A 139,271-nucleotide genomic window follows, 5' to 3' on the forward strand; every position below is an offset into this window, starting at 1 on the left:
GAAAAGTGGTTTGGTTGTGGTTCTGGTGCAAGGATTTAAAGGAATAGAAACTTCCCAGCCAAGCTGGTTAAATCTAGTTATTCCAGGTTTTTTATAACTTATGAGGCCTTGGTTAGAGGGTGCAAAAAAGTCACTAAAAGAGGAGAGACACAACTGGGAAAGGAGAAACTTCCAATGTTGGGCAAGATTCAAAGAAAAGTGAAAACTCCCAGAAAAAAAGGACCGGGAGCAGCCTCTGTGCCAAAGGTGCTCTGCCCAGCAGCACCACCCCAGTCATGGAATCATGGAATGGTTTGGTTGGAAGGGACTGGAGGCCCATGTTCCAATGCCAGCCTGTGACAGCTCCAAAATGAGTAAAAATGGTTTTTCCACCCAATATGTAAGCGGGGAATCAGTGCCACAGGACCCTGCAGGTGCTGGCAGCTGACAGAAATCACAGATTGATCCACTGACATCTATTCAATTCAAACTCTATTTCTCCCGGGAAGGTTCTGGTGCTCCAAAAGAAGCAGAACCTCAGTGGGCGAGGGGCGTGCAGGGATGGAGGGAGGCTCCATTCTGCCACCAGGACTTGAAAGTCATCATTGCTGAGGGCTCCAGGCTGGGGTCAGAGTGAGGCAAAGCAGCTGCCAGGCTGGGCACATCCCTGGGAAGGGAGAACATCCCTGGGAAGGGAAGGCTGCACATCCCTGGGAAGGGAAGGGAAGGGAAGGGAAGGGAAGGGAAGGGAAGGGAAGGGAAGGGAAGGGAAGGGAAGGGAAGGGAAGGGAAGGGAAGGGAAGGGAAGGGAAGGGAAGGGAAGGGAAGGGAAGGGAAGGGAAGGGAGCACATTCCTGTGAAGGGAAGGCTGCACATCCCTGGGAAGGGAAGGGAAGGGAGCACATCCCTGGGAAGGGAAGGGAGCACATCCCTGGGAAGGGAGCACATCCCTGGGAAGGGAAGGGAAGGGAGCACATCCCTGGGAAGGGAAGGCTGCACATCCCTGGGAAGGGAAGGCTGCACATCCCTATATGGGCTCTGTGAGCCAATGTCTGAATCTGGGGGCCAAAGGGGAAATTCCCAAATCCTCGGGCCAGGACATCTCCCTGGCCACCTTGGGTGCCACCTCCTTTGTCCCACAGCTGAGTGCTGGGATAAGAAGGTTGTCCAAGGAGCATTTGGACAATGCTCTCAGGCACTGTGTGAGATTCTTGGAGCTGGGCTTGATCATCTTTGTGGGTGCCTTCCAACTCAGGACATTCCATGATTCTGTGGAAGTGCTTGGCTCAGTGAATGAGAAACAATGGGTGCTTAGGAGCTCCAGGAAGCTTCAGAAGCTTCTTCTGCTGCCACCAGATCTCCTGCAGCACACGGTGGCTCCTCACTGCACCAGAGCCTGGCCTGGTTCACGCAGCCCAAGGCCACACAGAATATTGCAGAGCACTTTATTTTTGCTATTTTGTGTCACTACAGCAGCCCTGTCACACGGGACCTCTGAGGGACACTGCTGGTGCAACTGCAGCACTAAAAGCACCGACTGCAGCACTTTTAGTCAAGGCACCAAAGCCACTTTTGACACCAGCCTGGCACTGGAGCCCCATCCCTGCAGGTATCCCCAGTGCAAGCTGTCACTGGGCAGCCTGCCCTCAGCACGAAGCCAGCAGCTCTACCTGCTTCCCAGGCAATGGAAAACAAGGGAATTAAAGGAAGGAAGTGCTGCTGCTGTGCCCATCCTGCAGCAGAGCCAGCTCTGTCACATTGCTGCTGCTGCCTGCTCACAGCCCTTCACCCAGGGGTGCCAGGGAGAACACCCTGCTCCTGGCCTGCCTTTTGGCAGGGGACATGCCACGTGTATCCAGCCTCTAGCTGGGCACCACAGTGTGAGAAACAGCATCCAAAGAGGGACACGAGGTGGTGAAGGGCCCCCAGGAGCAGCTGAGGGCACTTGGCCTGCCCAGCTGGAGCACAGGACACTGAGGTCAGACCTCCCCAGGGGCTGCAGCTCTCATCTCTGCTCCCTGGGACCAGGGACAGGACCCAAAGGAATGGCTGGAGCTGTGTTAGGGGGATTTAGTGTGGATATCAGGAAAAGGGTGGTGGGACACTGCCCAGGCTCCCCAGGGAATGGTCCCCACCCCAAAGCTGCCAGAGTTGCAGGAGTGTTTGGACAACGCTCTCAGGGATGGGATGGGATTGTTGGGGTGTCTGTGCAGGGCCAGGAGTTGGACTGGATGATCATTGTGGGTCCCTTCCAGCCCAGGATATTCCAGGACTCCTTGGTTCTCCTGATCTCAGCAAGGCCTGCAGTGTGTGTGGGTTGCTGTGGACAGAGTTGATTTCTGTGCCCCACTCAGTCTCACACAGGTGTCAGCAGCAGCCTGGTTGGAGGTGCCATGGTGCTGCTCCACAGAGGTACCTTGTGGGGTTTTTATGCATCTAAAATCTTCCAGCATCATGTGTGACTTCTTGTTCCCTCTGCTTGAGAGAATAACAGCAAACAGGGACAGAGAGAATGTCAATCCAGACACGATGTGGAAAAGCAAATTGTTGGCAGAGGAAGGCCAGGCAGGACAATGGGGGCAGTTTCAATCCTGCCACTTCTTGTTGGCTGTGCAGAGGCACTGGGTGGCACTGGGCAGCTCTGGGCTCTCTGTTCCCAGGCAAGCTCAGATGTTCCTGGTGTCCACAGGAGGCCACTGAGATGTTTTGAGGGCTGGGGCCCCTCTGCTCTGGAGCCAGGCTGGGAGAGCTGGGAGTGCTCAGCCTGGAAAAGAGAAGGCTCAGGGGAGACCTCAGAGCCCCTGCTTGGTGCAGGAGGAGACTTTGGACAAGGGCCTGGAATGACAGGACAAGGGGAAATGACTTCCTACTGCCAGAGATCACTCTTGGATGGGATATTGGGAAGAGATTCTTCCCTGTGAGGGTGGGGAGGCCCTGGGACAGGGTGCCCAGAGAAGCTGTGCCTGCCCCATCCCTGGAAATGCTCAAGGCCAGGTTGGATGGGGCATGGAGCAACCTGGTCTATGGAAAATTGTCCCTGCCCACAGCATGTGTTGGGAATGAGATGAACTTTAAGGTCCATTTCCACCCCAACCATTGCATGGTTCCAAAATTCTCTGAAAGCTCATTCCTGGAGTTTAGACTCACTTCTTGGACCGGTATCACAGCTCTGCTCTGAACAGAAGTGAGACAGAAATACTGCAGGTGTTGGTGTGCTGTTGAAGTGAGGGGGAGAACGACCATCCTATAATGCATCGAACTCCAACTTTATTGATCAATCCGTCACCTTAAATAATAGTGTTAACGAACTTCATGCATATTCCAAAATACAGCTTTATGATAGGCTAACAGAGAAAACTCTAACCACTCCTTTTGTTTTACAATACCGTTGATTGTTTACATCAAACAAAATCAGTGTTCTCACTGTGATACGAACGGTTCCCAAAACTTCCATAACTGTTCCCAGGGTGCCATCTTTTCCCAGAGAGGATGTTACCTTTGTTATGGGAAGACTGCCTGAGAACCTTATTGTTTATACAAGGATGCCTGAGAGAGACTAATTGTTTATAGAAGTCAGGCTGGAAGCTGCTTTGAAACTGCTTCACAGCTACCTGTTACTTTTCTCTCAGCTGCATGGCTTCGTGGCCTTTTTCCTCAAGCCATGCCTGAACTAAACTCCCGACAGTGTGCTAAGGGTAGAACTGAAAGCCAGGCCAGGCTTTGAGGGCAGGAGAGCCACCAGCTGCTGGGGGACCTGCAGGAAGATGTCTGGGGAGCCAGGCAGCCCCTCCACCACACTGAAGAGCCAAGGTCAGTGAAGCCTGGCTGGAAAGGGACAAGCTCTATCCCAGCACTGGAGAAGGAAGAGATTCACTTGATGTTTTAGCCAGCTTTTGTGTTGATGGAGCAAACACCATGTTGGCTGTACCCACAGGCCCTCCCAGGGCTGGGACTCTGGCCAAATGGTTTGCTGGGGTTTCTAAGGCACCACCCAAACAAGCAGCTCCCTGCCAGCCCTTCCTCCCCTATCTGGGTTTGAGGATGCTGGGGCTGTGTCCCCAGAAGGGCAGCAGAGCACAGGTCTGAGGAGGAGCAGCTCAGGGAGCTTGGGGGCCTCAGCCTGGAGGAAAGGGGACTCGGGGGGACCTTCTCTCTGCACAGCTCCCTGACAGGTGGGCTCTGCTCCCAGGGAACAGAGGACAGGACCAAGAGAAATGGCCTCAAGCCAGCACTACTAGAGGAATTTATGCTGGATATTAGGGAAAATTTCTTCACCCAAAAGGGCTGTCAAGTACTGGCCCCAGGCTGTCCAGGGCAGTGGTGGAGTCTCCATCCTTGGAGGGATTTAAAAGACTTGGGGACATGGGTTAGTGGTGGACTTGGCAGTTCTGGGGAAAAAGTTGGACTTGGTGGTCTCAAGGGTCTCTTCCAACCAAAATAATTATTTAATTCTATGATTTTAATTGAATGTGAACCATGGGCATGTCTGAATCAAGGTCCTTGTGCTGTAAGCCTGTGACAGGCTCCAGAGACCCTGGCAATGTGGGTCTGTGGGAACTGTCAGGGTCTCCTGGAACCCAGGGGCATTCCTGGCCAGAAAGCAATGGGACCCTGAGTGTGTTCTGGACACTCACTCGCTTTCCCAGCTGTATCCACCTAGTTTGGCTCCACAGAGGCCATGGGTGACCATGTTGAGGCCTTGGCTGAAGTGGAGGTTCTCCTCTCATCCCTACAGACAGTTTTCTTGCCATTCCAGGTAGTTGGGTCCATCAGATGTGGTGTGAAATCCCTGATGGCTGTTCCTGTCCCATCCTTCAGGCATTTGTTAGAGATTGCTGGGAAGATTTGTTCCATCGCTTTCCCAGGGTCAGAGGTGACATTGAGCAGGCTGTAGTTCACCTCCTCAAAGCTGGGTGTGAGATTTCCTTGTCCCACTCTCCAGGAACCTCCTGATTGCTACAACATTCCAAAGACACCAGAGAGGAACCTTGCCAGGGCATCATCCATCTCCCTCAGCATCCTTGAGTGCATCCCACCTGCTCCTATGGGCTTGTGTATGTGTCCCCTAATCCATGTTCTTCCAGGATGGAAACACCTCTCCACTGCTTGGAACAAGGAACCAGGAGTCTTGAGGGCCTCCCTGGCCACCAAGGAAGCCCCTGCTGTGTTGCCAGCACTCCTGGGCACTGCTTCCCAGCCTGGCATCTCCTGGAAATGTGTGGGGTGGAGCATCCAGGGCACTGTGAGTCACCTTCTGCTAGACAGAACTTGAGTCTGTTTTGCCTCTGGCAATCTGCTGAGCTGAATCAATGCAATCTTTGAAATCTGCCCTTGAAGAGGAGATCTCAATAAATTCTGGTTTCCTTCCTCATTCCAGTTCCTCTCAGACCATGTCCTGGCAGCCTTGGGGCTTTCCAGGATGTGCAAGCTCATGGATATCGAAACCCGGTACCGCCACCATTGCCTGGATTTCCTGTGGGCTGGGAGATCTCATGGATGCCCTGCGTGGGAGAGCTCTGGCACTCTGCAGGCTGCCCGCTGCTGCCAGAGCTCCTTTCATTTTCACTTTTCTGCGCGCTTTTGTGGGCAGCTCCACCCGCGCTCCAGAAGCCCGTCCGTGGCAGAGATTCCGGCTGTGTGTCCGCAGCAGCCTCTGGAGGAGCCCCCGGCGGGAGCGCAGAGCCCGGGAGCCGCAGCGCAGGAATCCCGGGGCTGGCGGCTGGAAACTGCTCCGGTGAGTGCGGCCAGAGAGTGGCTGCGGAGCAGGGCGGGCTGGCACCGTCCGGGAGCGGGGTGACAGCCAGGCTGTGTCCTGCCGAGCCCCTGTGGGCACAGGGGACAGCCCGAAGGCGGGAAGCGCAGGGGAGCCTCCCCGAAGAGTTGTGGCTTTGGGATGTTCAGTGAGCGCCGGGCGCACGCATCCCTGATGTGCTCTTATCCGCTCCCACAGTGCTGCCGCGGGCGCTGAGGACGAGCTGCAGCTCTGGGCACCGGGGACAGGCCGCTGCTGACCCCGCTGACCCCCGCAGATGTCCCGGGAGCCGCGGCGGCCGCGCTGTGCCCCGCTGATCCCGCGGGCCCGGGCCGGGCGGGCGCAGCGCGCCGTGCTCGTGCTGCTGGCGCTCTGTGCCGGGGCTCTGCTCCTGGCCGGGCAGCCCCTCGTGCCCACCGCCCGCAGCCTCGCCCTCCACTTCGCCACCCTGCAGGCCGGCGAGCTGCTCAAGGGCGCCTGCTACCTGGCCGAGGAGATCTTCCACCTGGACTCCAGGTGAGGCAGCGGGGCTGGCTGCCCGCCTGCGGCGCTCCTGGGACCGCCCTGGACAAGGGCATTGCACCCTGGGGATGTGCTGGGGTTTGCTCCTGTCTCTGTGCCCACACGTGCCCTCTGCGGCAATGATGTGCTGTGCCCGGCAGCACATGCTGCCCTCTGTCACCCTCCTGTCCCTCTCATCTCCTGCTCCCTGTCCCACCTGCCCAGTTCTCCCAGTTGTCCATGGATGTCTCCTCTCCTTGTGCCCTTTCCCTGTGGAACAGATCTTGTCCTCCAGCCTTTCCCCACCACCCAGTGCTGGAGGGCAGGGGCTCTTGTCTCCCTTTGCTGCCCAGGGTGACATTCCATCCATCTGCTCCCTCTGAGTCCCACGGGTGCTCCAGGACACCCAAGCTCTCTCCTGCCTGGGGGCACTGGGGTGTGCTGAGCAGGGTCCCACACAGCTCTGTAGTGCTCTGGAAGGTTGGTGGCCCCCAGGAGATGGGAACAGCCCCAGCCACGGCTGCTGAGGGTGGGTAGGTGGCCACAGCCTGACTTCTGTCTCCCTGTCCTCCCCAGGCACCACGGCAGCTTCTGGAGGGCCCTGAGCTCCTGCTTCCCCCCACACTGGCATGGGCCCATGCTGCTCGTCTGTGGCTCAGCCTACGTGGCACTCTTTGGTGATGGGCAGCAACTTGGCCTCCACCTCATCCTGGCCAGTCTGTGCCAGCTCCTCATCCTCGCCCTGGGGATCCGGGTAAGGCTCCCACACCCTCAGCCTGCCCTGGGAACCCTTCCCCAGCCTGCCCTGGGAACCATTCCCCTGGCTGCCTGGGGAACCCTTCAGCCCTGAGCAGCCATGGGGGCACACAGCCAGCTCTATATGGCCTCTGCATGTCCAGCCTCTCAGCCCAGCCCTGCAGAGCTGATCTCCCTGGCCCTGTGCTGCCAGGAGTGTTGGCATTAGGAGGGCAAGGCTGTCTCCTAATGAGCACAACCATTCCAGGGAATGGCATGGCCCCCCTGACACAAAAAAAATGGGATATTTTAAATCTCCCAGTCAAACTGGTGCTTGAGGGAAAAGCAGAGCCTGTGTGTTCTCAGTTCTCAGTGTGGTGTGGGAGCAGAGCCAAGCCCCAGGTGCCTCTGCAGCAGTGGGAGGGCTCTGCTGTGCCCCAGCGGTGCTGAAAGGGTCACACAGGGTGCAGAGGGTGCTTCTGTCAGGCGCCTGTGGGACAGGACACCCATCTCCACCCAAATGCACAGACAGAGCTGGCAGAGGCCATTGGGAACCCCACCACCAGGCCCTGGGGTGTCTCCTCTCCCATGCTGGAAGCACAGGGCTGTCACAGTGGTCACAGGGGTTTTCAGGGTGAAGAGAGAGGTGATAATGTTGACCTCATGTTCAGAAGGCTTGATTTATTATTTTATGATATATATTACATTACAACTATACTAAAAGAAATAAAAGGAAAAGTTCTCAGAAGGCTAGCTAAGCTAAGAATAGAAAAGGAGTGAATAACAAAGGTCTGTGTCTCAGCAGAAAGCGAGACCAGCTCTGCCGTGAGTGGTCAGTAAATCCAAACATCCACACAACCAATCACAGATGCACCTGTTGCATTCCACAGCAGCAGATAACCATTGTTTATATTTTGGTCCTGAGGCCACAGCTTCTCAGTAAGGGGAAAAATCCTAAAGAAAGGATTTTTAAGAAAAGATGTCTGTGACACAAGGCAGATGCACAAGTTGCACTGGGACACAGGATCCCAGGGGAAGGTGCAACCAGGGAAATGCCTGGCTCACTCCAGCCCCACTTCCCTCCTCTGTGGGGGCTGTGTGGGGGCTCTGCCCTGCACGGTGGGGGAAAGGGCTGGTGGGGCTGTTCACTCTCCAGATCTCTTTGGAGTTCTCCAATCCTGTGGAGAACTGACTGTGGCAGAAGGGCCCAGGTGGCAGCTGTCATCCCTGGTCTGTCTGTCCTTCCCTCCACAGAAGCCCTCAGCAGTGGAGATGTCTGAGATGTCCGAGAGGTCCAAGCAGAACGTTGCTCATGGGCTTGCCTGGTCCTTTTATGTTGGGTACCTAAAAATAGTCCTGCCACGTACGTAGCTGTTTCCCTGCATTCCCATGCCTACAGATAGAAATAGCTGCTAATAACAATCCTCCCACTTTTACAGTGTTAGCAGGGAATGGGGAGCAAGGCAGAATGCAGCTGTACTCACACCAGGCACCTCTGCCTGATGCTCTCTTCCACCAGGGGTGAAAAAGTCCATGGAGGAATTCAGCAGAGCCAATCCCAACCTGCCAGCATGCAAGAAGACCTGGAAGCTCCACATCTTGATCCCTCTGAGCTGTGATATCTATGATGACCTGGAGAAAGCTGACAGCAATATCCAGTATGTGACAGAGCTCACTGAAACCACCCTGGCCCGGGCTGGCATCAAAAAGAGGGTCTACAAACACAGCCTCTATGCAATCACAGATGAAGAAAACCAGGTATGCTGAGAGCAGCATTGGGAGCATCATCCCAAAAGCTTTGCTGGCCCCAGAAGTGGCCCTAAGGACAGGAGTGTGACCGTGTTCACAGGGGTTTTTGGATGAGGCAAGAGACAAGAATGTTGACTCCATATTCAGAAGGCTTGATTTATTATTTTATGATATATATATTACATTATAACTACACTAAAAAGAAATAGAAGGAAAAGATTTCTTCAGAAGGCTAGCTAAGCCAAAAATAGAATAGAAAAGAATAAATAACAAAGGCAGCTCTCTCGGTCTCTGTCTGAGATAGCTCTTTATTGGCCATTAATTATAAACACCCAAGAGAGGCCAATCACAGGTGGACCTGTTGCATTCCACAGCAGCAGATAATCATTGTTTACATTTGTTGCTGAAACTTCTCAGCTTCAGCAGGAAAATCCTAAATCTTTCACAAAAAGATGTCTGCAACCCAGGAGACTGTCACCTCTCCTGTTAGAAACTCTCAGCTTTCACCAGGCTTCCATGAGATGGAGAGATCCCATTCCTGTAGCCCTTCCTGCTGGCTGCCTCCCCCAGGCTCAGCTGCAGGGATGGTGAGCAGGCTTAGCCCCTCCTGGAGCTGAGTGAAGCCCAGAAAACAGCAGAAAACTGAGCAGGGAAAAGCAGATGTGGGCTACAGAGCATCACTTCCCATAGGATGGATATTTCCTTGTGTTGTGAAGGGGTGCTCCAAGATATCTGTGTGTGTGATTATTTGACTCCCTCCTTTCCCCAGTCACCCTTTTCTAGGCTGGTGAGCCCTAAATCTCTCCAGCTCACAGTGCATTCATCTCCTCCCACACCTCTGGGCAGACTGGCCCCTGTCCCTTCCCCCAGGAGGAGGGAACACCCTGGTGCTGTGCACGGAGACATTGGCAGAGCTCTGCTCCTCACCTGGGTGCCCTGCTTTGCCCTTTGGCAGTGGCTGAGCTCTGAGCTGCAGTTTTTAAAGCCCAGCCTGCAGGGACCCTGAGCTTCTGTGCCCTGCTCTGGGGGAAGCACAGTCAGCCAGGGTTTTTCCTGCTGTGCTGCACACACTGATGCTGTGTTCCTTCTGCCAGGCTGCTGCTGAGTCACTCTGCTCCCCGGGAGCTCCAGCAGCTCTGAGCCTGCACCTGGCCTTCCAGTAATATTTGCCCCTCAGCTTCCTGCCCAGTCCCTCACAGTGAGCAGGGCCCATGGAAGGCACCTGCCCCAGGGCAGGAACTGCCTGCCAAGGCTGGGAACTTCCTGCTCCTCTGCATTCACCTGGGATCACATCCCTCTTCCTTCTAATTCACTCCATTCAACTTTCCAGTTTACCCAGTGTAAGACTCACTGGTAACACCACTCCTCCTTGGCATGTTTATGGCTTTATCAGATTTCTCTGGGTTTCTTTGCTCAGCCTCCTTCCAGCTGTGCCTGCACCTTTCCAATGTTTGTGCTGTGCCCTCCATCTCTCTGTTAGGATGCTCAGACTTAGAATAATGGAATCACAAAATATGCTGGGTTGGAAGGGACCCACAAAGATTATCAAGTCCAATGCCTGGGCCTGCACAGACACCCCAACAATCCCCCCCCGTGCCTGGGAGCATTGTCCAAGAGCTCCTGGAGCTCTGGCAGCCTGGGGGCTGTGACCATTCCCTGTTCAGTGCCCCCAGCACCCTCTGGGGGAAGAACCTTGTCCTGAAATCCAACCTAACCCTGCCCTGACACAGCTCCAGCCCTTCCCTGGGTCCTGTCACTGGTCACAGAGAGCAAAGATTGGTCACTGGTCACACAGAGCAAAGATTGCTGTCCCTCCACTTTCCTGTGTATAGCAGAAAGCCACAAGAAGGTGTGATCACAGGGAAGGGATGTCTCCCTAGGGACCAAATTCCATGGGGAAGATCACCCTCCAGGCTGCTCTTGGGAGCACTGTGGCTGCCCCCCATGGGCAAAGGCAGCTCCCTGAGCCCACCTGGCAGAGGGGACACCTGGACCTGTCAGGCCAGCTACTCTTTTTCTGCTCTGCATGAGGCAGAACACTGTCCCAGTGTTCCCAGTGCAGGGCAGGCCAAGGAGCTGAGAGGTCCTGAGTGCTGTGCCCAGTGCCAGGGTCTCCCAGCAGTCCTTTGCCAGTCCTCCTGTCCCCATATCTTGTCCTCCCACCCCTGCAGCTCTGGCACTGTGCTGTGGAATATGCCACCCCCCTGCAGACCCTGTACGCCATGTCCCAGGATGAGTGTGCTGCCTTCAGCCGGGAGGAGCGCCTGGAGCAGGCCAAGCTGTTCTACAGGACCCTGGAGGAGATCCTGAGAGGCTCCAAGGAGTGTGCAGACACATACAGGCTCATTGCCTACGAGGGTGAGTGAGGGCAAAGGGGCTGGGGTGCCCAGGACAGTGGCTGTGCTCTTGCAGCCCTGAGCGGAGGGATCAGTGTCTGAGCAGGGCTCAGCTGATGTCCCCAGCCAGGGGCCATGGTGGCCTCTGCTGCCATGGGAGGAAGGGAGGGGCTGCATTCCCCCATGAAATAGGAATGTCACTGAGCCTGGCATCCCTGGCTGGGTGAGGGAGGGCATTGTCACACTCTGTTCTGGGCTGGGGCAGCCTCACCTGGAGCCCTGGGGCAGGTCTGGGCACCACAATATGAGAAAGATCTAAAGCTGTTAGGGAGTGTCCAAAAGATGGACACGGGGATGATGAAGGGCCCAGAGGAGCTGCCGAGGAACTGCTGAGCTGCTCTGACACTGAGGTCAGACCTCACTGGAGGCTGCAGCTCCTGCTGAGGGACAGCTCCAATCTCTTCTCCCTGGGACCAGGGACAGGACCCGAGGGAACAAGTGGAGCTGTAACAGGGGATTTAGTGTGGGTATCAGGAATAGGTTCTAGCCCCAGCAGGTGGTCAGGCACTGCCCAGGCTCCCCAGGGAATGGGCCCAGCCCCAGGGCTGCCAGAGCTCCAGGGGGCTTTGGACAAAGCTCTGGGACACGGTGTCTGTGCAGGGCCAGGAGCTGGACTGGATGATCCTTGTGGATCTCTTCCAGCTCAGGGTATTCCATGATTCCATAATTCTAAGGACTTCTTGCTGTGGGTCTGAGGAGCAGGGGAGGTGGTGGCAGCACTGGTTGTCCCAGCTGAAGCCCCCAAGGGGACCTGGGACAAGCTGTGTGCCGCCAGCATTGAGTGTAACAGAGGATCCCGGATATAACAGTGTAACAGAGGCTCCAGGGCAGCCGCTCCCTCACTGTTGATGTTCCTGGAAGTTGCTGGGGCTGTCACGCCCTCCCCAGCAGAGGGATGAGTGTGTGCTGGCTCTGTGCCATTCCTGCTGACAGGGGATGGGAGGGAGTGAGGCTCTCTCTCATTCCCATCATCTTTTCATCTCCCATCTCCTCACCTCCAGCAGATGAAATCAGCATCTTGCTTTAATGAATGTCGTTTTTTTCAGAGGAAACTCTCCCTGATGGGGAGAAGCATTTCCATGCAGCGATGCAGTTCCCATCACAAGCACTACCGGGAATGCAGCACATAGTGCCTGTAATTTTACACTCCTCCCCTCACTTTGTGTTTGAACTTTTCCCCTCTGCCAGGCAGAAAGTGGGAAGTAAAAGCTGTATTTTGATTGTGCAGGAAATAGTGCACATTTGGGGCATCTCACAGAGACTTTGCTCCCTGCCCAGAGCTCTGCCTGAGGACAAGCAGTGAAGGAAGGTTTGTCTTTCTTCTGTTCCAGAGCCAGAAGAAGCAGAGTCCCACTTTTTGTCCAGAGAGATCGTGTGGCACCTGCGGCAGGAGCACCACGAGGAGATCTCCGTGCAGGAGCAGAGCCACCCACCCAGCCCATCCACGGCCCTGGACTCGGCAGAGCTCAACCTGCAGATCAGTGTGTCAGACCTGCCCCAGCCCCTGCGCACTGATGGCTTCTGACACAGCCCCTCAGTGCCCCTGGGGCCTGGCTCAGCCTTCCCCAGCCCCCTTCCTCCTGGAGCTACCCATGGCTGCAAGCCCCAGCTCCCATTCCAACCTCCTGTGCACCACGGTTACTGGAGCAGCTGACTCAGCCCACAGCCCTGTGACATGCTTCCCATTTTCTTTGTTATGTACAGCTCTGATGTTCTTCTGTGGGTGTATTGTTTTTTTATCTGTTTTAATTTGTGCCATATAAAGCACTTTTCTCTCTGGGACAAGTTGCAGTATCTTAAATTTTGGACACAATGTGCAGCCCCATGTGGGATGGGAAAAGGTTTTTCCTTCAGAGGGTGGTTGGGCACTGAACAGGGAATGGTCATGGCCCTAAGGCTGCCAGAGCAGAGCTCCAGGAGCACTTGGGTGATGCTATCAGGGACAGGGTGGGATTGTGGGGTGTCTGCAGGGCCAGGACATGGCCTGGATGATGTAGGTCCCTTCCAGCCCAGGATATTCCATGATTCTGTGATATGTTGTGGTGTTGGATGGGGCTTTGGAAATGCCAGCCACAAGTGTGCCTGTGTGTGCTGGCACAAACACACCCAGCCCCAGTGGCCAGAGTGATGGGGCAGTTCTGCAGGCACAGGGAGCCTGGGCAGGACTTGCAGGGGAGCTCCAGCCTGACCAGAAGTGTTGGTGGCAGAGCAGGCTCACCCAGGATGGGGAGATGCTGGGCAGGCACAGGCTGGAGCTGACACAACAGCCTTGCTCCTGCCCTGGGCTGCCCAGCTCCTTTCAGAATCACAGAACCCTGGATTCACTAAGGCTGGCAAGGCCCTCTAAGGTCATCAAATCCAGCCATTAACCCAGCACTGCCAAGGCCACCACTAACCTGTGTCCCCAGGTGCCACATCCATGTGGTTTTTAGTATTTCCAGGGGACAGTGACTGTCCTGCACAGCCCATTCCAACACCTGATCACGTTTTCAGTGAATAAATTCTTCCTGATGTGCAAACTGAACCTCCCCTGGGGCAGTTTGAGGCCTTTTCCTCTGGTGCTGTGCCTTGTTCTCTGGGAGCAGAGCCCCACCTGGCTGTTAAGGAGTTGTAGAGAGGGAGATGGTGCTGCCGGATTCTCCTTTTCTCCAGGCTGAGTCCCCTCTCAGCTGCTCCTCATCTTGTGCCCCAGATCTTTCCCCAGCTCAATTTTCTGGACATGCTGCAGCCCCTCAATGTCATTCTTGTCAAGAGGGACCAGAACTGGACACAGAATTCCAGGTGCCTCCCCTGGGCTGTATATATAGGACTCCACCTTTCATGCACATGGGAGAACATGGTGGGAGATCTCTCAGTGAGCTTTCAGGAGAGATTTGGCTGCATGTTGGTCCTGCTGGGACTGGGAATTGGAACCCATTTCAGGATGCAGTAAAACCTTAATCTGCAGCCTAATCTCTGGGTACTGCATCTGTGCAAAAATGGCAAAAATGACAGATGAAAGGGCTGTGAAGGGAGGGTTGGGACAGCAAAGGCCACTGCACAGAGGCAGCTGGTTTGCAGAGGAATGAGAAATCATTGCTGAGCCCTCCAGGATGTGCCAAGTTCTGGTGCTGGACTGACTGGAGAGGAAGACAGCAGGTGAGGGACCTGGTAGAGAGCAGGGAGCTGAGTGGGGGTCTGGCCCTGGGGTGTGGGCAGGATGTGGGTCCTGGTCACCTGAGCAGCGTTCCCAAGGGCACAGAGCAAATGCTGTGGGCACCTGCTGAGATGCAAAGGAAACGTGTCAGGGTCGAGCTCAGCAATACAGGAACAGCCAGGAGCAGCTGTGTGAGCAGCAAAGCCACTGCAGCCCCCCAGGGCTCACACCTTCAAACCCTTCCCTGTGGGGCACAGCTCTGTGCCCTCCTTGATGCCCTGCTCCCTCCTCACGTGGAAACTTCTTATCTCGTCCATCACTGCAGCCAGGCTGGGCTGGAGATGCTGATAAGCTCAGGCCATACTAGAAGGGGACAGGTTGAAAGGCAGGCACAAGCCCAGAGGAAATCTGCCAGCACAACCTCGTTAAGCAGCAGCCGTGCTGCCAGCCAAAGGCTCAGCTCAAGGGCACAGCCAGGGCCAAGGTGAAAGCCTTTGCTGGCAGCAGGAACTGGAGGCAGGGCTGGATCACAGGCAGGAAAATCAAACCTCAGAAGTGGCAGCTTGCTGCTAAGCTGGCCAACACAGGCTAACCAGCTTCCCCTTGAGCTCTCCAACAGCACCAATAGCTCAGTTTTAGTGCTAATCACAGCATCCCACAGCAGGTCTGACTCTGACTCAGGGCTCTCAGGTTGGAGGCAGACCCATCCTGGTCCATGGGGAGCAGCAATGCCTCAGCAAGGGGTTCTGAGCAGGTCCAGGGCCCACCACAACCCAGCAGGTCCCAGGTGCAGCAGGGAGGGAGGTTCACAGCCAGGATCCTGCTGAGCAAGGCACGGAATGGCTGCATCCTCCCTCCAGCCAGGGCTGGGGCCTGGCTCAGCTTAGACACAGCAAGGACAGAGCTTCTCCCAGCCCTCCCTCACATCCTAGCTGTTTCCCACCAGAAATCCCAGGAACCAGCAGCAGTGACCCATCCATGCTGCCCCACACAGCACTGAGCCTTGGTGTGTGACCTGAGGGCTGAGCTCCCTCACTGACCCTCCGAGGGCAGGGGCTCAGTCCCCACCCTGACCTAGAAAAACTCATCTTCAAGGGATCCCAGAATGGGTTGGGGTGGAAGGGACCTTAAAGCTCATTTCATTCCACCCCTGCCGTGGCTGGGACACCTTCCACCATCCCAGGCTGCTCCAAGCCCTGTCCAGCCTGGCCTTGGGCACTGCCAGGGATGGGGCAGCCACAGCTGCTCTGGGCACCCTGTGCCAGGGCCTGCCCACCCTCACAGGGAGCAATTCCTTCTCAGCAGCCAATATAAACCTCCTCTCTGCCATGTTGTATTACAGCTGGTGAGGCTGGCCATGGTATGACCTCTCTGGAGGTGACAGCAGTGACTGATCACAGGGCTCTGCTGCCCTCACATGTTTTTTACCAACACCCACATTTTCCAAGTCAGCCTTGCACTAAGTGGCACTTTTCAAGTGCTGTGATTGTGTTGCAAGAAAGGCCCTTGCCCTCACTCACACCACTTTATTTTTATTTTATTTTATTTTATGATTTCATTTAATTTCATCCTTTCATGAAGTAAAAACCCTGCTTGAAAAGCAGCTGGTTTGAGGTGGCTGAGGAAAATGTCACTAAATGCACACCTGCCTCTGGGTAAAGTTTGGAATCCTGCAAAGCAAGGAAACAGCAGCTCAGCCTTCAGCAATGGTTGGATTTAAACTGGCTATTAATATTAATAACAATATTAATGCTGCTTCTTTGGGCTGCACCTGGCATTGCCTCCGAGTCCCTTTTTTTCCTTTTCCCAGTGCTCAGGGGGAGCAGTGTAACATACACTGGGAATGTATCGAAATTAACTTGGAGAGCAGCAGCCCCACAGCCCAGAAGGCTTCACGGAGCTGCCTCGAGAGTATCACACACATAACCCCCAGCACCACAGGCTTTAATCAAACTGTGCCAAGCCTCTGAAACCAACATTCCCCACAGTTGCTCAGCTGTGCCTGCAGTTCTGCAGGGCCTGTTTTCCAAGCTGGAAGTGCTGCAGTCAGGGTTTCACTGGAACCTTCAGCAGCTGTGTCAGCTGGAGCGTGGCCCCAGCACAGCTCCAAGGGGCTCTGGGCTCTCACCAGAGGTGCAACAGCCCCAGGTTGTGCCAGGGACTGGGTATTGAGGAGAAGTTCTTCACTGAAAGGGTCGAGTGTCACCCTGATTTTTTAAGATTTTCTAAGCTTTCTGATGTTTACATTCTTGTAACGAACTTTCTCACACACTTTCTGTAAATAACTTATTGTATTGCATTCTTTTATGGAGGAGGAGAAATTTGATGGACTGTTGGTTTGTCCAGTGTCATTGAAGAGGTGGCACTTTCACCCTCCAATCCATTGTCACTTTTGGAAAACTATAAATGTTAGAGTCACAAAATAAACTTCCCTTTTCTTCAACTTGAGAGCAGCAGTGTGTGCTCTCGTGCTGTTTCATGTCCTATAGTGACAGTCGAGTACTGTGCCAGTGACTGGATATTGAGAAGTTCTTCACTGAGAGGGTGGGCAAACACTGTGCCAGGGTGCCAGGGACTGGATACTGAGGAGTTCTTCACTGAAAGGGTCGAGCACTGTGCCAGGGTGCCCAGGCCATGCTGGAGTCACCATCCCTGAAATGTTCCAAACACATCTGGGTGTGGCTTGTGGGAGCTGCCAGCTTTTTAATACTTTTTTGGATTGGCAGGGCTATGTTGTTGGGTGGATTGGATGATCACAGAATCATCTGCGTTGGAAAAGAACTCTGAAGTAATTCTTGTTCTTTCCTTATTCTTTTATTTCTAGGAGGGTATGTGAAAATTCTGCCCAGGAGCTGAGGAGTGCCCATCAGAGGGACTCCCACAGGCACTGAGATTGGTGAAAAGCATCAATGTCTGTTCAGTAATCACTTTACTACTTTTAATACCCTTTACTATTAGTATTGCTTCAGATGTATTGCACTGCTCTAGTAGCTAGAGCTACCTACACTGTGTGGTAAAGAATCCAGAATAAGATCTTTTAGCATAATCCTTTCAAACATTATTTTATTTATAGAAATATTTTTGAGTTGCCATTCTTAATCCTGAAGGACAAAGCCATATAAAGGCTCAGTTGCACAGCTTCAGACATAAACCACTGGCCAAGCGCGGGACTGGACCAGACTCCTCACGGAGGAACAGCCCAGGGAAACTGCAGAACTTGGGACCTCCATCCATGCTGCCCCCAGGGGCGACACGGTGGCTGGGTCCTGGAAGCCCTGACGGAGTTAGGGGCGGCCATGAGCTCTGTCAGCCTGGCCCGGAGGTGCGGGTGCCCGGCGGGGCCGGTACCGAGCTGAACCCAGGCAGCGCCTCAAGACCCACCACCGCCCCCCCAAGATGGCGCCGGCCGAGCGGTGTGAGGGAGCGGGGGGCGTCACGTGACTCCGCTCCAGCCAATCAGCGCCGGGTTCCGCCTCCGTGGCGGGAAGGGACGCGCGGGAGGAGTCACTGCCCCCATGACAACCAATCAGCGGCGGAGGTGTCACGTGCCTCCCCGCCAGCCAATCAGCGGCGGGCGGCGGCGGCGCCAAGATGGCGGACGATAAGGTGAGCGGGCCGGGCCGGGCCGGGCCGGGGCTGAGGGGCCGCCGGGGCTGCGGGGAGGCCGCGCCGGTTCCTCCCGCGGGACGGGGGGCGGGAATCACCTCCGTGTCTCCCGCAGGACTCGCTGCCTAAGCTGAAGGACCTCGCCTTCCTGAAGGGGCAGCTGGAGAGCCTGCAGCGCAGGGTGGAGGACGAGGTGCAGGCCGGCGTGGGGCAGGTAACGTGCGGGGTGAGGGCGGGCGCGCCGCGCCCTCTGAGAGGGACTGGTGGGGGGAAAAACAAATCCCAGGGTAAAAACTCATCCCTGGGGTATGTCCTGTCTCGCCCCTTCCCCGGTGCCTCACTGCGCTCTCCCTTCAGGACGGATCGCTGCTGGCGTCGCCCTTGCTCAAAGGTTTCCTGGCGGGATACCTGGTGGCCAAGCTCCGCTTCTCCGCCGTCCTGGGCTTCGTGGCCGGCACCTGCACCGGGATTTACGCCGCCCAGAACTATGCCGTGCCCAACGTTGAGAAGACGATTCGGGACTATGTGAATTCACTGAAAAAAGGTCGGGACTAGCGAGGAGGAGCCCGGAGGCAGCAGGGACTGCAGGAACCGTGCTCCTTAGGTAGCAGGCACAGAGCACCCCTAGGGCTCTGGGAGGCACAGAACCTGTACCCTTCTTTTCCCTGGAAAAGCGTTTTGCACCACACCACTGCCACACATCAGGGGGCTGGTGATGGGTGTTTGTTGGGCACCATGGCAGCAGTGATCACTGCACTAACCCACAGCAGCTTGAGAGCACTGAGGGGCTGCCAGCTGCCTTTTCCCCTTACCTTTCCCTGTGGACTGAGGGGCTGCTGTGCCTGGTCACCCGTGTGCCCTGTGCTTTGTGTGGCTTCTCAGGAAGGCCTGTAGTTTTCCTCCTAACCAGAGACAGCACCCTGCTCACCTGCTGCATCACCAGTGTTGCAGGGAACATCCTGCTTGAATCAGGCTCATTAAATTCTCGGTATTTGATCTGTTCCATGTTGCAGGGTGAGAGTCTGTGTGGCCTCTCTGCTGGCAGCAGCTCACTCCCTGCTTCCCACCCGACATGGGGGTGTTTGGGAACGCTGCTGGCTCTGCCGACGGGCTGCTCCACAGGGGGCTGTGGGCTCTGCTGCTGCTACTCTCTGTGGCCATCTACGGCTCCCACGCCCCCCTGCTGACCCTGTGCAAGGTGGATGGGGCCATCCCCTTCAGCTCCACGTCCGTGGTGGTGCTGGTGGAGCTGACCAAGCTGTTGCTGTCGGTGCTGTCGCTGCTGCCGGGGGCGCGGGAGCCTCTGCCGGCGGCGCTGTCCTGGCGCCACGCTGCGCCCTTCGCCCTCTCCGCCCTGCTCTACGCCGCCAACAACAACCTGGTGGTGCACATGCAGCTCTTCATGGACCCCAGCACCTTCCAGGTGCTCAGTAACCTGAAGATCGTCAGCACGGCGCTGCTCTACAGCCTCCTCTTGCGGCGGCGCCTGGGCCCGCGCCGCTGGCTGGCCCTGCTGCTGCTGCTGGCCGCCGGTGTCACCTACAGCTGCGGGGGGCTGCGGGGACACGGGGACACCGCAGGGACGCGCCTGCACGTCACCCCCGTGGGGCTGCTGCTGCTCTCCGTGTACTGCCTCATCTCGGGCCTCTCTGCTGTCTACACTGAAGCCATCCTGAAGAGCCAGGCGCTGCCCCTCGGCCTGCAGAACATCTTCCTGTACTTCTTTGGGGTGCTGCTCAACCTGATGGGATCCCTGTGGACTGGCATGGAGGGTGGGTTCCTGGAGGGCTTCTCCCCGTGGGTGCTGCTGGTTGTGTTCAGCCAGGCTCTGAATGGCCTCATCATGTCCGTGGTGATGAAGCACAGCAGCAACATCACCAGGCTCTTCATCATCTCCTGCTCCATCCTGGTCAATGCTCTCCTCTCTGTTGCCCTCCTCAACCTGCAGCTCACCCTCCTCTTCTTCGTGGCTGTGGCGTGCATTGGCCTGGCTGTGCACCTGTACTATGGAGTCACATAGTCACTGCCTCCTCCCCCGTGTCTGGGCAGCCCCAGACCTTCCTCAGGGCTGGAATCATTCCTGGTGCACAGCTCCAAGGATCCCCCAAGGAGTGCTGAGGGGGAGAGCACCCTGCTCCTGTTTCCACAGGGAAACTGCCCTGCTCCAATCCAGCCAGGCTCTGTGCCATGGGGCTCCCATGGCATCAGGCATGCCCAGCTTTAGGGGGGTCCTGAACCCCTTGTGCCAGGGGAGGTTCAGGTTGGACCTTAGGAATGATTTCTTCACAGAAGGAGTGATTAAATACTGGCAGGGGCTGCCCAGTGAGGTGGTGCAGTCACCACCACTGGAGGTGTTTAGGGACAGGACATGGCACTCAATGCCATGGTCCAGGTGACAGGGTGATGTTGGGTTACAGGTTTGACTCCATGATCCCAGAGGTCTTTTCCCACATAAATGATTCTGGGACTCTGTGTCCCTTGTCCTCAAGCTGCTTCCCCACACCACAGTGGCCTGGGAATGCCCTGGCAGTGCCTCCTGCCAGCCCAGCTTGGCACTGGTGCTGTTTCAGCTCCCATGGATGCTGCTCGATCCCTGCCATTCCTGGTGCTGCTTCCCTGGGTCTCTCCCACCTCCACGGTTTTCCAGGCTGGCCCTGCCTGGAGCCCTGCTGTTCTCGGGCCCCATTTCCCCTTCCTGGCACAGTGTCTGCACAACAGCCAGGGACTGTGGGAACCTTCACTTGCTCCCCAAAAGGGGGACACCCCCCCCAAATTTGTACCAAGTTCCTGGCAGGCAGAGGCCACCCAGGGTATTAAAGCTGCGGTTCAACAGTGTCCGTGTGTCTGTCCTGTGTCTGCCCGCCCTGAGGGATGGTGGCTGTGCCCCTGGGACAGGTTTGGGGACCAGGGTGTGTCTGAGCCTGACAACACTCACAGCTGAGGAGCACCCACTTTATTCAGTGTGGAGAATAAAGCCTGCCTCCCAGCAGGCTGAGCTGTGCTCCCACAGGCGGGTTCCCAGCACAGAGCAGGCTTTCCTTCGGGAGCACAGCCAGAGGTCTGGGATAACTCCTGTGCCTGGGGCTGCCCGGTATCCTGGCATGGCTGCTGGCTCGCTGCAGGGACCCAGTCGTGCCAGGCCAGCTGTCCCCACGCCCGGCCGTGCCTCAGGGTCTCTGTGAGGTGCCATGGGGTGGGATGTCCCGTGGGGTGTCCCTCAGTCGCTGCTTGTGCTCGGCGAGTTCCCGCAGCGCCTCCTGCAGCCGCTCCCGGTACCGGCGCTCCAGGCCCGCCCGCTGCTCCTCCGCCAGGCGCTGCTGGTCCCGGAGCACCTGGGGGTGCCCGGGGCGGTCTGGCACAGCCCTGCACAGCCGGGAGAGGTGTCCCCAGCCCGGCCTGCCCACCTGCAGCAGGTGCTGTCTGCAGCCCTGCATCTCCCGGTGGTGGTTGAGCAGCAGAGCCTCCAGCTCCCCCTCGGCCGCCTCCCGCTCCCGCAGCGCTGCCTCCAGGCTCAGGCCCAGCGCGGTCACCTCCCGCTGCCAGCGCTCTGTGTCCCGCTGCGGGGACAGGGACACGGTCAGGGCAGCTCCGGGGTGTCCCTGCTCCCTTGGGCTGCACTAGGAGCTCGCAGCGCTGGGCTCTGCCTGTGCTCACCTCCCCGCTGTGCTCCCGGGCTGGCACAGAGCTGTCCCCGAGCTCCCGCTGGCGCTGCCGGCAGTGCTGAGCCCGCAGCCGCTGCCGCCGTGCCCTGGCCAGGGCCCGCTGCACCTCCGGGGGTGGGCACGGCTGGCACCGCCTCCCTACCTGCAGGAGAGCAGAGGGGCTCGGTGGCACCAGTGCTGGCAGCAGAGCTAGCCCTGTGCAGGGACCCTGCGGGCTCCCACTCACGCTGTCACACCCGGGGTGTGGCTGTGACACTTTGCTCTGGGATGGCTCCTCCAGCAGCCCTGTGCTGGCCAGAGCTCGGCTGTCCCCTCCCTGGCTTCTGCTGTCAGCCCATCCTGCAGTGTGGGGACAGGGGAGGAGGATGAGTGTGACACGGGAAGCTGATGAAGGACGTTCAGATGGACAGTGAGGCCTTTCCCACCGTGTCCAGCCATGCTCTGTGCCCACATGTCCTCCACCCATCTGCGGGATGCGTGCCTGGCCCCACACTCCGGCTCTGCTGGCTCCAGGGGTGTCTGGCTCCCAGGCTGCTGGCCTGGAGCTGCATTACCTGCAGAGACCTGCTCCTGGCAGAGAAGGAGATGTTCCAGGGACACAGTTGGGATTCAGAGCTTTCCCTGAATCAGGGCTTTCCCAGACTGCCCCTGGCTGAGGGGGCCTGGCCTGACCCCTGCCCACCTCTGCGCTGGGCTGGTGCATCTCACTTGTCCCAAGCACCTTGGCCATCTTTTTCTCCCACCTCTGACTCTTCAGCACCTGGAAAAGGGGAACTCATTGTGATGTGTCAGAGCTCCAGGCCTGGTGTGGCTCCAGGGATGCATCTCACCCTCAGCCCTGCCCTCAGTGCTGGACAAGGGCCTTGACCCCAGGATGGGTCAGGAGCCTGCACCTTACCCAGCCCAGGGAACGAGTGCCATGCCAGTCCTGTGGATCCAGGGGCATTCCCCACCTGCAGCTCCCTCAGGGCTCTCCTCAGCTGTGCCACAGCTGCTCTGTGCTCGGGGTGGCCAGGCCCAGCCAGCAGCTCCACGCGCAGCGCTCTGATCTCCCTCCGGCGTGCCGCAATCTCCTCCTCAGGGGCCCAGAGCGTGGCAGAGATGGTCTTGGCCAGCCCCTTCACCCTCTGAGCCAGTCCCAGAGCTCCCAGGATCTCCTCTCTGGAGGTGTCTGGGAGAACAGCGAGCCCTGGGCAGGGGCCATGGGGACCCCCAGCACAGGGGGTGCCATGGAGAGGAGTGGAGCTGTGTCAGCTTCCAGTGACTGCAGGTGTCCCAGGCAGCAGGGACTGAGTGCCAGTGTGGGGCAGGATGGGGGAATCCTCAGGGAGGGGGCACCCAGAGAGTGTCCCAATCCCAGGGGTACCTGGCAGCGACACACACAGCAGCAGGAAGGTCAGGCTGTTCCCCTCCAGCAGCCGCTCCACGATCCAGGGCAGGCAGACAGCTCCAGGTTCCCTGCACGTGGGGAGACACCCCAGGAGAGGGCTGCTCTTACCAGGCCAGACAGGGACCCAGGGATGGGTTGGCCCCACATATCCCAAGGAGCAGTGACACCCCCTTGGCAGCCCCAGCCATGGCTCCCACTGGGGTGTCCCCCTGCTTCACCTGCAGGGATGGAATTCCCTGGCCCTCAGCAGGCACAGGGAGTGCTGGAGGGGGAGCAGAGCTCAGCCCTGTACGTACGGCCTGGGGCAGGGCCCGCTGGCCCCTGGGGACAGCAGGATCCTGAGGGCCGAGCGCTGGCGCCTGCCACCCCCCAGCTCCCGCTCCACGGTGAGAGTGAAGAGGCTGCCAGCCCTGGGGAGAGAGGCTGTGTGAGGGGTGGGACTGGGGCTGTGTGAGGGGTGGGACTGGGGCTGTGTGAGGGGTGGGACTGGGGCTGTGTGAGGGGTGGGACTGGGGCTGTGTGAGGGGTGGGACTGGGGCTGCAGCAGAGCCAGCCCAGCACCCCATGGCCCAGCCCTTCCCAGCCTGTGGGATCTGCCCCAAATCCTCACCCCTGCACAGCTGAGGGCCCATCTGTGGGGGAATGCTGAGCACACCCCTGGAACAGAGCTGGCAGGGCACCCAGCCCCCTGGCATAGGCACTGATGGCAGCCTGGGCATCGGGCACAACCACTTCTGTCACCTCCTCCACCATCCTGGAAGCAGAGGGAGACAGGACCAAGCAGGGAGGGTCACACCCACACCCTGCACTCTCTGAGGAACACCCCTGCCATGCTGAGGCTGGCACCATGCTCCCTGCCCAGCCCCCAAGAGTCATGCCCAGCCCTGGTACCTACAGGCCCAGGGGTGCCACATCCAGCACCTGCAGGGCTCGGCCGTCAGGATGGAGCAGGTCCCAGGCTTTGTCCTGGCTGCTGACCTGGAATGAGGGAGCTGCATCAGGCAGGGGCAGGAAAAGGGACTGCTGGCACCCCACACTCACCAGGGGCCCGGAGTGCTTGTGGCCATGCCCAGGTGAGGGTTGAGAAAGCTCATTTTGGGGTAACTCCCAGCTTCCCCTGGCACCAGGGAAGGGCAGAGCCCTGGGAACGCCCGAGCCCTCTGTGGAGCTTATCAGGCCCTGGCAGCATCCCAGAGCCAAAGGGCAGGAGCCAGCCCAGGGCCAGGAGCTGGCATCACTGCTGTGCCACTCAAGGCCACATTGGAGCAGTGACTGGCCCAGAGAGCCCAGCTGTGGGGGGAGCAGGAAGGGGTTAGAGGGTGATCCTGGTCCCACCATGCTGCTGGAGCCCAGGAGCTGCTTTGTGGGAAGTCCTGGAAAGAGGTGAGAACACCTGGGAGGCAAAGGTCCCCAGTCCTTGGTCCGGATGAGGGCACTGCATGCCAGCACAGGGCAAGATGTGCTCATGGCACAGCAGGGGCTGGGCAGTGGCACAGAGGGAATGGGACCCTCCTGCCAGGCCATCCTGCCCTGCTCCTGCCCTACCTGCACCAGGCTGACCATCTGCAGGCTCTGAGTGTCGTCCCCCAAGGCCTCCAGCTCCTGGAAGACGGTGTCAATCACCTGTGGACAAGCTGGGAGCTGCTGTTCCCAGACCCATGGCTGGATCCCAGCCCTGCCCCGGTGGGACTGGGCTCTGCTGGGTGACCCAGGAGCCCAGCACTGCACAGTCGTGCTGTCCCCTGTCCCTGCCAGCTGTCCCTGTGCCCTCACCTGCCAGATGACACTCTGGAAGGGCAGCTGTGTCCCAGGGCCACGGGGGTCCCACAGCAGCAGGGACACGCTGTAGCCAAGGGGAACCAGGGCCAGCTGGGGCCTGGCCAGCTCCAGGACCTTCTCCTGTAGGAGAGGCACATCCAGCATGGCACAGCATGGCACAGACTGGCACACCATGGCACAGCCACAGCACAGCATGGTACAGCCATGGCACAGCATGGCACAGACTGGCACAGCATAGCACAGCCAGCATGGCACACCCATGGCACAGCATGGCACAGCCATGGCACAGCCAGTGTGGCACAGCCATGGCACAGACTGGCACAGACTGGCACAGCCAGCATGGCGCAGATGTCCCTGGCCCATGTGGCTGGGGTTGGGGCACAGGGAAGGACTTGGGGCTCAGGTACCTGTCCTGCATCCATGTGGAACACCCCATCAACAGTCAGGGAGCTCTGCTGGTGCAGGGAGAGGGATGATGTTCAGCTTTCCCCCATCCCAGCACGACAGGGCAGGGCAGAGGGGGGACTGGGCATGCTGGGATGGAGATGGCAGGGGTGGCACAGAGGGCCTGGCATGGACAGGGCTGAGGAGAGACCCCCTTTCCCTGGGAGGGGCCCATAGGGGGGTAGGGCAGGGTCAGCCCAGGGCCCCTGCTCCCATCAGGGGTGTCCCAGGGGTGTCACAGAGCCCTGCTCCCTCCTGGTGCCCCAGGGACCCTCAGACCCCGGCTGTCCCTGCCTGCAGCTCTCACCTGGGGCTCCTTCCCAGCCAGCAGCAGCTGTAGGGGGTCCTTGCTGCCATGCAGGCAGCCTTCTGCTGGCCCTGCAAACGCCGAGTGTGGGGTGGTGTGGGGGTCACACCCCTGTCCCAGCCCTGTCCTGCCTCCCCTGCACCTGGAGCCACATCCCAGAGCTTCCCCTGCCACATCCCAGAGCTTCACCTCAAATATCCAAGGGCTTCCTTCACCTCCCATATCCCAGGGCTTCAGCTCCCACATCCCAGAGCTTCACCTGCCACATCCCAGAGCTTCCTTCACCTCCCACATCCCAGGGCTTCACCTCATTCCTGAGCCCTTCTGGTATGGCTCAGAGCCACCAGGATGGGGATGACACCCTGTCCTGTCAGCACTGCCCACACCAATGGTGCCAGTGCCACCACAGCCATGATGCCACCGCAACCTGTCAATTGCTCCCTGGTGTCCCAGTGCCACCACAGCCATGGTGCCAGCCTGTCCCCTGTTCCCTGGTGTCCAGGTGAGGGCTCTGGGGTGCCCTGAGCTCTACCTGCTGCCTGCTGCAGTCCCAGGGCTGCTCTCACGCTGACATCCTGCTCAGCCTGCAGGCACAGACGGGAAGGAGCCACACACTGAGCAGCAGCAGGAGCTGGAGGAGACCCCTGGCAGGTCCCTGCAAGCCAAGCTGGGCTGTCCCCCAGCACAGCACTCACCTGCTCCATGGGCAGAGTAGCAGCAGAGCCCCTGAGCTGCAGTCTGGCCAGGGCAGGGATGGGGTTACCTGGGGATCTGGTTCTCCTGCATTATTGATGGATGTGGGCAGAGCCAGAGCAGCCTGGAGGCACCCTGCTGCAGGGCTGAGCCTGATGGGCAAGGATCAGTGGGGCCACAGAGAGCAGGGGGTGCCTGGGGCCATCACACCCCTGGGGTGCTCCCAGCTCCAAGATGTCACAGACATCTTTTATGAAAAATCCTTTCCTTAGGATTTTTCCTCCTGAGAAGCTGTGAGGCCTCAGGAACAAAATGTAAACAATGGTTATCTGCTGCTGTGGAATGCAACAGGTGCATCTGTGATTGGTCTCATGTGGTTGCTTCTAATTAATGGCCAATCACAGTCAGCTGGCTGTGCTGAGCCACAAGCTTTTCTTATTCTATTCTCAGCTAGCCTTCTGATTAAATCCTTTCTTCTATTCTTTTAGTATAGTTTTAATATCTATTCTCAGCTAGCCTTCTGATTAAATCCTTTCTTCTATTCTTTTAGTATAGTTTTAATATAATATATATCATAAAATAACAAATCAAGCCTTCTGAAACATGGAGTCAGGTCCTCATCTCTTCCCCTCATCCTCAGACTCCTGTGACCACAGCCACAGGTGGGCACCAGGAGAGAGGGCCCAGGGCAGCCCCTGCCCTGCTGTGGGCAGGCCCAGGAGGAGCAGATGCACACGAGTCCCTCTACCCACAAGACCAATGTCCCTGTCCCCCAAAATCCCTCAGGTGTGCCCAGGTGTGAGCCTGATGCCAGTTGGGCACAGGTGGAGCAGCACTGGGGACTCCATCAGCAGCAGGCAGCTCACATGGCAGGGACACCAGGGACATGACAGGGACACCAGGGACATGGCAGGGACACCAGGGACGTGCTGGGCCCTGGGGAATTGCAGGAGGCCAGAAGGAAAGCCCTTGGTAGGGTGGAGCCTTGGGACAGAGCAGGGCACAGGGTTGTGAGGGGCTCCCCCGCCCTTGGCTGGGCACAGCCACAGTGGGATGATGCTGGGGGAGAGCCCTGCTCCAGAGGGGAGCCCAGGCTGGGGACTCCAAGAGCCCTTGGGGGTCCTGTGAGTGTCCCCAGCACTGGTGGGAAGGGTCTCACACCCCCTCCTGCTCTGGGGCAGGGCCTGGCCCCGTGTGGGTGCTCCCAAGGCACAGCAAAGCCACAGGAAAGGGATTGATTTCTCTTTCCTCATCCATCATCAACAGCTGCTGCTCCCTGCTCCGTGTCCAGCCAGCCCAACATTCCCCAGGTGCAGCAACACCCTGTTGTGCACCCTGGTTAACACCAGCAGAGCCTTCCCCAGCTCCCTGAGCCCTCCTCCCACAGCCCAGGGCACTGCCACAGCCCAGGGCACTGCCCAGCCTCCCACAGCCCAGGGCACTGCCACAGCCCAGGGCACTGCCCAGCCTCCCCGGGGCTGCCCAGGGCTGCTGGCACAGCCCCACAGCCCCTCCACCCGGGCAGGGCACACCCTGAGTCCCTCCCGACCCACTCCTGGACCCCCTGCCCTGTTCAGCAGCTCCCCAGCTCCAGCCTTGGTGCTTCCCCCAGCCCCAGGCTGTGTTTGCCCTCAGGTCAGGTGTGCCCGTGCCCAAACAGAGACAGGGAGGGACACAGGGAACACCCAGGCACAGAGTTTAATGTGGGGGACAGGACAGGCCCTGGGGAGAGGAGCAGGGCTGGCCAGGTGAGCAGTGCCTGCCACCAGCCCCAGGACACAGAGTGACAGGACAGGGGGATGGCTTCACACTGCCAGAGGCAGGGCTGGATGGGATACTGGGGAGGAATTCCTCCCTGGGAGGGTGGGCAGGGTGCCCAGAGCAGCTGTGGCTGCCCCTGGATCCTGACAGTGCCCAAGGCCAGGCTGGACAGGGCTGGGAGCACCCTGGGATGGTGGGAGGTGTCCCTGCCATGGCAGGGGTGAAATGAGATGAGCTTTAGGTACCTTTCAGCTGAGACTGCCCTGTGACTCTGTGATTCTCCCCCAGCCCCATTTTCCCAAGCCTGTCCCTTCCCCACCCACCCCTTCCCTTTGAACATTCCCCAGTCCTGCATCCCAATAATCCATTTCCTCCTTACAGTGAGAGATTCTCTGAATAACCCAGAACAAATTAGTTTTCTTTTTAATCACTTAAAAAGTTTGTGGTTGCGCCTCCTCAAGGTCCCACTTGGACCCATCATCCTCCAGAGCCTCAGGCTGAGGTGTAAGGAGCTGCTCCAGCCCATCAGCATTTGTGTGCAGGGTGTTTAATTTAGTAATTTTCCTGTTTTTCATGGGTTTTTGGTTTTTCTCTCAAGCAGCATCCTGCCCAACCTGACATCCAGGGTGAGGAGAGGGAGGATCAGCACAGGAGGCTCCAAGGATGCCTGGACTGAAGGGGCTGAAAGGAGTGGGGGGCTCTGGGGGGGCACCAGCAGAGCCCAGCAAGGCTGGGGACACCTGAGTGCTGCCAGTGGGACCTGATGGAGCTGAGCTTGTCCAGGACAGGGACAGCAGGGCTTGGGGAGCTGCACCTGGCCACAGGGACATCCCCAGTGGGAGATGGCACAGGGCTGGCGGGAGGAGTGCCCCAGGACCTGGGCACAGGCATGTGCTGATCACACATCCTCTGAACAGAGACACACACAGCTCTCAGGATGTTCCTGGGGAGCTTTGAGAAAGCTCAGAGAAAAGAATGAGAAACAATCCTTGTCTCCACTTGCTGCACCTGTTGTTGTGCACATGTGGAATGTGTTACAGAGATTGTTTACCAATCCTTAATAGTTTGGTAAACAAACAAACTGGTAAACAACAAATTGTTTACCAACCCTTAATTGACCACTGATGGTGTTTGGATTAATTAACCAAAGCTGTATCAGACTATCTGCAAGGGCAATGGGGTTTTTCTTATTAGTATAGTTTAATAAAGTAGAATAAAGTGATTGATCAGCCTTCTGCAATCATGGAGTCAATGCTCATTATTCCCCATTATTCAGGGGCTCTCTGCTATGACAGAGTCACAGCAGGAAAACCCTGTGGACAGCTCTGCTCCACCAGGAGCCCCTGTGGGCACAGCAAGGACAGAACAGGAGCTGTGGGGTGCCCAGGAGCCCCTGTGGGGGCAGCAAGGACAGAACAGGAGCTGTGGGGTGCCCAGGAGCCCCTGTGGGCACAGTAAGGGCAGAACAGGAGCTGTGGGGTGCCCAGGAGCCCCTGTGGGCACAGCACTGCTGGGCAGGGTCCCGGTGCCCCTCAGGCTCTGCGGCAGGGCCTTGTCCTGGCCACGTACATGGCCCCAGCCCCGGCCATCAGGGCCAGGGCCACGCAGAGCGGGGCCACCACCGCAGCAGGGTCACAGTGCATCACGGACACGGGCACCTGTGCCACCTGCCAGCCCTGGTACTGCTCTGGGGAGTGGCACCTGTAGTCCCCAGGCCAGCCCAGCCCCAGGTGCCCCATGGCCGCCAAGGCCTGCAGGCCCCCGGCCCCGGAGCAGGAGCAGCTGAAGGGGTTCCCAGCCACAGCCACGTCCTGCAGGCGCCCCAGGAGCTTCACCTCAGCCCTGGGCAGCTCTGAAATGGAGTTGTTGTCCAGGTGGAGGGTATCCAGCACGGGGCAATTCCTGATGGAGGGCACGGCCTGCAGCAGGTTTTGGTTCAGGAAGAGTTTCCTCATGGAGCTGAGGGAGATGTCGACAGCGTGGAGGTGGTTGTGGCTCATGTCCAGCACCTGGAGGTGGGGAGGCAGCGGGGCTGGCACTTCAGCCAAGCCAGTGTAGGACAAGTTGAAGTGCTGGAGGGATGGTGGCCACTGGCAGGAGGAGGATGGCTCTGCCCTGAGCTCGTTGTGGCTGAGATCCAGGTGCTGGAGCTGTGGCAGCAGCCCCACGCCCTCACACACACCACGGTAGGAGCTCAGGTTGTTGTGCTGCAGGCTCAGCTGCTGGAGCTGAGGGAAAGCTCCCTGGCAGAAGGCAGGGGCCAGGCTGCCATCCCCGAGGCTGTTGTGTGCCAGGCTCAGGGAGTGCAGGGCTCTGAGCAGCCTCCCGATGGCACAGGGCAGGCTGGTGACACGGGAGCCGGTGACAGCCAGCTCCTGCAGCGTCCCCAGCCACGTGCCCAGGCTGGAGAAGGCCGGCTCGTGGCCCGTCAGAGGGGCACAGCTCACGTTGTGGAAGCTCAGGGACAGGATGGGCAAGCTCTGCCCGTCCATGTCACTCCAGTCCCCCGTGCCCTGGAAAATGCAGCTGTCAAAGGCCAGCTCCTGCACGTGGGTGTAGGAGAAGAACCTCAGCACACGGGCCAGGAGCACCTCAGGCACCAGCACATTTCCAATGATGACTTTCTGGACGATAAGGGAGCCCAGAGTGTCAATGGTGGAGTCGTCCAGGTCCCTGATGGGGAAGTCTGTGTATTTCTCCAGATCTCCACCCCAAAACTCCACCACAGTAGCTGCCAGGCACTGGATGATGCTCCCAGCCGTCTCCTCAGACAGGTTGTAGCACATACAGAACTCCTGGGTGCGGTTGAAGAAACATCTGTTCCTGTTCCTCCTGCGCTCTGCAGCCTCCTGCAGCCCCAGAACCAGCAGCAGGAGCAGCAGCACAGCCACACTCATGGAGAGCAACCTGAAAACTGGAGGAGAAACAGGGAATGGCAGCTGAGGGGAGCACTGTGACCCATGCTGGGAAGGATGGAAGTTTGGCAAGAAAGTCTCACAGATGTGTGCTTAGCAAAAAGATTTTTAAATGTAGAGTCTGATGAACAAATAGAGATAGAAGCAAGTTTTGATATAAAAGAAAAGAATTGCTGAGCCAGTCTTACTGGACAACCAAGGAGGCAAAGGGTGTGTTAGTTAGAAGGGGTTTTTATGGCTTAGAGTGAAGGATAAACCCACCTCAGACAGGAAGATGTTTTTACCAAGCAGGAAGACAGCACAGGCAAACAAGGCAGCAAAGCTGCAAGTAGGAAAAAGGTCTCAGAATTTTCCACTGCAAGAAAACTGAAAAACAGCTTCTAGCTTAAACTGTAATGTACTGACTTTTAGTGATTGGTGAACAGTAACATGAATATGGTAATTGGAGTAGTTATGATAGGCTATAGATAATAGTTAAGGTATAGATTGGTTCTGCTGTATTGAGATGCTCAGCAAACAAAAGTCTATAATGCATTGTAACAAAAAGAGAAGTCTATAATGCATTGTAACCAAAACCAAAGGGTCTCCAGGCCTGCCTGCAGCTGGAGCTGACAGCTGTGGGCACAGCTCTGTCACCCACCACCCTGGGCTGCTGTGACCTCTTGAATAAACTGCATTTTGGAGAGCCCCTCATCCCTCGTTTCAGCTCTTACAGACCCAGACTGGAGGGGTGGCTGGGGCAGGCTGAGCCCCGCAGAGCCATCCCTTGGGGACAGGGCACTGCCTTTGTCCCTCCTGCACCTGCCTGGCTGCTGAGCCACGGCTGGGACAGCGCTCGGGCCAGCAGCCAAACACCAGGAATGCACCTGTGCCACCCATGCCACCCTGTGCCCCCTGTACCACCCGTGCCACAGCTCCTGACCGAGCAGGAAATGCCTGCAGGAACTAGAAACGCGGAGTTGCAGACAGTGAAGCCAGATGTATCAGTGTGACCGGGAGAGCCCCAACTCTGTTTGTTCCTCTCTAATCTGGGGCAGGAAATTGCAACAGGCGGCTTCGTGTTTTCTCCTTCCTCACCCAGCGATTTGATTCATCCCTAGCCCCCAGAGGGGCGCTAGAAAATGAGCCCTGAAGGTGTGAACACATCCCTGCCAGCACCAGACGCTGGTCAGCCGACACAGTCTGATCGCCAGATTTGCAAAAGAAGCAGCAAGCACAGATTAAAGACTCCTGACCATGTGCTGACTCAGCTCAGAGGGGGTTTTGGGAGTCCCCAGCGCAGCCTCCTGCCCCGAGCAGTTCTGTGGCTGGCACCACCAGCCCTGAGCAGGCACAGCTTTCCTCGGCCACATCCCAGAGCCCCCCAGGCCGGAGCTGTCCTTACCTGTCCGTGCCATCCCGGGCCGCACCGCCCTGCCCCGCACCTGCAGCAGCGCCCCTCGGGCTGCGTTTGTGTGTCCGTGTGTCCGTGTGTCTGTGTGTCCGTGTGTCTGTGCGGTGACTCACGGCCGGCTCACACCCCAACGCCTCCTTCCTCCGCTCCTTCCTCCAGCCGCTGCCAAACCCCGCGGGAGCTGCCAAAGGCTCCGAGCGCTCGGCTCGGCTCAGCTCAGCTCAGCACAGCTCGGCTCGGCTTAGCACAGCTCGGCTCAGCGCAGCTCGGCTCGGCTCGGCTCGGCTCGGCTCGGCTCGGCTCAGCACAGCACAGCTCGGCTCGGCTCGGCTCAGCACAGCACAGCACAGCTCGGCTCAGCGCAGCTCGGCTCGGCTCGGCTCGGCTCAGCACAGCTCGGCTCGGCTCAGCACAGCACAGCTCGGCTCGGCTCGGCTCAGCACAGCACAGCTCGGCTCGGCTCAGCACAGCTCGGCTCGGCTCAGCACAGCTCGGCTCGGCTCGGCTCAGCGCAGCTCGGCTCAGCACAGCTCGGCTCAGCGCAGCTCGGCTCGGCTCGGCTCGGCTCAGCACAGCTCGGCTCGGCTCGGCTCAGCCCCGTCCGGCACCGCTGCTGCTGCCCGGGCCCGCCGGGGGAGCCCTCGCTGCTCCAGATGCGCTCCAGCTGTGCCCAGGTGTGCTCAGCTGTGTTCAGGTTGTTCGGCTGTGCTCCAGCTGTGCTCCAGCTATGTCCAGCTGTGCTCCAGCTGTGTGGGCTAGCAGACCCCTCGGGCACCGCCCTCGCTCCCGCAGTGGCTTCCTGAGAGGACGGAGCCACCCCGGCCGCTTCTGCTTGGCTTCCCTGCGGCCGGAGCGCCAGCGCAGCTGCCTTTCCTAGGAAGGGGGAAGGAACAGAGCCTGGCCAAGGTTCCCCAAATGCATCTTCGGGACCCGCCCTTCCAGAGGCTCTGGTGTTGCCGTGCCTCAGCGTGGTGGTGGTCGCAGGGGTCTCAGGATGAGGGAAGAGATGAGAATCTTGACTCCGTGTTTCAGAAGGTTGATTTATTATTTTATGATAGGCATTATATTAGAAGGAAATTATATATTAAAACTACGCTAAAGAATAGAAGAAAGGATTTAATCAGAAGGCTTGAAAGGAAAGAAGTGGAATGGAATGATAACAAAATCTTGTGACTGACCCGAGAGTCCAAGACAGCTGGACTGTGATTGGCCATTAATTAGAAACAACCACATGAGACCAATCACAGATCCACCTGTTGCATTCCACAGCAGCAGATAATTATTGTTTACATTTCGTTTCTGAGGCATCTCAGCTTCTCAGGAGAAAAGATCCTAGCAAAAGGATTTTTCATAAAAGATGTCTGCGACACCTCAGGGCTCCCGCGGTGCTGGGCACCCTGCAGGCAATGCAGAAGGGGACAGGACTGTCACACCTGGTACCCAGAACTGGATGAGCTTTAAGGTCTCTTCTATCCAAAAGGGTCTGGAATTCCCTGAAACTGCTGCTGAGTGACGATGGCAGCCCCAGCCGCCCTCTGAGCTTTCCTCCCGGCCCCTTCTGACGAGCCCCCAGCTCTGCCCGGGCTGGCACCTCAATTTCTGCCCTCAGCCGCAAATTCCCCAAACACTCGCTGGGGACCTGCTCTGCCCTCGGTCCCTGGGCAGGGACCCGCCTTGTTCTGCATTTCTGGCGAACCTTTGGGAGCTTTTCTTGCCCTCAGCACAACCAGCGCCCATCCCACCGCATCCCATCCCTGCGGGGCACAGCCGCCCAAACTCGGAGCGGGCTGGACGCTCCGGATACGAAAAGGGGCCGGGATCCTGTTTTCCCCGCCCCGGGACCGCCCAGGACGGCCTTTTCCTCGGCCTTTTCCTCCTCCTCCTCCTTTTTCTCCTCCCCCGGCTCCGCCATGTGGGCCCGGCGGCGGGCCCGGCGCGGCGGGCGCAGCGCGGAGGAGCTGCGGGTGCGGCGGCGGGAGCGAGAGGCAGGTCCGGCCGGGCACTGCGAGCACAGCCGGGGGTGTGCGGGGTCCCCATGGGTGGGAGGGACCCCCCAGATCAGCCCTTGCCATCCCCATCCCCGTCCTGCCCCGCGGGATGCGCGGGGTGAGCGGCGCCGCTGCCCGCCTGGGGAAGCGTTTGACAGCTTCGGGCTTTAACCCTTGGGGTTCCTGCCGTGAATCCCCCGTTCGTGCCGTGAATCCCCCGTTCGTGCCGTGAATCCCCCGTTCCTGCCGTGAATTCCCCGTTCCTGCCGTGAATTCCCCGTTCCTGCCGTGAATCCCCCGTTCGTGCCGTGAATCCCCCGTTCCTGCCGTGAATTCCTCGTTCCTGCCATGAATCCCCCGTTTCTGCCATGATTTTTTCCACATCCCCCCACTGTTTGGGTTTTCCAAGGTCTTAGCCTGGAGCAGAGGAGGCTCAGGGGGGACCTTGTGGCTCTGCACAGCTCCTGACAGATGGGGACAGCCGGGGGGGTCGGTCCTGCTCCCAGGGAATAGGGACAGGAGGAGAGGAACGACCTCAGGGGAGGTTTAGGTTGGATATTAAGGAAAATTTCTTCATCAGAAGGTGGTCAGGCATTGGAACAGGTGGAGTCACCTTTTCTGGAGGTGTTTTCCAAAGAAGTAGATGGGGCACTTGGGGCATGGCTTAGTGGCCGTGGTGGTGTTCAGTTGAAGGCTGGAGTTGATGATCCTGTACGTATTTTCCATCTTTAATGATTTTCTGATCCTGTGTGAAATCCAGCCTCATGTCCCTCCACCTGTCCCCTTATCCCAGCAGTGGTTTCACACTTTGTGTGCCCAACCCTCAGCCCTACTCCACGCACAGCCCTGCCCGTGCATCCCTTCCAGGCTTGCACAGGGAGTTCCTCCCTGGAATAAGGGAGGGGTGATGCCCTAGGGGGGGCTGGAGGAGCGTCCTGCCCGGGCAGGTGTGGCCGTGCCGGGCAGCTGTGACTGTGCCCTGCCCTGCAGCTCTGCGCAGGGCCCGGCGGCAGCAGCAGCTGGTCAGCAAGCGGCTCCTGCGGGAGGACAGCGCCGCCCAGGAGGGGACACAGGATGGAGCAGACATCGTGCCAGACCCGCTCTCAGAGGATGAGGTGAAGAACCTGACGTTCTCCATGGCAGTGGGGGTCCTGGGGGTCTTCCCCAGACTCAGCATGTGAAGGAGGCAGGGCCGGGTTTGGGAATGGTTCTGGGTCACTGCCAGGCACATTTAAGTCTCCTTTGCCTCAAGGATTAATGGGGTGCAGTCTTAGTGCTGGCAGTGCTGGCAGCTCAGCCACCTCTGAATTCCCTGGGCAGGTTCTGGAGCTGCTCAGGGGTGTGCAGAGGGGTTCGGAGGACAGGAGGCGATGGCTCGGCCGCCTCCGCTGGGCTCTGCAGAACGAGGACACTCAGCAGAAGTTTGTCAGGTCAGCCAGGCCTGCTGTGCCTCTTACCAGGGCCTTGTCCCCAGGGCCCCGTGGCTGAGCTGGGAGGTGACAGCAGCCTTTGGTCCCCAGGTTGGACGGCAGCATCCGAACGCTCACCGGGCTCTTCACCAGCAGCCTGGCTGAGCTGCAGCTGGAGGCTGCCCGCTGTCTGCACGAGCTGTCCCACTCCAGTGTCCCTGCTGTGGCCGAGGCCTGCCTGCCTGTCACCTCCTACCTGCTCACCTACCTGTCAGGACACAGCCTGGAGCTCACGGTGAGATCCATTCCCACCTGGGAACCCTTTGGGGTGCTGGGTGTTGATCTCTGCTGGTCACACGTGGCTCACGTGGGAGCTGCTCAGGAGGGGCCCTCTGGAAGCAAAAATCTTTTGGCATCACAGCCTTGCCCCTGGAGCAGGATTGTTCCCAGTGCCCAGGTGTTACAGCCTGCCCTGAGCTGGGGTAACTGAGTTCTTGTTAGTCACAGATCCCTTGGGTTGGAGTAGAGTGGAACCACACTGAGTGACCCATGTTTATGTACATATATATATATGTGTGTGTGTGTGTGTATATGTATATATATATCTATATCTATGGTAGATTTATTTTAGAACAATATGCAATAGAAAGGAATCATTTTGGTTGTTATCTGTAGAAATGGCACAATATAAAAGTACAAAGATGTCACTTAAGAAAATATATAAGGAAAAGAAAGAAAGGATAAGAGTAGATAGAGTGGCTGTGGTTCCACACTGCAGCTTGATCTGGGAAGGAGCAAACAGCTGCAGTAGCTCTGGGATGGCCAGGTGTTTCCAGCTGCTCCATGGGGAAGCAGACAGGCTCAGAGCTGAGGAGGGAGGTGGGGAGTGACCCCACTGCTGATCCCATTTGAGTGCAGCACACAGGCAGGCTCCAGGAGAGCCAGAGGGGGCTCAGGGAAATGTCACCCTGAAAAACCTTCACAGTGGGAGTGATCAGATCCCAGCTTCAGCCAGACAGGAGAAGAACAAACTGTGTGGGGCCTGGGGCTGTGCTGGCTGCCCAGGGTCACCTCCTGCTCTGCTGTGTCCTTGCAGGAGCTGTGTTTGTACACACTGGGGAACCTCGTGGTAGAAAGTGAGGCTGTGAGGAAGCAGCTGCTGCCTCAGGGCATTATTCCAGTGCTGGCATCCTGCATCCAGGTGGGTGAAACAGCTCAGCCACATTTCTGCTGTGCCCTGGAGAGGCTTTTCTGGCTGACGGCCCTGAGTCACCAGCCCTCCTTCCAGCTGTGGGGAAACTCCAGGGAGCTGTTCCCATGAACCTGAGGGTCACTTGTGGGCTCCCTGTGCTCATTCTCAGGGCTCAGCTCAGCACTTTGTGCTCTTCTCCAGCTGAAGAGCTGGAGCTCCAGTGGCTGCCTGGGACAGTCTGTAGCACAGCTGTCCCCTCTGCCTGGCCTGGGTCCAGCAGGGCTGTGCTTTGCAGGTCCAAATGCTCAAAGCAGAACTTCTGCTGCATTTGGGCCAAGCCCAGTGAATGTGGGGAGGGGAACAGCTCAGCTCTGGTGTGGCCACAGGTTCCTGTGTCCCTCCTGGTCCCCTGTGTGTCCCCTCTTCTCCAAGCACAGTGGGGCTGTGCCACTGAGCTGCATTTGGCTGGCACCCTGGGGCCCTGGCTCTGCCAGGGGGATTCAGCTCTGCCAGGAGGGATCAGCTCTCTTCTCTCTGTTGCAGTCCCCTCACGAGGCAGTGCTGGAAGGTGTGGGCTATGTCCTCTCACAGCTCCTCCAAGCCAAGGAAGCACCCACAGAGATCATTCCGTGAGTCTGAGCCTCTGAACCCTGCACCAGGACGGGCCCTGGGGCCTCCAGTGGTATTTGTGTGCTGGGGACACGAGGCCTTCCCCATCCCAGTGACATTCATAGTTCAGGGCACCATCCTGCCAGAACTGTGCAGGTTTTGATGCAGATCAGGGAGCAGAGCTTGGCTCCTTTCCCTCAGCCTCATCTGAGCAGACAGCTCTGGTATTTCATAAAGGCCAGCATGGAGCAGGGAAGGCTTGCAGGGAATTCTGGCTCTGTTCCTCTTGCAAGGGAAAAGATCAACTTGACAGCCCCCAGTGCCAAAAATGTGACCCCGGTCAGAGTGTCCTGAGTGTCCCCAGGCCCTGCCATGGACAGGGAGGGCTCAAAGCTGCAGCCCTTGGCTCAGGGTCCCTTCCAGGTGTGTGTTTGCACCCTGTGCCCCCAGGATGGGTACAGCAGCTCCCTGCTCAGGGTCTGTGTCTCCCTGTTGGTGTCCTGCCTGTGCCTTCAGTAACTGTGCTCTCTGTCCCCAGGCTGGTCCTGGACTCAGCTCTGCCCCAGCACATGCTCCAGTTGGTCTGCTCCGGCCTCAAGGCTGCCATGGGAGCAGCTGTGGAGTTTGCCTGGTGTCTCCACTACATCATTTGTAGGTAAATGCAGTTTTCTCCTCATTTTGAGTTCCCTGGGGGCAGCCAGAGGCATGAAGGCTCATGGTCCTGTGAGGGGATCTGGATTGCCTCCCCTTTTCCCTTGGGAAAGAATTCCCCAGCCAGCCTGTGTGTCCCAGCTCTCCTGTGTGAGAACATGTGCTATTTGCAGGATCACTGAGCTCTTTTACAGAGTGGTAAAGGGGGATGAACCTGAGGAGGCTGTTTCTAGTCCTCTGAAATGCCCCCACATTGCTTCCCCATGCCTGGAGTTGTCCCCCATCCTTCCCAAGGTGAGGTCCCTGAATCCTCACACTTGTGGGGCTGGCCCAGGGCCCCCCATGTAGGCTGTGCCAGCAATCCCTGCCTGCCACTGGAGCCAGGGAATGAGTGGATATTCAAGGGTCAGGGCTGTTGTTCCCAGACCCACACAGACAATTCCAGTGAATCTGTTCTTCATGGGCTTTTAAATTTCCCCATAAACTCAGGAAAAAACCTGCTATTCCAATGTGAAACAAGTCACTGCTCCAACATGAAACAAGCCCTGTGGTGGTTCAGGAGAGCACTCTGCATTCCCAGGCCCTGTTTGGTGAGGGGATGTGGCAGTTTCCCCTCTCCAAGCTCCAAAGGCACTGCCCTGTCCCTCCCTGTGCAGGCACAAGGACAACGAGCTGCTGCTGGCCCTGGGGGCCGTGCCTGCGCTCACTTCGCTGCTGCTCGACCTGGCTGCCCAAATCCCCCCGGAGGCTCCCGAGGGCCTGGAGCTGGTGAGAGGTGGGCAGGTGACTGGCTGGTCTCAGGCTGCCTGTGGGGACACTGCTCAGCCACAGCCCTGTCCCTGTGTCACAGCTGGTGTGCCCCGTGCTGCGGTGTCTCAGTAACCTGCTGGCACAGCCAGCCAGCCAGGGCCCGGACACACGGCTGCTCATCGCCCTGTTCCTCATCCTGCAGTGCTTCCTGCAGCAGCACCCCTTCCTCATCCACGAGTGCCTGTGGCTGCTCAACAACCTCACAGGTCAGTGTCAGCTGCTGGCGCAGCTGGGCACAGCTGGCGTTGCCCTGGTTTTGTTCACCTGTTCCTTCTGTGCCCACCCAGCGGATGATCCCTCCTGCTGCTCTGCTCTGCTCTCCCTGGACCTGCTGCCAGCCCTGCTGCAGCTCCTGACGTGTTCCCAGATGGGCACAGTGCTGGTAAACCCTGCCCCAGGCATTGGGGGCACTGGAGTTTCAGGAACATGAATCCCACACTGGCAGTGCTGGAGTTGGGGGTGGATGGGGCAGCAGTGACAGCTTGGCAATAGGTGTCCTGTGGTGGCAGCCACCAGCCACCTCCCCTGGAGCCACCCCAGCTGTGTGTGCCTTGTCCCAGCATAAGGGTGGTCCCAAGGGAGGTGTTAGCTTGGGCCCACCTCAGAGCAGGCCTGGGAAGGCTCCTGCCTTTGCTTTGGAATGCCCCAAAGCTTTAGGAGATTGGGGCTCTGCCAGGAGTGGGTGGCAAGGCTGGGCCTGCCTGGCACAGGGATGAACGTGGAGAAGGCTTCCCAAATCCAGTGGTTTGGTGGGCACTTGGCTGTGGGCAAGCACCTGGGAGGACAAGAAAAAAGGCGGAGAGGGACTTTGGGCAAGGGCACCAGTGACAAAACAACAGGGAATGGTTTCACCCTGAGAGGGCAAGGTTAGATGGAATATTGGGAAGAACTCTTTCCTGTTAGATGGTGAGGCCCTGGCACAGGCTGCCCAGAGAGGGGATGGGGCTTGGAGCAGCCTGGGATAGTGGAAGGTGTTCCTGGCCATGGCAGGGTTGGGCTGGGTGAGCTTTAAGGTCCCTTCTAACCCAAACCATTGCACAGCTCCATGGCATGGGCAGTGGTTGGGAGCCCTCCCAAGCCTGTCAGGAATGTGCCCATGGAGCATTCACTGCTCCCTCCTGTCCCTCCCACAGGTCCTGACTGTGCTGTGCAACGTGGCAGAGAAGGGACAGTTCCAGTGCCAGCAGCTACTCCGGCAGCCCCTCCTGGCCCAGCTCCTGCCCCTGCTCACACTGCCCGACCCTGAGGCTGTGGGGCAGTGCCTGGAGCTGCTGCACCTCCTCTTCCTGCACTGCCCAGAGGTGAGAGCTCAGGGGGCAGGATTGTAGAGGGGATGGGGAATCATTACTGTGGGGGTTGTTGTTGTTGTGGAGGGGGATAATTGTCATAATCTGAGTCACAGTGACTGCCACACCACCCTCCACCCCCCAGCAGCCAGGCCCCTGCCCAAAGGGACACTGTGGTCCACAGGGTGGGTGGAAGCCCTTGTTCCTGCAGAGTTCCTTTCTTATTGGCAAGGACTGGTGTTGGGACAGGTTGTTTCTACCCCAAGTTTTCTTTTGCTCCTGCTGAGGTTGCTCTGCTTGCTGCAGCTCACAGGAATGAATTCTGTGAGGTGGGCAGGCCCTGGCACAGGGTGCCCAGAGCAGCTGTGGCTGCCCCATCCCTGGATGTCCAAGGCCAGGCTGGAGGAGGCCTGGAGCACCTGGTGGAAGGTCTCCCTGCCATGGCAGGGGGTGGGAATGAGAGGGACTTTAAAGTCCTTCCCAGCCAAGCACCAGCATGGTGAGGTTTACCTGGATTGGGAATGCAGCTCTGGGGAATTCCTTCAGCCCTGTTCCCTGGGATGTGGTGGCTTGGGCAGACATGATCAGCTGCAGCATCCATCCAGCTCTCACCCTCTCCTCTCACACAGGCTGCTGCTGAGTTCACCAGGCAAGGTGGGCACCGGGCCCTGGAGCAGCACCAGGGCACTCCAGAGCTGCAGGAGCGGGCACAGGCACTGCTGGACATGGTCAGGCAGCCCCCAGGAGCCCCCAGTGCCTGCCAGGCCACACTGGCTGCCTCCTCCTAGGCCTCACCCTCTCCCTTCCCTCTCCTGAACTGCCAGGGGAGGAATAAACTCCTCACCCCAGTGCCCAGCTTCCCAAGGGCTGCTCAGGGCTCGGATGTGCCCAGTGCTGGCTGCATGGGGGGCTGGTCCTTGTCACCACCCAGTGCCCCCAGAGCCTGGAGCAGGGGCAGAGCTGAGCTGCAGCCCAGGCAGACTCTCCTGTGCCAGGGAGGGCTGAATGGCTGCCTCAGCCATTCCTTGGGCTCTGAGCCACCACCAAGCTCAAGGTAAGCACATTGTGTTTATGAACTGATAAATTAAAGATACATCTTTGACATTAAAGATAATCAGTCAGGTATCCAGCAGGTGTGTACTTCTGTCTGTTGTCATGCATGGCTTTTCACAACGCTCTCCAGGGCCTTGGCCACTTCATCCACGCTCAGGTTGCTCAGTGGGATGCTCTTCTCTTTCCCAAACTCTGTGGGAAAACAGTCAGGGTGAGAGGGGGCAGGTGTGGGGTCCTTTCCTGCTGCAAGGCACTGATGTCACAGCCCAGGCTCCCATCACCACATCCCAGTGTTCCTCCATGTGCCCAAGTTAACATTTCCAATTTCCTATTCTCCTCCTTTCCCTTGGAAAGAACTCAGAGCAGCTCAACACCTTTCCCAGTCTCCTTTTGTTAGCTCTGCCTGGGCAGAGACACATCCAAGAGCAACCCTGTGCCCTTCAGCCTCATCCCAGCAAGGTGTTCCCCTCAGGAAAGCAGCCTGAAAACTGTTCCTACAGCTGCCCCAACCTGGGCTGACCCCGGGCTCAATTTCCCTGCCAGTCCCACCCAGACACACGAGACTCCCCTGCTCTGTGCTCAAAGAGTCACTGCATCTTTTCAACAGGTCCTAAATTAGTTTTTCCAGCCTGGATGACCTTTGAGGAAAACAAATCATTTCCAAAGGGGCTTTTCTGCTTTCTTCTTGCTGTTTCACTGAAAAGGCAGTGAAAATAAAGGAGGAACAGCCACACGTTTGTGTAGTGACAGTGTTCACAGGGATCTGAGGATGAGGGAAGAGATGAGGATCTGACTCCATGTTTCAGAAGGCTTGATTTATTATTTTATGATATTTATTATATTAAAACTATACTAAAAGAAAGGATTTAATCAGAAGGCTAGCTAAGAATAGAAAAGGCATGAAATGATAACAAAGGCTTGTGTCTCAGAGAGTCTGAGCCAGCTGACTGTGATTGGCCATTAATTAGAAACAACCACAGATGCACCTGTTGCATTCCACAGCAGCAGATAACCATTGTTTACATTTTGTTCCTGAGGCCTCTCAGCTTCTCAGGAGAAAAAAATCCTAAGGAAAGGATTTTCCATAAAAGATGTCTGTGACATGTAGTGACTGGGGTGAGGGTAGGAGATGAGCCAGACCCAGAGGCTGGGAAGGCCCTGCTGAGCACTGAGCCCTCCCTGCTGTGCTTCCCCCGGGTCAATTCCCTGCAATGACCCCAGAGCCTGTGCTGAGGGCAGCTGCTGCCTCCCCACCACCCTCCCTCTGTAACCCCTGCGCTGCCGTGCTGCAGCGGCACTGCCTGCCTGAGGGTGGCAGGGCTGGCACGGAGCGGCTGTGGATGCCCGGAGCGGCTGTGGATGCCCGGAGCGGCTGTGGATGCCCCCGCCCCGCAGTGCCCAGGCCGGACAGGGCTGGCAGCAGCCGGGTCGGTGGAAGGTGTCCTTGCCCATGGCAGGAGGTGCCCATGGAGAAGCTTTAAAATCGCTTCTAACCCAATCACTCTGTGATTGTCCCATCCCCGTCCTCCCGTGCCTGTCCTTTCCCCACGTACCTCCCCGATCCTTCCCAGAGCTCCCTGTCCAACCCCAACCATGCCCGGATAATTCCGTGCTGTTTCCCGACGGGTACCCCCTACTCACCGTACCGCGCCCACAGCTTGGGCTGGATACCGGAGCACTCGCGGATCAGGATGGGGAAATCGGGATTCGCCTTCTTCAGGGTCACGTAGTGCTGCTCGATGAATTCCCTGCGGAGGGAAGGAGGAGCGGCGGGTCCCTCTGGCTCAGCCCGGGGGTGGCTCGCTCCCCTGGAGGAGCACCCCCGGCCCCCGCCCGGCCCATCCCCGCGCTGACCTGACGCCGCGGCTGCTGGGGGAGCGCTGGCACAGGTGGATGCGGAGCTCCCTCAGCGCCAGGCCCAGCCTGCCCCCGATGCTCTTCACAGAGACCGCCGCCATCTTCCCTGCCCGGACAACAGCGGGGGTGGGACTGCGGCGCCTCCGCCAATCGCAGCGCCCGCTGTGGCCCTTCCACCAATGGGAGCGCCGGCCGTGATAGCACCCGCCAATGGGCGCGCTCGCTGTGATCACACCCACCAATGGGAGCGGCGGCCGCGGGGTGCGCTGGGAGGGCCGCGCAGAGCGGAAGGGTCGCACAGCGGAGCTGGGAGCGCAGCGATGCCGGACCGCGACAGTGAGTTCGGGGACAGGGGGCACTCCCGGGCCGTGGGGCACATGCCTGGGGGCCGTGGCATTTGGCCTGCGCGGAGCTGTCGCGGCGCTTGTGGCGGGGCGGGCGGCAGCGGCCCCGTGGGGGGCGGTGTAGGCCCAGGGTGCCCCCGGGCTCGCCGGGCCGGTGCGAGGGGCGGCTCTGAGGGGGACGGGCTGCGGCCACAGCCCGCGGGGCCGGGCAGGGACCCCATGGGAGCCTTGGGCAGCTCAGGGTGAGGAGCCAGGCGGGGTGCGGCGGGGCTGGGCCTCCGCGCGGGGATTGGCACCGGGCGCGCCCCGGGAGTGGGGCCGTGGGTGTTTGGGGCGCTGGAGAGGATGCGGGGACAGTCCCAGGGTGCAGGGGACGGGACACCCCCTAGAAGGCGCAGAGCCGCCGGGCTTGGGGTCTGGCAGTGGCAGTGTCCTGCGCAGGCCGGCCCGGGTGAGCTCGGGCTGGGATCCAGCTCGGAGCCACAGGCGGACACTGCTCCCTCTGTGGCTCCTGGGAGGATGTGAAGCTGTGCAAGCAGTGCCTGAGCTCTCTCTCTCTCTCCTGTCCCCCAGATGAGCCGTTCTCCAACCCCCTGGCCCCCGAGGGCCACGATGTGGACGACTCGCACTCCTTCCACCAGTGAGTACAGCCCTGGGGCCCTGGGCTGGGGCTGGAGCAGCGCTGAGGGACCCCAGGCTGATTCCCATGGAAGTCACTGGCGCACTGCAGCCTTTGGGCTCCCTCCACGGGTACCTGGTGCCCTTCTCGGTCACACTGGACCTGCTCCTCCTCCAGAGCTCTGTGGGAGTGATGGTTGCTGTTCCTTCCCTGCCTTGCAGATCCAAGCTGACCAATGAAGACTTCAGGAAGCTTCTCATGACCCCGCGGGCTGCGCCAACATCTGCGCCACCCTCCAAATCTCGCCACCATGAGTGAGTAGGGCTCTGTTTCACAGCTCCATGGGACAATCCGTGCCCCCTTTCCCTCTGGGGCTCTGGGCCCAGCTGGCCCTCTCCTCTGTACTCTGCAGGGAAATATCTACAGGGGCTTTTACCAGTGAGTGTGGGAAGAGGGGAAGCAGGTGGGTCAGGGCTGCTGTAAAGAAGAGTGAGGCTTTGTGGCTGTTAAGACGCTGTGTGCAGGAGGCAGATTTGGTTCAGTGAAAATCAGTATTTTCCTGTCCCTGTTGACAGTGTAGAATTAGGGGGAAATTAAGGGCGAGAGCCTGTTCTGTTCCATCTCTGAGCACCTCAGTGCTCTGCTGTGTGTGAGGGACTGTTCTGTTCACCTGTCACCCACATGGCTCTCAGACTGTACATGTGTTTTTTCACCCTTTTCCAGGATGCCCCGGGAGTACAATGAGGATGAAGATCCAGCTGCTCGCAGGAGGAAGAAGAAAAGGTAAGTGGGGAAAGAGATGCAGCAGGACTTGTCATTATACATCATGTCCTGCTAGTGGAAGCAGTTCTCATCTCTTGTGCTCCCAAAGATGGCCTCGAGTGGATTATTCAAGAGCTTTGGAGAAGAGCTCAGGCTGAGGAACTGTCACTGCTTGTGGGAACAGCTGTGGGAGGGCAGCAGTAGGATGGGGCTGAAGCTTCACCTGCAGAAGAAGCAGGAGAGGCCCTGTGGGTGTCTGGGAGAGCAGGGCAGTGGTGGGACCTTGCAGTGATCCCTGTGTGCTTTGGGACATGTCTGCACAGCAGGACTGCACTGGAGCCCTTCCCTTGGGAAGGGAGGATGGAGCTCCTCAGTTCAGCAGTTTGCTCCAGGCCTGTTGTGTCCCATGGTGCTGTAGTGCATTTCTGGGAAGGGATTGGGAGCAGAGTGGGTGTGTGAGAGGCCTCAGGGGCTGTTAGGTGACCCCAAAACCATGAGCGGGTCACTGTTAACCCTGAGCTGACCCCAAAAACCCGAGCAGGTCACTGTTAACCCCAAGCTGACCCCAAAGACACGAGCAGGTCACTGTTAACCCTGAGCTGACCCCAAAGACACGAGCAGGTCACTGTTAACCCCAAGCTGACTCCAAAACCATGAGCAGGTCACTGTTAACCCCGAGCTGTGTCCCACCCACAGTTACTATGCCAAGCTGCGGCAGCAGGAGATCGAGCGCGAGAGGGAGCTGGCCGAGAAGTACCGGGACCGAGCCAAGGAGAGGAGGGATGGAGTGAACAAGGACTACGAGGAGACAGAGCTGATCAGCACCACGGCCAACTACAGGGCTGTGGGGCCCACGGCCGAGGCGTACGTGGGCTGTGCTGGGGGCTGGACTGGCCAGCCTGGGCTGGGGGGCTGGCCCTCACCTGCCTCTGCTCTCATTGCACAGGGATAAATCTGCTGCAGAGAAGAGGAGACAGTTGATCCAAGAGTCCAAGTTCTTGGGTGGTGACATGGAGCACACTCACTTGGTGAAGGGTCTGGACTTTGCCCTGTTGCAGAAGGTGAGTGCAGATACCACAGTGCTGCTCTTGGCCTGTCCTCTCTCTCAGACACACAGGCTGTGTGTTGGTCCTGGCAGCGTGGATTTCCCTTCCTGGGGAGGATTATTGCAGGGCTGGAGATCTGTTGGGGCTCACAGATGGGCAGCAGTGGCATGGGTTGGGCTGTAATGTGTGGATTTACTCTGCATCCAGGTACGAGCTGAGATTGCCAGCAAGGAGAAGGAAGAGGAGGAAATGATGGAGAAGCCCCAGAAAGAAACTAAGTGAGTGATTGAGTATTTGGCATTCCTGAGTGCAGCTGCTTGCCAGAGAGGAGGATGCAGAGGAGCCATTCACTTGGCTCTAATACTTCTGGTTTCTGTTTCCGTTTAGGAAAGATGAAGACCCTGAGAACAAAATTGAATTTAAGACCCGGCTGGGTAAGACTGCGTTGATGTGGCTGTTCCCCACCTTGTCTGTGCTGTGAATGTGGGAGAAATCCTGGAAGGTGGATGTAGGAATGGAAACCATTGGAGGGGGATATGCCTGAATTTGAGAACTGAAGGAAGTGTGTACTTAGGATGTGATCTCATATTGCTGATAAACTAAAGATGGTTCACTGTGGGCTTATCCTCTGCTTTCCCACACTTTTCCTTCTGGCCAGGCCGCAACATTTACCGCATCCTGTTCAAGAACAAGACCTACGAGCGGAACGAGCTGTTCCTGCCGGGCAGGATGGCCTACGTGGTGGATCTGGACGATGAGTACGCCGACACCGACATCCCCACCACGCTGATCCGCAGCAAGGCTGACTGCCCCACCATGGAGGTACCCAGCTGGCCTGCTCCTGCTCCCCCTCACTGCTCTGAGCTGGCCACAGCAGGTTGTTCTGGGAGGGGTTCCCAGGATGCTTCCTTGTGGATTTCCCTTTCAGGCCCAGACCACGCTGACCACCAACGACATCGTCATCAGCAAGCTCACGCAGATCCTCTCCTATCTCAGGCAAGGCACCCGCAACAAGAAGCTCAAGAAGAAGGACAAAGGTAGGAGGTGAAAGGAACCAAGTAATAGGATTTTAGTGCTTGGAGCATATCCCAAGGGAATGGGATGTGTTTTGGTTTGTGGTATTCCCCTGTGCCATAAGACAGTGGGCTTGGAGAACAGTGATTTCCTGAGTGCTGAGTCCTGAAGGCCGGAGCACACTGGACAGGCTGCTGGGAAATGAGAGCTGTGAGGGAGGGTACCTCGTGGTGCTCTGCTCTTCCTGATGAAGGCCCAGTTCCTTGGGGAAATGCCCCCTCCTGGGGAGGGACACAATGGCATCCTGGGGGGGCTGGGTATGATGTGACGTCCTCCAGGCTTGCCACTCCTGCAGCTTGGAACCGACAGGGACAGAGGGGCAGCACAGGGGGGCAGAGTGGATGATGTGCCTCTCACTGCTGTTGTGTCCTTGCAGGGAAGCTGGATGAGAAGAAGCCTCCTGAAGCTGATATGAAGTAAGTGCCTCCCTGCTCTCTGGCTGTGGGGTCACAGCTCTGTCCCTTAGGGAATGGCTTTTTGGCCCACCACATTTAGAGAGGGCTGAATTTGGAGCTGCTGGACCTGAAGTTTATAGGACAAGGCTGGAGGCAAACTCTGGTTTGGATTTCAGGCTTGAGGCAGGTGAGGGCTCACTGTTGCCCTGGACCACACAACTCAGGTCCTGCAGCAGAAGGTAGCAGAGGTGGAAACCATTTCCATATCTGGTGTCCTTAGCTCTTGGTGCTGGTCCTGTGTGCTCCAGGTGACAAGGAGGAGGTTATGGCCTCTTCCTGCAGCACATGTAACTCCAGGCTCTTTTCCACTTGTAGCATCTTTGAGGACATTGGGGATTATGTGCCCTCCACTGCCAAGATGCCCCGGGACAAGGAACGGGAGCGGTACCGGGAGAGAGAGCGGGACCGGGACCGGGAGCGAGATCGGGAGCGAGAGCGGGACCGGGAGAGGGACAGGGAGCGGGACCGGGAGCGCGAGGAGGAGAAGAAGAGGCACAGCTACTTTGAGAAGCCCAAGGCTGACGATGAGGTGAGTGCTCATGAAGGACTGTCCCACCTGAGATCTGCCCTTTGTGGGGCTGTCCCGCCTGAGATTTCCCACAAAGGGCAGATCTCAGCTGGGACAGTCCTTCATGAGGACTGTGGGGTTTGGGTATCTCTGGTTGTGCCCCTGCACGTGCCAGTGCCAGCTCCTGCTGAGCTCTGCCTGTCCCCAGAGCTTGCTGGGTGCTTGTCCTGTCCCTCAGCAAGTGAGCAGCCCTGGCACCAGCCTGCTGGGTTTGTGCTTCAGCTCTGTGTCATTGACACTGTCTCTCCCTCTTCTTTGCAGCCCACGGACATCGACAAAGGTGAGTCAAGTGTGGTGGGTACCTGAGAGGGGTGGGACAAGGGGGAATGGATTTAAGCTAAAAGAGGAGAGATGTAGATTAGATATTAGAAGGAATTCTTCCCTGTGAGGGTGGGCCGGCCCTGGCAGAGGTTGCCCAGAGAAGCTGTGGCTGCTCCATCCCTGCAAGTGTTAAAGGCCAGGTTGGACAGGGCTTGGAGCACCCTGGGATAGTGGAAGGTGTCCCTGACCATGGCAGGGAGTTGGAACAAGATGGGCTTCAAGATCCCTTCCAACACAAACTCTTGTAAAGATTCCAGGTCTCCTGGGATCAGCCCATCCCATCAGTGCCAAACTGGTTTGCTCCTCTTGTACCTAATGTGAGGCAGCTTATCCTGCCTGTTACTGTGTCCCAAAGGGGTCTGCCCAGCCCCAGTGTTCTGCAGTGAGCTGTTCTCCCCTCAGATGTAACCTGCTGCTTTCTCTACCCCAGGACCTGGCTCAGCCAAGGAGCTCATCAAGTCCATCAATGAGAAGTTTGCTGGAGCTGCTGGCTGGGAGGGGACAGAGGCATATCCTTTACTGTCTGTGCCAGCCTGCCTGGCTGTGGGGCTGGGCAGCCCTTGCAGGCACAAGCACATCTGGGGGGCTGTCCTGCCTCACTTGGTATCAGGGAAATGCTTCTCTCACACCAAACAAAAGCTCTGCACCCCCCAGTTTGGTTGTGTTGGGGCAGGAGGGGGTTTTCAGCTGGCTGTGCCCAGCCTGCAGCTCTAAGGCTCAGCTCTTGTGGTGCTTTCCTTAACTGCTGCCACTTTGAAGAAGCCAGAAGACAAGAAGCAGCTGGGAGACTTCTTTGGCATGTCCAACAGCTATGCTGAGTGCTACCCTGCCACGTAAGGAGCTGTGGGGTGGGAGCAGGCTGTGCTGAGGGGCTGCTGTTCTCTGGCAGCAAGGACTTGAACATCAGCCCCACTGCTTGTTGGGGAGCAGGCCTGGCCTTGTCTGGGAAAACCATCCCAAGCCTTTGCTTCAGGCTCTTCTTAGCTGCTCTCTGCTGTGGGTGGGTGCCTGGAGCCTGCTGCCCCTCAGAGCCAGGGGGAGGCTGGGAATCTGCTGCATTCCCAGTTAATCCATGTGGTTGTGAAGCTGTGGCCTCCCTCAGGGGGAGAGGAAGATCTTTCAGTCTGCAGAGTCATCCTGGAAGCATTTCCAACCTTGGATGCCCTGTGCATCACCTGCAGGGCTTGCAGCTAGGACCATTTCCCTCTGGCCCAGGAACTGTGTTTGGTCTGAGACCATGAGACATGACTCCCACCTGCTCCAAGGTCCTGATCCATCTCATGGACCCACTCTGACCCCTTTCCTTGCTTTTTTCTCCCCAGAATGGATGATATGGCTGTGGACAGTGATGAGGAGGTGGACTACAGCAAAATGGATCAGGTATGTTGGCACCAGCCTTGAGGAGCAGCCAGCAAAGTTGGCACCAATGCCAACTGAGAGGATGCCATGGGAAAGAAGCAGCACTGGAGCTGGGTGCTGAGTGAGCTTTGGGGTTTGCTGATCTGCTCCTTGTTGTGTCAGGGTGCAAACAGGTGTCACTGGCACTTGACCCAGAGGTATTGACAGGCATGCTACTCATTCTGACTTCCTCTTCCACAAAATCTGTCTGGAACTTCTTGGGGAGGGGATCTGGAGCCAAGGCCCTTGATCTGGGGCTGGTGGGAGATGGAGCCTCGTGGCTGGGTGTGCAGGGCTGTGTGAGAAGCCCTCCCAGCAACTGAGGAGCTGCTCTGAGTCGTTCTCTCCCTGCAGGGTAACAAGAAGGGGCCTCTGGGCCGCTGGGACTTTGACACACAGGAGGAGTACAGCGAGTACATGAACAACAAAGAGGCTCTGCCCAAGTGAGTGCAGCCCTCAGGAAGGGTCAGGCGAGGGTTCTGGGTGGGATGGCCATGCTGGCCAAGCCTGGGTGCTGGGGCAGCTTAAAGCAAGCTGGGGGCTCCCTTGTGAGAACCTGAGGAGGAGCTGTGGGTCCTGGGCCTGGTGGTTTGTGTTTGCTTTTAGTGTCACTCTTGAGGACTCATGTGATGGTGCTCGCAGGGGTCTTAGGATGAGGGAAGAGATGAGAATATTGACTCCCATGTTTCAGAAGGCTTGATTCATTATTTTATGATATATATTATATTAAAACTATACTAAAAGAATAGAAGAAAGGATTTCATCAGAAGGCTAGTTAGGAATAGAAAAGGAATGAAATGAGAACAAAAGCTCGTGTTTCGAACAGAGAACTGAGCCAGCTGACTGTGATTGGCCATTAATTAGAAACAACTACATGAGACCAATCACAGATGCACCTGTTGCCTTCCACAGCAGCAGATAACCATTGTTTACATTTTGTTCCTGAGGCCTCTAAGCTTCTCAGGAGGAAAAATCCTAAGGAAATGATTTTTCATAAAATGTGTCTGTGGCAGACTCTGACCCAGGCGCTGCTTTGGGGGCTCAGGCCAGCTCTGGAGCACGTGCTTGTGGCTGGGGAGACTGTCCCTTCCTGTGGCAGGCTGTGCATCCCCTGCGAGTGCTGAGCCACGTCCTGCTCCCTCTCCAGGGCAGCGTTCCAGTACGGCATCAAGATGTCTGAGGGGCGCAAGACGCGCCGCTTCAAGGAGACCAACGACAAGGCGGAGCTGGACCGCCAGTGGAAGAAGATCAGCGCGGTGAGTGCCCGGCCTGGCTGCCACCCTGCCCTGGCCTTGCTGCCCTGCCATGGCCAGTGGCTGTGTGAGCACCAGGGCTGGCTCTCTGCCAGCTGCTCCTTGAAAGAACATCAGCCAAATATTTGAGGTTTCAGTATTGCAGAGGTGGCTGGAGCTCTGTTTGGGAGCCCTGTCCTGGGAGCAGCCACAGGCTGGGGCTTTCTGCTCTGATGATGGATGTGCCCAAAACCATTAGTTTGGAGCCATGCATAGGAGATTGTAGGGGACAGGACATGCTTTGTGGCTCCCTGTTTGCCAGCTGGCAGAGCTGGGGGTTGTCCTGGCAGGGTGAGCAGTATGGGACACTCTGGGGAAGGTGAGAACAAATGGTCTGTGGTGGCCAGAAAGGAGCAAAGGACAAACAGGCCAAGCTTCTCCAGCTGTAGCTCAGCTCAGCTCACTCTGGCCTGGCTGCAGCTCTCCCCAGGTGTATCTGGCACCCTCCAGCCCCTCTGCTAGCTGTGAGCAGCCAGATCCCCTGAGGGTGACAGGACTTTGTGCTGTCTCTGCAGATCATCGAGAAAAGGAAGAAGTTGGAGGCTGATGGGTAAGTAGAGGTCCCTGCTGGGCCCCCCCCCACCTTCTGTGATATGAAAGTGTGGATGTCAGTGCTGAGCTCTGGATGTGGAGGGGGTGGAGCTGCCTGCCCTGCATCCTCACCACTCTCCTGCCCCTCTCTCTGTTCCAGGGTTGAGGTGAAACGTCCCAAGTACTGATTTCTCCTGCCTTTCTTCCTCCCTCTCCTGGAATCCTGGTCCACTGGGAGCTGCCTTCCTAGAGCCTGCTGGTGTGCTGTCCTTGCTCCACACACCTCCACTCTCTGCTCAGGGCTGGGGGCTCTTCCCTCCCTCTGTTCTTTGCTGTAGAGCCTGTGCTGTGTAAATGTTGTAGCCTTAATAAAACCTCATTAAATTTGTGTGTGAGCATCTGTTTGTGTGTGCAGAGAGAAGGGGCGTAGGAGGGGAGGAGGGCCTCCACATTCTGGCCTCCTTTGGAGCAGCAGTGGTGTCAGGACTCTTCTACTTACCAGGCACTGTTGGGGCCGACAGGGCAAACCGTTGCTCAGTGTATTTATTGTGGGAGCCTTTTGGGCTGGGGCAGCATCCCTGGATAAAACTAACAAATTTGAGGGCAATAAGCCCAGCTGAGCATTATGTGCCTCAGGGTGGGAGGAAGAAATGGGACCCTGAGCAGAGGGATGTGCAAGCTGCTCTAAGCGCTGGCAAAGGGTAGGATGGGGCTAGCACCAGGCAAAGCTCGTTCCCTCAGGGCAGGGCCAGCAGGGAGCTGGGATGGCCTCTCGGGCAGGGGCGCTGCTGGTGGTCCCTGGCTGGGCTGGGATCTCTAGGGGGGGCCCTACAGCCCCAGACCCTGCAAGGGGCCGAAGTGGCACCTGGTCCCGGGCCGCCCCCTCCCCTGGGGTCAGAGAGAGGAGATGATTGTGCGAATTAAGGAGCCTGTGGAGCTCCCAATGGTGAAGCGCTAAAGAACAGGAACACGTGAGGCGGGCGGGGAGGGACCTGGTGAAATGGGGCCGGGGGCGCCGGTAAGCCGGAGCCCCGAGGCGCCGGAGCGCCGAGATCCTGGAGCCCCAAGGAGCCAGAGCCCCGAGGCGGTGGAGCCCCGAGGCGGTGGAGCCCCGAGGCGGTGGAGCCCCGAGGCGGTGGAGCCCCGAGGCGGTGGAGCCCCGAGGCGGGGCCGGTCACGCAGCGCAGAGAGGCGCGGGCGGGCGGTGCCATGTAAACAAGGGGCGGGTATATGTAAATGAGGAAAGGCGTGGCCATGCAAATGAGCAGGGCGCTATGGCGGCCGCCATGGAGGAGGTGAGCACGCGTGGGGCTGCGGGAGCCCGGAGGCCCCGGGCCCGGTCCCACGGCCCCGCTGTCCCCAGGAGCCCCAGGAGTCGCCGGAGCCGGCGGCGCGGGAGCCGCGGGTGCGGGACACGCCCGAGGACATCTGTCTGGAGGCCACGGCCAACGCCATCGCGCTGCACCCGGAGCGGCCGCTGCTGGCCGCGGGGGACGTGGACGGCGATGTGTACCTGTGAGTGCAGGGGCCGGGGCTGGGACACGCTGAGCGGGGCTCCCCGGCTGCCGCGGGTCCCGGCGAGCACTCCCGTGCCGGCAGGTACTCGTACTCCTGCACCGAGGGGGAGAACCGGCAGCTCTGGTCCTCGGGACATCACCTCAAGTCGTGCCGGGACGCGGTGTTCTCCCAGGACGGGCAGAGTGAGTGCGGGGACTGTGGGGCGGCACCGGGGGCCGCCGGGCGGGGGGCACTAACGCGGCTCTCCAGAGCTTTTCACTGTGTCCAAGGATAAGTCCATCCACATTCTGACAACGGAGGAGGGACGGCTGGAAACGCGCTTCCCCAAGGCCCACGAGTAAGTCCGTGCTCAGTCCGGGCACAACGGTGGGGCATTGTCCCATAGTCCCCTTCCGTCCCGCGGCACGGCCACGCAGCCCCGGGCCGTAGGGAGAGCCCGCAGCGCTGCCCCGGGAGCCGTGACCGTGGGCCGGGGTCTCTGCAGAGCAGCTCTCAACTGCGTGCTGCCCATCGACAACCACATCTTCGCCACGGGCGACGACGGCGGGGCAGTGAAGGTGTGGGACCTGCGCAGGGGCAGCGCCATCCTGGAGGCACGGCAGCAGGAGGAGTACATCAGTGCCATGGCTGTGGATGGCAACGGGAAGATCCTGCTGACAGCCAGGTACCGGAGGGGCTTAGTGGGGTCGGGCTCCATGGCAGGAGTGCCCTGTGCCATGTCCTGTGCTCACAGCGTGTCCTTTCCACGTCCCACAGTGGTGATGGCACCTTGGGTGTCTTCAACGTGAAAAGACGGCGCTTTGAGCTGCTCTCGGAGCCGCAGAACGGTGACCTGACCTCTGTGGTGCTGATGAAGGTTGGCACTGCTCCCCAGCATGGAGCAGCATCCCACAGCTCCCTGTCCTCGCTGTTGTTCTGCCTCTGCCTCACTGCCCTCCCTTTTGCCTAGAGGGGGAGGAAGGTGGCGTGTGGCTCCAGCGAAGGCACCATCTACCTCTTCAACTGGGACGGCTTCGGGGCTGCCAGCGACCGCTTTGCGCTCAGGGCAGAGACCATTGACTGCATGGTGCCCATCACGGACAGCATCGTGTGCGTGGGGTCCCTGGACGGAGTCATCAGGTCAGGGGGAGAACTGGGGAGGGATGGGGAGCTGTGGGATGGGGAATGGAGAGGGCGTGGGATCGGGAGGGAGTGTGGGGGGTGAGATGGAAGAGAGAGTGGAGGGTGGTGGGATAGGAAGGGGGAGATGGGCTGGAGATGGGGTGACAGGGAATTGTGGAGGATGGGATGGGAGGGGATGTGGAAGGAGAGGTGTGGGATGGGCTGGGGTGTAAGGAGGAGGGTGTCGGACGGGATCAGCCTTGCCCAGCTCACAGGACAGGCGGGCAGGCGGCGTCCCCGGGCGCTGCAGGGCCCTCAGTGCCCCGTGCCGTGCCCAGGGCGGTGAACGTGCTGCCGAACCGCGTGCTGGGCTGCGTGGGGCAGCACCTGGGCGAGCCCATCGAGCAGCTGGCCGTGGCGGCGGACGGGAAGCTCCTGGCCAGCAGCGGCCACGACCAGAAGGTGAAGTTCTGGGACGTGTCGGCGCTCGGCTCCATGGTGGTCGATGATTACCGGCGGAAGAAGAAGAAGGGCGGGCCGCTGCGCGCCCTCAGCAGCAAGGCGCTGGGCAGCGGGGAGGATTTCTTCGCTGACCTGCGGGACGAGGCCGAGCCGGAGGCGGCGGAGGGCGGTGACAGCAGCGACAGCGACAGCGACTGAGCGGCCGCCCGGGGCCGGGGCGCCTCCCCCTCAGCGCTGCCGCCCCGCCTGGCGCGGAGGCGGGCTGTGCCCGTCCTTCTCGCGGGGCGCGGCCAATCAGAGCCGCAGCCCCTGGGAGTGCCCGCCTACGGGGCGTGGCCTCGCCGGATTGCTGCCACCGTCGGTGGGCAGGACGCTGGCGTTCTGATTGGCTCCTATGGCTGCCACTCAAGCTGGGCTGTAGGCGCGGTCTTAAAGGGGCAGCGGGGGTCTCGCAGGGGACAGCGGTTATGGGGGGCAGGGGGCCCCGCGGGAGGAGCCGAAGCTGGCCCCAGGATGGGGGGGACAGGCTGGGGATGGGCGGCTGAGGGTCCTGGAGCAGAGGAGGCCTTTGGGGGTGGGGGCACACGGCTGGGGCCAGAGGGACTGGGAAGGGTCCGTGACGGGTCCGTGAGGGATGGGGAGGGGCCCTGAGGTGGGGAACAGGGCTGGCGGGCTCTGTGGATGGGGGGGAGGACACTCAGGTATGGGGGAACAAGGCTGGGGGGCTCTGGTCGATGAGAGGGGGACTCTGAGCTATGGGGGGACAGGGTTGGGGTCTGTGGTGAGGGATGCAGGGGAGGGCGTAATGCTGGGGTTTGTGGATGAGTTTGGGGGTCCTTTAGGTTGTTTTGGGATGGGGGGGAGGCCAGAGCCTCCCAGGCTTGGGCCCACCAGGCTCTGAAGGATCCCTGTCCCAGCAGGTCAATTACCCTTTGTTAATTAATTAATTAAGACTTTAGCTCTGTTAGAAATAAACTCAGTGCCTTTCACTTCCCAGCTCCCTGTGCTGGTGGTTCATCCTCATAAGGCAAGGAGTCCTGGTGTGCCCAGGAGGGACAGACAGACTTCCAGGGAGTGCAAGGAATAACCTAAAGAGTGCATCCCAAGGCTCTTGAAGGATCCTGGGGATCTCCAAAAGAAGAGGGATGGGACTTGGGTGCTGCCAAAGGGACTTGGTGGGTCACAGAGTGCCATGAGCAGGGACAGGGAGAGGGACAGGGATCCCTCCCTGGGATGGGCAGAGTGGGCAGCAGGGCCTGGAACAGTGCCAGCCATGGCCTGCACCTGCTGGGGAATGGGGAGGATCTGGTGCAGTTCCAGCATTTCTACTCCTGGCTGTGGCTCACATCCTCCAGTGGATTCCCAGCACTGCCTGGGAGCCCTTGGAGCACCAGCTGCAGCCCCCAGGGGTTCATTCCTGGAGCTGGGGGTGAGCAATCAACAAAACTGAAACCCGAAGTCCCTGGAGAGCATAGAGGGGTGTCCTGGTTTGAAAGGTAGGTGTCTGCTAAGGAAGGCAGGAACCTCCCTTGGAATGGTTATTACTCCTTAGCAACAAAAACGGGGGGAAATTCCCTAAGACAGAGAAAAACAAAAGGAAAAACCTCCAACAACGTGCTCCCAGATATCCCAGAGGACCACAAAACAACATGGAGGACATCAGGAGGTACTTGGAGGAGCCTGAGGAGTATCAAAAGCTGGTGAGAAAGAGCCCAGTGAGTCGAAGACAACAAAGATCAAGGTGATAGGGAATGCTGCTTCCCACACAATGGGCCCACCAGGCTCTGAAGGCTCCAGATCCCACCCTGTCCCTTTCCTGGTGTGGGGAGAGCACTGAGATGCAGTGGACAGGCAGGGAGCTGAGGCTGCAGGAGGAAAAGATGACATGACTGAGCTGGTGCTCTCCAGAACTCTTTAATGCCAAAAGAACAGCACGTGGCCAGATGTGCCACTGCTGAGGAATCATTCATGGACAGCTGCCAACTCCACAGCTGCTTCCTCACTATGCAAACAGGTTAAGGGCACTCCTCTCCCCACACAGCAGCTCCACCAGCTCACAGAACATCTGTGACCCCTGGGACACTCTCTGTGCTGGCCTTGTTCTCCCCTGAGGCTGCTCCTCAGGAATGCCAGTGGAGGAATTCCCTCCATCACACTGGCATCCAGGCCTGGCACAGCCCCTCCAAGAGCTGCTGCTGCTTCTCCAGGATCTGCCCTCCAACACCACACCAACCAGCTTAACAGAACCAAACTTGGCAACAGGAAAACCAACAACCCAAAACTAGAACCAACTCGAGGGCTGCCCGGGGACGTGGTGGCTGCCGTGGAACAGGACAGCAGCCCTTATCCTCCAGAGCCAGCTCTCAAAACTGATGCAAACAACTCCAAGGAATGCTGGAACAGGGCCAGGAGCCCAGCAGGGCTGGGGCTCAGTCGTGGCTGTGGTAGAGCAGCTGCTACTTCAGCTGGCACCCTGCAGGGGAGAGAGAAAGGTCAGGCTCTGCCCTAAGCCCCAAACCCCCTCTTGCATCCCGTGCTTAAACCAGAGATCCTCAGCTCAGAGCTGACAGTGTTCAGCCCTGCCAGCCAGCCTGGGTCCCTCCCTGCCCCATCCCACCCTGCCCAGAAGTGCCACACCTCCGCCCTCCCAGGGGACCCTTCAGGACTTTGGGAAAGGCCGTGCAAGGACTCACCAAGGACTCAGCCAACACCTGCAAAAGGTGCAGGGCTGCCACCACCTCGGCCTTCTCATGCTCGCTCTGGCCCTGCCTGTCTGGTGAGATCCACATGAAGCCACTGACAGGCACGTGGGACCCTGGGATGGCCACCTGGTACCAGAAGCGCTGCCACCCGTTGGGGTTCACCTGGACACACTTGGTCCTGATCAGGGGTGTCCTCAGGTGATGCTTCCAGCACAGCGTGTTCAGGCAGTCCAGCACGTTCTGCAGCGACAGAGGCGGGGGCACTGCTGGGCTCTCACCTCCCTGCACCCAGCTGGATGGTGGCTCCTCCTCACAGAGCTGCAGCTTCTGCTTCAGCTGGGGATTCAGCCATTCCACCATCATCTTTGCTTTCCCAAGCCTCAGGGTCCCTAGGAGACAGGAGATGCTCACCTACCCTCCAGCATCATCCCGTCCCATCCCGTCCCATCCTGTCCCATCCCATCCCATCCCTCTCCAGGATTTTAGGGGCAGCTTGATTTTAGAGTCAAGGTGAACAGCTTTCAAAGCCAAATGCTCCTCAGCTGGGGCAGGAATGGGTACAAACCAAGACTTCGGAGGTGCTGGTTGGATGTTTGGGAAGTGTGTCCCATCAGGGCATTGCAGCCATGGGACAGGGCTCAGAGGGACTGAGCAGCTCTATCAGGAGTGTTTAAGGGACACTGAGGGGCTGGGCAGCTCCACTGGAAAGGTTTAATGACTTGGTTAATGTTCTGGGTGCCCTGACCTGGTGATGCTCCTGCTCTGAGCAGCCCCTTCACCCCACCACCAGGACTGCTGAAAATCAATTGCACCATGGGCAGCTGGCATCCCACAGGACACAGGGAGAGAGCACAGGGTGTGTCAAGGCTGAAGTCACCTTGCAGCCAAATCTAGGAGTGGGAAACCCAGCCCAACCAGCATCCCTGAGCACCACTCACCTTCCATCAGAGTTTTCTTGGCCAGGGCAGCAGCCTGGTGCGACCTGTACTTCAGCACTGCGAGCTTGGCCTGTTTCTGGGAGGGGCTGGCGTGCAGGGTGACACTACAGATGCCCTCGGTGACCCTCTGCAGCGTGGCCTCCAGCTCCCGCTGGCTCACTGAGGCGCCCAGGCCGCTGACGAGCAGCTCGCGCTTCTGCGTGCTCCAGCAGACGACGATGGCGCAGCCGCGGCGCAGCTGGAAGCGGTGGAAGGTGGCGATGGCGCTGCGCGCGTCCTGCCGGGACGCGTAGCGGGCGTAGGCGAAGCCGCGGTTCATCCCGCTGAACGTCATCATCAGGCGGAACTCGTAGAGCCGCCCCACGCTCCCGAACAGCGGCAGCAGCGTGTCCTCGTAGATGTCCTGCGGCAGCCTGGCGATGTACACCTCGGTGCCGGCCGGCGGCGGGCCGCCCACCCAGCCTGCGGGGACATGGGGACACTGTGACCGTAGCTGTAAAAACGGGACCACGCTCCCAGTACTACAGTGATTTCAGCATTTATTATAATAAAAAGTAAAGGCCTAAAGCGTGGGGGCCCATGGGTAAAGCAGGAGCATTCCCTTGAGGATGCTGCAGTGCTGGCAGCAATGGCCCTGATGTTTCAGGTATGTGATCGTATTCACAGGGGTCTTAGATCCTTGTCTCTTCCCTCATCCTGACTCCATGTTTCAGAAGGCTTGATCTATTATTTTATGATATATATAAAATATTGAAAATATACTAAAAGAATAGAAGAAAGGATTTCATCAGAAGGCTGGCTAAGAATAGAAAAGAAGGAATGATAACGAAGGCTTGTATCTCGGACAGAGAGTCCAAGCCAGCTGACTGTGATTGGCCATTAATTAGAAACAACCACATGACACCAATTACAGATTTACCTGTTGCATTCCACAGCAGCAGATAACCATTGTTTACATTTTGTTTCTGACGCTTCTCAGCTTCTCAGGAGGAAAAATCCTAAGGAAAGGATTTTTCATAAAATGTGTGTGTGTGTGACACAGGTTCAGCAGCACCCTCCTTCCCTGGGTCAGAAGCCCCTTTTTAATCCTGTTTTTTGTCCCTTTGGATTGGTTTCTATTGGGATCCTTCATTAGCACGAAGGTTTAAGGTGTGTGATTGGCCATTACAGTTGTGTCCAGGCTGGCTTGTGATGCACTTTACTGAGGGGTGTTATGGTATCTTGAGTACCGTTTTTCTTATAACTACTCTTTAACTCCTTTTACCATAACCAAACTATAGTAGATGCTTAACAATTATCAACTATTTTACAGCAGTTTCTAGCCTATTTTTAACAAGGGTGAGTCCCCTCCCGGCCCCACTCTGCCGTACCTGGGGGAGGGCCCCCGTAGCGCCTCTGCCCATTGATCTGCACCAGCTTGATGCCTGTCTCCTTCTCCCAGGCCAGCAGGGCCATCTTGTTGGCCTCGTTGATTTTGTTCTTCCATGTCTGAAGGAAGAGATGGTGCTGGTGATTTGTGAGCAAAGAGCTTTCAGCCTCCCAGGTGGGAGCATCCAAACCCCATGAGGGAACCACAAGATCCAGTGCTGGCCAGCACTTGGAGGGGCAAACAAACTCCTCTGCTCTCAGGGAACCTGAGGAGCCTCCCAACACTCCCATCCCAAGGACTGTCCAAGCCTGCTCCACCTGACACAAAGCCCAGCAACTCTGTTAGAGCCCAAAAACGAGTTTCCTACAGCTCTGCAAGGGCTTGGAAAGCCAAAACACAGGGACCAGTTGCCTGGTGCTGCAAGAGGGAGCTGGAGCACAGAGCCAAGGTGACCCACTCCATCATGACAGCTTTAAAGGGAAAGACACTGGGTTACATTGAATATTGGGAAGAAAATCATCCCTGTGAAGGTGGTGAGGCCCTGGCACAGGTTGCCCAGAGAAGCTGTGGCTGCCCCATCCCTGGAAGTGTTCAAGGCCAGGTTGGATGGGCCTTGGAGCAACCTGGGCTGGTGGAAGGTTGCCTGCCAGCACAGAAGATATAATATTAAAGAGAAACAAGAACTGACCACTGAACTGGAATGCAGCTGAGTTATTATTACGGTCCTTGAAAATAGAACAGCTGCAGAGACAGTTACAGGAGGACAGAAAGGAAAACAAAAGTTGGAGGAAAAAGTTTAGCTAATGCTTACACGGGCTCCAAGTGCTCCTGACATTGCATTTAGATTAGAAAATTAACTGCATCTCCTGAAGATGGGCCAAATCCTTGGCCTTGTTACAAAACGAGATGAAATTACAAAAGACACAGCTTTTAATGAACAATTATCCAGGTGTGCTACTGAAATTTTATAACACAGGGAAATGCCCACCTGTGGAACACTAACTGCATGCATTTCTGGTATCACCACGAAATTCACTCCATCCCACAACTCAGTAATATGGGTGAGACGTGGGATGGAGTAATTTTCATGGTGATACCAAGAATTCTAAATGTAATGTCAGACTAATTGACCATTCCCAAGAACTAGGATTACAGTTCGTCCATTGAGAAAACAGAGGTGGAAAGAATTATCTAATAAAGTGTTATTTTCAAGAATTCCAAAAATTGCAATTATCCTCCCCTGGGGCAAAGGTGAAAGAAACTCCTGACTAAAGTTAGCAAGAAAATGTAAAAGCTGTATGATTTCCAACAGGAGCAGTACACCCCACAATCCTGTCACAGCAGGATGGGGCTTTTCCCAGCATGGCACCTAAAGGTAACTTGCTTCAAACTGGCACTGACCAAGGGTACCTGTGATAGTATAGGGATAAAATGTTTCCAAAATCATGGAATATTCAGGGGAGTTGGAAAGGAGGGATAGGCCTGGTAAGCCCTGGGAAAATGTTAGGCTGCACCTGTATAATCATTTGATGACTATGATAAATTGCATGATTGTTAGATGCGATGATTGTTTGGTAATTGGATATAATTATTGCTTAATCATAACAAGAATCATGAGAAACGATGTTTGGGGGGGTTGATGGAAATTGCAAAATCCACGCTTGGATGAAATCAATGTATACAATAGAACAATATAAGTGTAATAATTAATATGTAGCTATATAACGATAAGGGTATAAAAACGTGTTCATCCCGAACCCATATTGGAGTCAGATTTGGGTTTGTACCCCTGACACCCAGAGCTCTTCAATAAAAGCACCTGCATAGAATCATTCTGTGATTACATGTTCTTGAACATCTTCACTGCTTAGCTGGACTGCATTTCAGGAGGCAGAACACAGATGTTCTAAATGGGAAAAGGGACTTTTATCTCTAGTCTGAGCAGTGAAACGAGCTCACATTTTCCGAGTGGTACAATGGGCCAAAAAGGCAGAATTCAATGGGTTTTTCATAGCCCATATTACCCCAGTCAAATGGAAGCACAGAATGGGTTAATGGCCTATTGGAAAAGAGCCTGAAGCCACACAAGGCTGAGGGAAAAACTCAAGGTAAATAATCGCTGTGACCTCAGTGTGCATTTTATGCAAACCTTAATGAGGTGCTCCACCTTCCATTCAAGGGGAATCTGACAGCTTTACAATCGATCAGGACAAAGTGTTACGGTAAAAGTAGCACAGAACAATGCCTGAGACTAACTAAACCTCGGGGCACACTCACTTGGGAATCTATGGATAGCAGTGTCTCCAAAAAGTACAAAACAATTAGTGCACCGTGGCTTTTCCCTGTTTTTAACGGGATAATAACCTGTCCGGGCAAACCCCGACGAGACTTGTATTATTTTACTTTTTCAGAAAATGATACTGGAAATGATGCCAGCATGTCTCCACTGAAAATCAAGTTATCCATTGAAGGAACGCTTATTCTCCTCACAGAAGGAATCAGCACCAGAATGAACCAGACTGAGCACACAAATCACCAAACCTGAGCCCCCGGATGGAAACCTTCACTTTCTCCATCTGTAATGGTCACTGTGCTAATGGCTGTAACCATGCCTAAGCCTGAATGCATGTCGATGATCATTGCTAATGAATAATTAGCAATTCTAATGATTCTCCTAAATTTGTACAATGAGCCTTGATAATTGTACGAATTTAGGAGCTCAGCCGAATAACATGAATTTGGCAGAGGGAAATACACCGTAATATGTGAAGCACAACTTTCAGCCAAAAAGGGAGAAATTTATTTACTCAGCTTCCAATACTGACACAAAATATGAAAGGGAAGTTTTGGTGGAGATATGTATCCACAGCTGTAAGTGAGTAATGCATACTGCCACAACAAAAACGAATTTAAACCTCACAATGCATTCCACCACCTCTCAGGCTCCTGGGAAATCTGATCTCCACAAATTTCTAAAATTGGGCGCTATGCCGTCAAATACACCAGCCAAAACAAGTCCTATTTAATCCTTCATGGTCCTCAAAGCAGCGGAATTATCAATGGAGGTTAATATCTCTGCAATTAAACCTGCCATGTGGTCGGCACGGGGGCATGGCCGGATCCCGATCCTCCAAACCCATCGGGGTAGGAGCTGTCGTGGGGACAGAGCTGGGTGCATTGAGCACCGTGGCTGTCCTAGCAAACAAAATAAACTCAGTGACAAGTGATTTATACGAATTGAAAACATCCGTTTCGACCTTCCTTATCAGCATTAGGAACTGGCCCTTTTCGGATACCTCAACGGGAAAGGATGGAGATAAAAGATCACCAGCAAATAGTGATAAATAGCGATAAACAATGATAAAAGATCACCAGCTAATAGTGAATGCCACGAGGTGGTGGCACCTCTCCACCTCCAAGGGATTTCACCTTTTATGAAGAATAAAAACCAACTTCGGACGCGGGTGGGAATCCCCACTGGGGGAACACGTGCTCAGAGCGGGATAAACCCAGCCGCGTTCCGTCCTCGGAGCCTCGTGGCCCGGTCCCGCGGCGGATCCCAGCTCAGGGAACCGGCCCGAGGGTGCCCGGGCTGTGTGGGGAGGCGGGACGGGCTCTGCTGGCACAGCCCCGGAGCTGACGGGGCTGACCCCGGGCGCGGCGGCTCCGCTCTGGGGCTGGGGTCGGGAGCAGCCCTGCCTGCGCTCCCAGCCGGGGCCGGGGCCGGGACCAGCTCCCAGCCGGGGCCGGGGCTCGGATCCCCGCCGAGCTCGCTCCCTGCCGCCCCGGCAGCGCTCACCTTCTCGTCCATCCCGCCGCTCCTCCCGTGCTTTCCCGCCGTTCTGGCCGCTCCTGCGGTGCGGTCCGGGCCGGGGTAGGAAGGGAGGCAGCGCCGCCCCCGCACCGCGCCGCCCCTCCCCGGATGGACCCCGGCAGCACCCGCGGGGGTCGCGCCCTGCTCTGCCTTGCCCTGTTTTGCCTTTCCCTCGTGTACTTGTTCACTTGTGCACAAGGGAAGGCAAGGAGTTGCTGTAAGAGGTGCAGCAGCACCACCAAACTCTCCTGCTGTAAGAGGTGCAGCAGCACCACCAAACTCTCCTAACAGAAGCGTCAGGGTTAGAAGAGACCTTCAAGACCACCCAGTCCAATCATCAGTGTCATTCAGTGTCATTAGGCCTCAGATAACAACGGCCGGGTTTGAACCTATTCGTACTTCTTGCTGCTTGTTCCAATACCTGCTCACAAAGGCGAATTTTGGGGGGTTCAGAAACATCTACTGAAAGAAATCCTTCAAACGATGCCCCGGAGAGTACATTAGCCTAAATCTCCACTGTGTTACGAAGTGCATCTGTGTGAGAGAGTCTGAGCTGTTCTTAGTTCTTGGCTCCGTTTTGGAGGCACCCCGTGCTCTGCTGTACCAGCTCCGGGGTGAGGACCAGACCTTCTGGGGCCGTGGTGGTGAAACCTGATCTGCTCGAGCCAGAGGGGTGCACACCCAGCACCGGAGGCTCTGGGGGTTGAGCCAGGTTAGGGAGAAGGCCATACAGACCGTGGTGTTTGTTTTTGTGCCAATGTCCTCCCCTGGCCACAAAGAAGAGTGAGGAACATTCACCCACTTGGGGCTGAAGGCTTTTGTCCTTTCTGTCACATAACTGGCTTAACTTTGCTGAAGTGAGAGGCAGGGTCATACCTTAAAAGGGGTCATAAACCACCAAAGACCCTTCAGTGCAAAATTCCCCTCCCCAGGGCAGGTACCCACAGGTTCCATCTAAACCTAAATTGTATTTACCCACTGACCCTGGTGTTCCTTGGCCTATCCCCCACCCTGATGGATCAAGATTGTGAGCGCCACTCAGACCACCAGATGCCAAAATTGCAACAATCAAGTCCCTTCAGTCAAGTCTAGTTACTGATCCACAGTTATGAGATCTTTCCACTCTTATCCTTCCCTCCACTTTCTTTCTTACACTTTTTCTCACCTGTTATTCCTATGCTTTTATATTGTTGCTTTACTATAGATAACAACCACAGTGGCCACATCTCTGCTTTCCACTGCTTCTAAACAGATCTAAAATAGACCCTACATATTTTTATCTACAAACACCACTCATCCAGTGTCATTTCACCTCCAATGCTTCCCAGTGGATCCATTAACTAGAATTCTGGTTCCTCCTGCTGTGGCAGCTCAGCATTTCTGGCACAGGGATGCAGCCCCACTGTTCCAGACCCCAAAGAACAATTCCAGCCCTCCACAGCATTGTCACTTGCCAGGCTATACTCACTTATTCCATAAAGCCACAAATAGGATCTTGCAGGTCCAGATAATGACCAATATCTCACAAAATTGTGGAAAAAGGAAAAAAAATACTATAAACCTTGAAATACAGACATGCACAAAGAAATATAAATTGAATACAAAATTGTAATGATTTTAAAAATGTTTAAAAGTTTTTGGGTTGTCTCCTTAAGAAGGAAGAAGTAGCTTGTCCAGCCAGTCTGCCTTGAGTTGTCCTTTATATTTCTGAAGATAAACTGCTTGGCTATACCACTATCTTGGTAAAAATCCAAGAGCAAGTAGAAAGGGAAGTTAATGAATCATATCCACAAGGAAAAAAAAAAATTGCTAGTGATCCAGGTTCATAAAATGATGAAACACAGCTAAAATAGGCTCTGCTCACCCAAGTACCTGCAAATGGAAACTCACTTTAGCAATGTGGCTATTTGTGCAGTGCTGCTGTAAAATGTAACTAGGCTTCTTAGTATTTTGAGTAGAAAAATGACTGATTTTTCCAAAGAATTAGGAACTCATTCCCACCTCCAGCTAACGTCAGCTCGCTTTTCCGGGATACATCTCAGCAAGCCAAGGTGCTGCCACTAGATGGCAAAGTGAGACTGAATCTTCTCTCCTACACAATCTCAAATTTTGTTCATTGGACGGAGATAAAACAGAAGAACATTAATATATTTTTATCCGTTTTAACCTTCTGCCATTTGTCTGGAAAACAGTGGTTGCAGGTATTCAATATGTGAATGGGAAGGTGTGTTATGTGATCAAGGTGAGATCCTACTCTGCTGCCACTTTAATCCACATCTCAGAGAAGAGCCCTGACAGAGCAGGACTTCTCCAATGGACAAAGACTTTTGGCCTGTGCTGGCCCCCCTTCATAACGAGCCAGAGGATAAAAATAATTGTCTTACATCCATTTATAGTACAATACATGTGTACAGTTTAAAATATATGCAAAATGCTTCTTTATAAGAAAGAAAAGCCTCTTATTCATGTTATTTTGAACATAACAAGGAAAAGTTGAACAGCACAGGATGTTCAACAGTTCAGCTCCTTGGAAACTCTAAGCCAGTCATAGAGAGGAACATAAAGATTGAAAACAAAACTAACATTAAAACCAAAACTATACCCAAGATGATGTTGGCTAGCAGCAGCTTTTTTTTCTCCCAGTCACCTGTGTATTTTCTGGTCTGTGAAATTCACTCTTGAAAACTTTCAGTACTGACAAAATGTTTTCCTGAGAAGGTCTGAAATGAGTATATGTTAGTGGAAAAGCTATAGAAACTTTTTTTATTTTTCACAGCATTGCAAAATCACAAGTGCTTTTCTTACTTGTCAGCAAGCTATTGAAATATTTACACAATTGGAAATCTATTGGATTGGAATCCAGTTCTGAGTTTGTGTATGGACAGGAACATTGCAACTGCAACAATGACCAAAATCCAAGGCTGGCAAGCAGTTTACGGTATAAACTCTGCAAGTTTCTATAGAACTGAAGCTACAAAGTAGCTTTGTTTAGGTTATAAAACAACTGCCTGACTGGATAAAAGGAGATCACTTAGAAACAGGATCAGAGCTGCTCATGGGTGTCAATAGTTCATTTGATTGAAATAGCAAAATGGGTTGAGTTACAATAATCATCATATCTTTAGCTGTCTCAGAGAATCTGACACAGCTGGACTGGGCTTAGTCATTAATTAAAACCACTTCACATGCTGGGTAAACAATTCTCCAAATCACATTCCAGAGGAGCAAAACATGGAGAAGCTGAGGCTTCTCATCTTCCCAGGAGAAGAAATCCTGGCAAAGAGATTTTTCTTAAAATATCATGGTAACAAAAGGGTGTGTTTTTAACGTGCTTCATCTTTGCCTTAGGCTCCAATGTCTCCATCAAAGTGGTGAGCTCAGGTACAAACCCAGTGTGCTCCGTGGCAGAGCTCTGTACCTGAAGGTCTGTTAGTTCAGGAGGGTCATGTCCAAACCAGGACATTTCCAGGTGTCCTTTTGGCCCCCTCTGTGTCCCAGGACAGCTGACCCTGTGAACTGAGCTGCCCTGAGCAGCCCAAGTGCTGCAGGAGAGTTCTTCAGTCCCCAATTCCTCCTTCTCAAGCTTGCAGCAGCTTTTCTGGTTAGCAGAGCCCTTCACAGCTCATGAGAAAAACTGGCTGCTAGTGTCACAAAGTTTATCTCCTTTTTTTCCTTCCCTCATCTCCAACTTCCCTTTCTCAGGCTTAGCAAGCATTTTTTTTTCAGTCTTTCGTGAGCAGACAGCTCTGTTGAAGTCTCCTAAGTGTCCTCTGCATTTGTTTGCAGCATTTCTGGACAAACGAGACACATTATGTCACTTATGACTCAAACAGAGAGGAATAAAACATGTTCCTGAGCAAACTGCTCTTGCTAGAATATCTCTAAGTACTTGCCTTATTTTTTACAGGACTTTAGTAGATATTTGATTCTCTTTGGTTTCTGAATAGAGTCCAGCTGCACTCTGCAGTGGCTGTATTTTAGGATTTCAGGCCTTTTGGAATTGCCCAAACTCCAGCTTGACACCTGCTCAGAGGAACACAATTCACTGGCAAGGGAAAAGACTTCTTCAAGTATTCATATTTTTTTCCATCCAGAAAAATCTTTGCTGAGGATTGAGTTCCTATAGAGAGCACTTTTTTTTTTTTTTGTTTGCTCCATGTGAACTTGGATTTGAAGCCAGTGTCTCAGACAGAGTTTTATTCAAGCCACTCCTTGCAGAGGCAGGTAGGTTGGTTGCATTTACCTCAGCTGCTGTTCCCATTAAAGTCTCATATTCAGGGTCCATCTCTTGCCCTGGCAGTCACCAGTGTGGGGAGGAAGCTTCAAAGTTCCATTCCTACAAATGGCTTTTTCAAATTGGCCTCATTGTGAATGTGAATATCCTGATATTTTCCCCACGGAGAGTTTAACTCACACCTGAGCCATGTGTGGAAGGGAGGACACTGAGGTGGTGAAAACCATTATCCCACCTCACAGGGTCTGCTTCTCTTATCTCTCTTATCTGCTCTGAACCCAGAGCTAAGCAAAGGGCAGTTTGTTGTGCTCATCCTCCCGAGGTGGGTGGATAAAATAATAAAATATCTGAAATTTCAGAAAATATCTGAACTCCCTCGGCCCCAGGGCTGTTCTTATGATCAGAGGTTTGTCCACCACACATCCAAATCCTCTCCTTCCCTTTGGCCTGGCCTCAGCAAAGCACCAAATGAATGCTGACTTTGCAGTCTCTCACAGTTACAGGTCGGTAATTCAGCCTGGCATTGGGCATGCCATGTTAAAAGGGCAGCTCTAGGCTGTCCAGGGTAAACATTTCCAGGGTAAAAGGAAGAATCTACTGCAGAATCTACCCCCAAATTTTAAAAACAAATTTGGGCAGGACAAAAGAAAACGACTTCATAAAGGTCCACTTTGCTTTGGGAGGGAGATGAACATGAAGACAAAATTCTTCCAAGGTTTGAACTTCTTTTTGTTTCGCTCTAAGGATATGGACAACTAACCTGAGTTATTCTAGAAAAATAAACCCTTCTGAAAGTGTTTCGAACTCCACTTAAAGCAGGGACAGAAGACGGAGAGAAAATGGAAAATGTTGCAGCTCTTTGAAGGCAGCAGAATGTTGGCAGTGTGAATTTCCCCCCTCTGTTGCCTGAAATGGTTTGAGTCTCACATTTTCAAACATCAATCACCACACCATCTCTGCATCAGAAAGAACTTATCATTGGCAGCTGTTACTGAGGAGACATTTTTTTGTGTGAAAGTTGTGTCACTGCAGGCTATAAAATACCTATGAAACACCTTGATCTTTAAAAAGAGGGAAAAAAGTCTCAATAAAAAGATATGCACCTGATAATAGCAGTAAAGTCAGTGTTCCTTAGCTTTCCAAAATCTAAGAGCTTAAAATCCATCTCATGAGATTGCCAACTGCTGGAGTATATCTGAAAATTCAAATATAGAAAATACAAAGTGGTGTTTCCTCAGCAAGCCTTACTGGGGCACCACATCTGATGTGTTTATGATGTTACAAAAGGAGTTGTAGAGAAAGACAGAGCTCAAGCTTGTGTGCAGCTGGGTTTTGCAAGAAATGCATGAAATCTGCACATAGCTATGATATACACAGTGCCACACACAGGATGCAAGCAAATAATAATAAAGTCATGTGTTAGAATTTCTGTGTTAGCTGCTCTGAGCCTGGGAGATTCAGAGGTAACAGCTTTCCTCCTTCCTCAGCATCAGGATAAACAATGCTGGAATTCTCCTATTGCACCACCAGCATAAATTTTGACCAGACTAATTAGTTTCATATTAGTACAAATAAGGAGTTACACAATTGCAATTAGATCTGCTACACTGGGTTCGGGATGGAAACCAGATTAGAAGGTAATGAAACACATTTTAGAATAAACAATTAGAAATTTAACACAGGCTTCTTCCTGTCTCCCTGTGAAATCAGGGGCTGTGATGGGATGTCTGAGGTGGAGTTTTGTAACCTCCCCTTTACCACTGCTCACAATACACCAGCAAAGCAACTTTTCCTTTCTTTGGCACCCGTTCATTCAGTCCTGTTTCATCCCCGGTCCTAGAGGTGATAATATTTCTGTGATATTGTCAGGACATGCCTCAGATAATTCACACAGGTAATTTCAAATAAGAACCCAGAAAACACAGCTGTAGCATGTATTTGATAAATGCTACTCTGTTTAGAACAGCTCTGACAGCAATTTAATTTCAGGGAGTTTTAAACACCATGCTGCCATCATTGACCAGAATTTCTCCAGAAAAAACAAAGCCACTCTAAATCAGACTCTGAATTTCAAAAGGAAAGCTCTTACTGTGAAAACTTGTAGGTTTGATCTCAAATATATGCACTGGTGTGCAGCACCTGCAGATTGCAGGCACGAGGTTAGGAGGCCCTCAGTGACTGGGGACAAGAGGGATGCATTTCATTTCTCCATAAAAAGAAGAGGAAATTTCCTTCCCATGCTTCAGAACTGTGGCCCCATTCTTACCAGCCCAGGAAGCTCAGGAATTGCCACCTTTAGTGCAGTCTGATGGAGGAGTGAGCCCAAGGATTCACAGCAAAACAGCTTTGGAAGAAGCTCCACAACAAGAAAAGGAAGAATGGACAAAAAAAGTGTGTCTGTTAAAAAGCAGACTCACATAGAATTACTCAATGTAATCTCAGCAAAGGCACCTACTGATAGGAGGGTGCCTGAATTGGCTGTGGAGGACACATGAAAGTCTATCATGTCCCTGTGGTAATAATATGGTTTTGTGGATTCATTTTCAGATACAAAAATCCTCATAAGAAGTAGCCAAAAAATGAGCTATTGATACAATGGCAACATAATAATTTTTCGTGTAAACTTGTACATTTTTTTAAGTTTCACTGAGTGATTCTTTATTTGAAAGGATGCTGACTGTAATTTCATCATTAATTCATTAGTTCCTCATTATGTACAGCTCTGACAATAACCTTTAATTGTGCAAAGAAGGATATTTCAGGTACTGAGGTAAATTAAAGCAGTTTCTCTTAAGTGAATGTTTTCTTCTTTGGGGGGGAGACTCACCAGAAGAGTAACCCACACCTATGCAGATAATATGAACAATTTTAATGCATGTATAATATAATTAATTACATAAATATTTATGTATGTAATTAAAAGCAATTAGGGTCCAGAGGCGTTTATTCTATGTAGCAGGCAGAGCATTTTCAAGCTTCTGCTGTGCTTCCTTGTTTACTTATTTATACCCAGAGAAAGGAAGTGGTGAGGCTGACTAGCTGAAACCTCTCAGAGCAGAGACCATTTTGTACCAGAGGAAGCTGTGTCTCTCTGGAACCAACTCGCAGCATAATTTCAATTGACCAGAACAGTTCCTGGACAGAAAGGAGATTGAAATCTGGAGGTTGGGTAAGGAATTCCTTGGAGTGGCCACCGAGAGGGAATCCATGGCTGTGTCATTGGCAGCAGGGCTGTGAACACTCCTGGGTGCTCTGGGGAGAAAATCAACCATGGACCTGCGGAACCTCCCCTACCGCTCCGACGTGCTCACCTGGGACCCAGATGACTTAGCAGAATATTTCAGGACGGTGAGTTTGGCTCTGTTTTGTCTTCACCTGACGGAGGAGCAAACTGCTGGAACATTGGTTGGGCTAAATTCAGGTATTTTATAATAGGCAAAGCTCGCTGCAGAACTAAAAGCAAAACCGCTGTCGAATGAGGAGCTGAGCTCAACTGGTCAGCGAAAATGAATCTTGAAAGGGGTTTTTAAATTGGGTATAAGAGAAACTTGTGGCTTAGTTAGAGAAAATAAACAGGTTGCTACAATGCTTGTTGGTGTAACACACACTAACAGCTGTGGAGGGCACTAAGGTGTGAAGATTACAAGTTTTCTGTTTCATCTTCAATGATTTTCAGAAGTGATATTTTTTCCAAATTGCTGGGTGTAACAAATGAGCCTCTGAATGTCTTCGTTAATCACATCCATGGCTAGACCTGTAAAACTTGGCACACCTCGGGCCTAATTTTGAAATAATGTGAAGTTTATTTTTTTTCCTTATAACTCTGTCAGAGTCTAATCTGGGGAGTTGAGGCAAGTTTGATAGTAGAATGCAGAACTACTTAATAAAGATGAGCAGATCAAACACAGAATCTGTGTCTACCAAATCTCCAGGGAAGTGAAACTGCCAACTACTTACAAGCCCCTAATTTTAGGGTGCGGGAGTTGGTGGCACAGGAAAGTGAAACCAAAAACTGGAGATGGAACAGATGAGATCATTATCAACAGGTAACTTCAGACAAGTACAAAAAACATCACAACAGTGGTGCAGAGGGAAGCTGGACCATCATTTCCAAGAAACTAGGAAGGAAAAAACGACTTTCTGAAAGATCTGATAATAATATTCTGAATAGTGATAAAACTGTAAGTTCTGCCATAACTGAATGCACATTTATCTGTAGTGCCTCCCTTCTAGTGATCAAGACACTCTCCAGAATGGAGATAATGGCATTCCACTCCTGGGGAGCTAAATCAGGGCAAAAGCTGTTTAAGTAATCTAAAATATCTGGGTAAGACAAGAATGTCAGCCCAAGTCAGCCAGCTCTGGGCACCTGTCACAAGTGACCAGATCTTATCCCTGAGATAAACTCAGAGAATATTGTATACTCAGAGTTATATATAAACTCAGAGATATTATCTCTGAGATAAACTCAGAGAATGAATGAACCAAGTTTTCAAATAATTTCTGATCTTTTTGTTTAGAAAAAGCAAAGATGTTCATATTTGGGATAATCCAAGGTTTATTTTTAGTAACTAAACAGCATTTTTTATCAACTACTTCAAAATTGAGATTAGGTCTCAATCACAGTGATGTGTTTCTTCCCTCTGTATACAGACTTGTGCTGGTAACATCACAATAGCATTCACTGTAGAAAAGAAAATTGTTTACAGGTTTAAGTCATCCTCAGCCTGCACAAAAGTTTTAATCTCTATCCTAAAATATTTACCAGAGTTAGGTCTGTTTCTTCATATGAATAACTGAAGGTGGCTCCTGAAATTTTCCTCTCTGCTGTTGGGTTGTTTCCAGGATCTGGACACCAAGTTACAATGTTACACCTTAACATGAAAAATGGGATAGGACTGCAAAGGACATAAAAATCTCTGTAATTTTTCTGCTTTAGGGGAGCTATCTCAGCAGCCCAGAGTCGTTTGTCTGCAGAATTTTCACTGACAGAAGTTTCAGACAGAATAAAAATCATTCTTTTGTCTTGAAGTCTCCAAAAGTCACTTTGTCTGCCTGCTCTTTGGGATCCTTCTGATATGGACCTGACCAACTTGACATAGACCAAAAATATGAATTGTGTTCTTACATTATACTAGTACTGCTTAAATTAAAACAAACAAACAAACAAAACCAAACCAAACAAAAAAAATCCAAAAAACAACCAAACAACCAAACCCCAAAAAACCCAGAAACAAACCCCAAAACCAAACTTAGGGCAACTGTTGGAAATGTTTAAAAGTCATGTCTTGCTTTGTGGCAGCTTCTAAAGAGCTCATGTCCTTGTCCTAAATGCTACTGGAAATCATAATACTGTGGGAAAGCTTTACAAATATTGTAGACAATTTCCAGGATTAACAAGTGAGATTTCCATGCAGAAGTGAAAGCTTGTTGATCCCAACAATGAATTCTGTGCCTGGGATCAGTCAGTTTTAGTATTCCTGGATAACAGGGTTTTTGCTCTACTTCTGCAGCTGCTCATCCCAGGCAGTACCACAATAACCCATTTTTTCAGATATTTCTTTGGGCCAGGCAACTGCGAGGTGCTTTGTAAATGTGAGAAATGTGTTCCTAAATGGATGAAAACCTTTAAGTTTACTGAAGGATTTCTGTCATAAAAATCCATGTTTATGGGACAAAATGAGCCATTTAGGCAGGCCACAGCATACAAAAAGGTATCTTGAAAACATCTGCTCAAAGCCAGACATATGTTTAAGTGTCTTAATTGATTCTTATAGTTAAGGGTGCAATAATCATCTTCTCATTGGCAGCTAAAGTACAAGGACTGTGAGAAAGTCGTGAGGAAGCACAGCATAAATGGACAGAGGTTTTTGGTAAGTGGAGCTGTAAAATCCCTTCCTGTAAAATTCCACCCAAGTGATGTTTCTGACTCCTTATTTTGCGCTGGCAGATGCAGAGGCACCTCCCAGCTGGTTACTGGGGTAAAAATATGGGAGGTAAATGCTTTTGCTAAAATCAGCCAGACAACTTGCTTTAAATGTGGAATGCTGGGAGCCCAAGCATCTTGTTCAATATGAATATTTTTTAGTATTTTTTAAACTGACAGGGAAGTTCTATAAACCAATAATCTTGTCTTGAATTCTTGAATGTAGAAAGTTCTTGTTTTGAAATATTAACTACAGAAAACCCACATTTATTTATTATCCTCTCATACTAAAGACACAGCCCTGCTCAGAATGACTGGCCTTTCATTGGAATAACTCCTTCATTCCTCTATAGATAAAATTAGATATAGATTTCTATAGATTTCTACTGTAGCAATACAAAAAACCAGTAAAATTTAAGAGCATCAAAACTAGTAAGCAAAGTCTCAGTGGCTTTAAATCAACATTGCTCTAGGCTTGGCTTAATTTTAGAAAAAAAAGCTGATAACTTCCACTGACACAGCAGCTGTTTCCAGGTCTTAAATACACATCCATGAAGATGTGTAGGAGCTTTTAGTATTACTGCTTTTTGCTTTAATTTTCAAATATTCACCATTCTATTTCCCCAGAAGTAGTAATTTTATTCCATTTAATTAGTCATAGTGGGGAGATCTCTGCATACCTCTTCTAAAGTTTTTTATTTTTCATTTACTTGTCCTAATATTCAGTTTTTTGACATCTCATTGAAACAAAACATGAAATTTTTCAAGGCCCTGTTGTAGGAACAGGATTTGACACCTCTCTGCTGCTGGAGGGTGCAATCAGCATTATTCAGATGGGATTTATCCTCCCAGCCCTAGGAGATCTCAGCTCAGGCACTGAGGATCTGTGGCTGGAGTGGGACTTCTGCCTCTGCAAGCACAATGACATTCTGGCAGTTTGTGAGGTGCAAATAGAAAGTGCAATAACTCAGTGATTTCTAAGGGATTTTTGTGATTTTCTATCATTTCCAGAGTGTTTCTGGAATGAGCTCAGGGTGCAGCAGCTCTTCAGAGGCATCCCAGCAGATTTGAAGGATGTTTTCTACTGAGCAAGCCAAGCAGCTGCTCACCTCTGCTCAGACTCTTTTAAAGCTTTTGAATTACTTGGCAATTGTATAATGGAAAAAAAAGGAAAAGGTTCACTTGTTAAACAGAGGAAGATGTCCAGTAAAATATTCCAGACTACAAAGCAATCTGAAAAAAAAATTGCTTCTCTCTATGAATGGTTTTCCTAAGAAACACCTTTTATGCTGGAAAATGCCAAATTACATTTGCACAGAAGCAGCTCTCAGGCTGAGTGTCTGCTGGGTTTGTAGCTGTTGTCAGATCTACCTGATAAACCTGCTGTAAAAATGTGGCTGTAAAATTAATCAGAATAACACCCTGATTTCAGAGTCACCTTTCTGGCTACCACAAGGAAAACCCTATTGAGATGCAGTGGGAATAAAACCAAAGCGGTTCCCTGTAACTTATTCTAATAAAATTCTCTATTATTTAAAACAGAAATGTGGCCCATATAAAAGAGGTTATACCTCTAATATTTGTCAGGTTTATCACCAGAATAGAACTCCAGAGAGAAGCTTAAAAAGCCTTTAGAAAAAATATGATTTTTCAGGAAGTACTGCAGTACATTTCCATAAAAGCAGCACATTTAGCCTGTTTCACTCCTCCCAGAGGCAAAATAGAGTGGAAAAACACAGATAAGATTTGTTCTGTCCTTTGACACTGACAGCTTTGTGAACCAATGTCTACTTAGAAACCTATTATTGTAACCAGTAAAAAAGACAAAAAGAACCAGACGATCATCCCTATTCCAAAGATAATTAATTAAGCTTGTGATTAGCTAAACAAAACACTAAATCAGCAAAATCCAAACTCTTCATAATGCCTGAATCTGTCCTAACTGTGGGCTTGCACATGCTGGAGGGAGAGAAGGGATGTTCTGCAGGAGCATCAGGAAAGGTTTCCAGACAAACAAAGGTTTCCAGAGAGCACATCTCAGTCAGGGAGCCTCAGCCCAGGGGCTGTGTTATGGTCAGGGGGAACAAACATCCTCCCCCATCCCTTCTGGTAGGATTTTTTAGGTTGCCAAGGCTGTTTTTAAGTCCAAGGAGTTTTCTAGCTCAGCGTCCCCTAGAACATTTGATTTTTCATGTACTGTGTTTCAGATAAGGTTCTTAGAACAACACTCCAGCCAAAGGTTCTGTATTTTAAAATGTGCAGTTCTCCCCTGAAATTTTGCAATCATGCACAACCTTGCCTAATTTCACTGTGCAGACAGGAAGGAATTCAATGTACCTGGATTCTGAAGTCACATCAATACCACATGAATTCATGTCACATTCTGAATACATGTGTATGACTGACTTGGATCAGTCACAGGGTGTTCCACGGACAGTTTTGTCACATGTCCCCTGTGTTTCCTTTCCAGAACATGTCTGAAAATGATATTCAGAAATTCCCAAAGCTCAGAGTGCCGTAAGTAAAGTCAAACTGCTTTATTGTTAAAAATTATTTAAGGTGTTTTGCACTGAAGTCTCATAGGAAATATCAGGCAAATGATTTGTGAATTATTGGGTAGAGACTTGTTTATTGGAGTGCACTGAGAGAAAAAGAAGAACATTCCAAAATAAAATGAATATTGTCATGACTGCTCAAGCAAAACGATACAATACAAGGAGTTTGTCTGGGGGATGTTCAAAAGAACTTGTGCATAAATCCTTTGAGTGACAGCAGCTCCACAAAGGTTAAACTTTTGTGCAAGTATTACCTTTGAAGTATGACTTAACTGTTCACTGCTTAACTGTTGACTTTAACTTAAAGGGGGAAAAAAGTCAGTTATGTCCACAACAGCTGAGAATTTGAAATTATTTTCATGTGCTTTAGGTGGGTGTTCAAGAGAAATCAGTCTAGACCATGTGATTCAATGTTCAGTAGCTTTCTCAGCCTCTGTGGATTTAGGCCTTGAAAAAGTTTCCAATTCATCTCAACAGTTTGCATAATTTCATAGAAGTTACTTAATGAAGAAAAATAATCCCATTAAGTCAATATTGAGTAGGATAAATTTACTTCTTCTAATATTTCATGGTGAAAAATGAAGGATTTTATTTTGCTATGAGTTCTCTGCTCCCTATTTAAGCTGGAAGTTAGAAGGTTTCTAACCTTGGAGCTCACATGGAGCTCTTCAATCAAAGGAGGGGGGAAAAAAAGGGAATTCGAGCTGTTCCAGCATGGCTGTGTCTTTGTTGCTCATTTCCCAGTTCCAGACTCCCTCCCTTCATGGATATCTTGATTTTGCTACACAAGATACAAATTGCTTTGCTTTTTCAGCTGTATCAGAGCTTGTGGAAGGTGTTTTGGGGAAGACGAGAATATTGAAAAATTTTGTGTTCATGGGTGAGCTGGTGGGAAGAGCTGAACCCAGCAGGACACCCTTGTTCAGAGCAGATATGAAGGACTGAATTTGAAATTTCCTTGGATGTGTCATATTTCTTAAAATCACATTTCTATTTTCACACAATAAATATCCTGATAATAGGGGTTAGAGGTGTACAATATGTTAGTAAGGAGGTCCAGATATTATTTAAAGAAGATGTCTCTTTAAATTCTGATGTCTCAGAATTTCTGAACTCACTTTCCATTAAAAGAAACATTTAACAGTGTTGATGACAGACCAGATTGTGACAGACTCATCTAACCATAGTGTAGAACTTGTAATTCTCTGATAATTTGTCCCACCTTAGCAGTCCTTTGGCAGAATTACCTCTTGGTCTCATTGTCTGAGCTTTTAAAATTGAGAACTTCTGGTGATTTCCCTTTAAATTTGTGAGAGAAAAGTAGGGCCAGTGGATGGTCTAAGAAACTCAGACATACCAGAAATATTGATGCCATAGGTGAATCACTAAAATGAAATTATAACCATGTGGAGGTGCTCCTACCTCCTCATCAAACCCATTGGTACCTCAAAGTTTGATTTTCCCACTCCCGAAAAAGTGAACTGCCCTTTTCAGACAGGTATTTTGGGTTTCTTGTGTGTTACACCCCAGCAGAAACTGAACAATCTTTTCACTCAGAGCTTTTGAATTTCTCAACAAGAAAAGAATTTCAAAAAGAAATCAAGAGCTTTGAAAGAAGAGTGAAGCTTGGTGCACAGCTTGAGGAATTGAATAAATAAGTAGATATTTAAATCTGAAGGAAAGCTTTGGAACTTTTTCATACTTACAAACAAGCAAAATATTCACTGGAATATGGTGATTATACATGCAGAAAGATCCTCCATGTAATGGCACTGTTTAAAACAAGAATTTAGGGCTTTACTAGGGAAGAGAACTAGTTCTCACTAAAAACAATCAACCCACCAACCACCAAAAAAACACCCAACAACAACATTAAACCAAAAATCCACTTAACCCCAAAACAACCCTCCTGGATAGAATTAAAGGGCAGAAGAATCTGCCATTTTGTTAAACATTAATTTCTTTACTTCAGAACCTCCACACCCTCATTGCAACACAAAGTGGTGACTTCTGCTAGAACACATTCACACTTTTCTTTTGTATCATAATGCAAACCTCAACTGCCTGTAGCACGAGTTCTTCTACAAGCTGAAAGAGGCAGTATCATATTACAGTTACACTACCTGATACTTAATAGCAGTGCTAAAACCTGAGCATAGCCTGCAAAAAGCTCAATAGAAACAGCAGGTGTTACAGCCCTGGCCAGTGACCAAATGAATAAAGGGTAAATTAACGAGAGAGATTGTTCCTCAGTAAATTTAGCAGGAATATTCTGACCTAAGTGGAGCCAGCACCTGGAATCACACAAGGTTTGCAAAGCCCAGACTGCATCTGTACAGAATTCCTGAGCTGGGTGTGTGGGCTTGCTAAAGGTGCTCAGGGTTTGAACAGAACTGTGTCATTACTTGGGGATGATTCTGTGACTTTTCAAGAATCAAAAGTAGGTCACAGGTGTCATTACAAGGTATGACAGGTCATTTCCTGAATCTAATTGTAAAACTCTACAACCTTCTGTTATTACTAATGAATTATTATTTTGAAATTTCATCTCTACCAGCCCTGTTACCAGTGCACGTCTTCAGAAAACTTCTGGCTTCTTTATAAAAACCAAAAAAACCACACATTTAAGCACTATTTTGAAAATGAAAATAACTTCTTAAAATCTTTAGCACTCTCTACTGAAAGGGCTGAACTCTTTCTGGAAAACTTTGCTAAAAAAATTAATATTAATGCCACTATGTTTATATACACACCTGAATCCTCACAAACAGCAGTCGTGAAAGAGAAACACTGGTGAGACAGGGAAGGGATTTGGTGGATTTTACACAGAGCAGACACTGACAATCGGTCCTAACCTAATCATGAAGGTGTTGCTAACATTTTGATAATAAATCTAGTGAAATAAGAGGCCAATCTACAGCTTAAAAGAAAAATAGAATTTTTCTATTGTTCCTTAGCACTACTGCCAGTCAGAGAAATTAATGAAGTTTTATATTTGTGGAGAACAAATTTGAGTCTTGCAAAATATTTTAAAGCACATTCAACAGAATGTGCCTTACTTATTGTGGTCAGAACTCATAAACAGAAAAAGCAAAGATTTCATTAAAAACAACACTGGTGGTTGGTTGACACCTCAACAATGATATAAACACTGGAATTAGTCTGTCACTCCTATTCTTTACTATTTTGAGAAAAAAGGATTCCAAATTTTCAAGATGCTGTTGATCCCTCTGGCTACTGCAGTGGCAGGTTCGTGGCAAACCTGAGATCTGGAATTTCCAGGCTTGTGGAAAAATCTTAAGGCATACCCCACAGCACTCCAGAAATTTCCAGCAGCAGAAAGCTCATGGTTGCACTCCTGGCCTCTGCCAGCTCAGTGTGACACAGCCAGAGCCTGCAAACATGGCACAGTCTGAAAGTCATTCTACTTTCAGAAGAGTAAAAGTGCAAACATAAAAATGGAGAAATCTGCACTTTCTCTCTTAAAAAGGTAAAAGATGTCAGTACCTGTGCACTCATGCTCTCAGCTGGGGTGTAAAGGCTGTGGCAAGGTTTAGAACAGAACTGGTGCTCAGTCTGTTTTGAGGTCAATAACACAGCACTGCATCTGCCCAGCTGAGTCTTCTCAAAAACCAAACCAAAGACTTGGATCACCAATTATGCTTTTGGCAGTGCTCAATATGCAACTGTCAACAAATTCCTGGCCCCAGAGGATTTGTATTCCACCTCTCTTACCCATCTTAAGCCCTTTGTCCCAATACATGTAGAGTGGGTTCTATTCATGTGAGCAGAATCTGCAGCTGAGTGAACTAAAGCCAGTTTTGGAGTCCTGCTTTGGGGGCTGGTTGTGTGGGGTTTTTTTCAAAAATTTCAACTTCCTGCCAGTTTTAAGTTTAGCAACTGGTGGAGGAGGTAGAAAGAGAATGAGAAGTCTGAGTAACATTTTCTGCAAGTGCTGTTGCCTTATCCTCTCCTATCATCCACTCCCACAGCTCAGAGAGCAGTGTGGTTTTGGTACTTCCTTCCTCACAGGGTGACAGGCTCAGCTGCTCAGTGCACCAATCTTCCCTGAGAACGTTGCTTGTAAAGCCTGACCTTCCTAGAATTTGCTTTCTTCTAATAAACCCTCTGAGCCAATGGTTTGAAGCATTTCAAATGAACTAGAAGTAAAGGTTAGACACTGTATTTTAAGCATGATATGATTAATTTTTTTGGCAGCAAGATAAGATGATCAACTTCTTCCTTTCAGTTTTTCCTCAAAAACCAGTTGGTGTAAATGCTCATAGCCCAGGTTTAATCCAGAAAGCTTCAAAACACTCAGGTCTCATTCCTGAGTGAGCAGGAATGAGACCTGACTGTTTGGAAGGGAAGTCTGAACTCTAAGAACTATTAAGTCCAAAAAACAGTGAACTTCATTTTACTTCTTTAGCTGAATAAAACCTGAGATATTCTGAAAGATCCTCTGCCTCTTCTACAGCAGGGAAGAAGCCACAGACAAATTCCACAACTCACTTTTGACCAAAGCACTGATGTGTGCAGGGCACTGCTCATGCCAGGACATCTCCGGATGTCTCACATGGAATTTATTATTCACACAGCAACTTCCTTGTCCCCTGCAGCAAAAGGAAACAACATTGAAGCTGGATGTTCCTCAATAAGAAATAATAACAATTCAGAATCAGATCCTGGCTCATCCCAAGCTTTCTTTGAAACAAAATAGTCGTAGAGGCAAACTTCATTAGTAGCAGAGCAAAATTCTGGTCTCTCAGTAGAATTAACCCTGTGAATCTCAGTACTGACTGTCCTCCACTTGGAAAGATCTCTCCAGGCATAAAATTATAGCCTCTTGATATTCTATTAATATTTCTGCCATGCCCTGAAAATGTCTTAAAACATGGAATTAGATCAGCCTTTCCCCTTCTCTGCTGGAGGGATTGCTTGGCTGCAGAGGAAGGAACACAAAAATAATAAAGAAGAGTTTTAGCGAACATTTAATCCCTGGTTTTGCAGCCATAAGCCCTGTTTTCCTGAAGCATTATCTGCTTTTTCCATGCAAAATCATACAAATGCCATGGCTATTATTTGAAGCAGTGTGATGTCTTCAACACCCAAAGATCCTAAGGCTTGCTGGATTTAATGTTTATTTTCAATCACAATCCAACAACATGAGGTTTTACCAAGGGAAAAACAGTCTAGTTTGTAGCTGGATATGCTGTAGCACAACTTAGCAATACAATGGTAAATTCAGTATTTTTATCACATAGTAAATAATAATCATTAGTTACCAGATCAAATTTGGCAAATTCTGAGGGATAATGGTGAAGAAAATAATTTCTGTGCTTTGACAAGGGATAGGTTTCAAGGGTTTTTTTAAAACTATTTTTGTTCTTTTTTGCAATAGAATTGTAAGTAAATTAAGCCAAGAAATAAACAAAAATGAAGGGAGGCTCTCTTTCCTTCCAAAATGGTGAGTAAGACAACTCAGCTTTCTTCTTCAAAGCTTTCAGATCTTTCCTGGACTGGTTTGAATTTGATCAATAATGCCTGAGCAGAAGTGCAGCCTGGAAATTCTGTAAAATAAAGCTCTGTTTCATTAATGCCATCTGATATCAAATACCAAATGCTAAGCCCATAAACACCCCAGACACTTCTGCCATGTCCAGAACCAAGTAACATTTGCACATTTCTTGCAATTTTCCAGCTGAGCACACAGCCCTTAAGAAGGCCATGAAGCCCAGACATATATTATTAATAAATCATCATTAATGCATTCCAAAGATCTATACATCATTATACTCTTTAATTCTTAATATTTGTCACTGAATATAACCTTCACAATAGAAGAAGAGCAAAAATTGCAAGAACATTCTACGAGAAAAGAACAATTTATGATCCTACCCAATGAAAACCAAGTCCACTCTACAAAACATGGTTTTGCATCAGCTGATAACATGATTTTGCACATTTCCATTCACTAGAATCCAAAACTAGAACTGAAAACCATAAAAACCTTATTTGACCTTCCATTTATGGACTTGACTTTGAAGTTTCTGTTTTCAGGACTGGTAAATGTATTTACTGTGTCCCCTTACTTCAAACCTGACTTCTCTCACTTCAATTCCTCTTGAAACAGATTAGATTTCATTAGGATCCTCTATGTAAATATCAGCTAATGTATTTGGCATTTTGGGCAGAGTTAAACTCATCTATGTAAACTTCTTTCAACTGTGACAGTTAACTATTGCCTTTATTTGCAATAGAAGCATCAAACATTTAATAGAAAGAATTTATTTTTTGTATCTTTGCTACAGGGCCCAAACACAAAAATCTCCAGAAAACACAGGTGAGTGAATACTGGCAGACCTTAACAACAAAAAGTGTTTAAAAATATTAAAATTTTAAATAAATACTTGCAGAGCAGAGTCAACAGAGGGGAGCAGGGTTAGGAACCAAAAACCCAAAACAATAAATGAAAATATGGGAGTATAAAGAAGTTTCAAAAATTAAAGACGTAGATTCAGGACAATTAGTAAGAAAAAGTGTTTTAAAAGAGAAAAGATGGTGAAGGAAGGCAAGAGCAGAGACTTTTACCTGAGAATAGTCAAAACGTCTTTATTTAACCCAATAAATTGTATCAGTGTTTATATATTTCTGTTCCAACATCTTCACCCCTGCCTTTCCTGCTAGCAGCACTGTATTAGAGAGGGAACTGAGGTTTAAAAAAACGCAAATCCTTCTTTTATGAAAGCTAAAATAGCCTTAAACAAGGAGATAAGTCTGGGCTCATTCTGAAAGCATTTTATTTCAAATTATATAATTTAAATTGGAAGTGGAACAAACTTGAAGTGCCAGCACCCAGACTGTGTCACAGCAGGGCAGCTTTGTCTTGGTTTTAATCAGGATGTGCCCTCATCAGTGCCAGCCTACCTCTGAAAAAACAGCTCCTGCCTGTGGCACAGCCCTGAGGTCCAGAACTCACCTGGCATTTGTTGGGTTCTTTCTTGTTCTAGTTCTGATGGTCACAATACAAATCAACACTCCATTTTCAGAAGGCTTCAGACCTGTTTTTATTATAGCCTGCATGCTTTTTATACATTCTTACAAACCTCCTAAGTTTACACTTTACTCATTGGTCAGGAGACAAAGTGCTCATTGGAACAGGCAGTGACAGGTTTCTCTTATTTATCCTTCTTTCTTTCTTGGTTTCTGTGTCAGTGACCTTGGTAGGAAATTCTTATTATTCTCTTATCAAACTTCTCTCTGGCTCACAGAAGTCTCTGTAAAACCTTTCCCACACTTTCTGTCAAGTTGTTACATCTCTGACAAAGGTGTCCATGCTCAGAATTGTGTTTCTTCCCGCAGGGTATGCTCAGGATGATGGTGGCTGGTCTTCCTTTGTGAGTATTTGGGTGAAGAAACCCCCCTGGCTCAGGGGGGCTCTCTGCTCCTGCCCTGGCTGCTTGGGCAGCACAGCTGGGGCAGGAAAAGCAGGAGCAGGAATGATGGGAGTGGCTGCACACAGATTTCCTCACTGAGAAAAGGCTCTCCCCAGAAATTCAGTATTGCCTTACTACTGCCTTCCTGTAGCTCCCAGCCTACAACCAGCTCCCCACAGAACCACAGCTGAGTTTTACATGCCTGTTTCATTCTCTTAAAAGAGGTGCCTAGAGGTTGCTGTGTTATTCAGTGGCAAATTCTTGCCATTTTATTTTCTAGAGCCAACCTGTTGAACAGTATTATTTTTAAAAAGCCATTTAGCCTGCAGAAGTTCCTTCTGCCTTTTGGCATAGGAAATGCCTCAACAAGGTGTTTAGGCGAAACACCCACCCCAGCTGCTGATGCACAGCCTGAGCTTATGAAGATCTCTGAGGCTAACCAGTGCTAATGGTTAGCCTTTGGCTTTTCTCCAAAAATAAGAGGGAGAGGCATTTTTAGAAGCCACTTGTTACTAAGTTCACAGGAGATTGGCTGCTATTCCGGGAGCACAGGAGATAAAAGTAACCACCTACAGAGCACATGGGCTCCGGGCCAGTGCACAGGACTCTGGAAACTCCAGCTGTGGTACCAGTGACAAATGGAAGGCTCTTTTTCTCTCAAGCCTTGGCAGATTGCACAGATGTGCAGTGACCATATGGACACTGTCCCCTTATGAGGTCCTGCAAACGAGGCTGGTTTGGGTCAGGACAACACCAAGACCCAAATCAAAGACCTCAGTTTTTATGAATAATTTTCACAAGCTGGGTTGAATGCTGTAGAGGAGATGTTAGAATGCAAGAATGAATATCAGCAGCCTCAACTGCTGCTCCTGTGTTCCTGGGAACACTGACTTGTTTGCTGGTGCCTTGGCTGTTCCCTAAAACACTTCATGCATTTCAGCAAACTTGCACCTTATTTTGACCTCCCACTGTGCTCACTTTCATCACATGATATTCGTTTCCTTACTTAAGCCCCACTAATGCATTAGTGGAAAGTTCCTTCCTTTGTCTCTATTATTTCAACAGATTTTTCCCCCTCAAACTGGTTGTAAAAGTTTGGTGTTTTCCAGAGTGAAAAATCCCACAGTGAAAGGCCACCAGGAACTGCTCTGCAGGGTTTAGTGTTCTCTTCCAGCATCCACTTTTTATGCTTATTTGCCAGGATGACGATGATGATGATGATTATGAAAGCCCTGATGAAGACCAGGAAAAGGAAGATGAGGCTGACTATGAATCACCAACAGAAGAGCCTGAGGAAGCAGAACATGACAGTGATGGCTACGAGCCACCTCCATCCAATAATGAAGAAGCACATCACAGTGTCATATTTCCTGCCAAATCACTTCCAAGCAGCACTGATTATATAGGTAATTACTAGAAATTAAGTGCTATTAATAAGATTTTACTACCACATTTTAGGTGGCTGATAATGGAATATAGAAGGTGTTTCCTTGAAGGTAGCAGTGTAGTTCATAAGCAAGATTTAAAGTTGTGACTTTTAAGGTTACATTTTCTACTTTGCACAAGCTCTTCTGGAATAAAGATTAGTTTTGTGTGATGTGTGCATTATTTGGCCTTTGATCTGAACCTGTATGAAATCACACACATGTACATGCTGTAGTGGCTTTAGCAGTGCAACCTTGGACAGAGCAGGTTGTCACAACAACGGCAAAAAACTCTAGTGAAAGCTGGGAAAAGAACAATCAGCTCTCCCTACTTGTCATTTCTGTGTTATGTCTGAATTCTCAGCAGCCTGGAGGTGTGGAGTGCTGCCATTCAGATTGGCTGGTGTTTCACACACTGTGCTGCAGGGAATGAAATCAATCCTGTGGCTCAGAGCCTGGCAGGGGAGTCACCCCCACAGGGACAGAGCAGCCTGGAACTCCCAACACAACACACTGATCCTAAAGCAACTGCCAGGCAAATCCTACAGCAATGTCTTGATGATTTATTAACTTCAGTAGCCAGGTTCTTGTAAGGGTTCTTTGTCATAAAGATTGAATGAGTATTAAATAACCAAGCTCTGGGTAGTTGTTTAATTTGGGATTTTTGTTTTCTTTAGACAGACCTACAACAACCAGATCAGCACATCAGCCTCCACATCAGCCTCCAGTACCGCCCCAGAGACCTGGTCCAGCCTCATTTGGGGGAAGAAGTGCTACTGTATGTTCCTGTCTTCATATCTCACCTATTTCCTATCCCAGGACCTTCTTAGGAGTCCAAGAGTAGGGCCATTTTTATTCACCTAGTGTATGAAGAGGAAGCTATCAAAACAGATTTGAACTCTGTTACAAGGTGGCCATTGTTCAAGGAACAATTCAATTTCATGGGAGAAATATATTTAATTATTTTATATTCCTTCATTAATTCTTACATTGGGGATATACACCTACTTGTGAATGCCTCTCCCACATAAATGAAATATTTTTAAGGGATGCCTCTGTTTTGAAAACAAGGTTATGTTTTTCCAAGCAATACTTCTAGCGCTTGCCCAATTGAATTAGGACCACATAAAAGCGTAAGAGACTGGGTAATCAGAACGTTGATGACCAAGATTTGATTCTTTTTTTTTCCTGCTGTGAATACTTCAAAACTGAAAGCTCTTGTGCTGTTGGCAGCTGGCACTACAGGTTCAGTGTTTGCCAGAACAGATGTACACTAAACATACCAATGTTTCCACAAGAAAAGGTTTAGGATGTGATGGAGGGACTGATGCAGTGTCACAGAGACACAGCAGGGTTGTTGGAGCTCCTGTTCCTTTCCTTTGACAATTCACCTCCCCTTCCTGAGGAGACATCCATCCCACTGGAGTGTGGGGAGGCACAGCAGATGGAGGCAATTCTGCATCTACAAAAAGCAATTATTTTGGTCATGCTCCAGGAGGGTGCCTGGCTCCTGTCCTTCCTGCAGTGAGCAGAGACCTGCTCCTTGTGCTGTGCCACACAAGACTGGCAGATGAGTGTGGTGGGGTTCATACACTCCAAACAGAAAGGTGAAGACACATTTTAACCACTTGTGAAATATCTGTTCTAGCTGCCAGCTTTCCCTCCTCCACCAAGCAACAACGACTTGAGTAGAGACAGAAACATGAAGCCTTTGAAACGTGAGTACAGCTGCTGTTCTGTTTGTACAGCTTTCCCACAGACTACAACACTCTTCCTCCTTTCCCTCAGTTCCACTCTCTTCTGCTGCTCATACAGGAGTCTGAATTGTTGTTTTAAGAACAACTGTCTGTACAACTGTACTGATACAATTGTACTCATACAAGTCTGAATTGCTGTTTTAAGAAGTTACACCAGTTCTAATCTATGCAAAATAAAGATATATTGACTTATATCAGCAAATGATCTTACACAGTTGTTGTGTTTAGCCCCAGCTCCTTCTATAGACAGAAGCACCAAACCCTCTCTGGATCGCCTTGGTCCCCCATATGAAAGAGAAAGCCCAGGATCAGGTCAGTATTTGCTCACATTAATATCACTGGGGTTGCTTTAATTACTGAAAATCATCAGTTTGTATATAATTAATGCAAAAGAACAAGGCTCAACCAAATGTAATCAAAGTAATCTGTTTGTGAATAAACGGTGTGAGCAGAGCTTACAAAGTGGGAGAGAAATTTCATATAGAAAACAGCAACCCTGGGTCACACAGGTGAACAGAAATACATTGTGAGAAGTGTGTGCAATAAAGGTTTGATGCACACCTAAGTGATTGAACAAGGAAATATTTAGTAGGTTAAAGGAGGAAATCACCTTTGCATACAAAGGTAATGAAACTCTGCATACCCTGCTGTAGGTAATGTGACAACAGACTTAAAAGAAGGCTGAGAATTAATAAGACACAGAAAAAAATGGCATTTCCTTCAGAGCTGAAAACCACATTATAAAAAGCATCTACAGATATGACTCCACAATTTTATTTATTATCTAAACTCTTATCTGTTATATAATGGCAAGAAAGTATCCAGGAGTTCAAAGCTGAACCTTAGATAGTGTGATTGTGACACGTGCCACATTGAAAATTTCCCTTCAATAAGAGAGATTGAATTTTACCATCACTTGCAAAGCCAAAACATTTTTCTGGCTTACATCTCAGGATATGAGTTCTTCAACCAGCAAGATTAACTTTCAATTTTATTCAAAACTCAATTATTTCATAGGAAGATTAATTAATTAACTTCCATTTTTTTCTAAATGTAAGCTTTTTCTTCTTTCAGGGAAGAAGCCAGTCATTCCTGAGAAGGTAATTTTTTTTGTGTTTATTGATAGTTTTTGCCTGTTTTGATACACTTACACATTCTTATAACTATTCCTTGTTGTTTTGCAGCCTCTGGTTTCACAGCTAAGGTAAGATTTGTCCTCTGCAAATGATCCTCTCATTGCCATTATTCCCCAGTTATTTCTTAATAAGCAGCTTTTTGCCTGCATTTCATCATCTCACTCCTGCTTTAGATCCCTGGGAGAACAGTTAGCAATGATGCCAAAACCTCCTGTCCCATCAAGTGAGAGATATGAAAGAGGCAACCCACCTCCCCTAAGGAAGCAAAGCCCTGGAAAGTAAGTGCTCATTTCACTGAAATTCAATAAAGGAGAAATGAAAGTTAACAAAAATATGGACAAGCAACACGGGATGGTCTGATTTACTGGTACTGCATGACAGCGGGGTCTGTGGCTACCAAAGCTTTGGTTCATAAATATGCACAGGATGTGCTTGAAGCTGCAGAAAGGTGTGAAGGCAGAAAAACTCTCTCCAGTCATATCTGGAAGAGCCATTACGTGGGGCATGACTCACTCCCCAGTTGTACGAAGATACAGATGATCCATGCTTTTTCCAGCAGAGCAAGTTCTTCCTCTAGGGAACATTTTTACATGAGTTCTATTGCTATTGTTTTGGGTGTTAGAAAAGGAAAGCTGTACTTTCATCCCATTGATTTTATTAGCCTGCAAAACTCCTTCTGAACAGCCAGCAGCATTTTCTAGCAGAGCTGATCATTCCCCAGCATTTTCTAGCAGAGCTGCACCATTCCCCAGCATTTTCTAGCAGAGCTGCACCATTCCCCAGCATTTTCTAGCAGAGCTGCACCATTCCCCAGCATTTTCTAGCAGAGCTGCACCATTCCCCAGCATTTTCTAGACCACCTGGGGGCTGAACACTGACTGTACTTCAAACAAGAGAAGAAATAATTGAGATCTGCTTACCAGCCAGGATAATTGGTCAGAGAAACAAAGAAAGCCGGATATCCTTATGTGCTCCAGCAGTGTTGTCAAATATTATAAATGAGTTCAAGACTTGAAGACTAATGTTTTGTCATTGTAGAAGCTTGTTTTAAGCTCTAATCTTACATCAATTAATCAGACATTTTCCTTGTTGATAAAATCAAGATGGGCTAAGAACTAGAATAATGCATTAGATTATGGCTGAAAATTAGAACCTTAGATATTTTTATGACAAAAAAAAAAATGTTTCTGCATCCACTGGTCTTTAAAACTTGCTATAAATTCATGTTCTAGTGAAAATTTGGCCAAATGCACATGAAGTGAATGAGTTTTATTCCACCTATGATGAATGTTTTGTTTTCATTTCAGGCACAGTTGGCCACCACACAAGAAAAATGAAGTAAGTATAAAGCATATATTTAAAAGTATAAGGGTTACAGTAAAATTAAATACCTGTACAAACTAATAATGCTGGAAAGGTAAACTTGTTTCTTCTATAAATTGTAAGGAATACTCATGGATCTTTCATGGCACATGGGGTGTTTTTGAACAGTTCTTCTTTGTCAAGCTCAGTTTGTTCCCTGAGAACTTTGTCTTGGATAACAGGAAGAATAAAGCCAGAATTTCTTCTATGACATGGGAGAAGTGGTTTTGCTTCAAAAAGATTTGGCCTTCTGGGGATTTTTTAAGCTTAAGCTGATCTAAAAGTTTCACTTTCAAATAACTCTGAGAGTCTACACTTACAAGAAGGATTAAGGAAATTTTCCATCTCCTGAGAGTTTCTATTTTATGTCAATATGCATTATGGGACATCTACCACACATCTTTATTTAAAACTTTAAAGCTTTAAAAACTTAAAAAATTATTTGGTGTTGCATAAAGACAAAACTCCCAAAATTCACCAATGTTCAGATTTTGTTTTGTAAAACATTCCTAAGAACTGTGATATAATATGTTGCTAATTTTTTTTTTTCTTTTTTGCTCCCCAGGATGAAGAAGACAGTAAGTATTTCTAGAGGGATTTTTCAAACTTGAAATCTTTCTTTGTCTTAGTTCTTAAAAAAAAAAAAAAAAAAAAAAAGGAAATTACTTCAGTTGTTTCCTTAGAGCCATTTCTGAAGTCAGGTGGTACCCTGATAGGCAGTACAATTATTTTAAAGTGCCTGATGCACATTGACATATGAAAGCCACAAACCCCAGGAAATCAATAGCTAATAGCTTCCTTCAGACAGCCAGTTACCAGCCAGCAGGATTTCTTATTTTGAAATACATTACATTAGAGAGATTTGTGTTCTGCACACAGCCCCAAACAGCTGGAAACAGAAACCTGGTGTCTCCCAGTCCTCAGCAGACCCTGCTGGCTCTGTGCAATGTTAGTCACTTTTATGAACAGAAGCAGAAATTCTTCCATGTGCCACCAGTGTTTATAAACTACTGCAGAATGCTGATTTCTGCAATTGAGTAGGTAAAGTGACTCCATAACAGAAGCAGGACATTTGGACAAGTCTCTGTGAATTATTACTGCCCTAACCTCCATAAAGAATAAGGTTATTTAAGCTGTGCACAGCACAGTTCACCTGTTCCACTCCTGCTAGTTCAGGTCTGAGGACACTGCAGAAGGAAAATGTTTTATTTCATACTGGGAGAAATCTCAGAATGAGCTCAAAAAGATGATATCAACTCTGCTATTTAGAAGCAATGTGACAGAAAACATGTACCACCTTCTGCAGTTAAGGTACCTGAGTTGTGGTTTATCCAAAACAGAACCTAGAAAATGTAAATGTTGCTCAAGCCACTTCCAGTTTATTTTTAATTTTAATACCTACTTTTAAGTTCTCCGCTGACCATATAAGTTTCCAGACTGTAACTAACACATCAAGGACTCTTTATTGCATTTTATTTATCTAATTAAACAGCAGTAAGGCGACAGAATTTCTTCATTCTACTTCATTTAAGAATATCTCATGTAGGATTTAAGTTTCCTTCTCTTCTTCTCCACAGCTGCCCCACAAAGACCAGTGCCACAGCTGTCTTTGCCCCCATACAGCTCCAATGCATTCCCCCCCAAATCTCTCAAGCCTCCACCTAAGCCAGGATCCAACAGCATTCCTGCTGCAGAAAGGTTTGTTTCACCATTATGGGTCATTCCTTTTGAATCTCAGTCTCTTGGTAGTTCATTACTGAGCCTGTGCCTCTACAAAATGGTAATTAGTGCTGTTCCTACTATCCAGGAGAATCTTCTATAGAATTGAAGCTCTGTATCAGGCAACCAAGAAAAAACCATGAATCCCTCTGTTTTATGGCAAGGAAGTTTTTTAAACTGATGCCCAGGAGTGGCCACCTAAACCAGAGGCTAGACAAACTTAAGAGAACAAAAGCAGGTATTTATTGAAGGCCTTCAATAGGTTCACCTTGGGCAGTCAGAAGCCTCTGAGGGGCCACACCCAGGATAAAAGATGGTCATGATTTTTTCAGACAATCTGAAGTTTTTCTCATTTACATATCAGGAGTTAATTATCCAATTACAGCTTCAGGTAATGAAGTCATTTACTCCAAGTTTTCCCTCCCACTTCACTGTTGTTTACATCTCTGGGGCCTGAGACAGTGAGGTGTCCTTGAGTTCCAGGACTAAAGAGGAATTGTTTTATCTCAGTGAAATGGGAGAACAGCAGCTGACAGGCCATGGAGTTTCAGAGCTACACACCAAAGCAGTGCAGGATCTCAAAAATAGAAAAGCTAAATTCAAAGGCATCAAGACCCTACATGGTACAAGGCTTCCATTCATGAGACACCCATTGCTCTCCCATTCCTTGCAGGGTCCATAAGAATGACCAGTCCTTCTGGGAAGGGATCATTTCCTACAGAACAAGGCAGGATTCAGGACAAAGGGGTCCTGCACACTCTAGGACCCCTCAAGTGTTAGAGCTGCAACTCCTCACACTCCAAAACTAAAAAAACGCCATAAACTCCATTGTCTGGAGTTGAATCAGAAAGAATTTCATGTCCCTTTTACTAAATCATTACTGGAATGCTTGATAATTCCTATTTAAAATTGTGAACTTTGCTGCAATTTTTTCCCAACTTCAACTCACAAATATTTGATTGTTATGCTTCAATTGCTAGACAGAAGAGCCCCTAATTAAATTTTGATTTCTGATGTACCATGCAACAGACTTAGACTTATAAGACTTAGAGTGGGCTCTTTGAGTCCATGTCTGATGCACATTTTCTAATATCTGTATTTTTTTAATGGCACTTTGATGAATTCCTCACATTTACCATCATTCTCTGGAACTGCTGACACCAAAACAAACACTGCAGTAGCAATAGCAAGGTCATATGCAAATTGAACTATTCCTATGATGAACATTTCTGCTTATACTCAAAGAGCATTGCCAAATTTTGCTGTAGCAGAGGCCCCCGGGCTGACTGATTCTCTCCCATAAATCAAATCATGATAGGGTGTTTTTGTTGTGCAAACAAAATTAGCATATTTATCTCAGAGCCTTTTTAACAGCTCATTTAAGCAGAAGAGAAATATGAAGAGTAAAGGTAAGGAGTGCAGGCAATTTGTTCTCAATTAGGTGAAGAAACAAAAAACCTCCCAGAAATTGAAGAGTGGGACTCCATTTTCAGCAGTTTTGGATGTTGGTTGAGGTTGGCAGAGATCTCTGGATGTCTTCTGGTCCAACCCCCTACCCAGGCAAGGTCACCTTGAACAGGCTGCCTGGTACCACATCCAGATAGCATCTGAATGTCTCCAAGGAAAAAGAGAGATTCCACAACACTCTTGGCAACCTGCTCCTGTGCTTGCTTGCCCTCACAATAAAAAAGGTTTCCTGATATTCAGAGGGAACCTCTGGTCTTGTCACTGGGCACCAGTGAAAAGATCCTGGCTCTTCCTTCAGATATTTATGTGCTTTAAAAGATCTCTCCTGAGCTTTTTCAGCTTCCAGCTCTGTTAGCCTTTCCTCATGTGGGAGATGCCCCAGTCCCTGGTGCTGCTGGCCCTTCCCAGCTTGCAACATAAATGTGAAGCTGCATTTTTATCAACAATGTTACAGAAGCTGCAAGGATAATAACTCTGTAAGTGGAACCCCGCAGCGAGAAAGGGGTGGAGAGCTGCTCCCTGTGCTTGCTGCTCTGGGGAAGGACAGACCATTCCCTGTGAAAACTCCTCAAGCTCAATGCTCCCCTGCTTTGATCCTGCTGCAGAAGTCTCTGTGGCCTTTACTGATTGCCTTATTGCCACATACTGAGCTCCAGGTAAACTTAAAGGTGGATCCACTTACACAAAAAGAAGGAAAGAAAAATAAAAATAAGAAAAGAAAAGGCTCTCCTCACCCTGCATAGGTCTCAAGGGGCTCTCACATTCTGTAAAACAGGCACAAAGTCCAGATCAGGTGATCAGAGCCCAGAAATGTTGTATTTATACTGACCATTCTTTTTTTTTTTTTTTTTTTTAAACAGTGCTAGAAACCTGTCTGCAACTGGCTCTCTACCACCACGCTTCCATCCAGGTTTGTATCCTACATCCTTACATTGTTTTTCTTGTTTAAGTGCATGAAAGTTGAAAGATAGTTTCAGTGAAGTCAATAGAAAAGCTTTTTTTCCTATGGATGTTTCTTCTTGGACTGGGAACAGAAAACTATCAAGTTCCTGAAAGGCATCTTGTGTATCTTACTTAGTCTGAATCAAAGACTTTGGGCTTTTTTTCCCCATGAAATTTGGGCTTCCTGCCCAGTTCAACCAGTGTCAAACCTTCATTAAACCATCCTTTTCTGTGCAGTACTGAGAGCTGACCTATGCAAATCACTGTGGTACGCTAATACTCCCTAAAAAGGTTAGCAAATGCTTTTCATGTGAAATACACTCCATATTTATCTTGTAAGGAAAAAAAAAAAAAAAGAAAACTGAGACATCAATTGCTTTACAAGTCATTTTTTTGCACATGGTAACACTGTCCTACAGTGACATTTTTTACTTTCTAATTGCTGAGAAGGCAAGGATTGCAAAGAGACAATGTTACTTCTGTCTCTAAAGAAACCAAGATGCTCTCAAGTGAGTAACTGTGGTACAGAAACTGATAAAATGTCATCCCTATTTCAAGTTCATTTATTTTTATGGAAATCTGAACCACAAGAGCTCAGTTAAATTCCCTCTGCATGAAATATGGAATGATGTAAAGAACCTGGTTCTCATAGAGAAGCCTAAATCTGATTTCAAATGATTTTTAGATGTCTCAGTACCAGGGTGTTGGATTGCACTAAACAGTTATTTAGTTGTTTGCACTGGGTATTTGGTAATTTGCACTGTTCACATTATTTTATTTACACCAGGGTGATACAAATACTTTATGCTCCATAAAATCAAGATCCTACACCCTGGGTGCTCAGATGAAATGATTATCCTGGTTTTAACATTGTTTTTCTACTTTTGTACCTCTGAAGGCAGCAGATCTCCTTCCAGAGGCCCAGCTGACATGAGACCTCCGTTGCCAATTCCCAGCAGACAGACTGTTCACCAGGCAAACACAGAGCAAGATGAGGTACAAAACATGAACCATAACTGTAAAGACACCAAGTTTTCTGGTTTTGAAAGACAACACCTTTCAAAGTTTTTATTCCAGTCACTGTCAGGACACTACTGAGTGCTTTCAGTTTCCTTTTCTGTGTCAAACTGTAGTGCCTTATTTTGTCCTCAGCAAGAAAAACAACAATAGTTGAACCCCAAAAGAGCAAAGTAAGAAAAATACTTGTTTTCTGGATTACTTGTTTTGCACAACTGCCTTCAAGTAGTATCAAACTTTCAGTTCTCCTTCCATAAAACTTTGATGAGTAAAGGACTCACTCTTTTAAGTGCATTTTTGCTTCACATTTCCTTAAATAAAACAAGTTTAGAGCAAACCACTCATGGTGGTAACACTGGTGGGCAATCATAAAGAGTGCATTTACAGGAAGTCTGCACAGTTGTTTCAGATGATAGCTAAAAAACAAACAGATGAAGGCAAAGGATGCCTTTGTGCCTAGTGTCCAGGTAGACAAAAGAGAACATAAAAAGAACATAAAAGAAATCTTTTACTGAAAGTATTTGGAAATACCTGTTTTCTTAGCTTACCTTAGCTACATTGCAGGGGCATAATGTCTATAACTGTAATATTTTCAAGTTTACCAAAGTGAGCAGGTAATTTAAAACAACTTAGCAGCACTTTCCATACCACAATAAATAGCAGCATGATCTGTGACACACAGAGGTTCTGCACACAGACCCACACATCCCTCACACTGCAATTTCTCTGCACTTATTTGCATGTTGCCATTCCCTGGCAGCTGACCTTGTCCTTGTCCTTGTCCTTGTCCTTGTCCTTGTCCTTGTCCTTGTCCTTGTCCTTGACCTTGTCCTTGACCTTGTCCTTGTCCTGTCCCAGCCCCAGGGCTCTCTGAAGGATGAGTGGTACGTGGCTTCTGTCAGCCGGCCCGAGGCAGAGGCAGCGCTGCGCAGGATAAACAAGGTACTGCAACCCCACCCCTGTCTGGGCCACTGAGCTCAACAAAATGAACTACAGCTTCAAACAAGGCTCATCTGTACATGTGGAAATAAATTAAATATAGAAAATTTAATATTTAATATTAAATAGATAAAATAGAAATGAGTACATTTAAAATATAATAAATATTTATTATAGTTTAAATAAATTTAATTTTAAAATAAATAATTTAAAAATAAATGTTTAATTATGTATTTATGATAATAATATGTTATTAAAATAATAAATAAACATTAGAGAATAATATATTACATATATTAAATGTGTAATATTATATATATATATTCTTTAATATCATAAAGATAAAAATAATTATTGCTGTGGGAGTTGTGGTTACCCTCTGCTGCCTCACAGCACTTGGCATGAGCTGAAGATGGCATGTGCACCATTCCAGTGACTTGTACCAAAGCCCAATTTATGAGGTCCCATTCAGTGCCTTTAAGAAAGAGATTTCAATGGAAGAATTGTCAAAATACATCTGAAATTAGGAAAAGCAGAGAGAGTGGTACAGCATCACTGCCTCTACCTAAATTACACAGACACTGCTCTTATTTTAAGCTGTCTATAAATCCATCATGTAGGAAATGTGATTGGCACTTAGTGGAAAAGAGCTTCTCTTCTGGTTAAAGTGATATGAGGTTTGGTCTTTGATATTTCACTTCCTCCTTTAATGGAATATCTCCCTCATATAACACCATTCCTGCCTCCCTTTAGAATCTGCTTTTGTAACAGAGGAAAGTTTGAAGTAGCAAACTGAAAGACAACACATTTGTGCAAAGACCTAAATGCTTTAATGGTGCAGTGTCCCTTATCAGAAAGGACAAAGACTTCACAAAGAAGAAACACTTAGAAGCACAAGTGCTCTAGTGAGAGGTGTTACACTGATCAAACCCAGGAGTGTCTGCTCTTTGTCATCTTTCATTTTTTCCTGTTTCAGGATGGAACATTTTTGGTGAGAGACAGCTCAAGGAAAACAGTGACTCACCCCTATGTCCTGATGGTGCTGTACAGAGACAAAGTGTACAACATCCAGATCCGCTACCAGGAGCAGGAGCACTTGTACTTGTTAGGAACTGGCTTGAAAGGAAAAGAGGTAATCTGTGTTTTTCACACTGTTTCATTTCAAAGCATCTCCTGCCTCATTCCTCAGTGCCAGGTGACCATTTTCCTGGCTGGAATTGTGCTTCTTGTCTCAGAGAATATTGTTATTGCTGGAAGCAGAATCAGGTTATGCTGTTTGCACTCAGGGAATGAAGGGGTGGCCTTAGGACACAGCCATTAGAAATCCACGTGCCTGGTTAGGGAATGTTTGTTTCCCACTGAGATAGCAGATAAGGGAAATGCAGAGCTCAGAGCTAATCCATACCTGCCAAGTTCCAGCTTTGCTCCCAGGCTGGTGGCTCAGCCCCAGCCTGCAGGGCTGTGGGTTTGCTCAGCACATTCCTGGCAGCTCTGATCCAGACAGAACCCTAAACTCATCAGCCACCTCTCAACTCTCAAGTACATCAAGCACAGTGGCAACAGCATGTGTTAAACAGACCAAGAGTATGTAAATTAATTATCAAACATTGCAGCAGTTTGTACACAGAGTTACTGAGCTACAGATTGTGACAGGAATGAGAACAGTTGAGCTGGACCTTATATATATTTATAATATTGATAAATGTTTAGACTATTAAATAAACCTTTTGTTTCAACTGGTTACTAATAATTCTGACATTTTGGCCTTAGTCTTCTCATTTTTTCCATCCCACAGGAATTTTCTTCTGTAGCAGATATCATTGACCACTTCCAAAGAACACCCCTTCTTCTGATTGATGGAAAAGACAGAGGCTCAAGAAACCAGTGCATGTTAAAATATGCTGCAGGACATATTTAAATGAAACTTTAGAGAAGAACCCATATAGTACTGAAGCCTTCTGAAGTTTATAAACTTCAAGATACTTTCCTTTTCAACAAACTAAAGTAATGAAGTCATTAAAATTCACGGTTTCAAAGAAAAAGGACTATGTTATTTTTAAATTATGCCTTAAATACAGTACTCTACAAATATAATTTTCCTACAAAGTGTCCATTAATCATACAGCACATGAGAATTTCTTAACTTCCAAGATATGTATATCCTCTTGAAATTATTTCCACACCAAATCTGATGAACCATAAATAAATATCCATACAAGCCTCTACTTTCATAGGAGCTCCTTTTTTGGATCAGAATTGCAGCAGCAATTTTGTTATTTGGAGTGATGCAGAGTAGACCCAAACATTGTCAAAGCTATGGAGTAGACAAAAAACAATTTTTTCCTCAATAGATCTAACTCTTCTCATTTATATGAAAAGATAACTCAGATCTGAAAGACACACAGGTTTCAGTGGCACCAAAAACCCTCCAGCCCTGGAAATGCAGATTCGTGTCAGGATCTGTGTATGGGTTATTCAGCTGTGAACTGCTTGTTCCCACTTTTCCAGGAAAACACCACAGCCACAGAGCACATCCTGTCTGCCACAGCACTGGGGATCCCATGCCTCAGCCCTCAACTGGAATTTTGTATTTGCTACAATTCCCTAACCTCACTCAGAAAGAAGATTTTCTCCACACACATCTCTCTTCAGCTGTGTCTTTCTGGCTGAATCAAGGGACTGCATTTTTACACATCAACAAAATTATCACCATGTGACCCTTGCGTGGCAGAATCCCCCAGATCTCTTAGAAAGCACACACAGGCCAAACTTAGTTCCTCTTGCACAACTGCTTTCTGTTTTACTGTATATTTTAAAGAAAAAAGGAATACTCACAATTCAAAAATAGAAGTTGTAGCTGAGGAACACTGAGGCCCCTTTGTTAAGCGGGATTTATCCAATAATTTGCCTTGGGTTTCAATGTCCCTTGTGGTCTGACAACATCTTGGTCTGATAACTATGACTTTTGTCACATTTTTTCTCCTTTAAAGCCATGGTGTCTATATCTGTTAAAACACTGGAACCAAAATTCAAGGTAGAAAATACCTTCACAGAATCTGTAAAGCTTCCCAGATAACATAATCAGATTTCATAGACAGTTTTCCTTATAGAGATATGTTTTGTAAGTTGTCCTTTCTAAGATGTTTTGGTAAGAGCTGCAATTCAAAGTTAACAAAGTTCATTTCCATGCAATTATGAGTCCAAAAATAAAGGTGGAAAATAAAATTAAAAAATTCTTTAGCTGACAAAAGCTGCTTCTAACCCAATATTTTTAAAAATGGATTACTAATCTGGTGAAAGAAAAGTCAGTTATAATCTGTCTTTTTCAAAAACTGTTAAATTTAAGAACAACCTCCCCCATATCACCACCGACTCTTGTGAATGTAATTCTATTCCATTGCCTTGCCTTGAAAAATCTGACAACCCAGAAACACCTCCTATGGAATTGTGTTTTATTGATTGTAAATCATCTCACCAGCAAAAGAGAAATCAAACATAAACCAGCATGACAAATTCTAACACTGCATATTTTTTTAAAAGTAGAATAAATCTCTATTTGATTATTCAGAGAAATATATTTGGTGTAAAAATAAAGCTACATCTCAACATTCAAACATGTCCACAAGTAAAGTATGATTGAATATGTATTGTAATGAACTACATGAAATTAGCTGTGAAAATGTTGGGCTAAGAAGATTTCAGGATAGAGCACTGAAACCACAAACTCCTCCTCCTCCTATTCTTGTAGCTAGTTGCATTAGAGTGTCATTACAGAAACTGGAATGGAAAGCATTTTTGGTTTTCCAGAAGCAATCTGCTTTTTGACCTCATCCTCAGCAACATTTTTAGGATGAGGAAGGAAGCTTAAAACACAAACTGCAGTTCCTCCTTCACTGGCAGTTTCTTATCCTGCTTCCCCAGGCACAAACGAGACAACAGACAGTGATTTGAAGTAAATTTCAAATATTTGCTGCTGTTCCAACACATTTTTGTTTAAAAGGAGAAAACCACGTGAGAAACTTCATGCCCAGTTTCCTGACCTTTTTAATTCATTACATCAGTCTTTCCAGCCCTAGTGGGCTTAATTTGGGAAATGTGGGTTGAAAAAACCACTCTCAGAACCAATAACCTAGTTTTTTTTCCATTCCACATGTATAGCTTAAAACAAAAATAGTCTACCTTCAAGAAACCATGCTATCATTGTACAGTTCAAAGTTAATTAGAAGAGAGAAGAAAGAAGAAAAGAAAGAAGGAAGAAGGAAGAAGAAAGAAGCAACTTCACAGTATTAACAGAAGACAAGACATGAAAATGGATGTTACTTAATCAGTTAAACTCCAAGTCTTTTCTTCAGCTTCTCTTAAATCTTTGGCCTTCATTGGATGGTTGAAATTCAAAATCAGGTCACAAAGCAGTAGCTGGCTTTCCACTGAAAGACAAAGGGCAGTGTATCAGCATGGTATTTATTGAATGACAGGGAGTGCTAATCTACAGACAGCACTGTTTTAGTGTTCATCTATCAACTCACTCAGGGTTGCCTGTTTCACTTGCCTCAAGATGGTTAAATTCAGTTGGTGTTAGCATGTCAGCAATATTTGCATTAGAAGGCTCTCAGTGTTCCTAGAAAGGAATGACTGATCACCTAGCAGGTGTTTGCCATGCTTAACTAACACGATTCTATTGCTCTCTAACTGCTGTTCCATTAATTTTTCAAAACACAAGAGCAAAGCTATTGCTTCATTCCATTAAAACCCAGTTGTCTGACACAGAAAACCAGGCCATTCCCACTGCGGACTCTTCTAAGAGTGTCTTACACAGTTTTGTGTTTAACTGGATGGTGAAGTCAGAATTACCATTTATTTTCTTCAACTCGTCGGACATTGTGTCAACATTTTTAATTGCAGCCTCAAGGTTAAACTGCCCATCAGAATTTTTGATCACCTGTATGAAATAGGAACAAAATATGACTGGCAAGGTATATATGATTATGAGCTCATTGATACAGATAATCATAATACTCATGACATTCTTTGTTTCATTTTCTTAAATAATATTTCACTAAAACTTCCCCCAGTTTATAAGTATCCACTTAGACATAGCAAATTACAGCTATGGAAGGTGAGAACTAAACACTCAGGGCTGGGGTTTTTTTCCTGTCACGTTTTTCTTATAGAAACAACCACAGTGAAATTAATCATGTTTATGAATTCCTCTCCTCATCATTTTTCATGTTTGTTTTTGACCAAGCTTTTCCTAAAGAATCAAAAATTAACCGAGAATAATCATTCAGCCACAAGATGGTGCTGCAGTGACATAACGTGACCAACTCACTGGTCACTATTAACACTGAGTGTTAATGAGCCTGCCAAAACATGCCCAGAAACATTTGTAATTAGTTTATAATCAATATCTGCTTGTCTACTTTAGAAATAATATTCCCTGCTTTTAACATTTAATTAGAAACCAATCAAAATCTCGACACAATTAAGACTATTAACAATTTGAAATGAAGAATAATTTGAAATTTCAAATGTGTACTACACTCCTCTTAAGGAATTTTTTCCTTATGAAAAATTTCAAAGATAAGTGTACATAGCACAATTTCTGGCCGAGTTATAAGCTCACTACTTATCATTCAGAAATTCTAACATTTGGGTGCATAAAAAACTCTGGGTGATTAATAAATAATGTTCCTCATGTAGAAAATCTCAGCACATTAAGAAGCATGACCAAAAATATTAACGTACATTTAACATAGATTCTTTGTCTGAGTCTCTTTTCCCTTCAGTCAGTGGCTTTATGTTGAGTTCGTCAGTCATGGCTGAGGCTTCTAAAAAGACAACTCCAAATGATTAGGAAGTATAAAACACATAAATGGAAATATCTCACATAAAATATATAATACATTTTAAAATATAACAGCTAGATATTAGTTTCATTAGTGTTGTTTAAAAGTAGAGCCTAAGAGCTCAAATGGTTTTAATTCTTCTGAGGAAGAATCAAAAGCTTGAATTTTGTTTATTTTACTTTCTTTTAGGGGCAGTGTTTCAGAATTTTTTCAGGAGTTCAAGGTGGAATTACTAACAGTGAGTAAGTGTATGAGTAATGGTGATGAAGAGTTCCTTCAACATATTCCTGTACTTTTTAAACTGAAAACTTTCTGAGAGATCTAAAAAGGCATTGCAATTGGTTTCTGACACCAACTTATGGAAGGAAAAATCTAAAGCAAACACAAAAAAGTGTAGACTGTCTATGGTGGTGTGTCTTCCCCTAGCCACACTATGATCTGAGGTTTTTTAAGAGACTCTCAAACACTCTTTTGGCACTGTCTGTTGGTCAGTAACAGAGCTGAGATTAAATACCAGATCCCTGGGTTTGTTCTTCCCCCATTCCTCCTGCTCGTCTTTCCTCACACGTCAGGACACCTCTGGGCAAACTGAAGTGTGTGACAGTCACTGGAGAGCTGCTTCAACCCTAAAAAAGGGGGAGAAAAAAGGGGAGGACAGTTATTTCACCCTCAGAGGGGTGTGTTTTCAAAAGGGGTGCAATGACATGAGGCAGAGAGTGCTCAGCTCTGGGGCAGCGTGTCCCCTTTGAGTGTCCTCCAAAAAGGTCTCAGGGAGGGCACTGCTCCTTCGGGCTCCTGTGGGTCACTGCCCTGCACAGGAGCCAGTCCCCCAAAACTCCAAATTGAGCTGAAATCTGGTTTATGTTGGAAGGCACCATAGATGTAACGTGGTTCTGCTCCCTGCCATGGCAGGAACACCTTCCAGTGGCCCAGGTTGCTCCAAGCCCTGGCCAAGCTGGCCTGGGACACTTGCAGGGAGAAGGAGCACAGCCCTTTCCCCAGCAGTGAGCACAGGCCGCTAGCACAGCCAGGCTGGGCTGCTCTCTCCCTGCAGAGCCCCCAGGGGCAGCCCCAGGGCTTCTCTCAGCAAGGAAAGCCCCGTGTGTGTCCCTCTGCCAGCACATCAGAGGTCAGTGGGAGGCAAGTGCCCGGGAGGATTCACAATTTTAAGAGTGGGTGGTAAAAAGTAATTGCAAATGTGCAAGAGCTGAAGAAGAAATGGAGAGGAGAGGACTGAGGTGTCAACAGGGGGTGGTGGATGGGGAATGAATTTCCTGATAGGGAAAGAATTTCTTTGAGGCCCTGCCTGTGGAGAGCTTACTGCATGTGCAACAACTAATTTATACAAGTCAGTTCCTTTTGGTCATCAATTCAAGTTCACATGGAGTAAAGTAAGTTGTACTATTTGAGCAAAGTTTAATAGTGAACCTGAATTGAAGGAAGCCAGGAGAGGCACTTTGCTAGACAGATTTATACATTTAGACCATGCTCAGTGTTAATTTAGCAATGACCACTGCCCTCAGAAGCACATACCTGACTTGAGTTGGAATCAACAAAAGCTACTAACTAATGACCTGGGCTTGGGAGCTGCTCATTTCTTGCCCAGTCTGTGCTGTAGTACTTAAAGCCAGGGACAGCAAGCAGGGGAATGGCTGTCAGCACTTTTCTTTAATTTACTGGAACCACTTTTCCTGCTGCTCAGCATTCATCTGTATTTTGAACTTGTTTTTTTGGCACCAGTGGAGAAGGAATAACCAGCACCTCAGAGGAGAGTGGAATTACTTGGATGTGCAGTAGAGAACAGATGGACAGGGTGTGCTTGGGATGTGCTTTCATGCTATTTCTTCTTTAAAACAAAGCCCTCTAAATGTATTGGTTTATGACTGAATTGGAACTCAGAACAGCATTTTCTGGTATGGCACAATTAAACTGTGATTCAAAGAGAAAACATAGTGTGCTGCATACATTGTGGGGCTTTCTGGAGATGAGAAATGCAGAGCAGGAAACCCTTCTCACATGCACTAATTCCTGTACTACAGCCTTTCAGTTTACAACCTCCTGCCAGCACCCCAGTGCAAACAAGTTAACTGTGCCCCTTCTGTGGCCTCTAAGAAAAAAGTCCAGCTGAAGCTGCTGATTTTGCTGGTAGAATACAACATAGAGCAGGTACAAAAGAAAATACAAGGTAGTTTTATGTATTATCTAAATACAAAAGAACCAACAAAAGTTTATATAAATATAGATACAAAAAAGCACAATGGTATCCTAGCAAGGTCCTGAAAATATTCATGTCAGTAGAAGGAGCAGTTATTTCCTTCACTAACCTGTAAAGCAGAATGCTTCAACTGATAAACCCTGTTTCTGTCAGTTTACTTTCTACATTTGGATGTTTTTTTGACATTGTATAAATAATCATTCCCATTGCACTTAAATTTCTCTGTATAAGGAAAAATAGGTTATTGTAATGACCAGAAAAATTAGATTCAAAATATGTACAATAAACTGAGTTGCCAGAACTAATTGGACAAACCAAATAGAGTGATTCTTAAATGCAGGGCTTTTCTGAAAATAATCCTCAACAATGTGAGATATTAACCAGCAAGGTGACCAACATTGCAGGAGACTGGCTGTATGTAGCATTTTTTTAGAAAACGAGAGTATGAGATATTTAATTTCTACGCCTGAATTTACTTGGAATGGAATCACTTTCTGGATTTTCTTTATAAGGCAATATTTCAAACTGAAACACTGAAATTAGAGCTTTAAATTATTAAGTTATACCTCTGTGAGGAGCATTCTCGTAGGTGTTGCTGGCAGTTTCACATCTATGTTTCAGTTTATGAGCTGCAGTTTCTCTTTGCCTGAAGTAAACCCACAGGTTTATGTGCAAAGATTCCCAGAACTGAAGCTCTTTAATCATGGGCTGGTCTGACCATGGGTGGTACTTTAAACACAAAACCCCTCTGGACCCAGGGGCTTTCAGAGAACACATTCACTTGTGGCAGTACAGACATTTTTATGAATCCCTGATAAAGACAGAATTACTACCAAACCAGTTCTCTAAGGAGAGGAAAAGATCAGGAAGACTAGAAATAGATTTCAGGATGCAGAATTAAGGTTATGATGGGAATGAGCAAGCTCTGCAGGCAGCTAAAACGGGGAGATCACTCTACAGCACTGCCTTCCTCACCTCTGCAGTAAAATTACCCTAAATATAACTTCAGACAAAATAAAGCAGTTAAATACATAACCACTGGACAGGGGAGTCTGAAAACAAAGGATATACAAAATTATTTTCTAGAGAGAAACTACGATCTTGTATCTTATGGTTACAAAGATGGATGTTTTAAAGAAATTGTTCTAGTGGGAAGTAGAAATAAATGTATTGACTTCAAAATAATATTTTAGTGAGCAGCTTAATAAACATTTAGAGAGTCTGTCTTTTAAGGAAGTCATATTTCTGCCACTGCAGTAACAGATGAGACACAAGGAAATCACAGTCACCAAGGTTGAAAGAGACCTTCAGGTTCATCTAATCCTGCCATCTACCACCATAATCATCCTTAAACCATATCCCCAAGAGCCTGATAAACTTTTACTGAAAGTATTACCATTTGCTGTTACTGTGAAGGCTTTAGCTTTCATAAAAAATTCCCTAGTGGGTCTAAGACGAGTGTTTAAAGTTTCAATGCATGCTATTAAACTTTTACATGAAAAGCTCTGACAAAAGAGAAACTGATTTTTACCATTGCCTAGGTATAAAAATTTTTAATCCAGATTGCAAGGAGAGTCAAATAGAAACCAAACCAACATACACAAAATACAATGCAACCTTGACAAATGACAGTAATTTCTGATACAATAATATATTTCATAGGCTCTGGAGCAGATGCAAATTTGAAGTGATGAAAACTGCTAAATGTTGAACACCAAGAAAGGCCTGACCAGATCATGGTACAAGAAAAAGCCAGACTTTGATCTTAAAAGTTACAGTCTAAGTATTTGAGGCAAAAAGTGGTAGGAAGAAAAGAGTGCTAAACAAATGGCCTTGCCTAAAAACATGCTCATGAAATAGGAAGAGTAAATTTTGATTTAAAATACATATATGTGGCATATATTATATGCCATAAATATAGTGGTATAGTATATTTTTGCCATAGTATAATAGGTGAAACCTGCTATAGTTAATAGGTGAAGTATAATGTTATAGAATATATGAAGTATAATGTTACACTGTAATAGGTGAAACCTGTTTGCTTGAGTTTTCAGCCAGAAAACTTCAAGAAATTATGTAGCACACAATGTTACATGATATAACACACAATACAATTTTCTGAGACTGTTTTAATAATAATGCATTAAGAAAATATTAAACCAAAAAGTTGCACCTACAGAATGAAAACTACTGCAGCCTTTCACAGAAGAAATGTAATTATTTTTTAACAATAAACAGCATAAGCTTATGCCTTGTAGATAGTCTGGAAGGTGTTCACTTGGTGATCTGGAAAGTTTTTTTATGTGTGGTAATATGTATATAAAATATGTGTAATAGGTTCTCAACTATAGCTTTTAAGTGGTTCTGAAATGTAATATTCAAGGTAATTATATGGCCTGTTAAAGATTGGAATATTCAGTAACTGAAGACAAGTGCACATCTAATGCTAATACAGACAGAATTGTGTGCTGAAGCTGCTTAGTTAGTATAAATATCTTTTATACAAAAATAAAGGTACATTTCCTGCAGCTATTTCCTGCAGGTAAATAGGTGTGGAGTTTCTTAAATGATGAACAGTAAATATCAATTAGGTTCTGGTGGGATAATTTGAACAATTAATAATGAATTCTATTTTTAGTGGAATTTGGGGAGATTCAAAATTTTTTTTTTGCTTTCTTCATAGTCCACATATCATGGAAAGGGAGAGCTACTGGTGAAGGCTTGGCATGCAAGCTCTGAGCCACTGGAATTTGGAGGCACAACTGATCTTGCAGTGTTTTTTAAAGTGAAATTCATATACATTCATGAGTTGAGTGGAAGAATTTAAAGAAGCATCTAGGAATTTCTGATGCTTTCTGGATTTCACAAGATAAGTGATTTCTGATGCTATCAAATATTTTCCCAGCTCATCATAAACCATTGAAATGACACAGGGCTTGACAGCAATTCTGAACCTTTACCTGTTTAAAAGCAGCTGTCTAGAGCCAAAGAACTGTTTCTGCTTCTAGTTCTCAGAGACCTTCACATCTGCTTCTCTACAACCTTTCTCACCAGATGCCCTTTAAAAAGATTTTTTTTTTTTTTCATCCACCCAGGGAAAGTAAGTTTATAAAGCAGAGAGTTGTGGAATTGTCTCCAGATCCTAAGAAAGCAGTGAATCTAGTTTGTCTGTTGGAAAGTGCTGAGCCCATTTGACTGAGATGTCATTGCTTAACAGCTCTGTTTTTACAGATATTTCACCACTGCTCATAGATTTTTACAGCAGTAACATAGTGCCTGAAATAAAGCAGAGAGAAATAAAGGAGAGTGCTAATGGCAGTAAGTCAAGTTTATAATTTGCTACACTGCAAGTTAGCCCTTCTTCATTTAAATGAATTTAATAGCATCCAATGTAATGGTCAGAGGCACAATGTAGATATTAAAGCTTCTATTAGCTGCTTCTATGGTAATTGTCCACACTATTTTTCACTTGCCAGCTTGCATACATTACTACATGAAATGCCGTCTAAACATTAGAGGTACAGAAATGAGAACTGAACAAAAGGATTTAATTCTGCTCAGGGAAATGGTATTATCATTTTGAAATCACAGGTTTGATTACTTTTGTTGCTTTATCAGAAGATTTCTTTGTGATTAACTCATGACATGGCCAGGAGGAGGCACAACAAAACATCCTGAAGCAATTCCTGTCTCGGCTGTTTGAATGGGCATTTCCCAGTAACTGAGGATTTTTTGCATTATTTCATAAATAAAGACATCACTCTTGCAACACTGTTCATACTCTACAAATACAGCTGTGTCACGAATTCCACCTAACACACACAGTATTGCAGTCTCTCTGCAAGATGGAACTGGAGAGCAGCAAGAGAGAAGCCACTAGGTGCCCTCGTTCCCACAATCAAAGCGTGTTTGGCAATGGAAGCAGAAAGCAGAATGTGCTTGCCCTCAAAGGCTGGTGATTCAGCCCAAATGTGAGAATGAAAAATACCTAAGAGATGGCAGAAAATTGATGCCACTGCCTTGAAAGCACATTGTGTCAGCTGCCCAGCCAGGGATGCTGTGATCCTGGGGAAGCTGTGGCAGGGGAAGGCAATCCAGGCACTCCCATTCTGTACTGGCAGTGATTGTCCCTCGCAGTGCCACCCTCAGCGGGGGATTCAGGCATTTCCAAACAGCTCCAAAGGAAGCCTCTTCCCTTCTGCTGATGACAGAGAGAGCTGAGAGGGCTGAGCCTCCTCTTACTGAAGTTCACCGGTCTTCAATTCCTGTCTGTGCATTTATCTCGTGGGAAACCTCGTGTCTGCGTGTCCTGGCAGTGTCTGCACAAAACCCACCAGGTGTGCACCTGGATGAGCTGCCATGCTGCACATGCAGTCATGGAAAAGTTACTCTATGTTCTAAATCAAACAAGCAAACTGCAATACTGGAGTATGTTCAGATTCTTTTAGCGGCAGGGAGAATGTGTGAAATCAGTTATTTCAACTGGAATTTAACAGTTTTCCATCTAGGAGCAAGACTGCTCTGAAATAGCTGTGACAGAAGTTAATAGTTACTAGCTGTGATCATTTTGTGGCAGCTACTTAGCCTCAAAGACTAAGACCTGTCACTGTCCCTGGAGGGATTTAATAGACACACAGATGTAGCACTTGGGGACACAGTTTAGTGATGGCTTTGGCAGTGCTGGGGGAATGGTTTGACTTGATGGTCTTAGAAATTTTTCCCTCCTTAACAATTCTATGGTTTTATGTTTTCAAAATTGGGAATCAGGCCCTTCTCCCTGTTGCTTCACCAAACTTGATTAATAGCTAAGAAACTCAATAGAAATTAATGCCAAAATTATGCTTCTTTTCAGGGTCTGTCCTGTTCAGATAAATTTTACAGATATGCCATTGCTTTCATTTTTTATCTAATAAAAATAATTTTAAATGTGCAATGAAACTGTATGAGTAAAAGTAACCCAAAACTCCTCAAAAAGAGAAAAATGAGAATTTGGAAGACAGTGCCAGGAACAGGTCTGACAGTTAATAATTTCTCTTGTAAACTCTAAATGGGTGAAATCTCTTATGACATTACTAGATCTCTCTGGAACCACAGAGGAATAATTTTATGACAAATTAGGCACATTTAAATGCAGCAAAATGTCTATAGTTATACATAATCCCCATTTCTGTGCATTCTGATATATTAACAAGGACATTTACCAGAGAAATATTTCACAACCCTATTTTATTGTGCTCATTTTTCAACAAGTTTGGGAGCCAGATAAATCATGGGAAGGATTTGGTTATCAGACTGATGCTGCAGACACACTGGAACAGCACCACAGCACAAAGAAATGGGAGGTGCATCCCCTTTCCACAAATAACACAGGAGCTGGATTTAGTAGTAAATGAAGGAACTCAGTCCTAACATTTTCAAACTGCCTGGGCAAGAAACAGCAGCAGGTGTGAATTTCATGAAGTGCAATGTGGCTGTCAAGAGTTAACAACAGCTGACACTGTATTTGCCTTATCATTCCAGGCACCTTTTCAGTGTCCTCACATCCCTGTTTCACTATACATGATGGACCTGTGATCCCTCCAGCAGGGTGAGAAATGAACGCCAGACATCACCGGGTACAAGGTAAGGCATGTTTGCCATGCCAGCTGCCTCTCTGCTTTCTGTGCCCATCACAGCTCTGTGCTGACACCACCAAACTCACAGTGCCTTTGCTGGAGGCACTACACAGCTGACATCAATAAGAGGTTAAATAAAGTATTTTTCTTCAGTTTCAAATCTAGAGCTAATTAATATTTACACACTGTACCTTCTAACCTCATCACAGTCTAAAATCCAGACTGTCTGGACCCTGGGCTGAACTGCATATTATATAAGTGTTTGCAATCAAAATATCCTATTCCAGCCCAGCAGATGCTTTATTTGCCCCTCAAGAGCAGACAAGATAATTTCCTGGACTTTTATAAACTTACACTGTGAGGCTTTCTCCCCTGACATCTCAGGTGTACTTTCTGGAAGTGTGGCAAAATATTTAAATAAAAGGATGCTCTGTTTGCTGTATTTGGCAGCCAGGCAATACTTGCTTCCCAAAATTAGTTTACTCAGTTCCAACCCTGAGCAGCAGCAGGCATGAACTCCCTGACAGGGGCAGTCAGCTTTGCTGAGAGCACATCCCAAAGCAGTGGATGGGGAGCAGTGCACCCCAAATATTTGCAGATGGAGGCACTCTGATGTGGCTGCAAGGACTGAAATTACCTGGCCAAAGTCACCCCCTTTTCTGCTTGGCTCCTACTGAAGGTGCAGAAATATCCCTGCAGCACAGAGCTGTGGGGTCAGCCAGAGACAACACATTTACAAAGCACCAGATTAGGCTCTGAACACACCAAGAAAATAAAAATGGCCCATTGAAAGTAGAGCTTTACAAGCTAATTTAATAGGTTATTTTTGTTCCTACCTTACTCAGGAACCTGAGGAATTTGATATAGAACAGTTGGTTTAACTTTGGAGAATTCATGCACATTCACAGATAACATTACTTGACAGGTATTACACCAATTTCCTAATCCATTCCCACTATTCCTCTGCACAGCCCTCAGAAGGAACGAAATAAAGCAGGATTATTTCTTAAAGCTTAATACTGCTTAATATATTTTTGACATGCCTAATATATCTGGGACATGTAAATCACTATAAATTTCCTTCCAAAGTTAAATGAGATATACCAAAATTAAGTAAAGTGGAAATGTTCTGACATCAATTGCCAATTTATGCATAACAGTGCAGGTTTTTTGTTGCTGACAATTGTAAGAGATAGCTCTAAATAAAGAAATTGAAATCTAAATCTATGAAATTGAAAACTTTACCTGTGTAAATATTCACCTTTTCTGAGTGCACTTGTCTCAATATTTTATTCACAAAATCACTCCTGTAATTTTCATTTGAGTTAATATTCCTCGAAGTATTTACTTTGAATTTACACTCTTGCTATGGAGATGATAAGAAAAATGAGCAGCTGCAAAAGAAACTGTTCACTGCTGGTCAGGTGCCTTGTTCATGGCTGTAATGAAACTGCAGGTTTTTGTAACAGAAATGCAGAGGTTACTGTGCCTCAGAAAGAGACCTAGAGGGATCCTAAGGAGTCTCTGAACTAAATCCATGAGAGCATGAAATGTTATTCAGTCAGAAGTACAAAAGTTTTCTTAGTGATGATCTGAATGCAGCCAGAAGTTTGGCCTTGGAGGGTTAAAGCACAGTGTTATTTCAGCTACTGAACAGTAAAAATCTGTGTGTGGCTCTAAAATCAAGGAAGAAAGAAAATAGAGAGAATAAGATCACAGAATGAAAGGGCTCTGCTTTAACAATGGCTTTGGTCTGATACATATCCCTCAGTAATTTACATAAATGGCTTTTACACCTTATCATCTGATCATAACTTGGGGTCTTTGGTATCTTGGTTGATACCCACAACTGATCGCTGAACTTTAGCATCATTTTGGTGTTGCTGCTCTGTTCTCATCCTGACCCCACCTTAGCATTAAAGGAAGCAATGGGGCTCCATTGAAAGTCATGACAGAATTTATTTTCTGGAGAAATTATAACATTTTACTGCCCAAGCTTTTTATGACACCTAGGTTATGTTGCTTCAGTGCCTGTTTTTTATAGCTTTCTCCTCTAGCAAGAACTTGCAGTGGAAATATGTAAGAAATGTTGCTAAAGAATCACAAAGAGAGGAGTCTGGAAGTGTAAAATCCTGACTTTAATCATCATATCTCATCAGGGGAGCATGCATTGGGTACATGTAACAAATGTAACAAATCCTAGCCTCTCTTGCAAATCAACATTTGGTGAAGCAAAAATTCATTAGTTCTCTGATATTTAGTATTTATAAGCTACTCATTGGGTAGCTTTTAACTGGGTACTTTTGATTGGGTACTCTTTTAACTGTTACAAGTTTGGTTTTGATTACTGTACCACTGAAAAATATATGTATGCAGTCATTCCAAAATAAGAAGGTCAAAATTCTTGACCAAAATGATTCATGTAAAGTTGTTTTATTACCTTTTTCTTACCAGTTTCTCTGACACAAAGGCTGTTGAACATTACTGGGCAGCCTGGCCTCGGTCACTTTTTGAAAAAACTGCCAGAAGCAACTTTCATGTCATTGTTCATTAACACTGATCACATTAGCAAGGATTTATTGGCAACTGCTGGTGTAATAAAATACATTTTAAATGCTTTGGGTGTAGAGTCTGCTGTGCCTAACCATGCTGGCTTTGCTCACTTTTCAAAAGTGTTGCATGATTTACCACTTAGCCCAGGCACTCTTGTTTGATTAAATCCCTCTTTCCTTGCTGCTGGGAAGCAGAATTGGCAGCAACAAAGCATTTTTAATATTCTGTGTAGCACACCTCTAGAGGTCTTTGAATACATAAGTTCAAATTTTGGTTTAAAAGCTGCTTAAATTTGATTTTACTTGGCTGCAAATAGGCAACATGAAAAAGAGCAAGTAAAATATTATAGCTGATGCAGAAAAAAATTTAAATTTCCACCTACTAAAGCACTTCAGTCTAAGGTGAAGCTCAATTGTGAGTCACTGGAGCATTCCCACCTTGTTTTTTAAGCTGCCCGATTAATGAGTCTGTCACAGGTAACCCTGGGGCTATGGGATGCAGCAGCTGGGAAGTGACATAAAGTCACTTTAAATAGAGCTCTGTACACCTGTCACATAGTTAAAATTTTTGGACAGTGCAAACAGTTCATGATGTGAAGGACAACCAGGTTAATAGCCCTAGGAACAAGCCATTCAATTGCTTTCAGAAGGAATCAAATCTCAGTAACATCTGATTATTAACAATTAGCAGTTCCAGTGCTTCTATTGGTTTGTCTGAGCCTTGATGGTGTCACCAGTAAATAGAAGCACTTTGGACCAGATTGTTTAAGTGCTCACTGGACTGCATTCACTCCAACACTTTCATGAGGATAGCAGTGCAAGCAATGAGATTTTGGTCTTTTCCAAGACTAGGAAGTGAAAAAGAAAAGTTTTGGTCATTAAAATGACAAATTTCCCAAACAGGCAGTTAGAACAAGGCACATTTCATAACAACCTATATGCAAACAAAACACTTTGTCTCAAAAATTGGTGACTACTGAAACCAATGCGTGGACATTTTTTACAAATAGGAGTGTGTGCTGCAAGGAGAGCAGCACCATCGACCTTCAGTAACTTTGAGGTGGAGCGAGGTTGTTAGCAGGAACATACCAGTAAAATGCTGTGAGGAGCTGAAGTCTTATCTCACATTTCCCCCACCTTTTATTATCTCCAGGATTGTGGCTAGTACAATCAGACCTAGGCTACTGACTGTATTTTTTCCAGATTAACACTCTCCTGAGAACTTAGAGTGAAACACAGAATGGTTTGGGTTGGAAGGTACCTTAAAGGTCATCTTGTTCCACACCCCTGCCATGGGCAGGGACACCTTCCACCATCCCAGACTGCTCCAAGTCCTGTCCAACCTGGCCTTGGGCACTGCCAGGGATCCAGGGACAGCAGAGCTTCTCTGGGCACCCTGTGCCAGGGCCTCACCACCCTCTCAGGGAAAAATGTATTTCTCAAACTTCAGGAGTTTCTGGAAAATGTGGTAATTTTATTTTTCTGCTACAATTTCATCATTTCCTTATGATGCTTCCTGGCTAGTTTTCCTATGGTTTCTGTAAGGAAGCACTTGACGAGGACTTCTCTGTCTTATTTAATGAAATTGAGAATTTGGGGTTTGCTCTGAAGAATAAATGAATATTTTAAACTAACCAGAGCAGAACTTCAGTAGTTACACACAGCGGAATTCAGAGACAATTTGCCCAGACATCAGCTGGAAAAAGAATCATGACCTTACTTCTTCAAGCATTTAAAATATTGGAATTTTCTAACTGTTTTGCTTTTGAAACAAGGAAGATGCAATAATTCAACGACTGTGCTCTTGCCTCTGTCAGTCAGAGCAGATTGTTTAGGACCAGGCAGTGGTGTGACCCTTTGCAGTGACAATGCAGAAGCAGTGTCAGAGAGTTTCTTTGCCACAGCCTCTGCCACAGCTCTAACACACCTGGCTGCAGAGTTCTCCCTTCCCCACTCTGACTTTGCTGTGGTGATGAAATATCACCAGGATTTAGCCAGCTGGATTCCATAAGATTCCTTTGCTGCCTACTCTGCCAACACTTTGACAAGCTGGGATAGGAAAAATGGCCATGTGTTGGATGAATATAATTTCTTCTTCAAATGTCATTATGGTTCATTTCCTTCTGCTGTAACCTTGTGGCGTGGTCACAGGTGAAGTGACAACAAGGCAGAATTGGAGGACTGCAGGAGGAAGGGGCTTTTAAATCTTTTCAAATAATCACAATTTCACAGGGCTCAGCCTGTAAGACAGACTGGGTGAGGAAGCAGAAGACTGTGGCTGCTTCATAAAAGAAAAGAAAATACGAGATCTTTTTCTTTCTGTCTTCTCTATTCTTAGCAATATGGGAGGTTTACTCTGGATCACTGAATAAACCTCCCATGTGAACACTCTCACAATTTGGGATGTTCACATAAGGAATTTCTATTCACTGCAGAAGGAACCTTCCATACTCTGCACTCAGGAAGTTTTCCATGGCTCCAAGGTTACAGCAACCTTTGCAGGCTGATTTCTGAGGTGTGTTCTGATCCAGGGTGCACTGCAGAAGTACCATCACAAACCAGTTTAAGGGAATGCTGATAATGTGATTAAGGGACAGTAAGTGGGTGGCTGTTACATTGATTTTTCTTCCACCATTTCAATTTCAAGGAACACACGAAAGAGAATGCTAATTTTGTTGTTGCTGTAGTTTGCTTCATAACTCTCAGTACTACATAAGCTCAAAGGAATGAAAATGTGTTGTATACTTTTCTCATGCTCAACTCTATCAAACCCCAGAAGATGTTTAAAGAAAGACTTCAAAAATTGCAGGGGGGTATCTGTTGTTTCTCAGCTATTTCTTCATCTCATATGCTCAGAGACATAACCTGATGTGAATTTGTGATATATTTCAGTTGGGGAACTCTCACTCATCAGGATTTATCGTTGCAGCTCAGTTGCTACCTGTGCTCCTCAGGAAGACTGTAATTTTTTTTCATTGCAAATGGATAGCCTGGGATAAATACCTGACTCTCAGTCTGTAGGCAGGGAAGGTCAATAACAACCTTCATAGAATCTCTCCATAAAAGGTGACAATAAATAACAGCTTAACCTCTAATCTATATTAACAGACTACCTTTATTTATTGTTTGACTTGTGCTGAGACAGAGACAGGTAATCCAAAAGGAGCAGTCACAATAACAGGTAATGACCTTCTTTTACGAGAATGAGCAAAACCCATTTCACTTCAGCATCATGCACGGGGCTATTTTGCAAAGAAACACTGTGTGTTAGTTGTTGAAACTTTTTCATGCATTCCCCGAAACAAACTACACTATTCTGAATATTTTCTCCTCTGTGCAGTAAATAAAGTCTTTGGTGTTGACAATGCTAATATTATATTTTAAAATATATTTGCATTTGTGTTTTTTGTCATTTTTTATTGCATTTTATAAATCCCAGAGCAAAGACCCACTAAGCTCACTGAGAAAGCCTCGTTTCTTGGGATAGCATCATGCAGTGACACAGGTGATCAGGTGGGATTTCACTGGGGGTTGCTGGTTGGCTCTGTGGGGACCTTATTTCAACCAGAATCCTGTGTAGGAGTTCGGAGTACAAGTCAGGAAGGTTAATTTTAGGTGGCTTTTAAAATGGAATGATTTCATATTAATGATTTTCAAGGGTGAATATTCATAATGCAAAATAATCTTCATATATTTTAGTCCAATTCGTACATTAAACTATTAGATTATTGTGGGAAAGTTGGGAAGGCGAAGAAAGAAAATAATTTTATCAGTACTTGAAATTCTGGGGTATAACAAGACCACTATGGCATTTGGGAGTAGAATAAGGAATTACTAGTAAACATTGTTTTTAAGTTATGCATATATTGTGTTCTATCGAATAGATATTTTCTAATCTATGAAAAAATACATATAATTAAGTTGTTTTTACTTACATTTATGTTTCAGTAATGCACAAGACAAATAGTTGGAAAATGCTCTTCAACCTTAAATCACGTACCTGGAAATAAGAAAGTAATTTTTAGTTAAAGGAAAATATCTGCTTGCTATTTAATTTGTTCTTAAATTACATCCTCTTGGTTTAAGAACACCTTAAAAGATCATTCAAGTCATTTTTTAGTCTCTTTTTTCACTAAGTGAAAGAATCGATTTCTAGATGATTTTTAAAGATTTTTTTTCTTCCTCTTCCTACTTTATGAAGCTGTTTGTAACATCAAATGGCAAAAATCTCTCACATGAAGGAACTGAGGTGGCAGGTGAAGGATTATTAGAGTGGTAATTATGTGAGAGGGTTTTTTGAAAGCACTGAGTGTAACTGAATGTAAATTCTGGGACAGTTTGTCTCATTTAATGTAGGAAATATGAAAAGGAAGCCACAACAGTTCTGAGAAAGGAAGATTTTAATTTATTTTTCAATTACTGAAGGAGTTTGATACCAGTTCTGTAAATGTACAGAGCATGGGTTTTTTTTAACTTTTTCTGATTAATTAGAAATTGCAACAGACCTGCTCAGCACTGTGGGAAAGGTCAGTGGCAATTTTTGAAAAGAAGGCCTTGGAAACACATTGGCCTTCCAAAATAGAGTCATCCAAAACTGCCAGTATTATTTCCCTCCATTTTTGGCTTTGCAATTCAGCTTTCTGATTCCCCTGTTTTCATTATGTGCAGCATTGTGTGGATCCATTCCAATAAATTCCATTACTTGGAACAATGAGGTTGAGCATGATTCAAATCCTGAATTAAATGCAAATCTAGCAGCAGAAAAAAGGATTTAGTGGTATGATAGGATTTTCAATATAAATATATTGCATTAAATATAAAATTTAATTAAATAAATGAACATTGTAAGGATTGCCATTCAAGCTAGCATTGTATCTGTGACTGATTAAACGTGTGCACTGTGAGAACAGTGTGGAGATCAGACACTGGTGCCTTTGGAAGCAACACACAACATATATTTTTTGCTTAATTTTGGACAAATAATCAACATCTGCAGAAGAGAGATGTCCTTTTTTCAGAGTCAGCAATGCTGGTTTTGATGCCACAAATATTTAACTTTGTGATTGAAATTGTGAAGTCTTTCTCCAGAACAGATTTACCACAGGACTATTGCATTATTTCTTTGAACTTCAAAACAGAAGAAGAACAGATTTCAAATCATATCAGCAGCCAGATAAGAACAATCTTAATTGCAATATTGATGTGGAACAATTGTAAAGCTTTATGGCTGTAGAGTCCTTTGTGCTAATGTGGATCAGAGTAACACACAAAGGAGTTGGGCTACAAACCCAGGGCAATATTCCTACATTTCTGCTTGTTAATGATTCTTAATTGCAGGGAAAAAGGTGATGTTGCTATTTTCCTATTCTTTTAATGGGGAAAGGGATTTTTGTTTTGTTTAGTTGTTTGTGGTTTTTTGTTTGTTTCGTTTGCTTTTTGTGAGAAATACTACTTTGTACATACACAGGGGAATTCAAATAATTAATTGGTGTTAAGAAACATGGAAGACCATTGTGATTTCCTTTCATTGCAAGTAAATAAATCCCATAGATACAGAAAATGTACCCTTGAGGAAACAAGTGTCCCATTTTCATTATGCCAAACAACTTTCTTGAAAACTTGACAACATTTGCTGAACAAGATTTTGGCAATAGAATGCTTTAAAAGGCATTTTATAAGGCTATACAATTCAAACCATTTACTTTTCTTAAGTGAAGTATTTGTAGCAACTAGGAAGTAAAGGAACAGGAGGGAAATGTTTCTTCTGTGTGAATCCCTTTGTTTCACTGCTATCCAAAGGAAGTGAGCGCAGGCAGATTTGAGTTGCTGGGATTGCACAGAAGCAGCACCTGCCTCCATTTGCCACAGCCACAGGAGAATTGGAGACAAAAATATAATTGCTCAACATTTCCAGAATCCATAACAACAGACCATGACTAAATACTGCTCTCCTCTAATTTAAACTCAAGGAGAGGCGTCCACATACTTGGATTTAAGTGCAAATCCAAACCTTTGAATTTAGCTTCTCTTTCTTCTAAGTAATGTATTTTCTTTAATGCTTCTTCCCAATTAGAAATAGATACCAAAATCAAAACTGACTCACAGAGGAAGGTAAGATTCTCCTCACAACACTTTAAATTAATTTGAAAACTTCCTAAATATCAGTGACATTTCCAAAAGTGCTGAAGAGTTCTGCTGTGGGATATAAAGGCAACCTCTCTTGCTTTTAGCTCATCTGTCTTTCAAAGATATTTATCTTTGAAATACTTTGGATAAATTTAGATAAAAAAACTTTGGATAAATTTGCAGCCCCAAAGATAGATAAAATACTGATAACTGTCAAGGATTACGTCATGCAAAACTAGACATGATTTTCTTTGAAAGTCATAAAAATTTTAATGTTGCAGATAAATAATATGACCCATTTCTTTATTTGAAATTAATTATAATATTTAACATATTCAGCATACACCACTAGAAAAGATCATCTGCTCTTTGGGTAGATGGGGGTCTCTTGTAACCCAAGAAATGCTAATAATGCTGATCCTAAAAAGAAATAGTTTCAAAAATGACACAATTGAAATTTGAAAATAATGTGTTCAGGTTTCCACTTATATGCTGCAGTACTTTCTAATCACACACACAGCAGTGTCACTTCTGCACACAACAAGCCATCAACTATTTTTATTTTGACCTGAGCCTTCATACAAAGTATTAATTTACCTTGCAGCATAATGGAACCAGTTCTGCTGTCACCACAGAGAGCTGCTGTGCCCTGCATCAGAAAGAGAGATGACAGAAATTCCAGCAGCAGCAGAATTTAAATGTCTTGCCTGTAATTTTGTTCAGTAGCATCTTTGTACATCTGGCATGTGAAATATGTCTTCAGCTTTTGAGAAAACAAATGACATTTGGTTTTGCTAAGAAGGCTTAGCAAGGGAAAGGCACATTCAAAATGTCACTTGTGTTACCACAGAGGTGTCCTCTGAAAATGAGCCTAAATATCTATGGAATATTTTAATACTTAGAAATATTTCAAAAAATACCATTAAACAATTCATGCTTTTCCTTTCTGGAAATGCAGGCAAGTGCTCTGACCTAATTTTACACATTTATTTCTCCATTATTTTTTTTCATCCCAGCCCTCCCAATTCAGTGGACTTGGAAAATGCTAAAACATAAACTGATCTCTGAGAAGACAATGAAGAGCACAGCAAAACCTGAGCACATTTCTATCCCATTTCATAGAGTATTAAGTCAAGTGCATTTTGAACTTCTGAAAGTTAAACATCCTGTGGCATAGGAGAACCTATTTAAATATCAAAGACCAGTTTTGCTGAATTAAAAACATAAACCTAGCTGTTTGGAAAAACTAAAAGGTATAATTTTTTCATATGTCAATGTGATAATAAGATTTCCTTAAAAACAGATGAACTTGAAATGTCCTTATCATGAGCATGCTGGTATTTTCCAGTACTTGTATGTGCTGGCAACCCTTTTGTCCTTACAGGAGAGAACACTTGTACTTATTTACACAAAATAAAGAGAGCTTCCCTTTGTAAATTTAATATTTTGGGCAAGCAGTAATATACCACTCTGTCAGCCAGTCTTAGCAGGAAACAGTCCTAGTGCTGATCACAATGAGATGACTCGTGGTCTCAGCTCATTTTGAGAAGTTTAGTAAACATGTTATCTCTAGCACAGGGCTGATGTAATGTTTATAAGTTCAGTCTGTCCTGTTTTGCCATTGCTGGTGATACTCTTGTTACCAAAACAGCCTAAAAGTCTTTTCTTCATCATAACCTTCTGAAGGTCACATAAAGATGATGTTTCGTCATGATTAATGTTTGAAACACATTTTTAAAGAGAAATTCCCAATGCTGTTAAAACACCTCCCTGAATTTAAAATTTTAGTTTTTATCTTACTTATAATAAAGCTTGGACAACTTGATGCTGCAGAAAGCTTTTAGCTCATCATCTGATCTGTAAGTAAAATCCATTTTGTCTAAATAATGAATATGTCAAGTCATATGATAGGTTATCTATACGACTGCAAATGTCTACTTAACATTATGGTTAGATGAGCATCCATATTTGTTAACATAAGGATCAATACATGTCCTTCAGGACACTTGACCTAAGACTGACAATCACAGAGGAAAAACTTTATGTATAAATTAGAAGGAAAGAGAAAAAACTCTGCAGCCTGAATAACTTCTTTTGTCAAGGTTTGTTAATACTCTTTTTACACTCAACACACTTTCCATTTCAAACTATTTTTACAGTGCTTAAATTGTGACTATGATCCTGTCACACACATTAATTTCTAGGCTTGCATTCTCTCAGTTTAACTGAACTCAGTGTAATCCTGACACTCCAGGCTGCAGAGGTTCCATCCCCTCTGTACTGACAAGGGGGTCTCTGCTCATGTGTCACCATCTGGGACCTGACTGGAATGCTGCAATGGAAAATCAGCCCAGCTCCTCAGTCCTTAGCTGAGCAGTGTCAGGGGGAATCATTTGTAGCAATGTTCCTTTAATCCTCCTTCACCTCAAGTAAGAAGTTATAACTGAATGTGCACATTAGCAAGATCTGATGGACAGGGAAGTACAATTTTTAGTAATTTCAGAATAAAGCAACACTTTCAAATTTCTCAGCATTACACATGTATAGAATATTTATTATATGGAAGCTCACTACTGCTCTCATGCCTCAGTGCAGCAGGGATGAATAGGAAGTCATAGAGCAAGTTCTGTCTTCAAGATCTCAGTAACTACTTTAATTACCTCTATAGATATAAAGTTCTTTCCAAGACAGATTTTCTTGGATTGTGCAAATGTCTTTGGTTTTTTCCTACCTTTTGCCTGTGATTAAGGTTCTCAGGAACTTCCACTAGGAAGGTGCCCATGAGAACTTAAGGGAGAGCATCCAGCACCTGTTATTTGCTATGTACACTGTCATTTCTCATTTTTGCCTCAGCTACTTCAAAAGTTGGAGTTCCAGGCCTATGTCTAAACAAACAGAACTTAGCTCTGTGTCTGATATCTGAAAGGGTCAGAGTTGTGCCACTTCAGAAGCACTGAATATGCAGTAAGAGAACAAGAACAAGTAAACAAAATGCTTAATTGCCAAGAAAAACAAACTGAGATGACAAATTGTATAACTTACTATTGCTAATTAGGCTTATCTAAGGATTATTGTACCAGCAAAAAAATCTTATCTTAAACAAAGCCATAGAAACTGTTGCATGAGAAGTTTCAGTAATGCAATACTGGCTGCTTTCAAGCCTACAATGTCTACAGACATTTCTACCATTAGATCACCCAAATATGTGACAAGCCCAGATAATCTGCTCAAGTCACATCACAAATTTACATCTTTGCAGAGCTAGCACTGAAAACTAGAATTTTGCCTTTACAAAATCACTATATAACATTTCTGCAAAAACGTATTTGGCTCTGTTAAAATGAAATCTCTTTCTGTTTACTCTTATCATATTCTGTGACAGAAACAACTGGTTACTAGTTAATAATGCATCAATACTGCATATTATTTGATTGCTATTCTGATAGGTTTCTCTAGTTTAGGTATAAAACTGCAAGCACAGAAAGAGATATTAGATCCTCACTCTGTCATCCAAGTGTGAATTTACACGTTTTTGATTAAATTGTACTTTAGTGAGAACTTTTTTGGACAATAACATTTTGCCTGGTGTCCTATTCAGTGTTAGCTCAGGAAAAGGAGTGTCCTGACATTGTCCATGTGCTCACTCTGAACCAGCAGTGAGTGTTGTTACTGAAGGTCATTTCCTGCTTCTTCACAGTTTGGTACCAACCCAGACCAACCTTGTTTAGCCTGAAATCAGACAGTGCTGGAGTTCAGGGTCATATGGCTTCAAACAAAATGAATGGCCCAAGTCATTAAGCTGGATGTTTTGTGTAATTGCAGTTTAAAAAGAATGATAATAAGTAAAACAGCTCAGTTTGCAGATATGAATTCACAGCTGCAGCTTTTGTTAATAGATGCATTGTCCTGCTGCACACAAAAATTTGAGCTTTCCTGTCTTAAGACTGCAACACACTGGTTTGGGGAAATAAGAACAGGGGACGTTTGAATAGAAGAGCTGAAATGTAACACACAAATAAACAGATACTCTACAGCTCCTCCTAAATCTGTGCTTAGACTCATGTATATGAGCAATATCTGCTGATATCCTGGTGAAACATGCCTGACATGTTTAACCAGGATATCAGCAGATATTGAAATTCAGTGTGCATGAGCAATGTTCCCATTTCATGTTAATTTGTCAAGAAAGGAAAACCAAGAACTTTGTATGAATTTCTGAAAACCAATAAAGCTCGTATGAAAAGTGGATCTCAACAGCACCTCTACAACAGCTTTTGCATATGAGGTGTCTGAGCAAGTTTTTCCTTGGTGTCCACAGAAAATCTGAAAAGCACTGCTCTACACTGCTCCACAGATTATGGAAAAATTCCAGCAAGAGTACGCTTGGCTTACAAAGTCACACATCAAAATGTCTGTGTATACATTGCCTCAAAGAAATCCCTGGAGAACTGAGCTGCCCCTGAGATATAAAATAAAGAGCAGATACTTCTAAAAATGCCTGTTTGTTACCAGCTGTCATCATGTTCTGAGAGTCCCCACAGAAATTTTGCTGATTTCTTCATGGAAAGGGGTGTTGAACCCTGGCACAGGCTGCCCCAAGCAGTGCTGGCATCCCTTTAATGGAGGGATGTAACAGACACATGGATGTGGCAATTGGGAACATGATTTAGTGGTGGCCTTGGCAGTGCTGGGTTAATTGCTGGACTCAGTGAACTCGGAGGACTTTTCCAACATAAAGTATTCTATGACTCTTTTTATCTATTACTCCTCTCTCTAGTAAACAGACCTTTAAAGAGGGAATAAATGAGAGCAACATCACAGGAGAGATGGGCAGCAGCTGATCACAATTCTCTATTCAGGATTTATTTTACTACAATTATGCACCAATATCCTAAGGTACAAGGACATATGTCAATATTTTCAATTTGCAGGTCTCTAAGAAGTTTGAAACAACACAAGTGAAAAGGTCTTTCCAATCTAGTGAGCAAAAGCTGAAAGGCAGGAGAGCTGCTGAAGAGTCACATGGCCTTGAGGAGCAAGGCAAAGCTATTTTGCGTTAGGGAAAGGAAAGAGGTTGAACTCAGTTAAATTCTTGCCACAAAAAAAAAAAAAGTTTTTGAAAAATAACATTGTCAGTAAACAGAATTAATTTTCAAGAAGAAGCTTATGATTTTTGTTCCAGTAGACCTGCTTTTAAAACTATTTAAAATAAATTATTCTATACTTGAAATCAAACTCAGTGAAGCTCTTGAGGTCTTTTGGGTTTGGTTTTTTTTTTTGGTGGGGCTTTTCTCTTGCTCAAGGCCTTATCAGGTATAGGTTGATCTCTAGGGAACAAGCATTTCATAATTTAAAAGAAAAGTAAATGTTCAGCTTTCCGTCAGAAAATCAATGAAAAAGGGAGTTGTTTTTCACAGTCAGTTATAGACACTTCTAGTTCCTTTTTACTTGGATTTTTGCTGATATTCAGTGGTGTTTATTCATTCCATGTGCCTATTTTTATAGAAGGAACACAAGAATACTTCAAAATATGTATAAAGAAGTACCATATGGGGGGGCCTGGAAATGTTGTATACAAAAAGATAGGCCAAGGAGTATAGATATCTACTCTTGAAAAAAAATAAATACATGGGCCATTGCCTATTTTTTAGGAATTTTAGAAGGTACCAGAAAGGTACATTGGTTTTCTATTGATGCTGGGAGTCCCCAATGCAGGGAATAATGTGCTCTGACTTCATGATTCAGAATGCTGAACAATTGTTTTATTAAAACTATATTACACTAATACTATATTAAAACTATACTAAAGAGATACTATACTATATTGCACTAAAGAAAACCTGTGACTGTCTGAGACAGCCAGGACACAGCTTTAAGTGATTGCCTAATCACTCAAAACAACTTTCAGCAGTGTCCAATTAAACAAATTACTTTTGGTTAACAATCTTTATAACACATTCCACGTGTGCAAAAATAGGAGCAGTGAATAGAGATAAGAATTTTTTCTCTTCTCTCTGTGCTTCTCACTGCCTTCCCAGGAAATATCCTTGGGAGGCTGTGCGTGCTGCTCTCTGTGAAGAGAGCTGCAGCCACAGTTTCCTTTTTATATATATTAAGAATACATTTTTCTTCTGTATTTAGTAACACTACTCCCTGCAATGGAGATGGTTTGGAGGTTCATTGGCATTAGCCACTCCATGGACATTAGCTCAGTGCAGTACAAGTCCCAGTGTCCAGTTAAGGCAGGCAGACTGGAGATCACTTCAGGGGCCCACGACTCCTGTTGGAGCAGCTGGAATGGAAGTCCTCAAGTTCTCCTGCAAAGGGAGCCTTGACTGTGGCCTTGCTATGCCATGTGCCAGTGGCTCCCACCTCAGTGCCAGCCAGGAGCTCTCTGCCAGCCTCAGCACCAGCGGGACAGAAGCTTCACCAGCCACTGGCTCTGGAGCCACTCCTGACTGAACAGCTGGGGCTTGAAACAGACCCTTGAGGACAGGCAGCAAATATTCTAAAACTACATGAAAAAATGGAAACCTTCGCCTCTGGTCCAGGCAGTAGAAGCTCTGTTTAACTTTCCAGCACCAGAAATCACTCCCAGCATATCTCTGCTTCTCTAGGATCCCCTTGGAATAGCACAGGCATGGGGAGCAGAAGGAGAGAGAACAGATGGCTAAAATGTCTTCTCGTATCCTGTCAATCCGAGCCTTACAGTGGCACAACACCACATGAGGCCTAACCAGCTCCCTCTTCTTTTGTTCCACTCTATTTGTCTCTGATGAACACACTGTACTTTAAACTGATTCCCAGAACAATGAATAAAAAATGAGCAATTAGGCAACCTACTTCACCTAGCTGTATTCCCACCACTGTCCATCTGGTCTCATGCTAAACAATCCATTTAAGAGGGACTCTTGCACACAGCCACTCCAGTAACTTTCCTTTTTGATGTTACCTCCCTCCCCAGCTATCAGAGGCAATTTCTGTCACTGTCTCCCTCCTCTGTGCTTATACTTTGCATGTCCTTCACAGCACTTGTTCTAACCACCTGCATTCCTACCTTGCCAACACAGACACACTTAGTTCTCTTAAAGCAAACATTTCAAATGAGACACTGCAGATGGGAGAAATCACGAGGCAGGCAGAGCTCTGCAGTACAGGTTGGCTCACTCACTGTGTACTCACCACTCTGCAGCAGAAGGACCACGACTGTGTCATGCAAGACAGCTGGTCAATACCAGAGCAAAACTGGAAACAGGATTCTTCCCATTCTGAAAATCAAAGCTCTGCTCATATCTAAACAGAACAATGTTTGTAAGTAAGCTACTCTATTCTACTCCCAGCCATTGGCTCTTCTGCACATGATCCTCTAAATCTTTTGTGAAGTTAGGGTTAAGTAATTAAGTCATTTGCAAGGACTTGCAGGATGTTCCAATTTCTTTTGGAACATTCAAAACACGAAGATGGCTTTGAAATGCTCGTGTCTAAGCTGTTTATTTCCATAAGAAATTAATTTTCATTAAAATGTTATTTTCTCTCCAGTAACTGCATAAACCCCCCAAGCATGTTACATACCCTCAAAGAGGGCAGCATGGTATTTGAAAATTCACCTTACAAAGGGAATAATGCCTTGGCATAAGAGCAGGCTTTAATGAGAGCATGAAATTAATGTTGTTATAAACATTAATTATAGAAAAATTAGGCAAAAAAGAAGGTAAGTCTGTGGCAGGGCCATTAGCTCACCTGTCCATTGCTGCTGTTCATGTAGCACCACAGGGATTACAGCAGCAGCTGATGCAGCACTGCAGTTTCCAGGCCAGTTCTTGCTTAACCAATCCCAACTGTGAGCAGCCAATTCAAAGCTGTGGTGGCATTGTGTGCAGGGCAAGGAACAGCCAAGCTCTGTGATAATGACATTTGTGTCTGTGACTGGTAATAACTCTGTTCATGTTTTCCAACAGTACAGAGAAATTAAGGATTAACGGAATGTTGACTACAAGGTGATCCCATGAGTAACTGAGTATGGTTGAGTTTCATGGCACTGCATCATTTTATCCTTCCATAAAAGCATTGTTTCATCACAGAAGACCTTTTCCCCCTCTCTCCTTATATAAAAATTCCAGGGTGGATCTATTCTTCACCAATTTATATCCTCTGATTCTTGCATCAACTATCAGTTAGCTCTTACACTGCTTCTGTTTTGTTTAATTAAATGTGTTTCTGCCATTCATACTATGAAAAAATCTTCCAATTCCTTGACCATTTTAGTAAAAATTCTCTGTGCCTGTTCCCATGTAAATCTTGCCTGAGCAAAGATAATAACTGCATTCCAGTTGAACAATCCCTGTCACTGTCCTTAATATTTCTTCAAGTATTTCTATTGGAAATTCATCATGTCACCATATGTGCTTTTTTGAGCATGGATGGCTTAGGGATGGTAATGGTTGCATGTATTTGGAAGGCTTGGAGAAGGAACAAACTTGGGAATTAACTGCAGGTCCAGGCTCAGATTTTGCCATCACAGGCCAAGACAAACAAGATTGTATCTCCCATACCTCATTTGGAGTGATGATAATATCTACCATGCTATTACTAACTAGTACCACAGCTATAAAATTATATAGAAACATAATACCATATATCTTAACTGGATACTTTTCAGCTCACTAAATTAGTGCCTCTGCTGTAATTCCCTCAGTAATGTCCAAGGTCAGATAAGTGCTTTGATACTGGTGTATCACTATATAACCCATAGTTATTATCATATTATCATATAACCCATATTATTATCTCTAATAATACAGATTATTAACAAAGATTCTGTAGGAGTCCTGTTTCTTAAGTGCTTTGATACTCGTATATCACTATATAACCCATAGCATGTCATGTATTAGGAGAATTTCTTTACCCAATTGAATTTTCCAAAACAAAACTTCTCTCATTCCAGAAGAATCCTTACTTGAATATTCCTTAAATTGGTGTGATTAATTTCATCATAAATCCTGTGTACTAAGGAGGAAATTTCTAACAGCATTTCTATAACTACTGCTACTTAACACCCTTCTACCACCCAAATGTAGTGCATTGCAAAATAAAAATTAATTTCTTCCTGATTTTCTGCAGTGTTTTTTTTGTTGTTATTTTTGGGTTAGTTTCTGAAAAAGCATTTGACCTAAAACACAAAGAACTACTCCTGTCATCAGTCAAGTGCCCAGTGATTGCACAATGGAGTAATCAGCAACATTTTTCATATAGTCAGGATATTATACATGACACCCATCCCAAATGCATCAAATCTTCCCAGATTATTTGTGCTCAGCATGGTGAGCAGGGAATTATCTATAGGCAGGGGATTATCTGTGGGCTGACCAAGCCACCCCAGATGGGGGACATTGAGATGGCATCAAACCCCTGCAGTGCCTGGGCAGGGGCTAAACCCCTCGCAGAGAGCAATGCCTGCTCCTGTGTGCATCCCCAGCCCGGGGTGAGCTGGGCTTGCTGCCCTGCCAGCCTCAATCCTGCTACACACAACATTTTTGTGGTCTGGGGGAGATGAGCAGTGCTACAGGGGAAGAGGAGCTGACTCCACACTCATTGGTCTTGTGCTCACATCTAGCAATCAATTTTCCCTCTCCCTGAGAACATGAAATAACACCCTGTGAAACAACACAACATCCACAGCATCTGGCATTGCACAGCAGCCTAAACAGGGAACATTTCATCAGGTCCTTGGCTCAGGAGCACAGTGAGGCTGGATACCAATTCCAGCTATCTTGACACACAGAGAGCTCGAGAAAACACAGAATTTGAGCAAGGACTCAAGGTGAAAGACATTCTATTTTGTGCATGTGGTGCAGTTCAGCAGCTAACATAGTTAACACAAAGGAAAATGCAATAACAAGTTCCTTTCTCCTGTTCCTTGTTCACCAGACGGTTTGCAGAATCATTTAATCTCAGAATCTATCATTACTTCTTCTCTAAGTAGGAATTTGTCCTGCTCTCCTGAAGTTTATTGCAGAAAGCTGTTGTAAAACTTCTGCATTTCAAATAATAATCCAATTAGATACTCTTTATTTTATAAGGTTTCTACATTTAATGAGTGATTTGATGAGAAATAAAGCGAATACTAAAAAGCTTTAAGAATGAATCACTTTAGAGCTGAAAAAAGATAAAAGACACCTGACTTAAAAAAGGAACAATGTTTTCATGACTGACCTACACAACTGGGCTCTGCAATTCTGGGAATTTATAGGTAGCCCTTCTACATGCCTGGATCATTCATTCATTCTGGTACTGTTTAATGCTCCTGCTTCTTGTAAGGTATGGACTGTGCAGATGTCAAGAGCCTTGTTGACATTTAGCTGGCTCCTCTCAGATTCTGATTCAGAGATCAGTTTCCTTCCAGGGAAGGATGAGCACACTCCCATCTATGGATTAGTTCTCACAGCTTTTTTATCTATTTGAGAAACGAAAAGAGAAAAAGTGACAGACTGTGACTCTTCAGAATAAATCCCTAACTCTGACCTGCAACACTAGAACAGTTCTTTTGATATGGCTCCGTGCAGGTGGGGAAATTTCAGCTGGAAAAGATTCTCGTTTTAGCTGATCTCTGTGTTTCATTGTCCCTTGTACACAGCATTATTCAGTTACACAAGGGAGGTAAAAATTGTGCCATTTGCATATGCGCAGTTAGGTTATGGCAATGAAAAACCATGAGGGTGGCATTACTCAGTACCAGGCACTGTCATCATTTATCCTGTTGAGAAGCTGCACACCACGAGCTTAGTCCTACACTCTTCACTCCCCAAACTCCTCCTGAGTCAGATTCAGCGTGGAGCCAATTTTTTGTTTTGCCACTTGCCAGGTGGCAAAGTTTAAAACAGTGTCCTCTGGAAAGAAATGGCAGAAAGGTACGGCTCAGTCATCTTTCCCTCCATCCCCAAACACGTGCTGTAGTGAGGTCACTATTTCCTGACTGGAGACACTCTCAGCCTTCCCAGCTGCAGAACACAAAGCTCCTTCTCCTCAGTATGTGCTGCCCCAAACCTGCACTGGAGGTTGAGCAAAGCCAGACCAGCCCCTTGTTTTCATGCTTCAATCCAAGTGCCTGGACTCTACATCCAGCTGCCCCCATCCTGCTCCCAACCCCAAGTTCTACATGACTGGAATCTTCCCTGGCAGTTAGCAGGTTTTACACTGCATTATTTATTACCTTGAGAAAAGTCAAAGGATCTTCATTGAAAAACATTAAGTAAGCCAGAAACAAACAGCAAAAAAAAAAAAAAAAATTTCTACACTTAAAGCAGATATGACTTCCTTTATATATATATATATTCTGATATGAGAGCTCAGCTAAGTAGTTTAGTGGTGCCTACTGACTTTTGTTAAAGTCTTCTGGTATTATTATTGGATAAAATAAAAACAGAAGGTTTCTATATGATGAAAAAGACCTCAGGCTGGAGTGTGAAAGAGATAATCAATGGTTTTTGCACTCTGTCCTCCAAATACTGAAAGGAATATGTCAGCCCAAAATATTCCAATTGGGAGAGCACATTGGAAAAGGAGATGGAGAAAAGTAGGCTCTGAAAGAAAGATCATAGGGGAAAAAAAATACAGATTAACAAAAATTCTGTAGGAGTCCTGTTTCTTAACATGTGTTAAGATTTCTATCATCACTGATGTTAATAATTGACATGAAGTACAGTGGGAGTTAGATAACAGCAGGAACGTTCAGGCCAGGACTATTTTCATTTTCCAGTGGTGTGAGGCACTGGGTAATGGGGAAATGCACAACCATGTCAGAGATGATCTTCACTGAATTAAACTTTGAGGAACTTTCTTCTGTCTAGAAAAAGATTCCTGTTTGTGTCATGCAACAGGATGTGTTCTTCAAAGGACTACAAAGAACAGGAAGTTAATTTTGTGTTCATGAAAGTGAGGAATTAATAGCAAAGCCTTAAGTCAGATATAAGCTGCATGGGTATTGTGCAAGCCTCATCACACAGCACTGCCATCTCACCCCAATTTATGATCTGGAACACAGCAACTTTTACAGCTTTTAGCTGGAACTGCAAGTTGTACCAAAAGCATAAAATGATTTTATAAATACAAGGGAAAGAGATAAAAGCTCCAAATTCCTTTTGCTCCTTCACCTAGCTCAAGTATAAGCTGGACACATTATGATGACACACTGCACCTCCAGACTCTGCAGATCACACTGCTGCTATCTGAGTTCAGGGTTTAAATACAGTCACTGCATATTTTCTGAGCTCAGAATGTATATGGAGGCCAAGATGAGCTTTCTAGCACAAGCAAGTACAAATAAATGACTGGGATCATCCTGAGCACGGGTGATGCCTTGAGAGGCTCCCTGGAACAGAGGATAGGCAGTGCAAAAGGAATAAAGTAGGGATTTATCAAAAGGCCTTCAAAGGGTGCACCTTGGGCAGTACAAGAGCCTGGCTGTGACTACACCCAAGATGGATGATGGGTCATGAGTTTTCCCACTTTTATAAGTTTTGGTCCATTTAAATATTGGGGTTAATTGTCCAATTACAGCTCCAGGTTATGAAGTCCCATCCTCCCAGATTGCTCTGTTCAGGTTTGCTGTTGTTTGCACTTTTTGGGCCTGAAGCTGCAACGGTGTCCTTGGTCCTGGGGCTGGAAAAGGATTGTTTTGTCTGACTGAACTGTGAGGAGAACTTGCTAACACTTTATGTTAGCAAGTTCTTCTCACAGTTCCGAGTTATATACCAATGCAGTACAGAATCTGAAAAATATGGAATCTAAAACTTAAGGCATCATGGGCATGAGCAGTGTGATTGTGTGGACAGGCCATATTTTAATTTTCACTATCATATCTGATAAGAGTCCTCACAGGGTGCCAGAAAATCCCAGCCCATGGGGTCAGTGTCCTCTGAGTGCAGCTTTCCAGCCCCCAGAATTCACCACAGAGAGGGAAATCACTTTTGCTTATCTTTACCCTGCCAGAGTCCCTGCTTTCTAGTTCATACCACCAAAAGCAAGCTCAAACCAGAGGTGAATCTACTTCATGATACAACACACTGCTATCACTGTTATTTGTCCTGGATGTTCTTATCTCACAGTTTGCAATTAATCACCACCCTGGAAATCAAACACTAAGCTATTTGTACATTCTCTTTGAAAATACATTTCAATTTCCTTTTACTTGAACCGCCCTGTCCTTTGCCACACCTGCTGAGTGCATCAATCTGCACAGCAACTCTGGATACACCTGAGGAGTCTGATGACTCACAGGAGACAGAGAGAACATAATCTCTATAGAGAGAGCACAAATCTGAAAAGTGTGATGCAATTACATACAGAGGGATGTGTGTGATCATTAGCAAATAATCACATTTGCATGCTGAAAATAGTTACAGTGTGTTGTGACTGAAGACCAGGTTCTGTTCTTGGAAATATAAAGTTCTCTTCAGTGCATGACCATGTCAGCCACATGAGCACCAAGTCTGAATTAAACACCAAAATCCTGTGCAGGAAAACTGTAAATCTAATTGCATCTATTTGATAAATAGAAACCTTTTTTTGATGCATGTTAGCTTAGCCTTTGTGAAATCTGGGTTTATTCTATTCTAAGCTGTTGGGATCTATCTTATTCTCTTCTGTCTGGAGGGATTTTGTACTTTTCAGAGAAGATAATTGCGAGAGGCTGATTTTATGGAAACAGCAGGGCACGTGGACTGGTCTCCTATCTTACATTTACAGGAAAGGTTTCCCTGGTTTCAGCACAGCTCACAGATACAGTTGAAGGTACAGCTTATTTCTCAGTACTGTCATTCAGCTTAGAGTACTTGGCTTTAGAACAAATACCTTGGATTCCCAAAGCCATCCTTGTCCTAAATCTGTAACTGCAGGGATGGCTGCCTTACCTCCCTCATGTTTTGTATCTATTGGTTTTACTCCTGAATTATTTGATGAGCTTGTATATATTATTTTTACTCCTGAAATATTTTTGCCGCTCTGTGAGGTATTTTCACCATGAATGTATAATTTTGCAAAAATATTCAAACAGATGGCTCTGAAGATCGTTATGCTTCAATGTGTCTGAAGGACAGTCACATTAGTGCTTAGAATAGTCTCTGCTCATTTGTTTAAAAGACTCTAATTTCTACATAAAAAATAAAAAAAGCCTCAAGCAACTGAAAATGCTGAAAGTAATACTCCAATCACTGCCCATCCTGAGGCTGATTCAGTGAAATTCTTGTCACAGATCAAACTCATGTCCAATCTGAGATCTCTTTGTGTGATCCCTCTCAAGTGAAAATAAGATTAAAAATAAAGGTATCTATTGTATTTCAGTCTTCTTTGTTGTGAGTGAGCTAAAAAAGCACACATTTACAGCCTCACTTTTATGCATTACTTATATTAATTTGGTGTGAAATGCCACTTCTGAACCAATAGCTGGCTGAGCTCTGAGTCTGCTGAACCTGTGTTTTGAAAGAAGGAAAATGAACTAATACTTTATTCAAAGTTTTCCTGGCAGGTTGTCTGTCCTGATGATTTAACTGCTATTTACACTGAAACCAACATGCAAGAAGATTGCAGCCTATGACTCCCAAGGGAGCAGCTATGGAATTTTTGCATTCTGCAGAATGTTATGGGTTGGCAACCTCTCCTGCATGCTACACAGATCGCCTCAATAACTTGTGTTTATCCTATAAACAAGAAAGTGCTCTACACTGTTGTGCTAAAGAAAACAGCTGAAATCTAAAGCAGCTCAGTCCTGTTTAAGCTGTTCCCTGACACACTCCCTACCACACGGGTTTGTTTTCCATTGATTTGCTAATGAAAGCTGGCAGCAAATGCTACACTTCTACTGAGCATATTAATCATTGAAAGAAAACAGTATTTCTTCAGCTTTGGCAATTCCTGTACTCCACATAAATAAGGCCTCCTGCTTCCCTGTTAACCCTGTACACAATGTAGGATCCCCTAAAGCATTTGGTTTCTTTGCAGTGGTGGATTTCTGCTCTAAGCCTGGATGCCTGCTGTGGAGTCTATTAAGATCTGAAAACATCCACGTGGCTCCTGATTCAGAACTCCACTTGTGGCAAAAAGCACAAACACTGTGTGCCTGGTGCTTGGATGCTTTTGAGAAATAAGAATGCAATTCTGGTGCAGCTGCTCATTTTCTCAGAACAGAGAAAGAGAAACATCAGCTCAACACAACTGATTCCTGTCATTTACAGCTACCTCCAGCACTCCCAGTGTGTGCTGAATGCCTGTAAGGCACCAGAGAATTCCTCATGCCACAAATGCCCTTCATAGGCTCTAGCACTGTCACTTTTCATTTTGTTGTAGGGTAACATGAGAGGGGTCTAAGAGCAGAGCCTACCAGAGACAGAATTAGCTCTCAAACAGGCCTTTTCTTCTCCTTACCCCTAGTTTATGGGTTTTGTTCCTAATGGTTCTCTTGAGGCAACTTTCTCCCTTGAAAACAAGGTACCCTGCACACATTGCCCTGAGAGAAACTGCTTACAGCTCAATACTGGACCTGAAAGCTCCAGAAATTTAGTTTCATTGCAGTACTAATTTGTGCCATGCAGCACATGGCACTCTGCTTGTGGGGACCTCCCCAGAAGGGAGGATGGACCTGTTTCAGTGAGGCAATGGGTCTTAATCCAGCATTAATAAATCATCTATCCTCTACAGCAAAGCTGCATTATTGCAGATGATAATCACAACATTTGTACTGTCATATCCCCACATTCAAGGCTTTGACCAGGTTTCCAAGCACAAAGAGGAAATCAGAGAAATGCAGTTCATGCACCTGTGGAGGCACCAATCCAAGGCTGAGGGAGTAATCAAGTACAGGCTATTTAAAAACCACTTCACTGTTCAAATAACCCACTATTCACATATAGTTACTTTATCTCCTGTGATGGAAAAAATCCCTGAGGTCGATTAAGTGCAGTGGAGACATTGATGATGACTGTAATCATCCTCTTATTTCTATTATTTACACTCCAGCTTACACAGAAGGATGTACCTGCTTGGTGACCAAATCAAATGTGCTGCAGAATTATGGACGATTACTGTTAACAGTTGAGCATAACAAAAGAGGGGAAAGGCAGTCCTTTGCATGTACTAGACTGCAAACAACAAAGTACCACCAAAGTGTCTATAATACAGAATATTTTAGTCTCTTGAATTATGTATAACTTTTTTTTGCCCCTCTAAGCCTCACTTTCAAATTGCTCCCTTAAATCAGTCCTAGGAGAAATAGTTTGATTGCACATCTTCATTAGTCTCTGGAATGAATTTAGTGCAAATTATAATTATAACAGGTAAATGAATTTTACTCTGGCCTACTTGGGAGCAGTTTTATTCACATTTATACCCAATTTGGTCTTTGCCCACTTGAGTACAGTAGCAGAGAATATCCTGGGCTGCAAAAGGGCAGTGGGCTGTCCCAGAGCAGCACAGGACAGAGCAGGGCCAGAGGGAACATTGCACTTCCTACAGTACCTGCACAGATTTCAGTTCCTCAGTTTGGACACCTTGGCAATAGAGTTCCTGACAGATGGAAAATGCAGTGCTTGTTAATTATGTACTTGGTCATTATCTCTTCAGCAGACACTGCATGTTTCAGCATGAAACTGGTGTTTCCTAGTAAGAGCTAGACTAATCCAGCTTGATGTTTCCCTGAATTTGTGTGCAATCACCAAGTTCATTATCCTTCAAGTTTATCTTTTAGTTTTCCTCTGTCCTGCAGGTTCACCCTAAAGGTGTAAGTTTATTATGAACTGTATTTATAATATGAAAGATAGTAACAGTTGAAGCCCTTAGAATAAGAATTATTTTGCTTTATTTCTCCTTTTGACATGAGTGTTTTATGATTTGTCTGACTGCAAAGAAAATATCCCTGATTGATATTGACAGAATACTGATTCTCTTTTTTTTAGTTCCTCTGGTTTCTAGCACAAGAAAATAGTTAGAATAGCTAGAAACCATTTTCTTAACAATTGTTAAACTCATTTTGTCTCATTTCCCACAGAAACCAAGCTGTTCATGGTTTACTGTACTAAAGAAATCCCTTCAAATCAGATCACCAAAAAATCTGTCATTATTTGCCTAAATTGTTAGCTAAAATACTCAACTATACTAGTAGAAAAGGATTAAGAATAACATTTTTTGAAGCAATAACCTTTTTTTTTCTCACCTAAATAGATACAAACTCTTGACAGAGAAGAAATAGCAGACTACAAAGAAAGAAGATGAAATGGAAAAAGGAAAATAAAATTATCTGCGATGTATTTAATGACCTACCATGACACATTTGTGAGCCTGTGAGCACAGAAGATATATTTTACACAGAGGGAACAAATAAATCTATTCTAGCCAACAGAATTTATCCTCAGTCTTTAATTCTGTAATATCACTCTGTGATGTTGCCTCAGCAGTAACACCCAACTTCTGAGTGATATTTAGAAGCAATAGTACCTTGAACCTTCTGTACCATAACCCCAAGAAAACAAATTGAAACATCTCTCAATTTGCAATTAGAACATAGATAGAGTTATTTTTAATGCACAGGATGATACCAAAGGCCTGAATTTCTGCCATTGCACATACAGAACCATACATTCTCACTTTTCCTGAGCCTTTCCCCAAGCATGGACTTCAGAGGCTGCCTGAGTGCAGATGGGTTAAGAGCAATGACTCAGCCTTTCTGCTTTAACTCAAAAAGAAACAAACTTGTAAAAACCGTGATTTTTAGTATATCAGACAAGGTTATCCAAATAGAACACAATAGCTCTGTGATATCACTAAAGCCAATGACACCTAAATAACCAGATAGAGAGGTGCGATCTGTTCTTTGCCAGTTACTCGTTAACCAATCTTCATTAATCATAAAAAATGGTTTTATACGATTCTTGATTCTATAACTGCAATGTCCCAATCAGAGTTTTGCTTGGGTGGCCTTGGTCCAGCTACTATCCCTTCTTTTCTGGCTAAGATATTTTGCAATAGCAACTGATGAGTTGGAGGTTCCAGCTTAGTTTACAGATGAAATCTCTTGCAGTACAATCTCGATGTTTCTAGAGCTTTTTAAACTTTATGAGAAAATTTTTCATTTACTAATAAAGAAATCAAAATGTCTTTTATATACTTACCATCAGAATATTTCAGCAGTTCATTACCTGGGGAAGTATATCTTATAATATTCTCTGGGGCAAATACAAAATGAAAACAAATGTAAAACTAAATAAATATATTTCATTTGTTGCAAGGACTGAAAACCAAAACTGAACAAAACCAAAAACCAATTTCTACATAAAGCTGTTTCTCTACTTTTCAGACCTAATTCAAAGTAATTTACATCACAGCCAGAATAAACTGAAAAAATATTAATATTAAAAATATTAAAAATGCAGGAATCAAAACTGATTGATTCAATGTTAATCCTGTGACTGCAGTACTATTGTATCAGTAGCCACCATTCCAATTCTGAGCTAGGTTTCATTCCTTGCAGTCACATGATATTATTCAGAGCAGAACCTGACTTATTAACATAATTGAGTTGTATCAATCACTAATCACCATACATTAACACTGTTAATGAAGTTACAGTCATGTGGTGATTTAAATAACACTGTGAGGCACAGCTTTCCTTAGAGCTATTAAGAAAACTGCACTACCAGTTCAATTTTACTCCTCAAACCCAACACCTGAAGTGTAAAAGCCATGATCTTTTCCCCCAAACCCTCCACTTTGTCAAAAGCAGGAATGCCAGTAGCTCAGCCTCCAAGCTGCTTAAACATCTTTTCTTTGGTGACCACGGCTTTCTGCTGGCTGCTCTTAACCTTGCAGATAGGCACAGATAACACGATGCTTATCTGACAGGCAGGAGGTCTGGCAAGGTGCTGGGCAGACTCAAAAACAAGCAGTCCACTGTGGATTGGCCAGCAGGACACTGGGGAGCATAAAGGTGGCTTGGGCCCTCCCTGTGTCCCACTATATCAAGGTTTAAGCTTCATTGACTCCAGTATAGTGGCTTTAATCAAGATTTTTCATGCCTCAGAGAACAGTACAGCTGCTAAATCTTCTTTAATAAGGGTTTTATAGCTGGGGAAGCTGAACAGGAATTAGCTGAGAAGAGATGACTTACTTGTGGCCTTATTAAGCAGCAATTTATTATAAGTCAGGCTGCAACATTGTTTTGCTCTAACATGAAAGAGGAATGTTGGTGAAGTGATTTAGTCACGTCCTTGATTTGGCTCCTGTCATTTCCTGCATTTTCTCTTGCAGTATCCTTCAAATTCAGGAATTTGCTAAGTCTCAGGAGAAACTCCTACATTTCCCATTTCCCATCAGGTCAAGCAGATGCAGCCATCTTCCCAGGGCTCAATGGCAACATGGCCTTTATAAAGCTCACCTTTAGATTTCATGGCTTTTTTAATCTGAATGAAATTAATTTCCTATTAACTTATTGAGCCCATGCTGGCAATGTTAACAGAGTATCCTGATAAAGAAAGCACTGCTATAAGGTAGGTTTTGTAAAATGGACACAGCTTGGAATTTCAGTGAAGTAGGCTGAAGATTCTTCAACAGAATATATTTTACCTTTGCAAACCAGTATTACTCTAGTAGATTAAAAAAAAATCCCTTATTGAAGATCAATTTATCTACTTCTAAGTGGCACATGTCTGGCCTTACCAAAATCTCACAGGAATAGTCCCATAGGAAACATGATCAACACTGAGGTAACACAGCATATGGGGCATGGGATGGCTCCATGGGCACCTGCTCAAGCAAATAAACCCAGTTGTTCCTCCCACTAGCCAGGACAAGGAGAAGCCCCTGCTGAAGCAGAACAGAGAATTTTTCCAGAATGGGACATTTTCACTCAGTGGTGGATGACACAAGATTATGCAGAAGAGGCACATCAATGTGTTAAATCTTGAGGCTTCTGGCTCCTGATGGAGAAGGACTGCCAAGCATTTATTTTGTTAGCTTAAAGTAGCTTGATGTTCTCAGCTTTTGACCCTTGGGATTAGGCCCCTGCCAGAGGCACACTGCAGAACAGCAGCAGAGTATTTTACCTTCCCTTTCCTACTTTTCCCACACAAAGACAGATCAGGGATCAAGCTAAACAGATTATTTCCTGCTGGTACCCACAGCAAGGTAACAAATCCAACAATTGTACAGCAAATGTGTGCTCTGAAGACTCAGTAGTCTGGAACTGAGGAACTATGAAGAGGAGTTAGAATGTGTTGAATATATATGATAACCTACATTTCCATCTGCCTCCTGTCTCTACTCTGAAAGGCTGCTGCTTATCTCCTCTGCACTGACCTCACAGGAGGAGAAGGGATCCTGTGAAATGCATGGAAGTGCAGGACTGTTTGCCATTCAGCAGAATCTCAGCACCAGGACCTGGAAGTTAATCACATCTCCTTTTTCCCAAGGCAGGATATCTTCTCATGCACCATAGCCACTCTTACTATTTTCTTAGTAATTGCCTCAAAGCTTCCATTCAGGCCACAAAGTTTAAAATCTCACAAAATCTGCCTATAATGAAAGTATATAAATCTTCCACTTACAAACTTCTCATTAAGGCTATTCCCACTGTTAGCAGAATCTACTGTTGGTGAATACTGGGTCAAAAAGCTAATTCCCTTGCAGTCCTTTTACTGTCTCCTTAATGATTACTGAGAGTCCGGAAATGAGAGCAAAAAGTATTTAATTCTTTATTCAACATGAAATTGTCTTGATTTATACTCTTGAAAAATTAATAAAATGCCTCTGAGACAGTCTATCTCTGCTGCCAGGCTTGCACAAAGTATCTGCTTTATCTGCTGAGCTGTGCAGAACGGTAATAGAGAATAATACTTCTGCTTTCAGTTTTGCATTTACTGTAAATTTCCATTCTTCCAGGAAGGTTCTGACAGACATATTTAGCATCTCAGATTTGACTTCAAGAGTGGAACTTAGCTATTATTTGTTCCACTAATATTTTTGAATAAAGACCTAGTAGTTGAAATTGGTGCAGAGACGGGACTTTTGCAGGAGGCTGGAAAAACCAACCCCTCCTGAGCTCATGGTAAAGGCACCACCCAGATGCCCTTTTTGTACCAGGGTTCCTCTTTCCACAAATCACAGCGCCATCCCATGCAGACAACAGGATTTACATTCCTATACAAAGCTTAGTTGGGTGTTGTCAGATTTACCCAATTCTGCTTGACAAACAGCATCCCAATTATCCCATACTTCATTATCTGCCACATAGATTTAATTAAAACTCGCCCAACATCTTGGTTATTCTTGGTGATGATGGCACAGACTTCACCAATAGTCACAGACTAAATGGCATCATGAATAGGATCCTTCACAAGGGTCTCAGGGAGGGAAAAAGGAGAATGTGCTATTTTCAGCCTTTAAAACTTTATGTATATTTTCTTGGCAAACCACTCATTTATTGCCCTGCTGTATCCTGTTTCCTTATGATCTTACTTTTCTCTCCTGTGAAACTTGAGTCTGTCCTACCAAAGAGAAACTTTGTCAAAACACATCCAGAGTTTAGGAAGGAGATTTATATCCAGGTAATATCAACAAAACTGTGGAAAGTCACCATGTTTCTAATGTTAAAAACAT

General features: G+C 47.6%; 10 protein-coding genes across 10 annotated transcripts; 7 read left to right on the forward strand and 3 right to left on the reverse strand.

Annotated features, from left to right (window-relative positions):
• Positions 1-6,008: 6,008 nt before the first annotated feature.
• Positions 6,009-12,785, forward strand: STING1 (stimulator of interferon response cGAMP interactor 1). The gene is made up of 6 exons (XM_058815493.1): positions 6,009-6,247; positions 6,809-6,986; positions 8,222-8,330; positions 8,487-8,725; positions 10,888-11,074; positions 12,444-12,785. The coding sequence occupies exons 1-6, from the start codon at positions 6,009-6,011 to the stop codon at positions 12,635-12,637; spliced, it is 1,146 nt and encodes a 381-aa protein (XP_058671476.1). The 3' UTR covers positions 12,638-12,785.
• A 5,023-nt stretch (positions 12,786-17,808) lies between these two features.
• SLC35A4 (solute carrier family 35 member A4) lies at positions 17,809-18,856 on the forward strand. The gene is made up of 3 exons (XM_058815350.1): positions 17,809-17,854; positions 17,970-18,068; positions 18,212-18,856. Exons 1-3 carry the CDS (start codon positions 17,840-17,842, stop codon positions 18,407-18,409), a joined length of 312 nt encoding a protein of 103 aa, XP_058671333.1. The 5' UTR covers positions 17,809-17,839; the 3' UTR covers positions 18,410-18,856.
• Positions 18,857-18,879: 23 nt separating this feature from the next.
• Positions 18,880-20,627, forward strand: LOC131564770 (probable UDP-sugar transporter protein SLC35A4). Its single transcript, XM_058815348.1, has one exon. It carries the CDS (start codon positions 18,927-18,929, stop codon positions 19,872-19,874), a length of 948 nt encoding a protein of 315 aa, XP_058671331.1. The 5' UTR covers positions 18,880-18,926; the 3' UTR covers positions 19,875-20,627.
• A 7,669-nt stretch (positions 20,628-28,296) lies between these two features.
• On the reverse strand, positions 28,297-32,488 carry CD14 (CD14 molecule). Its single transcript, XM_058815499.1, has 2 exons — positions 32,190-32,488; positions 28,297-30,804 (listed from the first exon to the last, which is right to left on the reverse strand). The coding sequence occupies exons 1-2, from the start codon at positions 32,200-32,202 to the stop codon at positions 29,423-29,425; spliced, it is 1,395 nt and encodes a 464-aa protein (XP_058671482.1). The 5' UTR covers positions 32,203-32,488; the 3' UTR covers positions 28,297-29,422.
• Positions 32,489-34,108: 1,620 nt separating this feature from the next.
• Positions 34,109-41,226, forward strand: TMCO6 (transmembrane and coiled-coil domains 6). The gene is made up of 12 exons (XM_058815588.1): positions 34,109-34,187; positions 35,177-35,301; positions 35,507-35,616; positions 35,707-35,890; positions 36,692-36,796; positions 37,331-37,416; positions 37,935-38,051; positions 38,704-38,815; positions 38,898-39,063; positions 39,145-39,239; positions 39,991-40,158; positions 40,773-41,226. The coding sequence occupies exons 1-12, from the start codon at positions 34,109-34,111 to the stop codon at positions 40,929-40,931; spliced, it is 1,506 nt and encodes a 501-aa protein (XP_058671571.1). The 3' UTR covers positions 40,932-41,226.
• NDUFA2 (NADH:ubiquinone oxidoreductase subunit A2) lies at positions 41,199-43,177 on the reverse strand. Its single transcript, XM_058815387.1, has 3 exons — positions 43,051-43,177; positions 42,838-42,944; positions 41,199-41,388 (listed from the first exon to the last, which is right to left on the reverse strand). The coding sequence occupies exons 1-3, from the start codon at positions 43,152-43,154 to the stop codon at positions 41,297-41,299; spliced, it is 303 nt and encodes a 100-aa protein (XP_058671370.1). The 5' UTR covers positions 43,155-43,177; the 3' UTR covers positions 41,199-41,296.
• Positions 43,178-43,306: 129 nt separating this feature from the next.
• Positions 43,307-51,851, forward strand: IK (IK cytokine). The gene is made up of 20 exons (XM_058815185.1): positions 43,307-43,389; positions 43,971-44,037; positions 44,238-44,330; positions 44,740-44,799; positions 45,475-45,642; positions 45,725-45,839; positions 46,032-46,102; positions 46,212-46,258; positions 46,483-46,646; positions 46,753-46,861; positions 47,275-47,314; positions 47,669-47,882; positions 48,183-48,201; positions 48,673-48,750; positions 48,994-49,075; positions 49,565-49,622; positions 49,995-50,083; positions 50,788-50,896; positions 51,448-51,482; positions 51,624-51,851. The coding sequence occupies exons 1-20, from the start codon at positions 43,374-43,376 to the stop codon at positions 51,649-51,651; spliced, it is 1,662 nt and encodes a 553-aa protein (XP_058671168.1). The 5' UTR covers positions 43,307-43,373; the 3' UTR covers positions 51,652-51,851.
• Positions 51,852-52,737: 886 nt separating this feature from the next.
• WDR55 (WD repeat domain 55) lies at positions 52,738-54,881 on the forward strand. Its single transcript, XM_058815589.1, has 8 exons — positions 52,738-52,758; positions 52,827-52,978; positions 53,063-53,163; positions 53,231-53,318; positions 53,466-53,645; positions 53,738-53,837; positions 53,931-54,100; positions 54,421-54,881. Exons 1-8 carry the CDS (start codon positions 52,738-52,740, stop codon positions 54,740-54,742), a joined length of 1,134 nt encoding a protein of 377 aa, XP_058671572.1. The 3' UTR covers positions 54,743-54,881.
• Positions 54,882-56,652: 1,771 nt separating this feature from the next.
• On the reverse strand, positions 56,653-63,389 carry DND1 (DND microRNA-mediated repression inhibitor 1). The gene is made up of 5 exons (XM_058815522.1): positions 63,353-63,389; positions 59,555-59,672; positions 58,185-58,646; positions 57,238-57,635; positions 56,653-57,017 (listed from the first exon to the last, which is right to left on the reverse strand). The coding sequence occupies exons 1-5, from the start codon at positions 63,362-63,364 to the stop codon at positions 57,006-57,008; spliced, it is 1,002 nt and encodes a 333-aa protein (XP_058671505.1). The 5' UTR covers positions 63,365-63,389; the 3' UTR covers positions 56,653-57,005.
• A 7,294-nt stretch (positions 63,390-70,683) lies between these two features.
• On the forward strand, positions 70,684-97,464 carry LCP2 (lymphocyte cytosolic protein 2). The gene is made up of 21 exons (XM_058815390.1): positions 70,684-70,949; positions 73,412-73,474; positions 75,998-76,044; positions 81,484-81,549; positions 82,394-82,425; positions 83,445-83,479; positions 84,720-84,924; positions 85,620-85,720; positions 86,591-86,660; positions 86,928-87,011; positions 87,774-87,799; positions 87,884-87,903; positions 88,009-88,113; positions 89,143-89,173; positions 89,763-89,775; positions 90,775-90,895; positions 93,244-93,293; positions 94,224-94,321; positions 95,201-95,284; positions 96,258-96,413; positions 97,077-97,464. Exons 1-21 carry the CDS (start codon positions 70,872-70,874, stop codon positions 97,197-97,199), a joined length of 1,608 nt encoding a protein of 535 aa, XP_058671373.1. The 5' UTR covers positions 70,684-70,871; the 3' UTR covers positions 97,200-97,464.
• The last annotated feature ends 41,807 nt before the right edge of the window (positions 97,465-139,271 follow it).

This window comes from Ammospiza caudacuta, chromosome 16 (genome assembly GCF_027887145.1).
Source record: "Ammospiza caudacuta isolate bAmmCau1 chromosome 16, bAmmCau1.pri, whole genome shotgun sequence".
In the NCBI taxonomy this organism is placed as follows: Eukaryota; Metazoa; Chordata; class Aves; order Passeriformes; family Passerellidae; genus Ammospiza; species Ammospiza caudacuta.

Bases quoted from the DNA above. Each gene is read 5' to 3' on its own strand.
- LOC131564770 (XM_058815348.1), top strand. From the start codon at position 18,927: ATGGGGGTGTTTGGGAACGCTGCTGGCTCTGCCGACGGGCTGCTCCAC.
- IK (XM_058815185.1), top strand. The intron at 44,800-45,474 runs GTAAGTGGGGAA...TCCCACCCACAG, and splicing joins CGCAGGAGGAAGAAGAAAAG to TTACTATGCCAAGCTGCGGC. The intron at 46,259-46,482 runs GTAAGACTGCGT...CCTTCTGGCCAG, and splicing joins TGAATTTAAGACCCGGCTGG to GCCGCAACATTTACCGCATC.
- LCP2 (XM_058815390.1), top strand. From the start codon at position 70,872: ATGGACCTGCGGAACCTCCCCTACCGCTCCGACGTGCTCACCTGGGAC. The intron at 88,114-89,142 runs GTAAGTGCTCAT...TTTTCATTTCAG, and splicing joins AGGAAGCAAAGCCCTGGAAA to GCACAGTTGGCCACCACACA. The intron at 96,414-97,076 runs GTAATCTGTGTT...TCCATCCCACAG, and splicing joins CTGGCTTGAAAGGAAAAGAG to GAATTTTCTTCTGTAGCAGA.
- SLC35A4 (XM_058815350.1), top strand. The intron at 18,069-18,211 runs GTAACGTGCGGG...CTCTCCCTTCAG, and splicing joins TGCAGGCCGGCGTGGGGCAG to GACGGATCGCTGCTGGCGTC.
- TMCO6 (XM_058815588.1), top strand. From the start codon at position 34,109: ATGTGGGCCCGGCGGCGGGCCCGGCGCGGCGGGCGCAGCGCGGAGGAG. The intron at 39,240-39,990 runs GTAAACCCTGCC...TCCCTCCCACAG, and splicing joins CCCAGATGGGCACAGTGCTG to GTCCTGACTGTGCTGTGCAA. The intron at 40,159-40,772 runs GTGAGAGCTCAG...CCTCTCACACAG, and splicing joins TCTTCCTGCACTGCCCAGAG to GCTGCTGCTGAGTTCACCAG.
- WDR55 (XM_058815589.1), top strand. From the start codon at position 52,738: ATGGCGGCCGCCATGGAGGAG. The intron at 52,979-53,062 runs GTGAGTGCAGGG...CCGTGCCGGCAG, and splicing joins GTGGACGGCGATGTGTACCT to GTACTCGTACTCCTGCACCG. The intron at 54,101-54,420 runs GTCAGGGGGAGA...TGCCGTGCCCAG, and splicing joins TCCCTGGACGGAGTCATCAG to GGCGGTGAACGTGCTGCCGA.
- NDUFA2 (XM_058815387.1), bottom strand. From the start codon at position 43,154: ATGGCGGCGGTCTCTGTGAAGAGCATCGGGGGCAGGCTGGGCCTGGCG. The intron at 42,945-43,050 runs GTCAGCGCGGGG...TTCCCTCCGCAG, and splicing joins CCCAGCAGCCGCGGCGTCAG to GGAATTCATCGAGCAGCACT. The intron at 41,389-42,837 runs GTGAGTAGGGGG...GTTTTCCCACAG, and splicing joins CAAGCTGTGGGCGCGGTACG to AGTTTGGGAAAGAGAAGAGC.
- STING1 (XM_058815493.1), top strand. From the start codon at position 6,009: ATGTCCCGGGAGCCGCGGCGGCCGCGCTGTGCCCCGCTGATCCCGCGG. The intron at 6,987-8,221 runs GTAAGGCTCCCA...TTCCCTCCACAG, and splicing joins TCCTCGCCCTGGGGATCCGG to AAGCCCTCAGCAGTGGAGAT. The intron at 8,331-8,486 runs GTACGTAGCTGT...CTCTTCCACCAG, and splicing joins CCTAAAAATAGTCCTGCCAC to GGGTGAAAAAGTCCATGGAG.
- DND1 (XM_058815522.1), bottom strand. The intron at 58,647-59,554 runs GTACGGCAGAGT...ATGTCCCCGCAG, and splicing joins CTACGGGGGCCCTCCCCCAG to GCTGGGTGGGCGGCCCGCCG. The intron at 57,636-58,184 runs GTGAGTGGTGCT...CCTGTCTCCTAG, and splicing joins CAAGAAAACTCTGATGGAAG to GGACCCTGAGGCTTGGGAAA.